This window comes from Stegodyphus dumicola, chromosome 9 (genome assembly GCF_044657685.1).
Source record: "Stegodyphus dumicola isolate Sdum_Otavi_A_Nest chromosome 9, ASM4465768v1".
Lineage (NCBI taxonomy): Eukaryota > Metazoa > Arthropoda > Arachnida > Araneae > Eresidae > Stegodyphus > Stegodyphus dumicola.
The window spans coordinates 133,104,502-133,226,397 of record NC_140776.1 but is presented as its reverse complement, the minus strand read 5'-3'; the positions used below and the strand labels follow the sequence as shown (position 1 = coordinate 133,226,397).

At 33.5% G+C, this 121,896-nt stretch overlaps 1 protein-coding gene across 1 annotated transcript; it reads left to right on the top strand.

Annotated features, from left to right (window-relative positions):
* The first annotated feature begins 6,841 nt into the window (after nucleotides 1–6,841).
* Nucleotides 6,842–81,730, top strand: LOC118191631 (uncharacterized). The gene is made up of 8 exons (XM_085824547.1): nucleotides 6,842–7,109; nucleotides 19,159–19,208; nucleotides 24,226–24,336; nucleotides 29,074–29,118; nucleotides 32,552–32,602; nucleotides 40,198–40,254; nucleotides 65,804–65,852; nucleotides 81,520–81,730. Coding segments are annotated over exons 1-8 (510 nt in total). The 5' UTR covers nucleotides 6,842–6,964; the 3' UTR covers nucleotides 81,522–81,730.
* The last annotated feature ends 40,166 nt before the right edge of the window (nucleotides 81,731–121,896 follow it).

Below are 121,896 nucleotides of genomic sequence, written 5' to 3'. Positions count from 1 at the left end.
AGTAATTGTCCATGGAGTTGATAATGTAAAAACGATTTTTTTTTAATTTCTAGTTTCTAGTGAGAAATGTTTGTAAAAGATTGGCCTCGCGTTAGATTCTAGAGCTAAAAGTTTTCAACAAGGTCGTTTTAGACCTCAGTTTCAAACTAATTAACTCTGGCGGGAAGTATGTAAGGATCCTAAGTTTTACTAACGTTTATTTTGTTTTAAATCTTTACTATCACTTCTTATTTTCTACTTCCGGCCAGAATTAAAAGCTTTAACTTATTTATGTAAATTTGTCTTGCGAACGCCAAGTACTAAGTTGTGGCTTTTTGCCAAGCAAGAGAGAGGAAGGAGCTATTAGAAGCAGGCCGCTTGCCATAGTAGTTTCACTCGGTTGCTGATTGCCTTCAAGGCCAGAGGTTTAATCCTCTTGATAATTTTAAACGTATCGTAGTGTTAGCAGCTCTCTATACTACATACGGCTTTTTGCTAATATACGTCCAATCTTGGAGTAGGCACTTGTTTGATTAATCCAAAGTTAAGTTTAGTTAGAGTTTAGTTAATATTTTTATATTCTTACTTTCAGGCCACAAGAGGTTGGTCTCTGTATTCCGAAGTCCGGAAATCATTGTAAAGAGAGAAAAATAAAGGGTTTCGTATACCCTTCCTGTGTGTATTGTCTACTTCCCAAATTTATTGAACATAGCTTTAGTAAGCTCCCTGTTCCGAGTCAGGACATTTAATGTTCCCAAAGCAAGTAAGGAGGAACACAGAACCTGATAACAGTTTCATTACAATATTATAAAAGGAAAACACAAATCTAACCTAGAGCTTCTGTATGCAGATACAGGTAGTTTTACAAATATCATTCAAACCGAGGATATTTCTATCGATATGAAAAATCAAATTAACCTATACGACAGACACTTCAAATTACCCTATTAAAAATGTACACTTCGGAAAAAAAAAAAAAAAAAAAAAAAAAAAAAAAGAGAGACAGATGTATACATCCCGTTCTAGTGGACCGATGAACGAAATTTAAAGTGCGTTTTTCATGTCCCGAAATCGCGACTTACGATATTAGATATATTAGATTTATATATAGCATTGTTTTAACCTAGGTATTTTGACACAGAATTGGGCTTTTTCTGAAATAACATACCATTTTTGTTTTTAATATTTCGATTCTACTACTCAAATTATGCCTATATATCACATTTTTAAAAATTTGGTGAGAAATTTACGGATAAATTCACAAATTTATCTTGGCATATTTTTTCCAGTTTGCGCCAAGAATAATTCACTTGACGAACTTCTTAATATATGGCAACCCATTTTCCTTTCCCTTCCATTGTGCAGGGCCGGAAAAAATTACTTCGTTCCTAGCTTTTTACATTGTGCATGAAAGGAAAAAAAAGTCACACCGTTCCTTCTTTCAAATAATTTTTAAAAAGTGCCGAAACTACACTTGCTGTTATTATCGCTTTCAACAACTATGCCAAATTTCAAAACATGCCAATATATAAATTCATGTATATCTTCGGAAATTTTGATTAAAAAATGTAATATTTTGCAGGTATCCTTAGAAATACCTCTACTTTAAGATGATGATAAAAATTTTACAGATTACAGTTCAAAATATTTTTCGAAAAATTTGTAAAAAATATTTAAAGATACAAATTTAAAAAATAAATCATAAAAAGAGCGAATTTTATTTGAAATGTACCTAAATTTCGATATGTGAAAGTAAGAATCAAATAAGTTTAATAAAAAAAAAGAGATATTAATAAATATATACTAAACTCAATTTACACTGAGGAGATAAAATTTTGAGAGCTAATTTTTCAAAAACTACTTGTGCGATTTTTACAAAACTTGGCAGTTTGGCGTAATTTGTGTGGTGGAATCAAAATATGGAAAAAACATGGCATGCGATTTCAGAAAAAGTCCGATTTTGTGTCAAAATGACTATATTAAAACAATGCTATATTATATTTGGCCTGTTCCATTTTTTGATCATAGGACCGGTTTGTGCCGGCTTAGAGGGTTGGAGCTGTGCCTTTATAATAATAATTATAACAATTTAATACATATCTTAAGTGGCGCTTTCGAGACATAAAAAACGCAAGTTGAATTTCGTCAACCGGCCCAGTAGAACGGGAGTTATAGAAATGTCCCATCTGTTTTTCGCACAGTGTACATAAAATGCAACGAGTGAATAAAAAGATGATACGTAAAATGAAAGACAAACAGTAAGGGCAGGATGTTATGACTGAATTTCTAGGATTGCGTCCGAAAATATAAGCTTTCAAAGTAAAGTAAAGATTGATATCTATTAAAAATGTAACAAATTATTTAAAGATAAAAATGTGCTTTGATGTGCCAAAGATAAAAACTTTAAAGATAAAAATCTGCTAAAGGTGGCTTTTCGAAAACAAAAAGCTGTTAACTTGAATGAAGTTAATACAATCGAAAACCATGAACATTTGTCTGTGGAAACCAATTCAATATCCCAAACGTTTGTGAATGCAAAATTTTGTAAAGCTGTTCTTCATTATTTAACACAATAATTTGCTTCTGTGTAGTGTTCCATGAGCCAGACTCGACACATCCACAAACTGTTTCTTGGAATAATAACGGTTCATTTTCTAATCGGAATTTTTAATTTTAATATGTCAGAGTAAAATTATATTTACATGTCTGTTTTGTTAGGAGTTCCAGACTGAAGTTTAGCTAATTGGTTTGGTTTATTTGGTTTATTAGATTACGGCAAAGCACTCGAGGGCTATCTGCCTTAAAGGAGGGATGCCTTCGTGGAGGACGTTTTAAGGGAAACTGGCTCGTATACACGATTTAGCTAATTGAATGTCAATGGAACTGTTTAATACATGGACTTCTAAACTCCTCGATGAGGTTACAGAGGTAATTTTCAAAATAATCACACAGTTACTTGATCTTACGTATCTTAATTAATTATTCGAAATCTGTATGTCTAAATTAATAATTAATATATATAACATTATCATTTAGTCAGGGTACGGACGCACCAATTTTTTTCCTTTATACTTAACAAACTGGCAACTATTTCTATCGTAAAACAGTGCGTACTCCCATTGCCGAGAAAGACGCGAACTGAAATTCGTTTCCTTCTGAATAACTGTTTAATACATGGACTTCTAAACTCCTCGATGAGGTTACAGAGGTAATTTTCAAAATAATCACACAGTTACTTGATCTTACGTATCTTAATTAATTATTCGAAATCTGTATGTCTAAATTAATAATTAATATATATAACATTATCATTTAGTCAGGGTACGGAGGCACCAATTCTTTTCCTTTATATTTAACAAACTGGCAACTATTTCTATCGTAAAACAGTGCGTACTCCCATTGCCGAGAAAGACGCGAACTGAAATTCGTTTCCTTCTGAATTACAAATACATACATAAACATCTATAAATAAAATAAATCTATTTAATTAGAAGAAGTTGCGTAAAAGTTGTTTTAGTTTCACTTAGACATGCCATATATTTTTGCTCCTTTACATTTAATTTGAAGACACAGCATTAAAGGTACTCCGAACTCGTAGAGAATTTAGAATCCTAATTGTCGCTGACAGTAAAATTTAATGATTAACATAATTCTTCTATAACATCATCTTTTCTCCATATTATCATTATGTTATCACTATATTTTCAGCTTCTAAATTACTCGCATGATCACAATACTTCTTTCAATTATTCACCGAAACATCTTTAATAGCCTCATTTGTGAAAGTAATAAATTCGACATGGTTATTTCTGCAGTCGTGTTCTGACTTCGAACATAAATTTTTACTTTAGCTCATGCATACTCTTTGGCGTTTATATCACAATTATATGGTGGGAGACGCAGAACTGTATGACCTTTTTCTTAGATTATACAATCAAATTTAAACGTTTTGACTTTAGGAGCATTTTGTTTCTCTAAATCCAGCAGCTCCACTTTCGACACAAATCAGCAACTCCAATTCCGACAAAAAGAAATGTTTTTTGTCAGCCACTACATTATATCTTTCGTTTTTGGGGAGGCACAGGGGGCTTTGTTGAACTGCACCGAATGATAAGGTCCATTATCAATAATCATAACGAAATATGGCGGTAGGTTTGAAATTAACTTTTCGTTTGCAAATATTGAAGAATTCATTTGTCCGTGATAATCGCCAGTTGTAGAGTTCGATTTATAAATTAAGCTAGTATTGGGAATGAGACCCATCTCACCACCAGCACATAAAATTATTATGTGGCGAGGGGCATTTCTTGTTTCTAAAATCTCACTGATTTCATTTGGTTGCCAGCATTTTCCAAACGCTAACTCGCTGTCCACCCATGTTTCATCTTGTAAATTAGGGAACTGGATTCTTCTCTGTAACGCTTAATACTCCTCAAATATATTGTTCTTGAAAAAACAATGTCAGATCTTTCTAGTAAAGCACTTCATTTAATCCGGGACTTTTCCTGGAGAATTTCCCGGAGATTATTTCTTAGCGTTCCTCTTTGCCAAGGAAAATCGATTATGTCTTTTAATACAGGAAGCAGTCTGGCTTTAGTTGGTACTTTATTTTCCTTGACATAAAAGTCTTGAACTGTACTTCTTAAAATATCAAAATAAAAATTATAAGTCTGTGCTTGCAAGAGTTTCTCTCTTTTTTTAGGAGAAGAGAATTTAGCATTCAGATTCTTTACGAATTCTGTTTATTCTGACAATAGAAACGCCAGTCATCTTATTCGCTGTACGTGTTGGCTGTGTAACTGGGATAGTCAGTCTTGCTAACTGTGCTCTTTCATCACAAGCTTGCACTAATTATCACATTATTTATTATATTAATTCATTATGCACTAATTTGTTGTTATATTAACTCATTATGCACTAATTGCTTAAAATTGCTGTTGAAAGGCTTATTTTCAGAGCTTCCTGGAACAGTAGAATTCATAGTAAAAATGAAGATTTGAAAGTAAAAAGAAGGTCAGTAACAGCCATGCTTAAAGATTGTAAGAAAAAACATTAAATGACCCCTGAACTCCGAGAAGAAAAAATACCCGCGCTTTTTACCCACACCTCTTCGACCTACGAAAGGGAAAAAATATTAGCGGTTTTTATCCACTCCCCTTCAATTAAACCATGGAGGTAAGAAAGTTCCAATTAAACCATGAAGGAGGCCTAGAGCTATGAATTGATCCATCTTGGCCTTCAGCTAAACTGCTCTCGCTAGTGTGGATAGACAGTACTATTGCAGTTGCTAATAACATATTTTGATTGATTTTTATGAAAACCATCTGCATTCTCATTTATAACCTAGTCATTCGATGCTTCTGTCTTTGTTTTATCCTGCTGTTGATTGATGGTGTCGCTGCTGAGTAGGTGATAAATTAACGAGTGATGTTTTTGTGGCATTCGGAAGCATCTGAATTTCGAATCACGTTTTGCGGTTAAATGTACCTTAATAAAACAATTTAACACAATTTTTTAATTATCTTTAATTTTGATTTAATTTTTTAAATGACTCATATTTATGTAACGAATGATTATTATTTTTACGTATCACACTAGTCGGAGCACTAATATTTTTTTATCTGGAGTTTTAAGCACCAGAGCCTTTGGTTTTGAACTTCTGACATGTTTTGTCTAAAAAGAAATTAATTCACACAACATAGGAACTTCTGAATCATTAATCTTTAGTTAAAATTAGTTACGCGTTTCACGATCTAGCTTCTGAAATATAATATTTAATAACAGAACGTCCAATAATTTTTATTATACTTTCAAATATTCAATGCCCTTCCGTTTTTCGTAAAATTACCTGTTGCATAGCTTATACCCTTAAACTATTCGAAAGTTAAATTACGTAAATATTACCGACTTTATCTGCGTCTCAATTAAACTTCTTTTCTTTTAATACCCATCCCGAAGAGCTCTAAACACAGAATTAAAAGTATCATCAGCAGTTTCAAGGTATTTTTTCTTCACCAATTAATGCAGCGTTTTAATAACAATTTATTAACTTCTGTTGCCTGATTATCATACACAGTATTTTCTAACTCCAACTGAAAGTTATTTCATTCGATACATTTTTTAGAAAATTAGAAACTGGTAATGGTTTAATCCTAGTATCCGGTGCACACGGGATTTGGCTACTTTTGGCGACTTTATGATGAGCAGTAAAAACGGGACATATACTCGTACGATGAGTAGTTAACGGGTCATTCAAAGAATATATATAGTAAAATATAGTATATATTATGAATATACACACATAGTATATAGTGTATAGTATATAGACATTCTTTGGATCATTTTTGGTGTTGGCGATAATTTTCAAAATCGCGCCAAGCCTGCACCGTGTACTAAGATTTTACACTGGTAATTCTGAATCGAATTTAATGCAGTTATTTTCATATTCAGAATTTACAATAGATGATAGAATGGCCATAATTCTTACCTCCAAAACTTCTGTTCTGTCTTCTGTTTCTTCATCGATTGTTTGAATCATCATCTATTTAGTCAAAACTTTCAAAATATCTGTTCTTTAAATTCCTGATGTCCATTTAAATACTTTGAAGCGATATGTATTTTATTTCAATTTCGTTTTTGTTTACACTATCATCAATTCGTTTTAACGCTGTTTTACTTCTCTCTAATGTTAACATTTAGTTCTCTACTTCGGCCAATGTACTATATTTCTATAATTCTAGAGAGTGGACTGTATAAAAACGAATGCTAAGTACTTTATTAATGGTAATTACAAATGAAGTACTACTACAAGCTCTTGCCTAGCAGAATCCAGTGACCAAGTGAATTTTTTTCCCTTTCTCCAATAGGCGGCGCTACATTTCACTCAACAAATATAAAAGGAGTTTCGGAATAAAAAACTTCGCTCTTCGCACAGTAAATTAGCAATATCTCAGTATTGATATTGGTAACTGAAACGGTTGGTATCATGGCTTGCCTTCAGAGCTGTATTTATTTGATTCTATTATTGTGCTTCATGGAAAACTTTCCCAAAGTTCGATCAGAATCTGAACCCGATGAATCTTACAAAAGACTTTATGACTGTGCTTTCAAACAAATATGCGAATGTGAAGGTATGTTTAAATTTAATTTTGTTGTATAATATAATGGAATTTATTTATGTATCAGGTATAATCCAGTTCCAGTTTTATATGTTACCTAATTTAATGACAATGCTTTAACAGTTGTTTTCGTTGATTTGGCTGAAAACGTAGGAAGCAAATGGAAAATTAAAATATATTAAAATAAGGTTTTAAAAAGGAGTGTTGGAAGCCAAAAATCCTCAAATAATGGTGATTTAAGATTTTTGCATTTTCAAATTCTTCTACACTTTTAGTTTCCGAAAAATACCGCACTTTAGTCTCCATGAAAAGTTTAGAACTGTAAGAAATATACTTTTAATTTATCATCGAATGCTTTGAAAATGCGTTTTTCTCCAAATGTGGTTTTTAATATACTCGATGTATGTTTTCTCAGGAAATACTGGCTCACATGTATGTAAATTGCTCATGGCTTATTTATTATGTTATTTACTAATTTCAATACTTACTAAAAGGAGCATTTTGTTATAAACAAAGCAGAAAAAAATTCACATTTTATTTATTTATTTATTTATTTTGTGAGAAAAGTGCTAAATTGTACTATTCCTAATACAATATGCTATTCAGTATAATCCGATAGGTGTACTTTAATTACACAAAAAATTTAAAACGTGTATCTACAGCAAATTGTGATGAAAAGTACATCAAAAATGGCCAGATCAACATTGTCGGTATAGTGGATTCCGACTCTTCGTAAGTAATTACTTTTTTCTGGTTTTAATGTATATGTCAGCGTAAAACGTAACATAGCAGTAGAAGCATTAAGTGCAAACAGGTATTTTGTTATTAATCATGTACACGATGTTTAAACCCGATACTTAACCAATCGATTTTAATTAATTCCTATTTAATGAGAATTTCATCAATCTTTAGTCTATCATTAAAGTAATTAAAACTCATTCTTATTTATGGGTCTTTTAAAGATCAGGATTGTGTTTTTGCCATAACTTGCATGGATAATATGTTTTTATTAACTAAATTAAAGGAAAAGTGATTTTCAAATGTCATCTGTACGTAAGGCGTGCTTCACACTTAAAGGGAGAAAGATTTCGGTTTTCCTGGAATATCTTATGCAGGGGCGGATAGGTGTGGTTGGACATACGCGGCCATTATGCATAAAAAAGGGCAGCAAGGCTGCCCCAGCATGTCACACAAAGGTGTCCGTCACTTTTATAACGTTTTTCGTTTATGCCATTAAACTATGCAGTCTTCATTAAAGACCTCTGAACCTTCATTAGGATACGGTGAATGCAACTTTCAACAAGATATAAAAACCAAGATATGAAGCTCTTTAATTTTAGTAGTCGAAGATACCTGCATCATTATGAACTATTAGGCTGATGGGATATGAAAATTTCCAGCTTTTACGACGTAAAAGAATATATCCAATATTTATGAATTTTCGACGAACCTATACGGGGCTAAAAGAATAAATAAATGCATTCAATATAAGTTTTCTACCTTTCGATTATTTACCAGATCTTCCTTCTAGTCATATTTTAAAGTTTTCGTTTGGCCTGTCATTGAATCTCTTTCTTTCATTTAGTTTTAGCCCAATGGAGCAATTTACCCAGAATTTAATTTCGTTTTAGCATTTTGCGTCGGTTCACTAAATGCCGGTTAATTTTTCAGATTGTTGCCATCAAATACGATAGACTTCCATTATATTTAAAAAAGCTAAGTAATGAAGAATCTGCATGAATGTATGCATGCTTCTAGCACTGTGAAAAAACAAAACCTCATCAAACTTTGAATAACGTAGTTCTCCATTCGAATATGAGTATCTGGAAGCCACTATTTGGAATTTGTTTTGTTACCTATTTCATATTTTGTCAAACATTAAAGAATTTTTGTTTATTAAACTCAATGATTTCAAAGCAGGCAATGGATGGCAACACTGTACGAAAAGAAAAAAAAATATCTCCAACACGCGAGAGTGCGTGTCGTTAATTCTAAAGGTATGCTCTTTTAAATATTTTGTGATATTTCTATTGAATTGAATTTTATTGTTTAAGTGCGAAGAACATCATGCTTAGTAAGACAAAATGTTAAAAAAACGCCCCCTTGGGCGTAATATAAAATCTGAAAGTTTCAGGTTTTTAAAATTTTAATTTTTAAATAGTATGCTTTCCAAATATAAGAGAAATTAAATATTAATTTTTAACAAATTTTAATTAAAAATATTTTGTTCGTGTTTTATTTATTTATTTTATTTAGTTATTTACCTTACTGATGTTTTCTAGGTATGAAATTATATTTATCGTTTCACCCATTTGTAAGCTATTGATATCAGATAATATGGCGGACCGATGGCCACCAGCGCTGCGGGAAATTTCTCGAATTCTGAATAATCCCATCCGCCTTTCATCTTAAGTACAGATATTGTTTCAAGAATCGCATTTCCATTGTTTACACATTTCCATTGTTTAGTCGAGAATAAAATTGTCGAAACTAAATAGTCGTCGTAATCTAAAAATAATTTTCTGATCCTTTTGAGTCACATACGTCCTTACGTTCATGGATCATCAAATATTTAGCAGTCTTTTAATAGGCAACTGTTAATTTAAAAAAAAAAAATTATTGATTTAGAAATGCGGATAAAAATATTCGTAGTTACAGTATTAAGGGTTGTTGGAAGCCAAAAACCTTCAAATAAAATGGTGATTTCGGTTTTTTGCATTTTCGAATTCTCTACATTTTTAGCTTTCTAAAAATACCATACTTTTATCTCAATGGAAATTAGAACTGTAAAAAATCTAGTTTTAATTTGTCATCGAATGCTTTGATAAATGGATATTTTACATAAAAATTCGTTTTTTCCACATGTGATTCTTTTTAAACTCGATGTACCTTTTCTCAGGAACTACTGCTCACAGTTATATAAACTTTTATGGCTTGTTTATTATGTTTCTTAATGGTTACTGAAATGAGTTTTTGTGTTAAACTAAAAATTTTCGCAATTTGTTTTGTAAGAAAAGTGCTAAATTTTACTGTGCCTAATACAATATTCTATATTCATTATTCTATATAGGTATAAAAAAATGGAACGACTATGGCACTTACATTTTTAACATCAAATTCAGTTACTAAAAAACATGTTTTCAAGCCAAAAATATTAATCTCTTTGCTTTTTGCAAAAATATTAATATGCCAGGCTTCGATTGGTAGAAATTTCGCAAAATCTCATGTATGTATACTCATAATCTTTTGAGATGTCGCGACGTTTCCTGCATATTAGACGATTTTTGTGTATTCTGTGACACAAACCATACTATATTTCAATGCAAATTTTCAAGGCACAAAAACTAACTAACGTGCGCCAAGCGACTGTGAACCAGGAGTGAGACTATGGAAATCGCTGGTGAGGTTGTTCGCCTTTATGTGCATAGAGGACTTTTTTTTGTATAAATATCGTGTCTTGTAAAGTGAATAAAGTATCTTTTGAAATGAATATATGTTGACAGTAGAACACATCTTTTGTGAACTTTCAGTAGAACACTTTCTCAAATCACGGAAAGTACAAAATAATTTCATTTAGATAAAAAAATGAGGTTAGTTTTCGTGTCTAAATATATGGCTAAGGAAATACAACAAAATAAAAAAGGGACGAAGTAATATCTGGGAAACAAAAATTTGAAAATTCAATAATATTAGAAACTGGTCATGAAGTTGCTATTTGTTAGCTAAAACTACAAGTATTCCTACATTGTTAGAAAGCTGTTGAACATTTTTAAGCCCTATAGACTAAATATGCATAATTAATAAGAGCCTTAATTATTTTCAGTACTTTAAACTATATATTTTAAATAACTAAGTTACGGTTAGACTAAAAGAGAAACACGCTAATGTGACAATCAAAATCGTAAAAACAACCTTGTATTTAGCGTAAGTATATTGAAACACTCAATCGATTTCGAGGACAGCTAGAGGTCCCTCCTCATCAGGAGAAAGAAATACGTAGAAAAAAGAAAAATAAAGGGGAAGGAATCTAAGAAACACGTGGTCCTTATCAGCACTGCACGTGGTTATAACCGGATTTTTAATCAGAGTTACACTGGCCGCCTACTTTTACTGAGCCAGGCTATCTGATCAAACATGTAACACAAAGGACAAGAACATTAGCGAAGTTAAAAATAGGGAACGAGGGGCAACTGCACCTTCACGCTCAAAATCTGAACTTCGAATAATGGAAAGCAACCACTGAACGGATTTTTATACCCTCTGGTAGTACCAAACGCGAGGAGGTAACGCCATCTATCTGCAAAAAGAGTAACTGAATTAAGATAGTAGAATTTTAAAGGCATTAGGAAGGACAGGATTGGACTTAAAATCATTAACTAAACATGCTAAATCTTTGTGAATATGAAAAGCCTCAAGAAAATCCAATTCACCTATGGAAGAAGCCTTTTGGATAATTTTTGCAGACCCAAAGTCAAAATTATGGTTAAATGTCCAACTATGATACGCTATTGAAGACTTGTTAATTTCGTCTTTTTTGGCATAAGATTCATGTTCCTGGATACGAAACTTCAACGCTCTTTTTTTTTTTGGCCAATATATCTTAAACCACACTGACACGATATACTATAAATTCCCCAAGAATTCAAGGCAGAAACGCAATCTTTTAGAATCGAAGGGTGAATTTTATTAATAGGGGAGAAACCGACTTGAAAATTGAATTTCTGGAGAATCCGTGCAATTTTATAGCTAACAGAAGGATAAAATGGAAGCACGACAAGGTCATTAATATTATTTCTAACAGTGGAATGTATTCTTTGATGGGAATCTGAAAATTTTTTAACGGCTTTATCAATAATCACGGGAGAAAATCCACGGTCAATCGCAACTGCTCTCAAATAATTAAGTTCATTGGCAAGCAAAGATTCAGAGGAACAAACTTTAAGCGCACGGAATACATAATAGTAAAAAGAAGCCATTTTTTGCTTAACAGGGTGGCATGACTTGGCATGGGGTGGTAAACAAACTGCAAAGGGTTTACGGTGCACAGTAGTGCTAAAATCAGTTTCATTGTGGATTATAAGAATACCAAGGAAAGGGAGGGAATTGTTGGATTCAATTTTAAGAGTGAATTGGATGGCTGGATCAATTGAATTCATAATAGATAGAATCTCGGATAAATCCTCTTTATAACCGTCAAAAAGCACGAAAGTGTCGTCTACATACCGAATCCAAAGACGAAAAGATAGTTTATCAAATAATTTCATCTCAAAATAGTGCATATAAATGTCAGCAAGTACCGGACTGAAAGGATTACCCATAGCCAATCCTTCAAATTGATGAAAATATGCATCTTGGAAAACAAAGTGGGTTTGACTCAGAGAGACTTTAGTAAGCGAAACCATCTCATTAATTTCAGTATGTGTGAAGTGAAATTCCCGAAGTCTAGTTTCAAGACAATTTAGTGCTCCTTCGACCGGAACATTAGTAAACAGTGATTTGACATCAAATGAAACCATAATGGAACGAAGTGGAGAAATATTTTTAAGTTTATCAATGACTTCAACAGAATTTTTTACAGTGTGAATATTGTTAGCAAGTAAAGGAGAAAATCTGGAAACTAAATATTTGGCCAAAGGATATGAAGCAGTATCTATGTTGGAAACAATAGGTCGAAAAGGACTACCGGTTTTGTGGACTTTTGGAAGAGCATAAAGCCTAGCGCATTAAGTAATAGGTGGAATAAGTGATTTCTTCAACTGCGTTGACAGAATCTGAGAAGATTTGATAGCACTTTTAACTTTCGTGAGGTCCGAAGTTGAAGGATCTTTAGGGATCGAGCAGTATGGGTCTTCATTTATCAGTTTAGATACTCTAGTCCATCAGTTTTGATTAATTTACGATTATTTAAGATTTCATCAGTTTTGTTCCGTTAATCCTTTAGTATGTAAATGAGAGTAATTATGAAAGTGGTTATTATGAATATATAACATTAATAGTAGGTTTTAAGTAAATAAAACTCAATTAGACAAGAATAAATGTAAAGATATATATATATGTGGGTAAAAAAGAGCGTTTTCTTAAGAAGAATTGATGATAATTTTAACATCTTTTAATAATGGAAGACTATAGGAGCAGATATATTTGACATACTAAAATCATATATACCCAAGTAGCACGCAACGTTGTAATGACGTTGCAATCTCGTCGTGGATCATATTGCAAAAACGCTGCAATATGGCGTCTTTAAGACGCTCAAATGTCAACGAAACTCTACTGTTTTGCAGCCGTTGCAAAGATGTCTTTATTACGTCTTTGCAGATGAGGGTTTTGTCGCATAGACCGTTCGTTTTATTGCGTCTTTCGCAGTTTATATTTTGGTTGTGAAAGCATCGTATCACGACGTCTTTACGATGCCTAAATGTTCGCAGAATTTGACCTTTTTGCAAGAGTTGTGAAAACGTCGTTATTATGTATTTCTGTTACATATTGATTTATGCCCAAAAAAAAGCTTAAAAATTAATATATTTTCTTCTTTTTTAAAATTTTCTATTCTTCGTATTATTTCAAAGTTTAAATAAGTTATCATGTCCTGAAAACCAGAAGATAATACATTTTTTTCTCTTTATACTAATGTGTAATATAATTAATAATAGCTTTAATTATTTTCAGTGCTTTAAACTGTATTTTTTAAATAACTAAGTTACCATTATTTAAGATTTCATCAAATTTTTTCCTTAATCCCTTAGTATTTAAATGAGAGTAATTACGAAAGTGGTTATTATGAATATGTAACATTAATAGTAGGTTTTAAATAAATAAAACTCAATCAGACAAGAATAAATGTAAAGCTATATATGTGGGTAAAAAAGAGCGTTTCTGATTACAACAGCATTATCACATTTATTTCTGTTAAATCTCAGAGACAATGAAAATTGTCTCTCTCATGATACATTAGGAAGCGGTTCTTAAGGTAACATAATCAATATTTTACCTGAACTCAAGTATAAATTTATTCGCGTTTCATAGTAAAAAATATAACCATTAACTTCTATATCGCCAAGATATGCAAAGGAAACACTGTATAAAGGTATAAAGTAGTTAATAAATCTGATCAAAAATATTTTATACAAAAATATACCTAAATCTAATAACCAAAAAAAAACTTCCCATATTCATATCTAAAATGAAATAATCAAACAACATACACGACAGCACTATTTCAGGAAAAACATGAACCAGCAGTGTTTGGAAGTATAAATAGCAGAAGGAAGCTAACAGAACTAAAATTTCCAATTAATAAAAAAATATTTGTGCTTTAAATAGTAAGCAATTAAAAGTGCAATAATTATGGAGTGTAATATTTACTAGTAATGCTGATGTTACTTAACACCATTTCTTTCGATCATATGTTAGTATATTTACTTATTTTTAGTTTAAACAATTTATAACAGTGGTAGATTACAATGATTATTTCATGCACTTTTTATAATCATTAACTTTCCTTTTGTTACAATACAGAAATAATTTAAATAACATGGTATGCGATAGTAAGCTAAGTGTTAAAGTAATCTCTTTGATAAATAGCACACGATGAAAATTTTATTGATATTTATTATGAATTTCTTTGTTATCACAAGACCATAAAAATTAAGCGAATAAAATAGAATATACTTAAATTTAATAAAAAATAAAACCTAATTTCCAACATTCATTTATTGAGATAGTCCAATAAACATACATAACGGCAATATTTAAAAACAGCACAATTTAGAATTTTAAACAAAAACTTTCAAAAATTCATTTTTAGGTATTGTAATATATTTTACTTTTTTACACCAATAAAAAGCATAAAAATTGTAAGAGAAAAATTGTTTGTTTGAAATTTTCTATTAGTTCAGTTTTAAAATATTATTTTCTAAATGAAGTAGTTACAAATTTCCTTACAGCATAGAAAAAGCTAAAAACAAATCCAGGCCTGAAAGCACGACACAGCTTTGTAATTATTTGGAACGTTAATTATGCTTGATAAAAAACTAAATTTTTAAGAAATCAATCTCAGTATCAAAAATAAAAATATCTAAAAATTCCAATTTCTGATATGAGGCTCCAAACACAACTTTTTCTTAACAGTTACACACATACACGCTGCAATAGCCAACCATTGTTAAGTTTCTGCAAGTCGTCCCTATTCCTTCGGATGTGGTCAAGGGGACAGCCGGGAATGCGTCAGAAGGGGTAGAAAACTCATTTGGGTTGGTATATTTCTTATAAGGTCCATCGCAAACTCGCTGTGATGTCACCACCACACAGACTCACCTGCCGTTTCAACACACCTCGCCACAGAAGCATTTCTACCGTGTTGTTTTAATTTTGTGTATTTTATTGGCACATGCAGTTATTTAGCTAATTTATTTGTCATATAACCATAAGTCCTAAAAGGATGAGTGTAAAGAGCAATGGCGAGAAAAAAGGGTAATATCTAGGGAATTAAAGCATGAGAAAATGGAAAAACGTGAGAACGGCGTGGCGTAAAAGACTTGGCAATGCGTACGATCGCACATCTTCTACGATATATAGTGTTCTGAAGCAGACGAACTGGATAACTGCAGCTAAGGACGTTAAAATTATTTCAAAACTGTTCAGCTCTGTAGATAAAAACATGAAGAATCTGCTATTTTTGTGTTTAACAGAGAAACAGCTCTTTGGCGACACTGTGACAGGGACTATAATTTGCGAGAAGTCACGAGGTATTCACACAGATTTGCTGCAGCAGAGCCTATACAGTTCGGTGTCCGCCGAAAACATCGCGGACGAAAACGTCGCGGAGAAAACAACGCAAGGCGGAAATGTCGCCGTACAAAACATTGTGGTAGAAAGAAGGTATAGAGAAAACATCGCAGTTCTAAAATATCGTGGTACAACATATCGTCGTAGAAAATAATGTGGTTCAGATACTTCGTGTTTAAAAACATCGTCGCCGAAATTGTCGTGGTAAGAAATAAAGTACCTACAAATCATCGCGTGACGATAACATCAAACACATGCATTTTCTGGATTTTAAAGTTGTAAATGCATGTTCGCATAATGATTTGGGAGCGCAAGAAGGAATACGGATTCTTTTAATTCTATATTTTATACTTTTGAATGAACTAATTACACTTTTGCTGAAAACATAAGAAGAAACCTTAAGCATTTAAAAATTGAAAATTATAGAAGTTAATAGAATTTTAAATTTACATAGTTAATTAAAAATGTCATTAATAAATTAACCTTTTTTTATAAAGTTTTACTGATATTTATTATGAAGAATACGGTCTAAAAATGCTTAGAAAAAGGAAGATAAATAACTGCATGAATTTACCTCTATAAAAATTGCTTGGTTAACTATTAAATTATTTTCTTTCACAATTGTTAATCTGAAATTGTTTTACTGAAAATTATACTTTGTTTTGTTTTCTTTTAATCTTCAAGTTTCGTTAACGTTTTCATGTATAGCTTGAAATCAATTTTTTGGATGTCGTTTTGTTAGTTACGACGAAAGTCAGTTACATAATATGTCAGTACGGGACTTGAAAAACGCATGTGTGCGATGTTATCGTCATGCGATGATTTGTAGGTACTTTATTTTTTACAACGATATTTTCGACGTTTACCTTTTTTTAAACTGCAAAGTTTTGAAGCACTTTATTTTTGAGTGCGATATTTTGTACGACGATGCTTTAGAACTGCGATGTTTTCGCTTTGCTTTGTTTTGTCCGCGACGTTTTCGTCCGCGATGTAGTATTTGCGGCGATGTTTTTGCCTGTAATCGGTAGTGGTAGTTCAACAGAGGAAGCCTTAAAGGAGCAGTTCAAAGCTAGTCGGGGATTGTGCGATAATTTCCAAAAAATGACTGGAATTTACTCACACAGTGTTACGCAATGCAGAAAAAGTCATCATTATTTTTATAATAGGGAAGGGGAATAAAGAGGCTATTGTTAGTTTGAAATATGTAAGTTAAAAACTATTTAAATCTCAAAATTATAATTTAAACTAAGAATATTCCCCAATTCATCTTCTCTATTCTAAAAAGAGTAATAAGTTTCCTGGTCTGCGTCATTTCTAGATCAATCTAATTTACATGACTTGCATAACTCTGATGATATATAAGATAAAAAATACGTAAATCAAAATTATAATTTAAACTATCAATAGCCTCTTAATTTCTCCTCTCTATTCTAAGAAAACTTACGCCTTTTTCTGCACTGCGTAAAGCTGATGACGTAGCTAATTCGGAACTTAAAATTTTGAGACCTGAAACTTTCTCTGATATGCAGCTTAAACAAAAACATCTCTAGGTGATCTTCTAAGTTAGGTAATTACGCACCTTTATTTCTACTTCTGTCATCGCTAGGATGCCGCCACGCTGCTTTCTTCTTATCGCAATACTTTCACAAATGTAAATATTCTGGTAATAGATACGATTAGAATGCCAAGTGAATTGTGACCACAAATGCCAATTGAAATAAAAATAATTATTTAATCCTCCTCAGCTGCCAAGTTTTCTATTCTTTATAAATCAAAATTCTTGCTGTTTATTACAAATTGATCAGTATACTTTCTAAATCATTAACATTGCTAGATATTTTTTCATTACAATATTTCATTACATGTACTATATGCATAAGTTAATGAGAAAGTTTTAAATCCGGAATTCTATAGAATGCCTAGGCATTATATATAATATCTAAAACTAGCCGGCATTGAATGAACCGATTCAAATTTCACACATTTCCTAGGCATTCTATAGAATGCCGAATGACTAACCGACAAAGTTGGAAATAATTTCCAATTCGTTTTCAAGAACTAAACTACTTACCAGAAGTTAATAAGTGATGTAAAAAGGCCAAAATGTCTACTAAGAAGGAACCATGGAACAAGTGTCTGCTGAATCGCTAGGATGGGATGTTCTTGTAAAAAAGATATACATTCATTTATCATGTTAAAGAATGCGTTAGTACTATACAGTACTTCGCTACGGACGCTGAGTTCCCGTACTTCATGAAAACACATTTTAGTACTGGGAACTGTCGACGTGACAGAGTGCTGAAAGAGTTTTCAACGAAAACGTTACATGTAATGCTGTTGAACTGACCACCTTTGTGCGCCCTGCCAGAAAGAAAACAAAATGGTATTAAAAAGGGCATTGTTGTAAAACTTAGATTGTTTCTGAATTTAATATCCGTTGTCAGATAGATCTTATGAATTCTCAGTCTCGGCCAGATTAAAAATAGAAATTTATTATGTTGCATCAAGACCATTTCACGATGTTTATTTTTTTCATATTTAGAATAACAGTTTTTAATGGCTCTTTTTCATTAATTTTTCAAAACAACACTTGTATTTTTGAGGAATGAACGTCTTTGAAATAATAACCTTTTAAGCTTTTTTTCCTACTTTGCCTAAAGAGCATTTGTCGTTCTATAGAATACCTAGGCATTATATACAATGCCTAGGGAACGTATGTAATAATTTTCATACTTTATACTTTACATAAAATCGTCCGTCATTGTATACAATGCCTAGGCATTCTATAATTCGTCTGCGTTTAATACTTTGCCGGTAATATATATTTATATATATATATGCATGTGGGTTTGTGTGAGTATCTATGTCTTTGTGCATAACATAAATCTATATTTCCCTTCGAATCATTATCCTTTTCTAGATTCTTAATTCTTTTAAATTCGTTTAAGAATTTCGTATGTAATTTGTAAACTTTTATAAGAATTTACATGCACTCTATTTTGTGTTTGAACCCAGCTATTCAAAAGAGGTTTTAAAAATAGCATCCACTTCTCGTAAAAGATAATCATGAAACTTCCTGATATTTATCTTATTCATTAGCTCTTATCTTGTGCAAAATGATCAAGATTGAAATCATTGTTTGTTGAGTTAATGAAATAACAGCGATTAAGCATAAAGTTTCATGTCTTGATTTAGGAACCTGATATTACATTACATAAAATGTTTTCTGAATAATTATTATTAATGAATTTTTGAATACAAAAGTACTTTTCAGATTCTTATCAGCAGACATATGCAGAGTGCTTTCTTGGCCTGAAGCCAAAGGTATGCATTTTATATGATATTTATTATGTCAAACTAATACTTACTAACTAGCTGTATCAATAATTTCTTTATAATAAATACCTAAACTTAGATTTCGAAAAGTCTGGTTACTGAGGATGAGGAAAAGAAACGGTGCCACTGAATTTTAGTTTGAAATGCATTTAATACATTCAAGATGAGCTTCTTTATATTTGTAAATAGGCTGCAAATGAGGAAAAATATTTTTAACAACGTTTAAATTTATGACATAATCGATGGGCAAGTTACATCTCAATCAAACTAAATAAAAATATTCACTAATCATAACGGATTGTACCTTTCCTTCTTCATAAACTATTGAGCTTTCGCTGCAATGAAAATGCTTACATCGGCCTGCATGTGATTAACTAATAAGCTTAGGAATATTTTTAACTTTTAAAAACTTTAAATCATTTATTAACAGCTGTACAATATACACTGAAGTGCCACTTATTTAGGGATAGTAAGGACTATGAAAATTGTGTAGCGCTGCGCATCATGTATGCGCAAGTGAGAGCGCTGTGTGCAAGTGAATATATAGCGCGTAATGTGGTTGTTCTGAATTAATTGTTGGAATTGCCAGTATGGGTAAACTGCCTGATTTAGACGCCTTCGCTCGCGGACAAATCGTGGGTGCGCGACGCATGGGTAATTCATTTTCCAAAATCGTCAGACAGCTAGGATTTTCAAGGTCGACAGTGTCAAGACTATAACAAGAATACATGGATGGTGGACAAAAACTAGCGATCGGGAAAACTGCAAAGGACAACTAGCCTTGGCAGTGCATGGTGAGAGACAGTTTAGGCGTATTCTACTTAGCCAGCGAAACCAAACATTAGCTCAAATTATCGCCCAGTTGAATGACGGTGCAAGTCGTACAGTCAGTAAACTGACTAGGAAACGCTCTCTCTCAACCGTATGGGTTTCGGGAGCCGTCGACCTACGAGAGTACCATTGCTCAATGCTCGCCATCGGGCTGCACGTCTTGCCTAAGCAAGAGGGCGCAGAGACTGGAGTGTAGAAGACTGGAAACGAGTAGCATGGAGTGATGAGTCTGGATTCCGACTACTTAACGCCGACGGGAGGCTGAGAATATGGCATCAGGCTCATGAAGCCATGGATCCTGCATGCCAAGTTGGAACTGCACAAGGGCATGGTGGTTCAATCACGGTTTGGGATATTTTTTTTTTCGTGACACTGTTTTGGATCTTTGGTGCGTGTACCAACCTCCCTCAATAAAATATCAATAAAAGAGGTTTTAAAAATAGCATCTACTTCTCGTAAAAGATAATCATGAAACTTCCTGATATTTATCTTATTCATTAGCTCTTAGACGAGTTGCTAGGTGATCACCTCTATCCGTTTTTGCTGTTCTGTTATCCGCACGGTAATGGAGTTTTCCAGCACGACAACTGTATTTCTCACAAATCCCGATTGGCTACTGGCTGGTTGGATGAGCATTCTTCTGACATTTCTGTTATAAATTGGCCACCTAGAAGCCCAGACTTAAATCCTATTGAGCATTTTGGAGATTTTTTGGAAAAAGGCGTGAAAGGCCATCACACAGCATCAACGAACCTTACTGAATTATGGACACTTATAGCCAGTATTTGGCACGTCATTCCCGTGGAACGTTTCCAGAAACTTGTTGAATCTATGCTTCGTCGTGTGGCAGCCGCTATCAAGGCCAGAAGAGGCCCAACTCGTTACTAGATAGGTATCCCTAATTTAGTGACTCTTCAGTGTAGAATAACAGCGGACTTATAACAAAGAAGCAGTGTGCTCTACCTTATATGTGGCTATTCACTCAAAATTTCTCAAGAATCTATTGTCTTAGCGAAAATGCTACATTCAGAATGAGTTCTTTGGTACTCTAATATGGCTTTAATGTCTCTAGTTTACTAAAAATACAGTCACTTAACGGAACTATAATTTTGGCCTAACTAAATATGCCAGATTGGCATCTTCATTCTTACTTGAGTAAAAGACGAAACACCTTCGCATTTATTAATTATTGTTCATTGAACGGGAGTTGGTTTTTTCCCTTGAAAACTAGTTTCCGATCAATGACGATAATTACTTGGTTCATTAATTTTCTTTTTCAAAGATTGAATTTTGGTTATTCATGATTTAAATTCAAACACCTTTCAAAGCATTTTTCAAGATTTAAATCCAAGTCCACATAAAAAGCTTTTTTTTTTCATGATTTATATTCAAGTTCCTTTTAAAAAAATTTTTTTCGAATTAAATTTCATACTTCTGGATTCCCGTACATTCTACTAACTCTATATTAAGAGATAATGTAATCAATATTTCTTTAGTAAATAAAGTATTTTTATCTTACTTTGCAGCTATTGCGCAAGCATTAGAAAAACTTGTTTTCGATTTCAATGAAGTTAAGTTCCATATATATATTTCTCCACAATTATATTTTATGTTGTATGTTTGCTTCATAGATATGTTGTATATTAGGTTTATGTATTTATTATAAGTTTATATTGTATGTATATATTATATGTTATGTATAGTTTTATTGTGCATAAATATATGTCGTATTTATAATTACATGAGCAAAACAGGCAAGCCAATCTGTACCAAATGTACCAACCATTTTAACCATTGTAATAACGTTTAAATATGTAAAATGTTTTACTCAAAATAATTTAACTCCCAAAGCATCACTTCTGTTGCACCTGGGAGGTGTTGATCTGAAGAGGAGGGCGTGAACATAACCTGTTTACATCTGTTAGACATGAAGTATCACTGCCTTTCCTCACCTGTTACCTTTATCTTCTAAATGTAGTTACCGTTTTTTCTTACGATTAAATATACCTGAAATTGAAGAGACAATTATGTTGTCAGGAATAGATCTCCTCTTTGATCCATTAGGTTTAATTAGACCTGCTACAACAAAGACTAAAACACATCTACAAAACTTTTGACTCTTAAAAATAAATTTGAATGAACCTCTTCTTAAAATGACTTTGAAGAACAGAAGGCTTTCCCGAATAGTCTTAGAAAAGTTAACGATTATATCATCTCTAATTTGTTCTAACCAACTGTGTACATAAAATAGACATAAGGTGATTGTGTGATACTATTTGGGAAGCTTATGATGCTGCAATTTATGTAAAACATATGTCATCTTCGAATGAATATTTATCAAGACTTCTCTGCGACAAGTCTCGTGATTCGCCTTCGAAGTCAATTACCTTCCTCGTCTGGAATAGTGTAGCGCAGTTCTGTTAGTAAAACTAACGAAAAGAATATTAGAGTTCATATAACTACTTATAGATTATACTGTATTAGTTCTATTAATACTGTACTATATTAGTTCTATTAATACTAAACTGCATTAGTTCATTGATTCGTCAATAATATTAGCACGGATTCAGGAGAAACCTTTTGCAGGTATGCTTAGAAATACACCTACTTTAAGATGATTGCAAAACTTTTATATGTTATAATTCAATTTGTTTTAAAAAAATTTGTAAAAACTATCTAAAAATACAAATTTTAAAAATAAATCATAACAAGTGGGTGAATTTTATTTGGAATGAGCTTAAATTTCGAAATGCGAAAGGAAGAATCAAAAACGTTTCATAAAAAAGAGATATTAATAAATATATACCAAATTAGATGAACATTGAGAAGCTAAAATTTTGAGAGTTAATTTTTTAAAAACTAGTCATGTGGTTTTTACAAAACTTGGTAGTCTGGAATAATTTGAGTCGTAGAATATGTAAGAAAAATTGGTATGTTATTTCAGAAAACGTCCGATTTTGTGTCAAAATACCTATGTTAGAATAGTGCTATATATAAATCTAATATATATCCTAAGTCGCGCTTTCAAGACATGAAAAACGTAATTTGAATTTCGTCAATCGGCCCAGTAGAACGGGAGCTACAGGAACTGTCCCCTTTTTTTTATTTTTCCCGCAGTGTACAGCTCAAGTTTTCCAAAGTGGATTCGAGAATCCTATTCAACTGTGGTGCAAATTATTTGCATGTGATGACAAATATGCTGAGTAATACTTTCATACAAAGAAAGAATCACTGCAATAGCTTATGTTTGGACCATCTGTGGTAATTAATGGAAAACGTATAGCCGACAAGCCTGATATTTTTGCATTTCTTTCAATTATGCGTCTCACACTGAAGGGACAATGTAATGATATCACATTGCTTGAACATTCTGTCTCTGGCTGCTCCAAAACAGATACACGTATTAGAGTCTTTAAAGTTTAAATTTACATAGAAGAGTTCTCTTAAGCTCAACCTTAATTTGTGCAAAATCACCGTTTAAGTTTTACTAAGAGTTAATTTGAAGTTAATTTCTTGTCTTATCAAGATATATGCTCAGATCATATGTTTGTGCAAACTAGATGGCAAAGGAATTTGCTTGAATTAAGATATTATCTTAATCTTTCTGGAATTTGTTCCTGAGTCTGCTGCCTTGCCAGTGAACGTCTTTTGCCAAAGCTATGAAAACGCAGACGAGAATATTAGCTGAAATTAGTGAGTGTTTAAGAAATTAGTCTTTTCCATGTGGATCCAAGGTATATTGTACATTTGTATTTGGATATTCTTGTAATCATATCGTCGGCATACCTAAGAATTTGTCATAAAATGAGAAAGTCTGTTATCGTAAACTTTGACGAGAATATCTCGGTTTTAATTTTTAAGATTTTACATAATTTTGCACATGTTCAAACAACGTTTTTAAAAAAGTATTTTTAAGCCTAAACTCTTAATTTTAACTCATGTTTTAAATATCAATTAGTACTACAGGCAATAACTAGCCAAATAGTGCACGTAACATTTATTGGTAGAGGTTAGATGTTTAGGACAAATTTTAAGTCATTTTACCCTACAGAAGAGAGATATAAAATTAAATAATTTAATCCCATCCTTAATTTCATTCTCTGTTTATTTATTAAAATGGAAAATTGATTAATATAGTTCATTACGCTCATCTGGCTTTTATCTCCTGTTTTAGCTTCAAGATATGATTATAGATGATGCGAATAAAGACTGTAACCTTGGTAGTGAAGTTACCCAGTTCAGTGACTTGACAACAGCTCTTTGTTCATTGCCTAAGAACGTTACGGTAAGCATTTCATCCATATTTAGGATATCAATTATTATCAGTAACATTTTGACTAGATTATCAAATAATTCAACATCAGAGTTAATTTTATAAAATGCATAAAAAAGAAGGAACTAGAATAAATGAAATGGATTCATGCATAATTTAAAGAAAAATTGCTAAATAGATAATGCGTCCGTACAACAGACAATAATTCCTACAGTTGCTGAGTATTTTTGATAGAGTAAAACATTTTTCAGAGAAATATGAAGTGTTATGTATAAAATATAGGCTAACATAATTTCTTATTTTGTTATTTCGTAACTCAATTTTCTAAATATAAACATGGTCTGCTTTAATTAAGACAACAATAACACGCTGAACAAATACTAATTCAGAAGTCAAACAACAAAAATCAGCGTTATATTTTCAAAATTTTCACAGGACTAGTTTTGATGGTTTTACCAAACCGCCATCCTCAGCTGCAAAACCGCAAATGAATAAGACAGGATATAATGATCAGATAAGATAAGAAAGCCTGGACAGAAAATAAGCTAGTGGCGCCATCTGTAGATGAAACCAGAACTAAAACATAATTCTATTAAAGCCCAAAGGCAAAGATGGATTGGAATTAGGATCGTTAACTAGAACAGAAAGATATTTTTTGAATGTGAAATGCCTCTAGAAAATCCAGTTCTCCAATGGAAGATGTTTTTTGAATAATTTTGGCAGTAAAAAGATTGAAAGGGTGATTTTCGGACCAACAATGTTGGACAAAAGAAGACTTCTGTGTTTCCTTTTTTCTAACATATGCCTCATGTTCCTTGACGCGAAATTTTAAGACTCTCTTAGTTTGGCCAATGTAAATTAAACCACACTGGCAAGAAATCCAATAAATACCCAGGAATTCATATCCGGAATGGGTCTTTGAGTATGGAACTCGGAATTTTATTGATGGGAGAATAAACGACCGGAAAGTTAAATTTCTGCAACTTTATAGCTAATTGATGGAAAGAAGGGAATGACAACATAATTTTTATAATCTCCTAAAATAAGAGTGTGCCTTTTAGTGTGTTGAGATGAGAATTTTTTAACTGCTTGATTAATAATGTTGGGTGAAAAGCCCCCTGTTAATAGCTATTGCTTTTAAATATCTTAGTTCTTCATCAAGGGTTGGAGTTGTACAGTAAAGCCGACACTTGGGCTTGAACTTAAGATTAAACTAAACTAATCTTAGCTAAAGAGATATAGCCGAAGCTATCAAAAGCTTAACAGAGTTGGCCCCTTAACGCTAATTGACTGCGAAGCTATCAAGGGCCTAAAGTGCGGCCGACCGTAATAACAGCTTACAAGAGGGTAGCCTAAAAAGTCGGACGCGTGCAGCCAGAATATCTGGTATCTCTCTCTCTAAGACTGTAGAACTTCGTACCATCAAAATTTCTGTTAATATTTATATGAATTATGTCAATGTATATCAAGTATATGTCAACATCAAAATCAAATTTTTATTGTAATATAAAATTTTAAATAAACGTGGTCCCACTGAGTGAGCAATAAAACTGAAAGTTTTCTTGGCGACACAGCTGCTCACCCAGTGGTCTCCGCTCTCATATAGAACTTCGTGGTTATATACCGCTCTTCCTCATTAGCATTCAGACTTTATTCTGAAACTACGTTCTGGAAACTACTTCCCTTCTTCCCATTTCCTTTCAATATACTGCGAAGTCATTCTTTGTATATATGGCAATATACTCATGCGCTCTTTTATAATATAGACTAACAAATAAAAACTACGTCTGGAAACTACGTTCTTCTTCTACGTGGTTATATACCGCTCTTCCTCATTAGCATTCAGACTTTATTCTGAAACTACGTTCTGTCCGGAAGTGATAAGTTGGAATTAAGATTTGATAGGAAAGGAAGTTTAAAATTTAACTGTTAATAAAATTAGCATAATCCTTACACTCTTTTCTTATAGCTATGTGTGTGGAACCTCAAGAACTGGAGGTTTCACACACATAGCTATAAGAAAAATAATAGCTTTAGCTTTAGCGAATAATAGCTTTAGCTCAGGAAACGCAAACTCAAGAAGGGTTTCTCAAAATTAGAATATACAGATGGCTCTTGTCTTAGATCGCACACAAAGCCTTAACCTGGGCTGTAACTCAAGTGTACTAAGAAATCAAATTTAACTAATTCTTGCATGAAAGGATTCAGCCGAAGCTATCAAAATTCTAAAGGAGTTGGCCCCCTAAATGTTAACTAAACGGCGAAGCTATCAAGTTTTAGAATCACGTCTGAATACATAATGAGGAAGAGCGGTATTTAACCGCGAAGTTCTTGGTCGTAGGGAGAGAAGAATCAGAGTTTCTGATTTACGCCCGTCTGACTTTTGGCCACACTCTCAAAGCTGTTATTACACTCAGGCCCTTGATAGCTTCGAAGTGATCTGATGTTTAAGAGGCCAACTGCATTAGAAACTTGATAGCTTCGGCTATATTTCTTTAGTTAATCTTAGTTTCAGTTTAATTCATAGTCTCTTAAGTTGAAGCCCAAGTGTCGGCTTTGATTCTACACTCCAAGACGGAGTTTTGTTAAATCTTATTGGAATAATAAATAGTTACCCTTCTATCTTGTTGTTCTTGTCATACGAACATAAGTGATTATTCGCTATCTAATTCTTAAGATTCGTCACTTTCTACAGTAACTGAGATTTACAAAGTGAAAGTCTTACAAGCTGAATATACAAAGCATTTTCGACCATGCATTGCTATGTGATTTCTCACCGTCTAGGTGTATTCTAGCTCTCCTGAAATTTTGTCACCGCTCTACTGATACAAATTGTATATTTCTAGAACTTACCTTTTTCATTTTTGTGACGCCATATGTAGAAATTGCAACACAGAAATTGTATATTTCTAGAACTTACCTTTTTCATGTTTTGTGACGCCATATGTAGAAATTGCAACACAGAAATTGTATATTTCTAGAACTTACCTTTTTCATGTTTTGCGACGCCATATGTAGAAATTGCAACACAGAAATTGTATATTTCTAGAACTTACCTTTTTCATGTTTTGTGACGCCATATGTAGAAATTGCAACACAGAAATTCCGCTGATCGTGTTTTTTGATCCAACGTTGACGATTAAATAAATAACATTGGAAATCGTATAAATCATTTAAAATTGAAACGTGATTTTATATTTCAGGAAAACAAAATTCAACATTTTAAAATTACCATAATACCTCCAAATTTACGAATTTCTTAGTGGGATGTCATGTAACTTCAAATGCTTGCCTGCTTAGAAAATTGTTTCCGGAATTTGGAAAACTCTCTGTGCATAAAATGAAGCTTCATAACTTCATGTACTGACATAGATCAACACTTCTCAGCAAATCTTATGAGATCTTATTAAACATCAGCTTTCTTCCACGTAAATTTCCCCTTCAACCTTCATTCGTTCTCATCATCTTTCTTCGTTTCCAGTACACATTCAGTTACTATTTCTTCGTCGTCTTGAAAGATTGTGACGGTAACAGATTATCAAACCTAAACCTTTTCTTCACTAGCATCAACCTTCTCCGAACATTTAATTACATAAAAAATGTCGGACAATACAGACGTTTTATTTTGAAATCCAGAGAATTTTCTTCATTTGTTTCATCATTTACGAACGTGAGGAATTTACGGACGCAGCGACGTCTCTAGCTTGTTAATATGTAATATACTTTACATATTAACAAGCTAGAGACAAAGTATTTCATATGACGGCTTTCAGTGTGAACTGTTGCTGAAAATCATGTCACTACCTTCAAAGCTACATTGAAGCATGAAAGACAATCAGTAGCTAATTTTTATACTCTAGATAATCCCTTGGTTCACTGGTTGAATAATGTCAATTACAGTGGCATGAAATATGTAACATATGTGTTCATCTTGGGCATGGCCGTGGCAATTTTTCTTTCTCCCTTAAAGATTCTTCCCATTTCCTTTCAATATACTTCCGTTCTTCCCATTTCCTTTCAATATACTTCCCTTCTTCCCATTTCCTTTCAATATACTGCGAAGTCTTTCTTTGTATATATGGCAATATACTCATGCGCTGGTAATCCATTATTTTTATCCATATTTCACTGAGCTATTAACTCATTCGCGGACACTTCACAGGAACTGTTTTGTTCACCCTACACATCTAATTGCAAATTCCATACCTTTCTTTAAACCAGTTAATGGAAAACCCAGTCCAACGAAAAACCAAAATTCATTTTGAATTGCATTCAAAACGAATTGCACGGTAAATTGCACGGCTGTTCATTCAATTCCTTCGCTTTTGCTTGTACCATCTGTCCAGAAATATAATCTCCCTTTAATCGTTTAAGGCTAACCAGTGGTATAACACACGATCTATTTCTTATTAGGATTGATTTCATACCGATTCATCCGTAAAAATTAATTACCAAACTGCATGCCTGGATGGATGACAAGAAATAACATAATGTAATACTGCATGAAAAATGGAAATATTAACCTACAAATGTTCATAATTTTGCAAGTCCTAACATTCTGTTTTATGTGGTAAAATTTGGTCAAAATATGCTATAAAAACCCGAATTTTGATTTTGTGTTCTTTCATATACCTTTATGAATTCAAATTTCAGAGATAAATATACTAGGAGTGCTATATCTGTTATTCACCATCAATTCCTCATTATTAGTTTTGCTGAAATAATTGCTTTGCCTTTTTATTTTCACAGCTACCATGTCTCTATAGTATCGGAACGTCGTTCAGGAACAGACAGGTAAGCATAGGCTATACTTTACTTCTGTAATGAAATTATTTCTCTTCTACCATGGTCCCTTTGAAATAAAGTAGGAATACACTGTACATACTTATCAGTCTTCTAGAAAAATACATGAAATCTATAGAGTCATAACCGAATATTTAAATTTTGACAAATATAATTCCAATTAGTGGTATTTTGGAAGATAGGCGTCAGCTCCTACGCAAAAGGCCGCTGGTTATTTTTGTACTACTTAACAAAGCCAGCTCCAGAATCTTAAGTACCTTTTCTTTCAGAAAGATGTTTAAAAACTACGGACAGTCATTAATGTTGCACATGAATCATATGGCGAAGCTCGGAAAGATTTATTGCAAGCATATTACTATTTTTCAAATGGGAAGGGAAAAAAACCAAATTAAATAGTGGCTTTGTCAGGACTTGTGTTTCTCTTGATTTGCTTTGCAAACATGAATGGTCCTGAATCGGAACAGGGAGCTTACTCAAGCTATGTTCAAGAAGGTGTGAAGTAGACAACACAAGCAGGAAGGGTATACGAAACCCTTTATTTTCAATCTTTTACAGGATCTTCCGAACTTCGGAATACAGAGACCAATCACTTGTGGTCTGAACGTAAGAATATAAAAAAAACTCTAACTAAAAGCTAACATTGAATTAGTATTCAAATGCCTAGCACTAAGACTGGCCTTTATTTAAAAAGGTACGTATGTAGTACGCCGAGCTGCTTAAACTACAATACGTTTGCAAATATTAAGAGGGATAAACCTCTGGCCTTAAAGGTAACCAGCAACCGAGTGAAAACTCGTAAAACTACAGTGGCAAGCGGGTTGCTTCCTAAAACTTCTTCTCTCTCTCGCTGGGCAAAAATCCACAACTCAAGTACTTGGGCGTTAGCAAGACAATTTGCATAAACAAGTTAAAGCATTTAATTCTAGCCGGTAGTAGAAAATAAGAAGTGATAGTACAGTTTTAAAGTAAAATAAACGTTAGTAAAACTTAGGATCTTTACGGCTTAAGGGGCTAAAATGTGTGGGTGTATATATTAATGCTTCACTTTTTATTTCTTATTTTATTCTGGAATGGTTTCAGTATTGTATCAATTTTTGTAATTTTTAGTTGTTACAAACGTTGTGTATGACGATCTCTGTGAAATAAAATGGTTAGGGCCTTCATAATTGCAAACTTTCATTTAAGATGCGATTTTTCCTATTCTTTTAATAATTTTATTGTATATATATGTATATAATTTATGACTATAAATATAATAATTTATGATAAGATTATTGAATATATTATCTCCGTTGAAAATAAAGTAGTTAAATTAGAAGTCTGTTGAAGTGAATTTACTCATTAGCATATTTAAAACTGAATTATAAAAATGGAATAATTAAAAACAAAAGTGCAACCAACATGCTAAGTAATTATCGCCCTGTATATACTTTATATATATATATATATATATATATATATATATATATATATATATATATATATATATAAGATATATATAAATAGCATAACATAAAACAATGTACTATGTAAATTATATACTAAAATAATTTCATATATAGCATTTTTATTAATTTTGTTATTTTCCAGAATGTAAACGCAAATTTTTTACAAATCAAATCAAACCAGAGAACTAATTTTCTGAGATTATATTAGGTGAAATTATATTTGACTCTATATAAATACTGGCCTAACCCTTCCCCGTGTACTGGAGAATAATCATTCCGTTTCGAATTTCAGTCTCAGAAGATAAGCAGTTACAGCAGTGCAAAAACAACTAACAATTTATTCGCATTTAGCTTAAAATTACATAAGTAAAAAATTTAACACGATTAACTTTTCTTCTTACAAGCTAGACAGACAATAATGAATCAAACTATTTACAAAACAAAATTTAAATTCAAGATTTAACAACCTAACAAGATTTAAAGCTAGCTCTCGGCGAGCTAGAAGTGAAGGTGAAGCTGCCAGATGCCTCCCTTAACCTGAAACTTTTGGTCGTTATTTAAACTCACCTCAGTTACACTTTTTGGCGGAGCAGATCAAAATAAGTGAAATGCGGAAGGAATTCAGCCGAAGAAACAACGTATTAAGTAAAATAAATGTTAAAAGTATATCTAGGTAGCTTAGCTCCTTATAAACGAAACGCTTAAGCTGTATACACGTTTACTATAAAACTAAACAACTATTTGTGTTAATTCATATAAAATGCCTAAACGTTTATATTTATTTCATCTATATCTGCGCCTAAAGAGTGATAGTCAATACAGTAGTAGCTTTCTGTAGCGGTCGTGGAAATTACTCCGTTATATTTCCTGCATCAAACTGGATGAGACAAAAAAAGGGAGGGGAGGGCGACTTTTCAGAATGTAAGATTTCTGTTTTTGTTTTCTCAGTTGCTAAATTATTTTCCTTTTATTATACTTTCTACTTTTGGCAAAGATCCAGCATATTAGAAATAAATAAAACGGATAAATGAGCTGCTAGTTGTTAAGTTCTCGGAAAGCGTTAGGCATACAAGCTAGCCTCACTTTAGATTTTCTGTTCTTGCAAATTGTATTGTCGGCCCAAGTTTCTGCTGCCGTAAGCCCTTAGTCAATTAATGAAGATCAAGCCTAATTTCGGTACTTTTATACTCTGCACTTGATTTAACTTACACGTGTATGTGTTTATCCGGAAGCCAAGAGAGTTGTGTTCCTATTAAAGTCTTTAATTGTGTGTAACCGTCAGGTCGACATGTAAATAAATACTTTTATGTAACCCTTTGACTTGAAATGTGATACTTCTAGCTAAGACGTTAGATAGGGCATGATATGTATCTCATGATAGTAGCATTGGAGCCATAAAAAGGTTTTCATGAGAAGATGACGCATACTTTAATTTTGCGTCACTTTTATAACACTACGTATATGCCACATAAACATGGAATTAAAATATATATTCAGCAGCTAGTCTTGAATACTGCAGTACGCTGTCTGTTTCGTTTTATCTTCTGATGACTGTAAAATTAAAGGAGGTTCTAAAAGCCTAAGTCGACATTTCCTACATAGATGCATAAGAACACAGAAGAAATTAAGCTAAAAATAGTTAAACTTTCCAACAACAAAAAATTAATTTTTTTCAGACATGGAGCCCCAACCATATAACCCTTGAGAGTGATAAAAATACTTTGACTGGAATCCTAACACCTGACATTTCAAAAACATGAGATTTATAATAAAGAAAGGAAAGAAGAATTGCCAACAACGGCTTAGCTAAGGAGTCTCTCATTGAATCTTGCCCGAATTTCCTTTAAGAATTACTTATTTGTAATAGGAAAAGTGTTTTACGATAATTCTGATATGTACAGTCGAAACATCTGTTGTGAAAAAAATTTTAATCTCTATATAATTAAGTAACATATCTTCATATTTAAATCTTTTAGAAATCACTCTTTGAGGAATCCAACGACGCAGGAGAATCTAATTCATCCGAAGTAAGTACTTTTATTTAGTCAATATGAATTTAGAGTTCTAAAGTTGTTGAGGCATTCACTTCTTACATGTTTTAAAGTTACGTCTCTACAAATGTGCCATATTTCAAGACAAATAGTTAATTTTTACTGTTCATTAAAATTTATTCAAATAATCACGATATGCCCAATTATACTCGTATGTAGTGCAATTAATTGAAAGAAGCCTTACATGTCAATTTAATGTTAACGCTAAATTACCACGAAATACACGAATAAATTATCCCTAGGAAGTAATTCTGTGAGATGAGCAGACTTCTGTAACATATCCGTTATTAAAACACAATCCATCTCTGATTTGTAGTGAACTACATGTATTGTTGATGCTTAATACCTCAGCAGAACTTGCAGAAATCACAAACGCATAATACTACATGATCCCGAAAAATCAAGTAGATCTGAAATTTTGCTGAAAATGTGCAGTAAATAATATACTGTTTCAAACATTTTCTAACGGCATCTCTTGTATTTGAAATCAATTAATGGATGTCGTATGACAGAGGTGAGTTGTTGCGTTTCTGAAGATACAATTCATGATCATGCCTACTAAACAAATGTGTTATTTTTAGACACAAATCATAGGATATATCGGATTATCTGGATTTGTAGCGTTTCTGAGTCTCACCTACACACTCCCTAGGGAAAGTAAGGTGTTTAAAGAAAAATGCTGACTTAATATCACCCAAACCCTTCCTGATTTCAAGCGAAATAATTCGTTTAAAAGCCTAGATCCTTGTACAATTTCAACATTCATAAAAGTAAAGAATTCTTAAGTAGACAAATAACTCTTTATAGGTCTGTTGATAACTGAATACAATTATTCTTTACTGTTTCGCAGATAGTTAATATTTTACATAACTTAAACCATGCTAAATACGTAGAAAGCACGTTAAACTCTTCAAAATTAGAAACATTTGGAATGAAACACTTCTTCATTTCCTTCGGCATAACTCCGTCTACCAATACTCCACTTAAATGATACTGTAATGAATTAAAGTAGGTTTAACCATTGAAATCTATAAATCGCATCGTACTGCCGTTACCTACTCTCTGGTTCTACAACATATAAAATTATCTTTTCGAGAGCCATAATTCCATTTCGTCCTTACCATAACTTCCTGAAACTTCGCAGCATGATTTGTAACAAAAACGAGGCTTAGAAAACATTTATGCGAATGTAATTCGCAAGGCTGTCCACGAATAAGTACTGTTGTTTTGCAGCTCCATTCATAACAAAACTATGTGTACGTAACGTAGCACATAGCTCCAGTCTTTGAAGAGACCGTCTTTACTGTCTGCTTTTTCTTATTACAAAGCTAGCACTAGATGAAAATCAGAGCTATTTGATCTAAGTGGATTACTGCATAATATAATTTTTCTAAAGCACCAGTTTCTATGTTTATTCGCTTCAGATATAACACATACTCGGAATCTCGGAGATTGACAAAAAGGGTAATTCTAAAAATAAACTTATTATTCTCTCCTTAAACACTTCATCCCATCAAGTTTTAATCTGCACAATTCCTGTAGTAATATTTTAGCACACATTATCGAAGTTACTCATTATCCCATAGGTTCGAAAGTTTAGCAATTTCTGATAACTTGGTTCTTTTAAGGAACTTTGTTTAGCATCTGTTCATTCTGGAAAGTGAAATACATTATTAGGGGCTCCCAAATAATGCCCAACATCTTCATATTCTTATGAATGATTATTTTGAGCAAACATACTCCGCAACAATGTCTAAAATAACTGAAATAGTCTATATCCACTTCCTTAAACAGAATACGCTGCTTTCCGTCCTTTACGACAACTGTTGAACTAATCGTTTACATTGCTCCTTCATTTCGTGTTCCTGAAATTAGATCATCTACATAAAAATCATGAAAAGGAAACTTTGATATCGAAGAGAATATGGTTTATTCATCTAACGCAAGTTGTTTCAAAACTCGAGCATACAAAAATTGCGCATCTTCATACGTTACTGTTATTTGTCTAAATGTTCTCAAGAGATCCTAAGAACTATTCATTTTTTTGCCACCTTGTATCTTCCAGGGGAACTCCAGTAAAGAACGTCTCCGTCGACACATACCACAACTTTATAAGTTCTGAGCAGTAGAAGTAGAGGAAATAATTCTTAATGAACTATCTGCCCAGTTACCCAGTTATCAAAAGGTTCTTCTAAGAAACGTTCTGATGTTGTTTAAACTGAAGTATCAAAAACAATGCGCAGCTTAGAAGTCGAATTAGATTCCCTCAAAACGACATGGTCCGAGTCTCATGAAATCCTTGCCTTATTTACATAACTGAAGCCTTTTTAAGCATATAGCTTCTTCAGTCGTCAGACAGACGTACCTTCAGTTTGGAAGTTGAAAAGGTATGCAATATTTCTAAATGAGATTTGACTAGGTATACAATATTTCTAATTTTCACCAGTGTAGAACTGGAGTAACTTTCGAGCTCCCTCTGATTTTTCTCTCTAATGGTTTCATGTCAAATGCAGGCACAGCACCTAAAAAAGAAAAAAATAATAAATAGAAAATTGTTCTTCTCCTCTGTATATTGTTTCATAAATCTTAGATTTTTATCTCTTATGAAGTATTTACACTATCCAAAATAATTCAACATCGTACAGATGAGAGGCTACCGGTTTGCTTTCTCCGATATCAATCGTTTTCCTTTTTAAAAGTGGTAGAAAAATGTCTATTATTTAAGGTACCTTTCTGTATATCAATAGACTCACTTCTGAAGAACGTCGATTTAATAACTCATTACATTCGTCAATGCATTTCTTATTTAATGTAAAATGGGACAATCCTCCCATAATCCTATTAATTATAAATACTGATGATGTGGACTCTTGCTAAAAAGTGTTGAAAGAAAGTGATTTGCGATATCTTCTTGTTCTTATATCCGAGGATCCCAGATAGGAAATAAATACCTTGACATTTCTTCTAGGTAAACCTAAACTTTTTATAAACTTGTATGTTTTTAAACTGACTTTACATAAAGGTTAAATTAGTGTTCTACACACTGATATTCTCGAAATAAATTTAATAATTTAATAACAGCTTCGCATGATAATAATACACTTTAAAAATTAAAATCCACAAAATAGGTTAATTGATTGTGCAGGAACATTTGATTTGGAATTGTCACATAACACAGCAGACTGAACATTAATTGTACTAGACGTTAATCCTGAAGAAAAGGGTTTAGCTATCGATACCTTGCTTGAAATACTTGTAACATTTTACGCATTTCTAGTTCATTATTAACTGTATCTAAACGCAACAATTATGGCTTTTGAAACAGTTTTTACACTAATGGATACTTCTGCAGTCTGAAGCTCTATCATTTGAAATTAAAACTATGTTTTTGATAAAATTAACACGATTATGAGCATTCAGATTCAGAAACATAATATATTCATTTTGTCTTTTAATATCCTGTTTACCAGCTTGAAGAGTTCTAATATGAGATTTAAGAAATTCCAGCAAATCAATACGCTTTGGACCTTCTCTCTTTAATGTTCTATCCCACTATCCTCTTGTAAAAAAATATATTCTAAATATTGTCCGCTAATTGTTCAATTCTAAAACCCAAAGTTTCAAAGGAACAAATACATTCTGTTTCAATATCTACCAAAACGAAATAGCTAAGCTCGATTTTGCGCTTGTAAATTTGATAAAAATAAGAAAGGTCACTGAATAATAACATTATTCAGTACTACCAATTAGATTTTCACTTAGCTAAAGTAAATCTAAGTACACATTTTCAGAAACATTACCATTAAATGTGGGCAAAGCAGAAGCTAAGGAAGTAGTCATTATAGTAGTTGATTTAATTTTTGATTTTCTCATAGATGAACTACAGTATTACTTATCTTTTTTATATTCACCTTACAACTTATCTTATTTATATTTATTTACCTTACAACATTCAATTTCAAACACATTAAGATACACAGCATTTTTCATAAATACTTAATGCTAAATTTTGTAACATGCATAAATTCATCTATCAAACATGCATAATTTTGACAATTATCACTGTAAGGATAACACATTTTTTGACAATTTCTTTATCAATAATAATATGCTTCAACATATTTCACCGCATGTAATAAATAATATAGAAGAAGAGAAAGAACGTGTACAGGGTTCACTTACGAGGCGAAGGCATCTCAAAAAGATAATGAGGCTGGAAAGAAGAATTATTAACAGCAGCAATATTCTACGATTCTGGAGAAATCTAGCGTTGTACCTTCAAGCCAAAACGTTCCATGGTGTTTTCAGGCAGCAATTAAGGAAGAAGCAAAAAAATGGCGTATCACATCGGCAGGAGAGGAACAACCAAAAGGCCGTCCTACACCTCTGAGCCCCAGCAGCAGAAGAGAGCGAGAAACCGGTTGTTGCATTCTTTTTGCCTTGTCATCCTGCGGTTGCGATTGCGATTAACACACCTGACGCTTGAATAATCTGGAAGCTTGCCTGCACAGAAGGGCAATATATTCCATTTCTGATTTATAAGCAATTATATGTAGACTTGGTAATGCCTAATAGCTTACTAGGACTTGTAGAAATCTCAAATCATAATATTTAACTTCGATTGCCTGCATGAATTCTAGAAATTTGTTTTCATCTGTACCGCTCTTCAGCTTGGTGACATTACATAAAATTTACATAGTATTCAAATATATTTTAAATTTTGAGGTTTCAAAAATGAATTAAATAAATGCATTTCGTTTACTTAAATAAGGCAATCACTAATTCAGAAGTCAAACAACAAAAATCAGCGTTATATTTACAAAATTTTCACAGGACTAGTTTCGATGGTTTTACCGAACCATCATCTTCAGCTGCAAAACCGCAAATGAACAAGATAGGAAATAATGATTAGATAAGATAAGAAAGCCTGGACAAGAATAAGCAAGTGGCGCCATCTGTTGGCGAAACCAGAACTAAAACATAATTTCTCTAAAAGCCGAAGGCAAATTTGGATTGGAATTAGGATCGTTAACTAGAACAGAAAGATTTTTATGAATGTGAAATGCCTCTAGAAAATCCAGTTCTCCAATGGAAGAGGTTTTTTGAATAATTTTGGCAGAAGAAAAATTGAAAGTGTGATTTTCGGACCAACAATGTTCAGCAACAGAAGACTTCTGTGTTTCCTTTTTTCTAACATATGCCTCATGTTCTTTCACGCGAAATTTTAAGGCTCTCTTAGTTTGGCCAATGTAAATTAAACCACACTGGGAAGGAATCCTATAAATACCCTAGGAATTCATATCCGGAATGGGGTCCTTGAGTATAGAAGTTGGAATTTTATTGATGGGAGAATAAACAACCCGAAAGTTAAATTTCTGCAAAATATCTGCAACTTTATAGCTAATTGATGGAAAGAAGGGAATGACAACAGAATTTTTATAATCTCCTAAAATAAGAGTGTGGCTTTTAGTGAGTTGAGATGAGAATTTTTTAAATGCTTGATTAATAATTTTGGGTGAAAAATAATTTAAATAAAGATGATTAACTAAATAAAGATGATTTAAATAAAGTTCTTTCAACAATGAATTCTATTGATCCTGCTATTCAGTTCACTTTTGAACTTGAGACTTGCAATTCTCTTCCGTTTCTCGACATTCTGGTCACACGTAACACATCCAACTTCAGTACTACAGTTTACCGTAAACCTTCATCGGTTTGCCTTCCACCACACTTTAAATCATGTCATCCGACTAAACAAAAGTTAGCTTCATTTTATTCCTATGTTTTCCGTGCTCTTCAAGTTTGCTCCTCCAAACGAGCCCTTGATAAAGAACTAAATTATTTAAAAGCAATAGCTATTGACAGGGGCTTTTCACCCAACATTATTAATCAAGCAGTTAAAAAATTCTCATCTCAACACACTAAAAGGCACACTCTTATTTTAGGAGATTATAAAAATTCTGTTGTCATTCCCTTCTTTCCATCAATTAGCTATAAAGTTGCACATATTTTGCAGAAATTTAACTTTCGGGTTGTTTATTCTCCCATCAATAAAATTCCAACTTCTATACTCAAGGACCCCCATTCCGGATATGAATTCCTGGGGTATTTATAGGATTCCTTGCCAGTGTGGTTTAATTTACATTGGCCAAACTAAGAGAGCCTTAAAATTTCGCGTCAAAGAACATGAGGCATATGTTAGAAAAAAGGAAACACAGAAGTCTTCTGTTGCTCAACATTGTTGGTCCGAAAATCACACTTTCAATTTTTCTGCTGCCAAAATTATTCAAAAAACCTCTTCCATTGGAGAACTGGATTTTCTAGAGGCATTTCACATTCATAAAAATCTTTCTGTTCTAGTTAACGATCCTAATTCCAATCCAAATTTGCCTTCGGCTTTTAGAGAAATTATGTTTTAGTTCTGGTTTCGCCAACAGATGGCGCCACTTGCTTATTCTTGTCCAGGCTTTCTTATCTTATCTAATCATTATTTCCTATCTTGTTCATTTGCGGTTTTGCAGCTGAAGATGATGGTTCGGTAAAACCATCGAAACTAGTCCTGTGAAAATTTTGTAAATATAACGCTGATTTTTGTTGTTTGACTTCTGAATTAGTATTTATTCGGCGTGTTATTGTGCCTTAAAGGCAATCACTATTAACTTCGGGAATGTTAAAAAGAGTTGTTGTGAAATGTTTATTAATATAAATCATACAAATTTATTATTTATGGCATGCAACATATTTTTCGAAGTTCTCGTATGAAATCAATTCAAGAAAGTCCTCATAATCAGGCCATGCCTGTTCCTATCGTATATGACAAGTCTCCTTGTTTCTGGTATATCGGGAACAATTTGTTTAAGCCAACGAGGTTCCTTCCTCGAATTCAGCCTTGACTAATACCTCCTCTCAATAAACTCGGTTCAGCCTGACACTAATACTTGCTCATCTTTCATAGAAATACCATATTACTTCGAAATAAAACCTCAAAATTTATTCAAATTATTTATGACGGAAAATTAGGATGCGTCTTAAATCTTTAAGTGTAAATTTTAATAACTTACTTCTGACTATTTCCCACTGACCAATGATTGGGTATCAAATAACCAAGCTCACCAGGGCTGAACACTCGTAGTTCGGCCTTTGGTTCAAATCCTGGCGAACGAACTGCCTGTATGACGTTTCGTGGTTTTCGGCCATGCGTGTCGTGTATATGAACCAGTTTCCTTAAACACCCTCCACGAATGCATCCTTCCTTTTAAGCAGTCAGTCCTTGAGTGCTTTGCCGTACTCATATAGACTAACCAAACATTGTAACATCAAAATGATTTTACGGTAAATATTTCTCTATACCTGATAGAAAATCATTTTCGTTTTTATTATTTTCCAATTTATAATCGCCCCGCCGCTGAAATTCGAAGTAATACAGTGTTATTGAGAGCAATGTAACAGCACAATTAATTTATGTTTCATGGAAAAGGTATTTTCAAAAATGTTTTAAATGTAAAATTGATGCAATTATTGTAGATTTAGATATAATTAAATAACATTTATATACATTTCAAATTTTTTAGACTACATCGAAAGCAAAAGAGAATAGGGAATTATCATTCAATACGGTATATTTCCAAGTAAGTATATTTATTTAATCACTCTGAATATATGATTATTAACGTAGTTCCGTCATTCATTTCTTATTTGCTTTAACGATATCTCTACACATGGGTCTCATTTCAAGTTCACTAGTTTATATTTACTGAACATTACAATATCCAATTTAGAAGTTATGTACCTTAATCTATTACGATTGCCAACAATATAGTAGTGCCGCATGGGGTCCCTAAAATACTGCCGTGCCAAAAATACCTTTGACTGGTTTCCTGTAGGGGAAGAGAGATGGGAGATCTGTCGCAAAAGACCAGATGCCATCTGCAAAATATCTAATAGAAAAAAAGGAAGAAAATTTAAATCATTAAATTACTCGATTAAAAGTGTTTTTACTCTCACTACTCATAAACACATTTTGCTAAGCTTTTAAAAGAAATCGTATTTGAATTTAACTCTAAAAAGTAAGAAACCTGACAAACTCATTTAGTTCCTTACTCAGGAAAGCAAAAGAACAAACCGTGCTCAATGAAAAACTCATTTCCTGTTGTGATTATATTAGTGATTAAATATAAGCAATTAGTGGAAGACTGCTTCGCTTGTTATATCATGCTACTGAAAGAAAATATTATTCTGAATAGATTGCCATTTTATTTAAAGGTAATATTGAAATATTCAACTAATAAAGTTTATAGACGAAAAGGAAACATGACAAGTTTGAGTTTTAAAACATGGCAAAATATTGAATATTCAACTAATAAAGTTTATAGACGAAAAGGAAACATGACAAGTTTGAGTTTTAAAACATGGCAAAATATAAATATACGTTGACAATGTTTTGCAGATAGTTATAATATCATTCGACACAATCTGGTGAAAGTCCTCTTATTCTGGCAGAATATTTTGTTCCTTGAACACAGAACATTCTCTTTCCCTGTATAAGCAAAACTCATTTCTTATTATCTTAAATAGCACAAACCGTTTTTATAAAACCAGTTTTAATTTAATGTAGTATACCTAATTTTAAAAAATATCTTTTATAGCCTTTGATGATACCGAAGAAAAATGTCAGATAGACTTGATAGCATTTCAATTAAATGCTAAAAATTATTTGCAAAACGGCGATTGAAATTATTTAACAGTTTTCGCTTAGTTGTTCTTCTCTGTGCGAATAAATGAATTTTGATTAACATATGATTCATAAAAAATTTTTGTTTAATTTATTTCATTATTATGAGGATTGAATCATATTATCAGGATTTCAATTCATATCTTGACACAGTTACACTTCTGCAAAAAGGCTGCAAAAAATAATTAAAAATAAACATTCTTATTATAATGCGCGTTAAAAAACTAAGTGATTCGCGTTTGAAATGCTGAATGTAATATTTTGTTTATTTTCAGCCCCATTCTCAGGATGTACAGTGTTTTCTAGTAGAGTATTTTATAATATTTATTATTTATTTCTTCGAATTTTAAAATGAAGTATAACTTTCTGCTGAAGCATTTCATGGCAAAATGCGTGGTAAACTTCCAGTACTTGATTTTTTTAATTGTCTCTGCATTGGGACATAATAGTAAGATGGCTCCTTCGGTCCATAAGTCCAACTCCAGGTAGACTTACTTATCCTAAGAACCCTGACGCTTTGTTTGAGCCCAAGCTGCCAAGATTCAGATCCGATCCAGTATATTAAACGACTTTTATCTTCTCTATTAGGCACATAGCGAGTCAAGAAAGTGGTCCGCCAGCCCTATTCGCTTACGGTATGAGGCAGTAAATTAAGGTGTCATACACCTTCTGCGAATCCTGGTGTTTTGTTTAGACTCTAGAAACGAGCCTATCTGAGTACATTACCTGGCGCAGCGCAGTTTGCGCTTAAGTGAAAATGGAGTTAAAGCAATTTTCAAACCTTCGGCGACAGTTTGCATTTTGAACAAAAAGGCTTGGATTTATTTGTTGTGAAACACGTCCTTGTCATGATATAAGCAGATTATTTGTCCCAATCAAGGTTTCACATGTAACCATATAACTCAACTGTTCTATCTTACCAACATGGTTCTGCACTGCCAATGTTTCCAAACAATCCGTGCCACCCAAAACAATAGGACGGTTATTCTGTGATAGATATCACAAAAGGCACACTTTCATGTGTGCCATGATGTTCAGTGTTTCACTGAATATGAAGAACGTAATTGAAGTGTATGTTTCGATAGATGTTACTTCCACGGTGACTAGGTAACACTTTGTAAAATTTCATATAGAATGCTATACAAATATTTCCCACAAACATTCTGAGCAAAGAAATATATTTAATTATTCGCATACAATTTCCAAGCATCAACTATTCACGATGTGAAAAATGTGCTGGGTCAAGTTTTTTCTAGTATGTCTTGAAACTATAGGAATAATAATCATCCTCCTAATAAATCAACTTTTCCTCTATTTCTCATGTCTAATATTTTTAAACTACATACAGTGTCTATATAACATTCCAGTGATACTTCCTGTTAAACAACTTTAATGATTTAGGATCAGAATGTTTATTTCCCCTCCAAATAGCCATGTAGATCATCGTCCGAATGACCACGATTAAGTGACGTACTGTTTATTTAATCTCACCAAAAGTACTTTCTTTTAATTCTTGTATAATCTTGCGCAAAATTTAAATTTCTTGGCATGAAACAGGCTATAACAACGGCACCTGGTTTTTTTACTTCCAGTATTTCTTTAATACGCAACAAGTGCAAATTAATGCATCCAAGATGTCTGGATTTATCAGAATGCGTAATTGCATTTCATTCAACGGTGCATAAAGACATTGACATTCCTGATCTTTTATTTTAGATAGACATTAATGTGATCACAGTGTATCGATTCTCTAATAATATTTATCGTCATTAAAAATTTGATGTTTCACAGATTTCCTCCTTTAGCAGCTCTTTAAAATTTCTAGCAAATAAATCTCCTTTAAAAAAACTACATTTAATTTATCTAAACTTTCGTTACTAATATTAATAATTAACAATTCTATTGTGTTGTGACTAATCTCACTTGTCTGCCTAATCAGAACAAGCTCATAAATTTTATTGTGGTAAAGAATACAAGATTGCGTCCATCGTTGGCAAAAGCTTTGAGTGTGATACAGGTAACAGTCGGTCTTTGCCCAGTTCCGCCCCAATTTTGAGAGAATGTGCTCAAGGGAACGGTTCCAAAGATCTCCCATCACTCTTTCCTTACCATCAACCTGTCGGGAAGACTTTCGGTTCCCCGTATATTGTGAATCTCTCCATATCGCAGACATATAATCCATTTGCAAAGATGCCTTCTTCCGGATTCAAGCCCGGGACCTTTCGATACTTTAATTACAGTCACTGACCCTTTCCCACTTAGGGCGGCACTAATATTTGTTTTTTATTAGTATAAATTAATTAAATATCATTATATTATTTATCGTCTTGATTGCAGACACCAATTCTGATGTTCGTAATTGGCTATGACAGTTTTTAATTGCACAGTTTTCAGGTTCGATATTAAGCTTTTCACCTGGTTCGAGACTCGCAACAAGTTTGTTTCATAATTCCATGTTGATATCCATTAATCTGAATTTCGTTAAATTATCCTTTTCCAATAATGTAGATTTAACGTTTTTTCTGAAAATTCTAAATCGGTCGAATGAATGACAAAAAAAAAAAAAAAAAAAATTCATAATCGCAACTACATCAAAAAGGATTTCACTGAAATCAGCATCATAAATACTTCTTTTCGTTTTGGGGATACGAAAATATTTTGTTATCTGTAAAACATTTACATCACTAGATGCTTTCACTCCAATTTTGTCTGCTACATAACTTTTATCGTTGAAACGTCTTAGCCAATATCCATTACTGCCTTAAATGATGCTTCACTTCAATATTAATTTTAGCTTCTTCAATCTTCATTAAAACCATTAAAAAGTTGAATTAGTTACATAATTACTGTAATTAATATAATGATAGTTAAAATAATATAATAGTTAGCATAATATAATGTTATAACAATTAATATAATATAATGATTATGTTATGTGGAAAAAAAAAACTACTTATCTACATTTAACTTTGAACTTCTCAAACTGACTAATCTGTTGCCGCGACAAAATGAAAAAAAAAAAAACAAACTACTAACTACTAAAAGCTACTAAACTTTTGTGCTAAACTCTGTACTCAGTAATCACAACTTTTATATCTAAAAGACATCAAAGAAAGATATCCTCCCTGGTGTTTTGGTAGAATCACGATTAATTATGCACATCCACAACAAAATCTTTAACAGGCTATCTCTCACTAAATTAAAACTAATTTATATCTCCAACCTGAAAACACATAAATTTCAATCTTAAATCTAGAGATAAGCTTAAACCTTGAACATTTCAAATATCACACAGAACTCTTCCAAACACCGGGGAAAGATAAATCTCCCAATTAAGAAGTCTACTCTTCAAATCAAAATAAATTCAGCAAACCGATCGTATAGTCACCAACTAAAATTAATTTTTTTCTACTACCGCAAATATAATTACCCAGGTTCGGTTGAAAAACCAAGTTTCCGTTAGGATCACATGGGTGACCTACAGTAGACCACAATTAATACACACAAAAAAAAAAAAAAACATACAATATTAAAGATAATAAACACATTTATTGAAAATTCCCACACATTATAACTTAAGATAGCTGGCCAGACTACCCCTACAAAATCTTTTAATGTCCTCATAGTTTTTTTCTTTTCATAACAATCTCAATTTAAACATTATTTCATTAACTCAAAAATCATAGGGAAACACGTCACAGTTCTTAATCATTTTAAGCAGGAACTCAAGAATATTAAACTCATTTAAAAAAACTAATTTAGAATAAAACATATTGAACATAGCACTTAAACATTAAAACAAAGATTCACTTCCTCCAATTAGTTCAATTGACTTCTGACTATTAAACATTAAATAAAAAATTACTTTCTCAGCTAGAAATTGTTAAAAATATTCAATTTTTATCTACTTAACATGTCAACTCTTGCTTTAGTATTAAACATTTCCAAATTTAAAAAGATTATGTATCAAAATAAAAAGTCACTCACGAAATCGGCGTACCACCTTTGAGAGAATCAGGGAGCTGCCCAAATCCATTGATCTAAATTACAAATCCCGAAACAATAACATCCAAATCTTCATCGTTGTTTTCCGGAACCGGAGCCTTTTCATAGTTCCAGTTTAAAGTTTTCAAATTCCTCCGTTAAGCAGCACTTTCACTCAATCATCTTCCCGTTTTCGAAGTTCCACTGAAGATAAGAGAAAGAGGTCGAAACTGGAGACAAAAGACCAAAGCAGACCTCAGGCGATGACGACTTTCCATATTTCCACCTTTTCTAAAGCAAAATAGATACTCCAGCACGAACGAGCAGTTCAGACTGTTCCACAAATGGGAAGAAGAGATCTCAGCGACGAAATTGAAAATAAAATGCCGCAAGAATTGCCGCCGTCACCCTCCGTACCCAGAAATCTCGGAGATAAAAACTTAACTGTATACCGCGGTCGACCGACCGCGGCAGGCCCCGTAGGGGCCGCCGTCAAAGTCGCAAACCCCTAAGGCTCAAAAAAACCTCTTCAAAGTCTTCTCTACAAATCGCTATTTTTTCAAGTCCAAAAAAAAGATTCCCTGCCTTCCGTGCAACGGCTTAAGAAACCTCGGTTTACCCACACCAAGAAACGCCTCAAAATTACTATTGGTTCAAACAACACTAAAATTAAAAAATTTAGCCAATCTTACGAAAACTAGGACTCCCTTTCGCCAATTAAAAGAAAGGTCATAAATCGCCACTGAAATTCTCAGAAATTCAGAACTTTCTACAAGAAGACAGACCCTTTCTTTCCCACGCAACAGAAGAATGTTTCCAACCTATAACTGTGTCAAAATATCGCTGCCCCTTAGAACTATTCTCCTCTGGACGAGAAAAACACGTGTTTTCAACCCCCGCGAAAAAAGGGGAAAAATGCAGCTGGACAGTGACCTCTAACCTCCAAAGACGCCTACGCGTGAGAAACGGAAATACAACCGCGCCCTTTTAACTGTAACACATATTCAGCCAAACTTAAGGGAGGTTTGCCGTAAAGTTTAACAGTATTAAATATTAAACATTAATTTAAAATAAGCTCAATACAAATTCATTAAACACAAAAAATAATATAATAACTAAGAATACATTATGCACAGTAAAATACTACGAACTAATTATATACAACAAAAATACATAAGAATTTTCCTTAACAATTCCCCCACGGTACGGAAAAAGAAAAATTTTGAGAAACAAAATTTTTCTACACACGACTTAATAATTACACAAAAATTATGCACAACTGCAGAATATTATTACACACTTGGAAGTAGTCACGGAGAACAGTGATAAGTACACACAACTATTAAAAATTTACCTTCACTTAAACCAACGAAAAAGGAAATTCAACTAAAACATTTAAATACAATTCAATTTGTAGCTACAAAGACAGCAAGAGTGAAGTGTCACTGATACCTTTAATTACTAACTTGGTATCACAATGCTCATAACCCGAAACAACCAAACAACTAGTGAGTAAATAAATACAAGCTTTTTGTATCCTAATCAACAACAGAAGCAAACAACAAGAACCAGAAAAGTTTATCAGAAATAACCTCTAAACTGAAAGGAAGTACAAACACGCAGAGAGAAGCTCCAGAAACGGAATTCAGTAACTTGACCAAAATCTAAACCAAAAAAACGTCTAGCGCGTAACTAGAAACATTAGGCAAAAAAAAAATTTGAAAACTTAACTTGAAACAGGAAATGAAAGTTCGGACCAGCCGAATAAATTCCTAAACGCAAACCACTATGGAGTCACGAACTGAAACCGAAACTAAGAAAACTCTTAACATGCGCGTACCACCAACAGAGTGAAAACCAATTAAATAAACCCGGAACTTAAAAAAAAAATTCTTCAAAGAGCCAAAGAAAATTCAAGACAAATGTAAGGAATCAAAACTCAATAATAAATCAATTATCGAGAAAAAATAATTCTAGACAAAAATTTGTCACCAGGACTACGTCAAGACCGAACCGAAGCAAGTTGAAGAACACATATAAAAATCTCAAAATAACAAAAAGGTGTTCAAAATACCCTTAAAATTCAAACTGTATGAAACATAAAATTTGCCTACAAAAGCTGTTTAGGGAATGTGCACTGATTTGAGAAAATGCAGTATTGAGCAACATCTATACAAAAACGCCCAAAGTAAACAAACAAAATGAAACATACAAAACCCCAATTTAGAAAACGAGACAGCAGTCTGTTCAGGACAAAAGTGCATGCTCTGCAATTGTGAGATGCAGACTTTAGCATAAACACAAAAAATCTACCAAATAGACTACCAAAAATTTATGCAAGGAATAAATGTGAAAATCTCAAACAAGGAGGAAGTGTTTTAAAACTCAAAATCTCCAAAATAAACTCAACTCAACTCAAAATCAATAACTCCACAAATCCGTACACTAAGCTCCAAGTCAAAATCCACACTGAAACCTGGCAGTGTCTCTACCCAAGTATAAAAGCAACAAGAAGTCTTGTGAGTTTAAAACAATGGCAATAAACTGAAAATGCATAGCATAATACTAATGAAAAAAAAAAAAACTCATAATATCAAATTCACACAAAAACTGCTCCAGCAACCTGAAGTCTCCCGTATAAGTATTCATTCTCATTTCACGCCAATGATCCAAACCAGCACACAACTCAAATACCGAATTAGAATTAAAACCATAAGTTTGCAACAAATTCCATCAAGAACCGAAATCCAGTGACAAAAAATTTAAAAACTAATAAAATCAAATAGATTACTCATTAACAATTTAACTCACAGTTAAAAACAAATGTTACACAACTCACTGTTAATTTCCTCACTAGACTAGCATTTAAAAACCTGAACACCTACATAATGAGTATAGAAGAGTAATTATCCTAATTTCATAAATTTCACAACACAACAATTGAACCTTTTCACACAAAATTCTCATAACTCGCAATTCTAAATTCTCTTAAAACACTACACTTCTACTGTTTAACCATTTCTCACCAACAGTAATCACTAATCATCAAACTACAAAACTCAGAAATTAGGTGGAATCTCAATTACAACTTGTACAACTCATTAAGCCAAACCACAACCACAGAATAATTGAACACACAAAAAGCTAAACAACTTCACTCAAGCTGATATTCTAAACATTTCCCTAAAATCTAAAAAAAATTCAGTCAAATTTCTAAACAGACTATCACTGGTCCCTCGGAACTTTACAAACTAACGCGCATTAAAGTTAAGAAAGCAACTCAATTACTCAAAATAAAATCCAAATCTGTTGTACTAATTCCCTAATCCAATAACACCATTTACGAACTTAAAAAAAACTTCACTGTTAAATTAAAACAAACAATTGTTCTGACATTAAAACATAATTCACAAAAAATGAACTAACCAAATCAAACAATTAAAAAATTGCAGTTAACACAAGGAATTCAGAAAAATTCCAATACCATACATTACTTTAAATTAAGTAAAAGGTGAGTCAGAGAGCTAGGTAAACGCAAACATAAAAATTCAGCTCTACTCAAAACACAGTACAAGCATACATAAAATAGAAATTCAATACATAATTCAAAAATACACATTTACATACAGTGGTCTACCAGTCGCGAGGTCACGGCACCATTTGTTACGTAGAAAAAAAAAATTAAATTTTTCATTTAACGTTTATCTCTTTCAAAACTGACTCCTTGGTGCCGCGACAAAAAAAAAAAAAAAAAAAAAAACTAAAACTAATTACTAAAAGCTACTAAACTTTTGTGCTAAACTCTGTACTCAGTAATCACAACTTTTATATCTAAAAGACATCAAAGAAAGATATCCTCCCTGGTGTTTTGGTAGAATCACGATTAATTATGCACATCCACAACAAAATCTTTAACAGGCTATCTCTCACTAAATTAAAACTAATTTATATCTCCAACCTGAAAACACATAAATTTCAATCTTAAATCTAGAGATAAGCTTAAACCTTGAACATTTCAAATATCACACAGAACTCTTCCAAACACCGGGGAAAGATAAATCTCCCAATTAAGAAGTCTACTCTTCAAATCAAAATAAATTCAGCAAACCGATCGTATAGTCACCAACTAAAATTAATTTTTTTCTACTACCGCAAATATAATTACCCAGGTTCGGTTGAAAAACCAAGTTTCCGTTAGGATCACATGGGTGACCTACAGTAGACCACAATTAATACACACAAAAAAAAAACATACAATATTAAAGATAATAAACACATTTATTGAAAATTCCCACACATTATAACTTAAGATAGCTGGCCAGACTACCCCTACAAAATCTTTTAATGTCCTCATAGTTTTTTTCTTTTCATAACAATCTCAATTTAAACATTATTTCATTAACTCAAAAATCATAGGGAAACACGTCACAGTTCTTAATCATTTTAAGCAGGAACTCAAGAATATTAAACTCATTTAAAAAAACTAATTTAGAATAAAACATATTGAACATAGCACTTAAACATTAAAACAAAGATTCACTTCCTCCAATTAGTTCAATTGACTTCTGACTATTAAACATTAAATAAAAAATTACTTTCTCAGCTAGAAATTGTTAAAAATATTCAATTTTTATCTACTTAACATGTCAACTCTTAATTAAGACAACAATAACACGCCGAATAAATACTAATCTTATCTAAACATTATTTCCTGTCTTGTTCATTTGCGGTTTTGCAGCTGAAGATGATGGTTCGGTAAAACCATCGAAACTAGTCCTGTGAAAGTTTTGTAAATTAACGCTGATTTTTGTTGTTTGACTTCTGAATTAGTATTTATTCGGCGTGTTATTGTTGTCTTAATTATAGAAGCCCCAAACAGGCTTACTTTTTGCTTTCTTTTTTGCACGGTGTGGCCGCCATTTTGTGATTGTAGGAGTTTCGGTGAGTACATTTTTGCAATTTTCAAGTTATGTTTATGTTTTGTACATTTGGATATTGTGCTTTGCTTGTCTGATTTCATGCATTTTGCTTACAAACATTTTGTTTTCTATTCATTTCAGTGAGGGATTTTTCTGCTATTTTGTGTGTACTTTATTATTGCTCAGTTAATTTAGTTTGATTTTCTGCATTGTTTATCATGCCTTCATCCGTTAATCGTTTCACTAAATTACGCCTGAAACGGCAAAAATTCCTGAATCATCTTGACTTTTTACTTAAATGTAAATGTAAAAAATTGATCCCCAATTTTATTCAAATCAAATCTAATCAAAAACCTTCGAGTCGCGTTTCAAGAATTCTGTTAAATTGCAAACTTGCCTTACTTCGGTCCGTGATAAGGGATACACGTCAACAATTGTCCAAAATTGAACATGAACTCTATAAGCTTCATCTGGAACTCGCTAAAACATATCCAAAATTCACTGCCCTTGAACAAAAGTCTTGGTCTAGAACGGAGAATGCAGTTAACCGTCATAAAAACACCCTTGTAGTTAAATTCGAAAAACTTCTTTTACAGTCTTCCAGTTCAAGTAGTTCAAAAAATCTTCCCATTGTAAACATCAAGCCAATAGTTAATATTTCTAATGTTAGTCTTTCAGAAGAACAAGAGAGAATTCTAAAATATAATTTTAACTTCTCACAAACCTGTAAACCCTCGATTCCAAAGATTTTGGCTCCTATCGAAAAAGCTTTCAAGTTCAGTAAAGTTTCAGATTCACAGAAAGAAATGATTAGGCATCTTATCGCTCATAATGTGAAATTCAATAATAAACCTTTGAAACCAAATCTGACTGCGAGAGAAAGAGCTACAATGCGCGAGATTCATTCTAACCCGGATATTGTCATTTCAAAGGCCGACAAAGGTGGCCAGATAGTCGTCATGGATAAGAACACTTACATCGATGGTGTCACTAAACTCTTAAACGAAGGACCATATAATCCGATCCCTAAAGATCCTTCACCTTCGGACTTATCCAAAATAAAAACTGCGATCAAATCTTCGCAAATCATTTCAAGCAACTTAAAACATTCGCTTATCCCATCTGTTGCGAATTGTGCCAGATTATATGCTCTTCCCAAAATTCATAAAAGTGGTATTCCTTTCCGCCCTATTGTATCAAATTTAGGTACTGCCTCGTATCCATTAGCTAAATATTTAGTTTCTAGATTTTCCACTCTATTAGACAATAACATTTACACCATAAAAAATTCAATAGAGTTTGTAAAAAAGGTTAAAAACATTTCTCCTCGTAATTTACTCATGGTTTCTTTTGATGTAAAATCATTGTTCACCAATGTCCCAGTGGAGGGTGCATTAAGATGTCTAGAAACCAGACTTCGCGAATTTCATTTCTCTTGCATCGAAATTGATGAGCTAATTTCTCTCACCCAACTCTGTTTGAAACAAACACATTTTGGTTTCCAAAACAAATATTACAAGCAAACTGAGGGATTAGCCATGGGAAGCCCCCTCAGTCCCATCCTGGCTGATATCTACATGCATTATTATGAATCAAAATTGTTTGAAACTTTAAACTTCCCGGCATGGTTCCGCTACGTAGACGATACTTTTACCCTGTTTGAAGGTAATAAAGATGATTTAAATAGAGTTCTTTCAACAATGAATTCTATTGATCCTGCTATTCAGTTCACTTTTGAACTTGAGACTTGCAATTCTCTTCCGTTTCTCGACATTCTGGTCACACGTAACACATCCAACTTCAGTACTACAGTTTACCGTAAACCTTCATCGGTTTGCCTTCCACCACACTTTAAATCATGTCATCCGACTAAACAAAAGTTAGCTTCATTTTATTCCTATGTTTTCCGTGCTCTTCAAGTTTGCTCCTCCAAACTAGCCCTTGATGAAGAACTAAATTATTTAAAAGCAATAGCTATTGACAGGGGCTTTTCACCCAACATTATTAATCAAGCAGTTAAAAAATTCTCATCTCAACACACTAAAAGCCACACTCTTATTTTAGGAGATTATAAAATTTCTGTTGTCATTCCCTTCTTTCCATCAATTAGCTATAAAGTTGCACATATTTTGCAGAAATTTAACTTTCGGGTTGTTTACTCTCCCATCAATAAAATTCCAACTTCTATACTCAAGGACCCCATTCCGGATATGAATTCCTGGGGTATTTATAGGATTCCTTGCCAGTGCGGTTTAATTTACATTGGCCAAACTAAGAGAGCCTTAAAATTTCGCGTCAAAGAACATGAGGCATATGTTAGAAAAAAGGAAACACAGAAGTCTTCTGTTGCTCAACATTGTTGGTCCGAAAATCACACTTTCAATTTTTCTGCTGCCAAAATTATTCAAAAAACATCTTCCATTGGAGAACTGGATTTTCTAGAGGCATTTCACATTCATAAAAATCTTTCTGTTCTAGTTAACGATCCTAATTCCAATCCAAATTTGCCTTCGGCTTTTAGAGAAATTATGTTTTAGTTCTGGTTTCGCCAACAGATGGCGCCACTTGCTTATTCTTGTCCAGGCTTTCTTATCTTATCTAAACATTATTTCCTGTCTTGTTCATTTGCGGTTTTGCAGCTGAAGATGATGGTTCGGTAAAACCATCGAAACTAGTCCTGTGAAAGTTTTGTAAATTAACGCTGATTTTTGTTGTTTGACTTCTGAATTAGTATTTATTCGGCGTGTTATTGTTGTCTTAATTATAGAAGCCCCAAACAGGCTTACATTTTGCTTTCTTTTTTGCACGGTGTGGCCGCCATTTTGTGATTGTAGGAGTTTCGGTGAGTACATTTTTGCAATTTTCAAGTTATGTTTATGTTTTGTACATTTGGATATTGTGCTTTGCTTGTCTGATTTCATGCATTTTGCTTACAAACATTTTGTTTTCTATTCATTTCAGTGAGGGATTTTTCTGCTATTTTGTGTGTACTTTATTATTGCTCAGTTAATTTAGTTTGATTTTCTGCATTGTTTATCATGCCTTCATCCGTTAATCGTTTCACTAAATTACGCCTGAAACGGCAAAAATTCCTGAATCATCTTGACTTTTTACTTAAATGTAAATGTAAAAAATTGATCCCCAATTTTATTCAAATCAAATCTAATCAAAAACCTTCGAGTCGCGTTTCAAGAATTCTGTTAAATTGCAAACTTGCCTTACTTCGGTCCGTGATAAGGGATACACGTCAACAATTGTCCAAAATTGAACATGAACTCTATAAGCTTCATCTGGAACTCGCTAAAACATATCCAAAATTCACTGCCCTTGAACAAAAGTCTTGGTCTAGAACGGAGAATGCAGTTAACCGTCATAAAAACACCCTTGTAGTTAAATTCGAAAAACTTCTTTTACAGTCTTCCAGTTCAAGTAGTTCAAAAAATCTTCCCATTGTAAACATCAAGCCAATAGTTAATATTTCTAATGTTAGTCTTTCAGAAGAACAAGAGAGAATTCTAAAATATAATTTTAACTTCTCACAAACCTGTAAACCCTCGATTCCAAAGATTTTGGCTCCTATCGAAAAAGCTTTCAAGTTCAGTAAAGTTTCAGATTCACAGAAAGAAATGATTAGGCATCTTATCGCTCATAATGTGAAATTCAATAATAAACCTTTGAAACCAAATCTGACTGCGAGAGAAAGAGCTACAATGCGCGAGATTCATTCTAACCCGGATATTGTCATTTCAAAGGCCGACAAAGGTGGCCAGATAGTCGTCATGGATAAGAACACTTACATCGATGGTGTCACTAAACTCTTAAACGAAGGACCATATAATCCGATCCCTAAAGATCCTTCACCTTCGGACTTATCCAAAATAAAAACTGCGATCAAATCTTCGCAAATCATTTCAAGCAACTTAAAACATTCGCTTATCCCATCTGTTGCGAATTGTGCCAGATTATATGCTCTTCCCAAAATTCATAAAAGTGGTATTCCTTTCCGCCCTATTCTATCAAATTTAGGTACTGCCTCGTATCCATTAGCTAAATATTTAGTTTCTAGATTTTCCACTCTATTAGACAATAACATTTACACCATAAAAAATTCAATAGAGTTTGTAAAAAAGGTTAAAAACATTTCTCCTCGTAATTTACTCATGGTTTCTTTTGATGTAAAATCATTGTTCACCAATGTCCCAGTGGAGGGTGCATTAAGATGTCTAGAAACCAGACTTCGCGAATTTCATTTCTCTTGCATCGAAATTGATGAGCTAATTTCTCTCACCCAACTCTGTTTGAAACAAACACATTTTGGTTTCCAAAACAAATATTACAAGCAAACTGAGGGATTAGCCATGGGAAGCCCCCTCAGTCCCATCCTGGCTGATATCTACATGCATTATTATGAATCAAAATTGTTTGAAACTTTAAACTTCCCGGCATGGTTCCGCTACGTAGACGATACTTTTACCCTGTTTGAAGGTAATAAAGATGATTTAAATAGAGTTCTTTCAACAATGAATTCTATTGATCCTGCTATTCAGTTCACTTTTGAACTTGAGACTTGCAATTCTCTTCCGTTTCTCGACATTCTGGTCACACGTAACACATCCAACTTCAGTACTACAGTTTACCGTAAACCTTCATCGGTTTGCCTTCCACCACACTTTAAATCATGTCATCCGACTAAACAAAAGTTAGCTTCATTTTATTCCTATGTTTTCCGTGCTCTTCAAGTTTGCTCCTCCAAACTAGCCCTTGATGAAGAACTAAATTATTTAAAAGCAATAGCTATTGACAGGGGCTTTTCACCCAACATTATTAATCAAGCAGTTAAAAAATTCTCATCTCAACACACTAAAAGCCACACTCTTATTTTAGGAGATTATAAAAATTCTGTTGTCATTCCCTTCTTTCCATCAATTAGCTATAAAGTTGCACATATTTTGCAGAAATTTAACTTTCGGGTTGTTTACTCTCCCATCAATAAAATTCCAACTTCTATACTCAAGGACCCCATTCCGGATATGAATTCCTGGGGTATTTATAGGATTCCTTGCCAGTGCGGTTTAATTTACATTGGCCAAACTAAGAGAGCCTTAAAATTTCGCGTCAAAGAACATGAGGCATATGTTAGAAAAAAGGAAACACAGAAGTCTTCTGTTGCTCAACATTGTTGGTCCGAAAATCACACTTTCAATTTTTCTGCTGCCAAAATTATTCAAAAAACATCTTCCATTGGAGAACTGGATTTTCTAGAGGCATTTCACATTCATAAAAATCTTTCTGTTCTAGTTAACGATCCTAATTCCAATCCAAATTTGCCTTCGGCTTTTAGAGAAATTATGTTTTAGTTCTGGTTTCGCCAACAGATGGCGCCACTTGCTTATTCTTGTCCAGGCTTTCTTATCTTATCTAAACATTATTTCCTGTCTTGTTCATTTGCGGTTTTGCAGCTGAAGATGATGGTTCGGTAAAACCATCGAAACTAGTCCTGTGAAAGTTTTGTAAATTAACGCTGATTTTTGTTGTTTGACTTCTGAATTAGTATTTATTCGGCGTGTTATTGTTGTCTTAATTATAGAAGCCCCAAACAGGCTTACATTTTGCTTTCTTTTTTGCACGGTGTGGCCGCCATTTTGTGATTGTAGGAGTTTCGGTGAGTACATTTTTGCAATTTTCAAGTTATGTTTATGTTTTGTACATTTGGATATTGTGCTTTGCTTGTCTGATTTCATGCATTTTGCTTACAAACATTTTGTTTTCTATTCATTTCAGTGAGGGATTTTTCTGCTATTTTGTGTGTACTTTATTATTGCTCAGTTAATTTAGTTTGATTTTCTGCATTGTTTATCATGCCTTCATCCGTTAATCGTTTCACTAAATTACGCCTGAAACGGCAAAAATTCCTGAATCATCTTGACTTTTTACTTAAATGTAAATGTAAAAAATTGATCCCCAATTTTATTCAAATCAAATCTAATCAAAAACCTTCGAGTCGCGTTTCAAGAATTCTGTTAAATTGCAAACTTGCCTTACTTCGGTCCGTGATAAGGGATACACGTCAACAATTGTCCAAAATTGAACATGAACTCTATAAGCTTCATCTGGAACTCGCTAAAACATATCCAAAATTCACTGCCCTTGAACAAAAGTCTTGGTCTAGAACGGAGAATGCAGTTAACCGTCATAAAAACACCCTTGTAGTTAAATTCGAAAAACTTCTTTTACAGTCTTCCAGTTCAAGTAGTTCAAAAAATCTTCCCATTGTAAACATCAAGCCAATAGTTAATATTTCTAATGTTAGTCTTTCAGAAGAACAAGAGAGAATTCTAAAATATAATTTTAACTTCTCACAAACCTGTAAACCCTCGATTCCAAAGATTTTGGCTCCTATCGAAAAAGCTTTCAAGTTCAGTAAAGTTTCAGATTCACAGAAAGAAATGATTAGGCATCTTATCGCTCATAATGTGAAATTCAATAATAAACCTTTGAAACCAAATCTGACTGCGAGAGAAAGAGCTACAATGCGCGAGATTCATTCTAACCCGGATATTGTCATTTCAAAGGCCGACAAAGGTGGCCAGATAGTCGTCATGGATAAGAACACTTACATCGATGGTGTCACTAAACTCTTAAACGAAGGACCATATAATCCGATCCCTAAAGATCCTTCACCTTCGGACTTATCCAAAATAAAAACTGCGATCAAATCTTCGCAAATCATTTCAAGCAACTTAAAACATTCGCTTATCCCATCTGTTGCGAATTGTGCCAGATTATATGCTCTTCCCAAAATTCATAAAAGTGGTATTCCTTTCCGCCCTATTCTATCAAATTTAGGTACTGCCTCGTATCCATTAGCTAAATATTTAGTTTCTAGATTTTCCACTCTATTAGACAATAACATTTACACCATAAAAAATTCAATAGAGTTTGTAAAAAAGGTTAAAAACATTTCTCCTCGTAATTTACTCATGGTTTCTTTTGATGTAAAATCATTGTTCACCAATGTCCCAGTGGAGGGTGCATTAAGATGTCTAGAAACCAGACTTCGCGAATTTCATTTCTCTTGCATCGAAATTGATGAGCTAATTTCTCTCACCCAACTCTGTTTGAAACAAACACATTTTGGTTTCCAAAACAAATATTACAAGCAAACTGAGGGATTAGCCATGGGAAGCCCCCTCAGTCCCATCCTGGCTGATATCTACATGCATTATTATGAATCAAAATTGTTTGAAACTTTAAACTTCCCGGCATGGTTCCGCTACGTAGACGATACTTTTACCCTGTTTGAAGGTAATAAAGATGATTTAAATAGAGTTCTTTCAACAATGAATTCTATTGATCCTGCTATTCAGTTCACTTTTGAACTTGAGACTTGCAATTCTCTTCCGTTTCTCGACATTCTGGTCACACGTAACACATCCAACTTCAGTACTACAGTTTACCGTAAACCTTCATCGGTTTGCCTTCCACCACACTTTAAATCATGTCATCCGACTAAACAAAAGTTAGCTTCATTTTATTCCTATGTTTTCCGTGCTCTTCAAGTTTGCTCCTCCAAACTAGCCCTTGATGAAGAACTAAATTATTTAAAAGCAATAGCTATTGACAGGGGCTTTTCACCCAACATTATTAATCAAGCAGTTAAAAAATTCTCATCTCAACACACTAAAAGCCACACTCTTATTTTAGGAGATTATAAAAATTCTGTTGTCATTCCCTTCTTTCCATCAATTAGCTATAAAGTTGCACATATTTTGCAGAAATTTAACTTTCGGGTTGTTTACTCTCCCATCAATAAAATTCCAACTTCTATACTCAAGGACCCCATTCCGGATATGAATTCCTGGGGTATTTATAGGATTCCTTGCCAGTGCGGTTTAATTTACATTGGCCAAACTAAGAGAGCCTTAAAATTTCGCGTCAAAGAACATGAGGCATATGTTAGAAAAAAGGAAACACAGAAGTCTTCTGTTGCTCAACATTGTTGGTCCGAAAATCACACTTTCAATTTTTCTGCTGCCAAAATTATTCAAAAAACATCTTCCATTGGAGAACTGGATTTTCTAGAGGCATTTCACATTCATAAAAATCTTTCTGTTCTAGTTAACGATCCTAATTCCAATCCAAATTTGCCTTCGGCTTTTAGAGAAATTATGTTTTAGTTCTGGTTTCGCCAACAGATGGCGCCACTTGCTTATTCTTGTCCAGGCTTTCTTATCTTATCTAAACATTATTTCCTGTCTTGTTCATTTGCGGTTTTGCAGCTGAAGATGATGGTTCGGTAAAACCATCGAAACTAGTCCTGTGAAAGTTTTGTAAATTAACGCTGATTTTTGTTGTTTGACTTCTGATTTAGTATGTCAACTCTTGCTTTAGTATTAAACATTTCCAAATTTAAAAAGATTATGTATCAAAATAAAAAGTCACTCACGAAATCGGCGTACCACCTTTGAGAGAATCAGGGAGCTGCCCAAATCCATTGATCTAAATTACAAATCCCGAAACAATAACATCCAAATCTTCATCGTTGTTTTCCGGAACCGGAGCCTTTTCATAGTTCCAGTTTAAAGTTTTCAAATTCCTCCGTTAAGCAGCACTTTCACTCAATCATCTTCCCGTTTTCGAAGTTCCACTGAAGATAAGAGAAAGAGGTCGAAACTGGAGACAAAAGACCAAAGCAGACCTCAGGCGATGACGACTTTCCATATTTCCACCTTTTCTAAAGCAAAATAGATACTCCAGCACGAACGAGCAGTTCAGACTGTTCCACAAATGGGAAGAAGAGATCTCAGCGACGAAATTGAAAATAAAATGCCGCAAGAATTGCCGCCGTCACCCTCCGTACCCAGAAATCTCGGAGATAAAAACTTAACTGTATACCGCGGTCGACCGACCGCGGCAGGCCCCGTAGGGGCCGCCGTCAAAGTCGCAATCCCCTAAGGCTCAAAAAAACCTCTTCAGTCTTCTCTACAAATCGCTATTTTTTCAAGTCCAAAAAAAAAGATTCCCTGCCTTCCGTGCAACGGCTTAAGAAACCTCGGTTTACCCACACCAAGAAACGCCTCAAAATTACTATTGGTTCAAACAACACTAAAATTAAAAAATTTAGCCAATCTTACGAAAACTAGGACTCCCTTTCGCCAATTAAAAGAAAGGTCATAAATCGCCACTGAAATTCTCAGAAATTCAGAACTTTCTACAAGAAGACAGACCCTTTCTTTCCCACGCAACAGAAGAATGTTTCCAACCTATAACTGTGTCAAAATATCGCTGCCCCTTAGAACTATTCTCCTCTGGACGAGAAAAACACGTGTTTTCAACCCCCGCGAAAAAAGGGGAAAAATGCAGCTGGACAGTGACCTCTAACCTCCAAAGACGCCTACGCGTGAGAAACGGAAATACAACCGCGCCCTTTTAACTGTAACACATATTCAGCCAAACTTAAGGGAGGTTTGCCGTAAAGTTTAACAGTATTAAATATTAAACATTAATTTAAAATAAGCTCAATACAAATTCATTAAACACAAAAAATAATATAATAACTAAGAATACATTATGCACAGTAAAATACTACGAACTAATTATATACAACAAAAATACATAAGAATTTTCCTTAACAATTCCCCCACGGTACGGAAAAAGAAAAATTTTGAGAAACAAAATTTTTCTACACACGACTTAATAATTACACAAAAATTATGCACAACTGCAGAATATTATTACACACTTGGAAGTAGTCACGGAGAACAGTGATAAGTACACACAACTATTAAAAATTTACCTTCACTTAAACCAACGAAAAAGGAAATTCAACTAAAACATTTAAATACAATTCAATTTGTAGCTACAAAGACAGCAAGAGTGAAGTGTCACTGATACCTTTAATTACTAACTTGGTATCACAATGCTCATAACCCGAAACAACCAAACAACTAGTGAGTAAATAAATACAAGCTTTTTGTATCCTAATCAACAACAGAAGCAAACAACAAGAACCAGAAAAGTTTATCAGAAATAACCTCTAAACTGAAAGGAAGTACAAACACGCAGAGAGAAGCTCCAGAAACGGAATTCAGTAACTTGACCAAAATCTAAACCAAAAAAACGTCTAGCGCGTAACTAGAAACATTAGGCAAAAAAAAAATTTGAAAACTTAACTTGAAACAGGAAATGAAAGTTCGGACCAGCCGAATAAATTCCTAAACGCAAACCACTATGGAGTCACGAACTGAAACCGAAACTAAGAAAACTCTTAACATGCGCGTACCACCAACAGAGTGAAAACCAATTAAATAAACCCGGAACTTAAAAAAAAAATTCTTCAAAGAGCCAAAGAAAATTCAAGACAAATGTAAGGAATCAAAACTCAATAATAAATCAATTATCGAGAAAAAATAATTCTAGACAAAAATTTGTCACCAGGACTACGTCAAGACCGAACCGAAGCAAGTTGAAGAACACATATAAAAATCTCAAAATAACAAAAAGGTGTTCAAAATACCCTTAAAATTCAAACTGTATGAAACATAAAATTTGCCTACAAAAGCTGTTTAGGGAATGTGCACTGATTTGAGAAAATGCAGTATTGAGCAACATCTATACAAAAACGCCCAAAGTAAACAAACAAAATGAAACATACAAAACCCCAATTTAGAAAACGAGACAGCAGTCTGTTCAGGACAAAAGTGCATGCTCTGCAATTGTGAGATGCAGACTTTAGCATAAACACAAAAAATCTACCAAATAGACTACCAAAAATTTATGCAAGGAATAAATGTGAAAATCTCAAACAAGGAGGAAGTGTTTTAAAACTCAAAATCTCCAAAATAAACTCAACTCAACTCAAAATCAATAACTCCACAAATCCGTACACTAAGCTCCAAGTCAAAATCCACACTGAAACCTGGCAGTGTCTCTACCCAAGTATAAAAGCAACAAGAAGTCTTGTGAGTTTAAAACAATGGCAATAAACTGAAAATGCATAGCATAATACTAATGAAAAAAAAAAAAACTCATAATATCAAATTCACACAAAAACTGCTCCAGCAACCTGAAGTCTCCCGTATAAGTATTCATTCTCATTTCACGCCAATGATCCAAACCAGCACACAACTCAAATACCGAATTAGAATTAAAACCATAAGTTTGCAACAAATTCCATCAAGAACCGAAATCCAGTGACAAAAAATTTAAAAACTAATAAAATCAAATAGATTACTCATTAACAATTTAACTCACAGTTAAAAACAAATGTTACACAACTCACTGTTAATTTCCTCACTAGACTAGCATTTAAAAACCTGAACACCTACATAATGAGTATAGAAGAGTAATTATCCTAATTTCATAAATTTCACAACACAACAATTGAACCTTTTCACACAAAATTCTCATAACTCGCAATTCTAAATTCTCTTAAAACACTACACTTCTACTGTTTAACCATTTCTCACCAACAGTAATCACTAATCATCAAACTACAAAACTCAGAAATTAGGTGGAATCTCAATTACAACTTGTACAACTCATTAAGCCAAACCACAACCACAGAATAATTGAACACACAAAAAGCTAAACAACTTCACTCAAGCTGATATTCTAAACATTTCCCTAAAATCTAAAAAAAATTCAGTCAAATTTCTAAACAGACTATCACTGGTCCCTCGCAACTTTACAAACTAACGCGCATTAAAGTTAAGAAAGCAACTCAATTACTCAAAATAAAATCCAAATCTGTTGTACTAATTCCCTAATCCAATAACACCATTTACGAACTTAAAAAAAACTTCACTGTTAAATTAAAACAAACAATTGTTCTGACATTAAAACATAATTCACAAAAAATGAACTAACCAAATCAAACAATTAAAAAATTGCAGTTAACACAAGGAATTCAGAAAAATTCCAATACCATACATTACTTTAAATTAAGTAAAAGGTGAGTCAGAGAGCTAGGTAAACGCAAACATAAAAATTCAGCTCTACTCAAAACACAGTATAAGCATACATAAAATAGAAATTCAATACATAATTCAAAAATACACATTTACATACAGTGGTCTACCAGTCGCGAGGTCACGGCACCATTTGTTACGTAGAAAAAAAAAATTAAATTTTTCATTTAACTTTTATCTCTTTCAAAACTGACTCCTTGGTGCCGCGACAAAAAAAAAAAAAAAAAAAAAAAAAAAAAAAACTAAAACTAATTTTTAAAAGCTACTAAACTTTTGTGCTAAACTCTGTACTCAGTAATCACAACTTTTATATCTAAAAGACATCAAAGAAAGATATCCTCCCTGGTGTTTTGGTAGAATCACGATTAATTATGCACATCCACAACAAAATCTTTAACAGGCTATCTCTCACTAAATTAAAACTAATTTATATCTCCAACCTGAAAACACATAAATTTCAATCTTAAATCTAGAGATAAGCTTAAACCTTGAACATTTCAAATATCACACAGAACTCTTCCAAACACCGGGGAAAGATAAATCTCCCAATTAAGAAGTCTACTCTTCAAATCAAAATAAATTCAGCAAACCGATCGTATAGTCACCAACTAAAATTAATTTTTTTCTACTACCGCAAATATAATTACCCAGGTTCGGTTGAAAAACCAAGTTTCCGTTAGGATCACATGGGTGACCTACAGTAGACCACAATTAATACACACAAAAAAAAACATACAATATTAAAGATAATAAACACATTTATTGAAAATTCCCACACATTATAACTTAAGATAGCTGGCCAGACTACCCCTACAAAATCTTTTAATGTCCTCATAGTTTTTTTCTTTTCATAACAATCTCAATTTAAACATTATTTCATTAACTCAAAAATCATAGGGAAACACGTCACAGTTCTTAATCATTTTAAGCAGGAAATCAAGAACATTAAACTCATTTAAAAAAACTAATTTAGAATAAAACATATTGAACATAGCACTTAAACATTAAAACAAAGATTCACTTCCTCCAATTAGTTCAATTGACTTCTGACTATTAAACATTAAATAAAAAATTACTTTCTCAGCTAGAAATTGTTAAAAATATTCAATTTTTATCTACTTAACATGTCAACTCTTGCTTTAGTATTAAACATTTCCAAATTTAAAAAGATTATGTATCAAAATAAAAAGTCACTCACGAAATCGGCGTACCACCTTTGAGAGAATCAGGGAGCTGCCCAAATCCATTGATCTAAATTACAAATCCCGAAACAATAACATCCAAATCTTCATCGTTGTTTTCCGGAACCGGAGCCTTTTCATAGTTCCAGTTTAAAGTTTTCAAATTCCTCCGTTAAGCAGCACTTTCACTCAATCATCTTCCCGTTTTCGAAGTTCCACTGAAGATAAGAGAAAGAGGTCGAAACTGGAGACAAAAGACCAAAGCAGACCTCAGGCGATGACGACTTTCCATATTTCCACCTTTTCTAAAGCAAAATAGATACTCCAGCACGAACGAGCAGTTCAGACTGTTCCACAAATGGGAAGAAGAGATCTCAGCGACGAAATTGAAAATAAAATGCTGCAAGAATTGCCGCCGTCACCCTCCGTACCCAGAAATCTCGGAGATAAAAACTTAACTGTATACCGCGGTCGACCGACCGCGGCAGGCCCCGTAGGGGCCGCCGTCAAAGTCGCAAACCCCTAAGGCTCAAAAAAACCTCTTCAAAATCTTCTCTACAAATCGCTATTTTTTCAAGTCCAAAAAAAAAGATTCCCTGCCTTCCGTGCAACGGCTTAAGAAACCTCGGTTTACCCACACCAAGAAACGCCTCAAAATTACTATTGGTTCAAACAACACTAAAATTAAAAAATTTAGCCAATCTTACGAAAACTAGGACTCCCTTTCGCCAATTAAAAGAAAGGTCATAAATCGCCACTGAAATTCTCAGAAATTCAGAACTTTCTACAAGAAGACAGACCCTTTCTTTCCCACGCAACAGAAGAATGTTTCCAACCTATAACTCTGTCAAAATATCGCTGCCCCTTAGAACTATTCTCCTCTGGACGAGAAAAACACGTGTTTTCAACCCCCGCGAAAAAAGGGGAAAAATGCAGCTGGACAGTGACCTCTAACCTCCAAAGACGCCTACGCGTGAGAAACGGAAATACAACCGCGCCCTTTTAACTGTAACACATATTCAGCCAAACTTAAGGGAGTTTTGCCGTAAAGTTTAACAGTATTAAATATTAAACATTAATTTAAAATAAGCTCAATACAAATTCATTAAACACAAAAAATAATATAATAACTAAGAATACATTATGCACAGTAAAATACTACGAACTAATTATATACAACAAAAATACATAAGAATTTTCCTTAACAATTAGTGAGGCTATTCATCTCTTCTCTAATTTTCTTTTATATACTTAGGCAAAATGTTAATCCTTTCTGTTTAAGATAAAGAGTACTATGTGTAATGCCCTTTCTTCAGGGCAAATAAAATAAACACGTTATTTATAAATATGCATTATGTTATTATGAGCATTATTATCCGCATTGAATATATTTACTTTCAGCTGAAACTATCCTCTCATTTCGCTCTTTAAGCCAAATGAGAGGATAGTTTCACTGAGTTCATTAACTGCTATTTAATGGAAATAAACCTTTCTCTTGCTCTGTAGTTAATTTTGATAACTATGACATATTTTCGCTGAAAGGGGTCGACTCATATATATGTTCATATTTATTAAGTTGTTTTCCATTGGCATAATCTTCTCCAGACAATTATGTATTAGTTCTTAACACTTTTATAATCGTCTAATTCTTAGGCAATTCAATCACATTCATAAATTTAGGCAAGTCAGTGAGAAAATTGTTTCTGTTTGAGAAGAAATTCTACTTCTCAATAGAATACCTGATAATTAATTTTTATAAATCTTCAAAATGTGTTATTTTCAGGCAGACGTCCTTGCTTTAAAGTCATTACTCAATCGCGTAGCTAATAGCATAGAAGAAATCGCCAATAGTGTATAGTTGAAACAAGTTCAACTCCGACAGCGAAGCACAACCTATGCTAAAGCGAAACGCTAATCATGTAAACTAAAATATTCCAAAACCTATTTCCCTTATAACTATCCTTATCCTAAGGGAAATTGAGCCGCGAAATATCTCAATTATCAGAAACTAAGGCACGTCTGCGCAGTTACGTTAGGACTAAGATACAATCTGCTCCCTCGACGATCGAACTCTCAGACCACTTACCATCTTCAGGAACCCGAGGAGCACACCCAGGCATAGCGTTCAAGAACGCCACCCGTTCAAATATATATTTTGTGAATCGTAGCTTGCTTATGGTGCTGTGTACGAATCCTTAATACAAGCATTACAAATCCTAAAATCTTAAAAAGTAATGTGTAATAAAACTATTTAAAAGAGCAATTGTATCAGCTAAGAACTGCGCAAGATAAAAAGCGAAAACTCTGAAATCTGTGTAAAAACATCTGTTCGAAATTATACTGCAATTCTATTAAAAGGTTTAACTGCAGCAACGCTTTTTTTTTCCTTTCAGAATTGTGTAATCCGTCTTGTTCGACGATGCAAAGATGATTTTGAGTGCTGTAAGTTTTTGTCTTTTTAATTTATTTACTTTTTTTGTCATAATTTTAAAGCACTTGATATAGTCTGATAAAGTAAATAAAAAAGCTTTACCAGATACTTTTCTTTAGTCCATTTCGCTTAACTTGAAAATGATTAAGTCTTCGTTATCTTTATAATTGGTTTAAGCTCTGGAATTTTCAAACTGTTCAAACCATTTACTGGCAGATGACCTCTTTTTTCACCCGTTTCACTTTTATATACGAAATCTCTCTTAAAGCAATTATTTTCTATTACTCATACTATTTTCTCTAACTCCACATCTCTGAAAAGAAGACAAAACCTTGAAAACTGAAAGTATCTCTGAATTTCGGTACAAGTTTAAAAATGCCAGTTAATTAATACAAAAAATTAAAGTTTACAAAATATAAAGATAGGGAGCTAAAAGTATAAAAGAGAATTTAAATGTTATTAAAAATAATGAAGAAATACCTGAGAAAGAAAAACTGGAACTATATTGTACAGAAATATGTACCAGTGTGAAACACAATTAAGAACACGAAGAGTATAAAAGTCATTTCAGTTTTATCAACAAATTTCCTGGTTAGGCAGACGAAAACCCTTGATTTTAACCTCATGAGAAATGTTTAATTCCGATGAAAAGAAAATTCCAGAAAATGAAGAACGCGATCATTGTTATGCACAAATACGTAATCATAGCGACAAACCTCTCTCTCTGTATATATATATATACGTAATAATAAGAGGACAAGGAAAAACCGGAGCAGTGTCGATGAGTGCTTAGATCCGTATTGAAGAAGAATTTTGATTGCGTAGGATACTAATAATGTATAATGTTAACTTGGTAATATCTAAAGAACTTGGCAGTCGAGGAGATTTTAATTCTATTTTTATTTCCAATTGATATTTGTGGCCACAATCACTTGACACTCTAGTCGTTCCTTTCCACAGAAGATTTACATTTTTGATATTGTTGAGATAGAAAGCAAGCCAGCGAAATTACATGTTAGCACAGTAGAGAGCAAAGCTGAAATGCGTGGTTATGCTTCTGAGTTTGAATATATTACAACCGAGCCGACAGGATACATGTCCTGTGCGTTGGAATTCCAGTGGAAATGTCATCGCAGTGTCTGCGATAACCAACCATATCTTCAAACTTCCATGTGTAGCGGAAATTCATAATGGATATCAAGTACCTGCAAGTCCAAAAGTGCTAACGTCCGTAAAAAGGAAGTGTACGGCCATCTGTTATATAATTAGAAATAAAAAGGCGATTTACTTCATAAAAGTGTGCCTGTTCCTCACAGAAGTGTTATCATTCAAATTGTGGCTACGATTGTCAAAGCGAATTAGTTAATTAATACCTTCAAGATATTTACGGCTTCGTCAATCTATGTGTGCATATGCGGTGATTTAATAAGTGTAATGCAATTCAACAGCAATATAAAAATGCGAAAGAAAAATTCGAATCATAGAATTTCTGAGAGTGCTTAAAAATGAAATCTAGTGTCAGCCTTTCAAAATTAATTTAGCGTTTGTTTATAGCAAAATGACGAATGGGTTCCGAGTGCTAATGCTTAAAATCATTCCAGTGTTTTCAAGGTCATCTAACTGCATATCTTGATCCGGCTCTTATGTGAATAAATTCTCAATAGGATTAAATTTACACTTGAAGTAGGTGCCAGAAAATCATATTCGCTTCTACGTTTGAGTAATTAAATCTCCATTGGGAACACATTTTTTCTTAATAAATTGGACCATAAAAATGTGACACTGTGATATGAAAAAATATGACACTGTGATATGAAAAAATATAATTTAATGATATTAGAAATTTGAATTCTAATAATTTAGAAAAGTAAATAAGTAATTATTAGATTTTTAGTTATTTTTAGGGAAGGCTATTAAGAAAAGTTTTTATATATTTGAAATTTTGTTGAAAATTCTGAATACGAATTTTATAATTATTTTAAAAATGAAGTAGATATAAAATAGAAGTGATTTAGTACAGATAAGTCACATGAAATTATGGCAAATGCATGTTAAAATTTATGGGTGATTGTATGTTAAGTTTACAGTATGATGAGGGTGTACTGGGTTCCTAAAACAGATGCCTGTAATTACCTCTGTGCAGTTGTTCCTTTTACCCTCTTCATGTAAGATAATGTTGGAGGCTGTCATTTTATGAGTGTGTGTAATTTTTTTATATCATTATACTTTTTTTATTGTGGAATGTATTAGTGCAGTTCTCAAAGGCCAGTTACCTTATGTAAGGAACGGAGGCCTTTTCATGTAACTGCCTAGGCACTCTGGGCCACCAGTGCATAGAACACACTGGTTAGCTCAAGTGAACAGCCCTATTGATGGATATGTTTGTTTAGAAGTATTGCGAGGCCTTCCAGTTTGGTAAAATCAGGAATTGTAAATGAAAGATAATAACGGTGAAACCATAATTTCTGAAAATGTTACTCCTATTATATTTATGGTGTTAAAATATAATTTATCAGTATGGAAATTAGTATCATAAATATTTATATGCGTTACATTTAATTATAAGTAATGATTATGCAAAAGTTTATTTTGTAATATTCTGTGATAAGAACCTTCGCTGAAGAATTATGACTATGTGAACTCTCAAACAAAAAGACTTTTGGACTGAACTGCTGAAAAATGCAGTAGGACTCTAAAAATTAAAATTTATTTTAGAAAATTGATATTTATAAATTACACCTTTACAGGATCAAAATTATATGATTTATGTTTTTTTTATTTGCTAGTGCTCTAACGCTTTTTCTTTAAAAAGGCTTCTCTGTCGCTACGCCTTTACTTCTTGAAGGGAGTGGGGAATATGTAAAAGATTAAATTAGCAACATAAATTTCCCTTCTCAATTCTAAAAATAGTTACCCCTGTCTGCACTGCGTCATTTCGAAAAAAATCTATGTCATATGACTCTTACGTAATTCTGGTGATGTAATTTGAATTAAAACTCAAGCAGCCAATAATAGTTTTACAGCAATATTAACTCTCCAATCAAAATGTTTTGAGAACCAAAACTAAGTCAGTTTGACTTGAGATTTCATCCTGAACATTACGCACTTGCTTTCATTGCTTTGGCTTAGCTGGACTGCTATCTGTCTGCTCTTTCTTTCTTATTGCAAATTTATCTAAAATGTAAAGGCTCTTGGAATAGGCACAATTAGTATGCCAACTTGATTGTCGCCGCAACATGGTTGATAAAAAATGAAGATTTAAATCTGCATTTGTATCCAATTTCCTAGTCATTATGGATCAATACCTCTACGCCATTAAAATTCCTGAGTTTGAATATATTACATATATGTGTAAAATACACTCTTAACACAGACACACACACACACACACACACACACAAAAAAAAAAAAAAAAAAAAAAAAAAAAAAAAAGACGCACCTAGAAGGAGTTATCCGAATGGGACGGAAATCGGTAGAAGTGATGTACATGTACAGAAAGAAACAAATTATTACAGTTTGAGAAAAATTGGATGATTTATTGAAGTGATAGAGCTTCACAAAGTGAAATAGTCAGTAACGCGTTTGTCCACCTCTGGACCTCATGCAAGCAGTTATTCGGCTTGGCATCGGTTGATAGAGGTCGCGAATGTCCTCCTGAGGGATATCGTGCCAAATTCTGTCCAGCTGGCGCGTTAGATCGCCAACATCTGGAGCTGGTTGAAGGGACCTGCCCATAATGCTCCAAACGTGCTCAATAGGAGAGAGATCCGGCGACCTTGCTGGCCAAGGTAATGTTCGGCAAGCACTAAGGCAAGTAGTAGAAACATCTGAAGTTTTGGGGCGGGCGTTATTTTGCTGAAAATGTAAGCCAAGGGTGGCGTGATATGAAGGGCAACACAACGGGCCTTAGGACTTCGTCGACGTACCGCTGTGCTATAAAGTTGCGACGGATGACAGCCAAAGGGGTTCTAATATGAAATGAAATGGCAACACAGACCATTACTCCTGGTCGGCCTGTCTGCCGGAAGACAGTCAGGTTGGTTTCACAACGCTGTCCGGTGCGCCTTCAGACTCGCCTTCGCTGGTCATCGGGGCTTAGTACAAAGCGGGACTCATCACTAAAGATTATTCTACTCCAGTCAGTGACATTCCAGTGCGAATGAGTCCGACACCACTGCAAACGGGCTTGATGTTGTACAGAGGTCAATGGTAGTCGGAGCAAGGAGCGCCATGACCTCATCCCCCTTTCTGTGAGCCGCCTATGAATGAGCCTTGCGGTCGCTGCAGCACTAGTTGCACGTAGAATCGATGATAATGATGCATCTGGAGCTGTGAGTGCCGCTCTGGCGATTGCTCGGTCTTCCCGTTCTGTCGTTTCTCTAGGCCTAACCCCTTCCTTCTTGACGCTGTGTGCGGCTATGGTTCATCCATTCCTGCCAACATCGTCTGATAGTGGCATCGCTCATGCTGAAATGTCGAGATTCGCCGATAACAAACTAACATTATAAGTGCCTCGTCAACTTAATGACATTACACGACTGGTACTACCCAAATCAATCCCCCGATATTAGTTACGGGTCGGGCTACCCAGCAAAAAAACTACCTTGGAGATGGTCGAACACTCCAACTGAGGTCCCGGTGCTCACATCACCAGGAACAACAGCTTCAATATGATTTCCACCTGCTAAGCAGGCCCACCGCTACACTGGTCAGCCAAGACCACCGTCCCAGAGATCAGAGAAAACGATGGGATGGGTTGAATGCCTAGAACGATGACGGGTCGTCAATAATGCTACCCACCAGTACTACACGGGCTACCATTCCCTCTAGGCCTTACACGGAATACTAAGGACAGAAGGACAGTGGTGACTGGACACTCAGTGGCCCAGGCGCTATTTGTTTACCGATGCCCTAATTACGGGGATTTACACCACCCGAACCGTGAAGAGTGGAGATAGGTCCCACCCCATGGATCATCGGGAACCGTCAGGATCAAAAATATTATACCCCCGTGGCCGAGTCTGCCTAGGTACAGATCCTAGCCAGTACTGCACAGAGCGCTCTGCGTCGACCGCCAGAAGGGTATTCGCCGATAAAACTAACCGACTTCTTTTACTCCACTACACGACCTCTCTCAAATTCTGACATCTGCGCACCTGTATGCGAGGCATAGTTACTGTCTACCAGAGTACACGGAATTAAATTCGTGAAGAATTTATGACCTGGAATCGTAATTTCTCCTCTTAAATATCCTGCCAGTTGCGCAGATCAGATGCGCTGTAGCGACAACCGTTCATTTATTGGGAACCAAAATATAAAATTTTGCATTTTCTGTCGAAACCTGTATGCATATCATTTTGGGTCCAATTTGCTTTATATCTTCTCGGTGCGTCGTGGTGTTTCGTTCTTTTGTCCAAGAGTGTATAAAGAAAAACGATGGCTTTGTTCTACGCGAGCAGGCAACCTCTAATTAACTTTCCGCAATTTCAGGATCTTCTCCCTAGACCAGTACTTCGAGAATATTCCGGTGTCTTATGTAACCGCTACTATAAATGCAGAGTTCGCGTCATTTTTAGTCAGGCTGGCTTTCTACATTTGCTGCCGCTCTTCCCGTCTGTCTTCTTTTGTTTGAAAAATATGTCGCAACAAATTTAAAGTTTATCCTATTTAGTTTAAATTACTATTGAATATGTAATCTTGCAGAATCTGAAAGAATAATAATTTGCCATTTGACTTGAATAAAAGTATGGAATCAAACAGTCATCATTTGGATACCGGCATACACTCCCAGCCACGATGACTGCAAGCTGATTACTCTTCTACGTTCACAGAAATACTACTAATTAATTAAAAGTCGCACAAGAAAGTAGTGCGTTGAAGCGTCTCCCCAATGGATGTGTACATGCTGTTTTTCAAGTGATTAGTGGTGTTGTGCGAATGTTTATGTTTTTGGATATCAACAAACTCCAAGTGACTGCGAATACAAGGAAACGATGTGCGTAGCTATAATGAATGAAAGAGTTTCTCCCCAGTAAAAGTATGTCAAGGACGTGCGTAGTGTTTAAAAAATGCTGTGCTTATCGATGGATGCGCTACATGATGTTTTTGCAATCAAAATTTTCAAATGATTAATTCTGCTAGACATCAAGAGATATTCCTTACTGGTATCTTCGCTTAAGTCTCATGTCCATTTCAACAGTCCTTACAGTGAAAAATGTGTTTCAGTTATTTAAAGTAAGTTCTTCAGAAAAAATATACAGCACTTTATTCATTTTTCAGAAATTTCAGTATTTGATTAATATGATTCAATAATTAAAATTAATGCTTTTCAAATATTGGTGAAATTCGATTCAGCTATCTAAAATGAATTCACCAGAAAAAATTATAATTTAATCTTATGAAAAATCGTTCAAGTACAAAAATGGAGAATCAACAAAAAAATGAAATTCCAACGGTAAATGTAGATAAAGTTCAGTGTGCTTATCTCTGATGGCTCTAATAGTGATATCCCAACTGACAACCATATATATTATTATTTGAAAAAAATGTGATGCCGAAAATATTGTAGATAAGGGCAAATCGTGGATATGCTCTGAGTGCCTGAGAGGAGAAACACTCGCTTATTTCATTAGGGACTTCCTAGATGATAACTGGCAAACAGTAAAGGACAAATTTACTACATAATTTTCAACAGCAGACTTAATGACTTTGTAGCTACAACGTATGAGAAATTTCATCATAATGATAAATATTTTCGGACAAAATTACGATATGGATACAGCTTAAAATTGAGTGATAAAACAATGGTTGAAGCACTTAACCAAGGCCTTCCGGAAGCCCAAAGGATGCTATTAACTGTGCAGAACATTAAGACCCCGACAGACTGGATAGAAATAGCACGAAAACTGTTCCCGGTACCAGTTGCACTGGAGGAAGTACCAATTGCAAGTGGTAATCAACGATTACTTACACCTAGGGAAATCCACCTAGGTACTATAGCAGACTGTTTCAGCCGCATCAGTAGCAAAATTGGTGTGCGGCCACAACCAATGCAGTGTCCGTAGACGCTGTTTTATTATCAACCAGTTCCTTCTTTAAAAAATGAGTCTATTTTAAATATAGTCTGAACAGAAAAAAATGAGTCTATTTTAAAGTTAATGTCCAAACTGGACAACAACATTTACCAAGTATCATAGATATCAGTTTCCAGGTAATATTTTGAAATGGTATTGCTATTCAAGACAAAAATAATTCAAGATAAACCTAGAAGCAAATTATTTCCTTTATCTAATCCAATTTCGGTAGTACAAGTTATTAAAATACCATGTAAGTAGTATTAAAACACCGTGCATGGTAAACTCACTAGTGATGTAATATTTTATGGGGTGAATTCTAATTTAAATTATTTACTACTGTTTTCATCTTGTGTTTCACTGTTCAAATTACAATTGGATTTTGATAATTATCAGTCTACCAGTTTAAACACCAGGTGAGTAAAAATGTTAAATTAGATAATTTTTTTCAAAATAATTTTGTAATTAAAATGGATATAAATACTAAAAAATCTGGTAAATATTTTTAAAATAGTGAAAATTCTGATGGTAAATTACAAAAATTGCTAAATATTTTCAATCATATATTTGTTAAAAGTAAATATGATGCTGGTTCTATTAATATTGAACGCCCTAGAGTTGTTTTAGCTTCTGAATTACTAATAGCCTGAAGACCATATCGAGAATCTCCTAAAGATAATAGTGAAATTAAGGAAACATATAAATTAGTTGTTAAATGCTGTTATAATTAAACCTTCTTATAGTCCTTATGCTGCTCCTGTAACTTTAGCTTTAAAGAAAGATGAACAGACAAAAATTACGTATTCGTTTTCGGAAACTTAATCAAATTACAAAAACGGGTTCTGAACCAATCACTAGAATTGATGCTGCATTAGACCAATTAACAAATTCAAAATTTTTCTCCACATTGAACTTAGCATCAGATTATTGGCATATCAATGTGAATGAAAAGGATACTGAAAAATTTGCCTTTACTACAAATTTTGGGACTTTATGAGTTTACTAGACTAATTTTTGGTTGGAAGAATTCTCCAGCTGCTTTTCAAAGAGCTCTTAGACAAATTTTAAGCAATAATCAGATTCAATTTGCTTTAAATTATTTTGACGATATTATAGTATTTTCTCCAAATTTTGATGAACATTTAAGCCATCTTAAAATAATATTTGAAATATGTGAGAAAGAAAATATAAAATTAAAACAATCTAAATATAATTTTTCAAAATAAAAAATAAATTTTCTAGGATATAAATTTCAAGCCGGTAAATACCAGCCCATTAATGCAAATGTAGAAGTTATTAAGAAATTACAACCCCCTAAAAATGTTAAAGAAATGCAAAGATTTTTAGAGAGTACTAATTTATATCACACATTTATTCAAAATTATGTTAAAATTAGAGCTCCTCTAACAAACTTAAAACGATGCCCCTATAAATAGACTGATGAATTCCAAATACCATTTCAAAAATTAAAAGGTGCATTAATTTTAGGCCTATCTTAACTTTATTTAATCCAAAATACCATATTTGTTGATGCATCTAAAGAAGCTATTGGTGCTGTTTTAAAATAAGAACATCTTAATGGTAATTCAGAAATCAAACAACAAAAATCAGCGTTAATTTACAAAATTTTCACAGGACTAGTTTCGATGGTTTTACCGAACCATCATCTTCAGCTGCAAAACCGCAAATGAACAAGATAGGAAATAATGTTTAGATAAGATAAGAAAGCCTGGACAAGAATAAGCAAGTGGCGCCATCTGTTGGCGAAACCAGAACTAAAACATAATTTCTCTAAAAGCCGAAGGCAGATTTGGATTGGAATTAGGATCGTTAACTAGAACAGAAAGATTTTTATGAATGTGAAATGCCTCTAGAAAATCCAGTTCTCCAATGGAAGATGTTTTTTGAATAATTTTGGCAGCACAAAAATTGAAAGTGTGATTTTCGGACCAACAATGTTGAGCAACAGAAGACTTCTGTGTTTCCTTTTTTCTAACATATGCCTCATGTTCTTTGACGCGAAATTTTAAGGCTCTCTTAGTTTGGCCAATGTAAATTAAACCGCACTGGCAAGGAATCCTATAAATACCCCAGGAATTCATATCCGGAATGGGGTTCTTGAGTATAGAAGTTGGAATTTTATTGATGGGAGAGTAAACAACCCGAAAGTTAAATTTCTGCAAAATATGTGCAACTTTATAGCTAATTGATGGAAAGAAGGGAATGACAACAGAATTTTTATAATCTCCTAAAATAAGAGTGTGGCTTTTAGTGTGTTGAGATGAGAATTTTTTAACTGCTTGATTAATAATGTTGGGTGAAAAGCCCCTGTCAATAGCTATTGCTTTTAAATAATTTAGTTCTTCATCAAGGGCTAGTTTGGAGGAGCAAACTTGGAAGAGCACGGAAAACATAGGAATAAAATGAAGCTAACTTTTGTTTAGTCGGATGACATGATTTAAAGTGTGGTGGAAGGCAAACCGATGAAGGTTTACGGTAAACTGTAGTACTGAAGTTGGATGTGTTACGTGTGACCAGAATGTCGAGAAACGGAAGAGAATTGCAAGTCTCAAGTTCAAAAGTGAACTGAATAGCAGAATCAATAGAATTCATTGTTGAAAGAACTCTATTTAAATCATCTTTATTACCTTCAAACAGGGTAAAAGTATCGTCTACGTAGCGGAACCATGCCGGGAAGTTTAAAGTTTCAAACAATTTTGATTCATAATAATGCATGTAGATATCAGCCAGGATGGGACTGAGGGGGCTTCCCATGGCTAATCCCTCAGTTTGCTTGTAATATTTATTTTGGAAAACAAAATGTGTTTGTTTCAAACAGAGTTGAGTGAGAGAAATTAGCTCATCAATTTCGATGCAAGAGAAATGAAATTCGCGAAGTCTGGTTTCTAGACATCTTAATGCACCCTCCACTGGGACATTGGTGAATAATGATTTTACATCAAAAGAAACCATGAGTAAATTACGAGGAGAAATTTTTTTGTACATTTGGATATTGTGCTTTGCTTGTCTGATTTCATGCATTTTGCTTACAAACATTTTGTTTTCTATTCATTTCAGTGAGGGATTTTTCTGCTATTTTGTGTGTACTTTATTATTGCTCAGTTAATTTAGTTTGATTTTCTGCATTGTTTATCATGCCTTCATCCGTTAATCGTTTCACTAAATTACGCCTGAAACGGCAAAAATTCCTGAATCATCTTGACTTTTTACTTAAATGTAAAAAATTGATCCCCAATTTTATTCAAATCAAATCGAATCAAAAACCTTCGAGTCGCGTTTCAAGAATTCTGTTAAATTGCAAACTTGCCTTACTTCGGTCCGTGATAAGGGATACACGTCAACAATTGTCCAAAATTGAACATGAACTCTATAAGCTTCATCTGGAACTCGCTAAAACATATCCAAAATTCACTGCCCTTGAACAAAAGTCTTGGTCTAGAACGGAGAATGCAGTTAACCGTCATAAAAACACCCTTGCAGTTAAATTCGAAAAACTTCTTTTACAGTCTTCCAGTTCAAGTAGTTCAAAAAATCTTCCCATTGTAAACATCAAACGAATAGTTAATATTTCTAATGTTAGTCTTTCAGAAGAACAAGAGAGAATTCTAAAATATAATTTTAACTTCTCACAAACCTGTAAACCCTCGATTCCAAAGATTTTGGCTCCTATCGAAAAAGCTTTCAAGTTCAGTAAAGTTTCAGATTCACAGAAAGAAATGATTAGGCATCTTATCGCTCATAATGTGAAACTCAATAATAAACCTTTGAAACCAAATCTAACTTCGAGAAAAAGAGCTACAATGCGCGAGATTCATTCTAACCCGGATATTGTCATTTCAAAGGCCGACAAAGGTGGCCAGATAGTCGTCATGGATAAGAACACTTACATCGATGGTGTCACTAAACTCTTAAACGAAGGACCATATAATCCGATCCCTAAAGATCCTTCACCTTCGGACTTATCCAAAATAAAAACTGCGATCAAATCTTCGCAAATCATTTCAAGCAACTTAAAACATTCGCTTATCCCATCTGTTGCGAATTGTGCCAGATTATATGCTCTTCCCAAAATTCATAAAAGTGGTATTCCTTTCCGCCCTATTGTATCAAATTTAGGTATAGCCTCGTATCCATTAGCTAAATATTTAGTTTCTAGATTTTCCACTCTATTAGACAATAACATTTACACCATAAAAAATTCAATAGAGTTTGTAAAAAAGGTTAAAAAAATTACTCCTCGTAATTTACTCATGGTATCTTTTGATGTAAAATCATTATTCACCAATGTCCCAGTGGAGGGTGCATTAAGATGTCTAGAAACCAGACTTCGCGAATTTCATTTCTCTTGCATCGAAATTGATGAGCTAATTTCTCTCACTCAACTCTGTTTGAAACAAACACATTTTGTTTTCCAAAATAAATATTACAAGCAAACTGAGGGATTAGCCATGGGAAGCCCCCTCAGTCCCATCCTGGCTGATATCTACATGCATTATTATGAATCAAAATTGTTTGAAACTTTAAACTTCCCGGCATGGTTCCGCTACGTAGACGATACTTTTACCCTGTTTGAAGGTAATAAAGATGATTTAAATAGAGTTCTTTCAACAATGAATTCTATTGATTCTGCTATTCAGTTCACTTTTGAACTTGAGACTTGCAATTCTCTTCCGTTTCTCGACATTCTGGTCACACGTAACACATCCAACTTCAGTACTACAGTTTACCGTAAACCTTCATCGGTTTGCCTTCCACCACACTTTAAATCATGTCATCCGACTAAACAAAAGTTAGCTTCATTTTATTCCTATGTTTTCCGTGCTCTTCCAAGTTTGCTCCTCCAAACTAGCCCTTGATGAAGAACTAAATTATTTAAAAGCAATAGCTATTGACAGGGGCTTTTCACCCAACATTATTAATCAAGCAGTTAAAAAATTCTCATCTCAACACACTAAAAGCCACACTCTTATTTTAGGAGATTATAAAAATTCTGTTGTCATTCCCTTCTTTCCATCAATTAGCTATAAAGTTGCACATATTTTGCAGAAATTTAACTTTCGGGTTGTTTACTCTCCCATCAATAAAATTCCAACTTCTATACTCAAGAACCCCATTCCGGATATGAATTCCTGGGGTATTTATAGGATTCCTTGCCAGTGCGGTTTAATTTACATTGGCCAAACTAAGAGAGCCTTAAAATTTCGCGTCAAAGAACATGAGGCATATGTTAGAAAAAAGGAAACACAGAAGTCTTCTGTTGCTCAACATTGTTGGTCCGAAAATCACACTTTCAATTTTTGTGCTGCCAAAATTATTCAAAAAACATCTTCCATTGGAGAACTGGATTTTCTAGAGGCATTTCACATTCATAAAAATCTTTCTGTTCTAGTTAACGATCCTAATTCCAATCCAAATCTGCCTTCGGCTTTTAGAGAAATTATGTTTTAGTTCTGGTTTCGCCAACAGATGGCGCCACTTGCTTATTCTTGTCCAGGCTTTCTTATCTTATCTAAACATTATTTCCTATCTTGTTCATTTGCGGTTTTGCAGCTGAAGATGATGGTTCAGTAAAACCATCGAAACAAGTCCTGTGAAAATTTTGTAAATTAACGCTGATTTTTGTTGTTTGACTTCTGAATTAGTATTTATTCGGCGTGTTATTGTGTCTTAATTATCTTAATGGTAATTTACATCCAATAGCTTTTCATTCTAGAAAATTAAGATCTCATGAACAAAATTATGCAATTACTGAGCTGAAATGTTTAGCTATTATTGATGCAATAGATAAATTTTATTATTATTTACATGGTAATAATTTTACTGTCTATACTGATCATGCTGCTTTAGTTTGGCTTAAAAATATGAAACTCCCTACTAGTGGTATATTTAGATGGTCTTTAAAATTATATATGTATGATTTTGATATAAAGTATAAAAAGGGATCCACTAATGTTGAAGCTGACATGCTATCTGGAAATCCTATTTTCAACATTTAAGTTTGCAAGTTAATTTGTTATCATTAGAAGAAATAAAGGAATATCAAAATTTAGATAATGTTTGCAATCCTAAATATTAGAAAGTGAATGATGTGTTAACTATTAAAAAACAAGGACTATATAAAATTGTAATTCCAATATCTTTTCGTACTAAATTACTTGAAAACTCACATCTACAATTTGGTCATAATTGACGTGTCCTCAATGCTAAATTTATTATCTCGTCAATATTATTGGCCAGGAATTGTTCAAGATGTTTGAAATTATTGCATGCATTGTAAAGTATGTCAGTTTAACAAGGAAAGTAAACAAATGAAATTAGGTTTAATGCAAAATTTACCATCGATCAGTGAACCTTTCGAAATTTTGTCTATTGATACTGTTGGTGGTTTAAATAATTATAATTCTACTAAAAATATATTCACATAATTAATTGATCATGCAACCAGGTATGTTTGAACTTTTGCTTCTGAAAGTGTAACAACTGATATAAATTGTTTAAGACAAATTTTTCAAATTCAGGTACCAAAGAAAATTTTAAGTGATAGAAATGCTGCTTTTAAACCTTCAAAATTTAAGCACTTTTTAAGGAATCAAAATGTAAAACAATTATTAACTACTGTAAATAGATCCCAAACTAACGGTAAAATTGAACGTGTTAATAAAACAATTATAACTATATTAAAATGTAAACTAAATTCTTATCAAGGTAATATTGCGGAGACAAAATTATTACCCCAAGTAACTGAAAAATATAATAACACACTTCATTCTGTAACAGAATTCCCACCATCATACCTAATGTATGGAAAATTACCTTATGATTCCTTACTTCAATATGAAGAATTATATCCACCAATAGAAGCTAGAAAAATTGCTCAAAAGAGATCTCATGATTAGCATATTGTAAATAAAGAAAGATACGATACTCATTATAAACCTAGTAACTTTAAAATAGGTGATTTAGTAATGTATGGAGACTTTCAATTTCTCCTCCTTTTTCTAGAGCTTACAGTTACTTATGAAATTGATAAACGTAATCCTCTAACAAAAAAAAAAGAAATCTTAAATTGTTCATTCAACCAAACATTCAACATTTTAATCCAGCAACTGAATTTAAATTAACTGTTAGAAATAGTAAAATTCCTATCTCTGCCCAAAATTAATTTACTTTTAATTCTTCAAAATTCTGCATTACAATTTTTCCTGATTATGACATTTAATACCTGATTTAGGCTTATACCCTAAAAACTATGACAAATTATTTTCCCGATCTTCACTTTTCTCCAGTCTGGCTCCTTTACTATCTTCCCAGATCTATCCCATATCTCTATTATCCTTACTTCCCAGAGTTTTCCCGTTCGAAATCTGTTGTATACTTCCCCCCCCCCGAGCTCAGGAGGGAGGAGAAAGAAAACTCATTTTGCATTGAATTGAAATTCTGGCTCTCATAAAAGATTTTCAATAAAGAAGAATGTTTTCTATATTTTTTTCGACTCTAGATTCTACACTATACGTATTACTTCTTGCGTCCTCTCTTTAGAGAGGAAGTAAGAAGTGATGGCACACGCCCGATACACCCCTAAGTAATACTCCCTAACACCTCTCGTAAAATTTTTTCTTCTTTATTTTATTGTTAGGAGAGTCTACTATGGTTGAGAAACTGTCTTGGGTTTTTGCCTATTTTCCATACCAACCACTATCCTCTGACTATAGTTTAGCACACAAGTGCTAACCTCCCCACACACACGCGCATATGCATACACATCCGCTCTTCCCATCTGTCTTCCTTTGTTTGAACAAATATGGCTAAGTAAATTTAAAGTTAATCCTATTTAGTTTAAATTACTATCGCATATGTTATGTTGGAGAATCTGAAACAATAATGATTTGCCATTTAAATTAAATAAAGATGTGGAATCGAAACAGCTAACTTCTTCTCTGTCGTCATTTGGATACCGCTTTACACTCCCATCCACGATGACTGCAAGCTGATTACTCTTAAGGTGTATTGTAAAACATATATGTATAAAATTTTAAAGTTGACAAAATGTCACCTTTAGCCGTTTGCAACATAGCAACAACTCTGTCTATTTATATATATATAAAGTTAAGTAAGAGTGTGTTCGGTAAAAGAAATCCTGAATATTCTATCTGAGGAAGAGGTGTAGGGTAAAACATATATGAGTAAAGTTTTAAAGTTTACAAAATGTCACCTTTAGCTGTTTGAACGAGAATTTAAAACAAGTAGAACATCTTTAAAATTAAAATTAAAATAAACCGTAAGATTAGTAGTAAAATACAGATTCAATAATATGAAATACTATGAAAAAATTTTCAGAATCTCTATCATTACAAAATCAAAATAATATGTTAAATACTGTAGCTGACAAATAAAAATTTTATTTAGAAATTTTGAAACGAAGTAATGAATTTAATATCGAGTTTCAAGTTTGTGTTGAAAAAAGTGATTTCAAGTTCGTTATTGACTCATTTTATAATAATCATAATAGTTCATTTTTTTCCTTGGTGTGCATTATGTATTTGCGTCATTTTAAATAAATTAACTTATTCTGATTTCCTTTTAGAATTCGTCTTCTTCAAAAATGAAGAATGAAGTTCAGCAACTGTATCTTTTTCTTTGTTTTCTTGATGTGAAGGTATTTCTCTGAACTGAAATTTCGAAAAATGTACCAGCAAACCTTTTCTTAAATGCACCTTTTATGTTTTTTATTATAAATAAACACTACGATTATTACTTTTTCAAGAATTCATTTTTATAATCAAGAGTTTTCCCTTATCCATAACAAATGTATCACAACGTGGCTCATAATAGACTGAATGCACACAGGTGTCCTATGATCGGATAATAAAATTTATTTAATTTAAAGAAACAGTTCAATGTTCTGGAATTTTCCACATAAATTCTCGTTCAGCTGTTCACAATATTACAGAGTACAATCAGTATTTGCACATCAAACTCCTAAAAACTATAAACACATTGCAGTGCAAAGCGCATCTAAAGACAAAGCTGACTTAAATATCTCACGGTTCACGCGGAACTACAAATCGTAACAACATTAACTAAGCAACGGAACGCGAATGCTGTCTATCTGGCCTTTTATAGTTTTCAACCGTCGGCCGAGGTATTTCAACTAGTTTCTGCTTTTTGAAATTACTGGAAAGGAATACGCTTGTGGGATTACGGTTACAGTTACCATAGTGGTCAATTACATTTATTCAATTTCAATACATATTACAATGATACAGCGATCGAAACAAAATGTCGCCGAAATGGTTTTCGATGTTTGGCGATTTCTAGCCAAATTACCGAGATATCCATTTACTCAAAGTTAAATTCACTTGCTCCCGTATTCTTACTTTTCCCGCATAGCTTTATCTTTAAATTTGTCTTCCGCTACCCTACACAGAAAAATGCAATTTTACTTATAATTCTACTAAAATTAAGTAAGTACAAAATTCATGACAATGCCTTTTTCCCAAGGACTGCACGTCAGGGGCAGTACAGCTTCTGGACGGGAAACCATACTTAGAACTGAGCCAAACCATGTAATAATAAAACACTCATTTCAATAACTAACAAATCAAATACCAAATAAAAGAATGAATCCCAAGGTGACTGTAGAGAGTCCTTTCCGTCAAATCAGATTTCACAACCGCACCTTCTTTGGTGAACAGATTTAATTCCTTATTCATTAATTCCGAATAGGGTTATGTCCTCAGGGGCAGAATGCGGTTCATTATTTTTAAAATGTAAGTCAAAATTATATTTTCATGCAAAATTTAATCTGTAAATGCAAGGCCTGTAATATATGCCGCATATGTCGTGTGATGGGAGGCGGCACTTCCAAACGTGATAATAACATTTCATTTTCTGTCGATGTTGATCTTTTTCCCGGATACAGTCTGGAGGGTAACGCAGGGTGGCGTTCAGAAAAGTTTACCTTCGAACTTTTGAGCCAGATCGTTTCGAATGGCAGTAATATTTGCTCCTGTATCTATGATCATATTGTAAGTAACGCTGTTGATATGTCCCATGATGAAGAGTTCATTATTGACTCAATGTAGAAATCCGATATTGTTTAAAAAGGGTCTTCTCATCATCTGGTAAGGTCTGCCCTTCGAAAGGGTCGGTAATTAGTTTCTCTGCTTCTTGCTCGGAGAGGTCTTAGCTTTTGTGCCCTGGTGTGTTTCTTCGTACATCGTCTTCAACACCACAGTTCCAATGCTTTAGGTTTGGATTCTTGTCACTAATATGACGTCTCAAGACATTGACTTGTCTGGTTAAAGGCGAGTAGCTATTTGATCCCTTGGCTTTTGGTCTTTTTATGCCCCTGATGTCCGCCCTTCGTAGGGCTTTCTGTATTTCAGGATCCCGCATGTCGTCGATGAAATATTGCAAGGGCAGGATTTCCCTTGTTTCTGTCGGGCACTGGAAAAGGCTAGATAAGTCAAACTTATCGTTAGCAAGTGTTGTGTGGAGTGTTTCCGTGGCCTTCTGTTGACGGGATTTTAACTGAAGCCTGCAGTAATTGTTTAAACACTTCTCCTCAAAGCGCAGCTCCAAAACGCTGGATAGAGCTTCGTAGTACAATTAGTTTCGTAGTCTTTGGCTTTCTTTAAGAGTCTGAAGGTATCCGCTGCTTCTGCTCTAAGAGGTTTGAACTCAGCAAAGGTTGCCACCAACTGCCTTAATTGTTCATCCACTTGTCATCGGCATTCAATCCGACTTCTGACACCAAAACCTGTTTCATGAGTACGAGTTCGTAATAAATTAAATGGGCACAGGTCCAATGATAAGCTAATAAAATTTATTTAATCAAATGAAACATTTCAAAGTTCTGGAATTTTCCACAGAAATTCTCGTACAGGTGTTAATAGTATCACATAGTACAATCAGCGGTTACACTTCAAACTGCTAAAAACGATAAACGCAGGGCAATGCAAAGCGCATCTAAAGAGAAATCTAACTCAAACTTATACGTCAGTTCACGCCAAACTACAACTTGCAACAACAATAACTAAGCATCTGATTGGGGGATTTCTAATGTTCGTTTATATCTTTCTTTATATAGTTTACTATTGCTATAGATCCCTTCAGACGGTTTAGTAATGCTATAGAACTCTTTATTATTGCTATAGACTTGCTATAAAAGAGGTTTCGTCATGGCATCTCTAGATACTTAAATTCTGTCCAGTTGGTCATGAAACCTGAAAGTAGTTTTACCTCCGCCTACAGATATTCTTAAATGAGACATGGTAACACAAAATCGATGAAATTACCTAGTTTTAAATTTTTAGCTGAAAACGTACCTTAATACCCCTACTACTATGAAAAGAAATTTCGAAATGATCTGACGAGAATAAATGGTATAAAAAGACTTAAAAATTTTGGCAGCCCTTTAAATGCCCCACCCCCTCAGTGTTTTCACGTCTTGAATATGACTGCAACTATCAGCAAACGCTGTTTATATGTATAAACTGCTTTATTTCAATTTTTTTTTTTTTTTCATTTTTGAACTAGTGTAATATATATATTCAACTCAGCAAATATTTCTATGCGTATCATCAATTTTGCTATGCTTCTTCAAAAATTGAAATTATTTGTAAGGCACAAGTATGAAGAGGCGGCGTAATGAAAGTAATTAGGTCACTGATAGTAGCATTACTGAAAATCGTGCTGGAACAAACATTGAACTCTTTAATTAATTAAAATACACTTAAATTAATTTAAAATTCACTTTATACACCATATCAAATGATTAAAAGAATAGAAGAATTCACGTATGCTGCTGAACGATTCTAATAATTTTTTTTTTCTATTAAAATTTCAAACTTTGCTTTTTATAAAAATCAATAAAACGACAAATTAATATTAACTATAAATGTTTTAGAAAATATATTATAATTAATTCCTGTATTAAAATTTTTTTTACCTTTTTTTTTTTTTTTTTTTTTTTTTTTTTTTTTTTTTTTTTTCAAAACAGAAACAGGTAAAGAAAATTTCCACTTCCATTCTATGATTTTTTTTTTTTTTTTTTTGCAATTTTTCTGGCCAGATAACGTTTTTAAATAAAAGCTTGTAATTTATAGTAACTAAATGAATAGCACTAGGTTTTATTATATATATATATACACTGAAGTGCTACTGAATTAGGGATAGCTAGTCAATAACGAGTTGGGCCTCCTCTGCCGTTGACAATAGGTGCCACACGACGAGGCATAGATTCAATAAGTTTGCGGAAGCATTCTGCGGGAATGTATTATCAAACTTCGGATAAAACTGTCCATAATTCAGGAATAGTCGATAGTATTATCTGATGTGGTTTCTCACCTTCCCCCAAAACATCCGAAAGGTGCTCAATAGGATTTAAGTCACGGCTTCTAGGTAGCTAAATCATGTCAAGGGAATGGTCATCGAGTCAGGCAGTAGCTGACCCGGACGTGTGGAAGATGCAGTTATCTTTATGGAATACACCATTTCCGGGTAAATGACAGCCTGACATACATGGATGGAGGTGTATCGCCAAGCAACTCAACGTACTGATTCATATTGAGAGACGTTAAATTACCAAAGCTTCCAAACACTGCTAAACCTTCCAAACACCCTATGATATGAATAAGCCTACATGGTCTTGTACAATTTCAACGTGGCGTGCGGGATCCATGGCTTTCTAAGCCTTACGCCCCATGCTTAGCCTCCCGTCGGTGTTAAGTAGTCGGAATCGAAACGTATCATTCCATGATATTCGTTTTCATTCCTCTAGAAAATATTCTTAGTGTTGTCTTTCCTTGGCAAGACTTCCAGCTCGATGGCATGCATTGAGCATTTGTCCTCTTGTGGGTGTACGGCTTCCGGTGGTTATTGGTGAAGCGAGTGTTGCAAGATCCAATCACTGACTATAAGACGGGTACCCTGATTTAGTTGGGTTATAATTTGAGCTAATATTTGGTTTCTCTAGCTATGTACAATACGTCTGAGTTGTCTCACACCAGCCTAGTTCAAGGCTAATAGTCACTTACAATTTGTTCAATCGCTAAAGTTTTTTCCATCATCCATGTATTCTCGTTATACTCTTGACTCTTTCGGTCTTAGAAATATTAGCCCTCCAACGATTTCGGATATTAAATGGCCCATGCCTCGGGCGCCTGCTGTCTGTCCGCGATCGAAGGTGTCTATATCAGAAGTTTCATCCATGCTGGCAACTGAAACGACTGATTAACGGCAGCCATAGTGAACTGTATAAGCACTTACCACTACACATTACTAGCCATAGTACTATATAAGCACTTACCACTACACCCTCACGTGAGCATAAATGCGGCGCAGCTTTACAAAATTTGCATAGCTGTGTCTATCCCTAATTCAGTGGCACTTCAGTGTATATATGTATGTGTATGTATTGAAATTCAGTAATAAAATTTTTAAGAAGTTTGAAATTATTTAATAACCATTTAGAGAGTTTACATTCTTTTAACTGCGTTTTCTCTGTTTGCATGTTTAAGATAAATCCTTTTACTTAAAGTCTAAAAGATATACAGTTATGGAGTAACTTATGTAATATTTTTATTGCTTATTTAAAGTTTTATGCTTTATAGAAAGAAGGATGGGTTTTGCAAAATACTGAAAAGAAAAATTATTTAAAGTGAAAAGGTGATCATGATCAATGTTTTTACATAAAAAAGTGTTTTTATTTTTATCAAAAACTAATTCATTAATTGCAAAATCGATCTTTATATTTATTAAGAACACTCTATTAAGTACTATAAGGTATTTCTTCCACTTTCCTACCGTCCTTCGTGGTGTAGTGGTTCTGCACACTGAGCCGGTATTTCAGAGGTCCGTGGTTCGATTCCCGGCGAAGGCGGTTGCTATTTTTCACCTTTTCTGGCTTTCAAAAAAATACCTAATGTCTCTACAGTGGCGCCCGAACTAAAAGGGTTGTGGATGATGATTCTCCACACCCAGGATTTGGCGACTAGGTCCCCTAAAATCCTAGTCGCCCTTTAAAAAGGGGAGTATATAAGGTATTTCTTCCACTTTCCTACCGTCCTTCGTGGTGTAGTGGTTCTGCACACTGAGCCGGTATTTCAGAGGTCCGTGGTTCGATTCCCGGCGAAGGCGGTTGCTATTTTTCACCTTTTCTGGCTTTCAAAAAAATACCTAATGTCTCTACAGTACAATAAAAAGCTTTGCAGGGAAAACATTGAAAATTGAAGGAGAAGAAAGATATTTGAATTGTTGAATTTTTTCAGAAAATTTAAATTTAAAAAATTGCTGGCAACTTTTTCTTTCAGCTTATAATCCTATTGTCTTTCAAAACCTTTTAATAATGTTCACAAAAAATAAATAAAAGCTCTTCAATTTAAAAAAAAAAAAAAAAAAAGATTCAAAAGGTATGCGCGTTGTCGTCGTCGCATTGAAGCCGGTATGCGCTTCTGAGCACCTTTAATTTTAATTTGAACGGTATTTTTGGAATACCTAGCATCGGACCCAAGCAGCACACGACGTTGCAAAGACGTTGCAGACTGGTCCAAGAGGTTGCAAAGTGATCGTGGTAACTTTTACTTTACAATGTTGCAAGGACGAAAAATATTTGCCGCCACATCTTGGCAATTTGTCGACTTCGCTGAAACGTGATTGATATAACCGCTTTCAGACGTGGTCGTTTCAGCATTTTTTTCATAGTTCATCAGCATTACTTTTAGAATGAAAAGAGACTAAATCTGCCATTTCAAGAATCTGAAGTCCACATAAGATTTATTTTGCAATGTGCAAGATTTAAGTGATTTTATTTTGCTTACAAAAATATTTCAATAGATGTTGACTTTTATATTATTATATATTCAAAGTACGGTAGGCACTCTTTAATGTGATAACATTCGCTCATGATTATTTTGGAAAATTAACCGATTAAGAACATTAAACTAGCATAAAAAAGTGCCTTCAAAACAGCATTGGAATTTAACTAATTTCATAAATATCGTCAGAAACATAGAATAAATAGATGCTGTATTTTAATCAGTAAATGTAAAACACACGTATGAGAATATCGCATTGCGTAGTTTCAAAGTTAATTTATGAAATTTATTTATAATTTTTGTTTACTTATTTATTTTTTGTTTACTTATCTTTTGTCAATTATATTTGTTTTTACTACTGCGCATAAAGTTTCTGGAAATTATTTGGCAGATGCTGTACTTCTGCTCTTAATACATGACGGGTACCTCTTATTAAAAGAGAACATGTCAATGTAAAGTTTAAAATTAGACATAAATCTAAATCTTAGTAGGTGATTTCATAATTTTTAGAGAGTAGAGAAGAGGGAGGAAATGTTTCTCAGAAATATTTTCGCTTTTGAAGAAACGAGACCTGGGTTTGATCACTCTCTAAATCTACAAAGTTATTCAAAATCTATGCCAAAATTAAACTACTTTTTTAATATTAAATGGCTGATTAAAATTTAAAACAAGGTCTTTGGTGACTTTATCGATTTAATCGTATACTCTGCAACATTTCACTATCATGTGGCAAATATTTATGATCTACTTAAATTTAAATTGTCGAATTACTTCAGTTTAAAATAAACACTCTAGAATATTTTAATCATATTAACTGAATTGTTGTAACTGACCCGAGGTATTTTCGATGTTCTGTTATACAAACTGGAGGGATTCCCACAAATCAATAAAAATTTCCGAATGATACTATTAACTGCGATCACATTAAGTGACGTCACAGTATTTAAAATAATTCATCTGTGTACATTCTGCCCCTGGGATGTCAAATACAGAACCTAACCAAATGCGGTATCGAACGTTTGAAGGGTATATTTTATGGTGCAATCCTGTTAAAGCGGCTACCACATAAAAGCATCGCTTCTCGGCCTTTTTGGCTGAGATCAAAGTGGAGTACCGCCTAAAGCACTGGTTATATTCGAAATCCGCATGCTACAGATTGGACAATTAAGCTTGCTAGTTGAAACTTAGTAGACCTTTTCAACAATGAAATACATCTACTGTTACACAGCGCTTTTTCACTTTAAAGTGTAATTTACGTAAAAGGTATCTGATGAAATATTGTATGTCCATTATTTTCATGTTTTTATTGAATATCAGCTGCCTTTTCAAAGCAGAGCCGAATACTTTTGGGAGGAGTTTATTATTTATTTTTCTTTTTTTCTTTTTACTTTTCTCATCGAAAATTATTAACATTTTCAAAAACAAGTAGGTTTTAAAAATATAAGTAATACTAAATATGAAAAAAAATTCCTCTAATGTTTAGTAATTGATCTTTTCAAATAAAACTGAAAACCAGAAATGTGAACCACTATAACAAACAGCGGAAAGCTAAATTTAGTGTATAAATAATAAGCACGCATTTGTGCTATATAGAGTATGCGTCTATAATGTATCACTACAAACTTCGTTATACCCGAAGAGAACTAGTTAACTAATTAAATCACTCGCCATCTTCACAACAGAGCATTTATATTTATCAAGAACAAGTTACAAGAAGCGAATACGAGCGAGACTACACACAAATAATGGCATACAGATATGGTTACAGTTCTATATATACAGTTTTAAGTATACAAAATAATCGAGTTAAATAAGCAGACAGAAGTAAATAACAGTTAAAAACTCCAATTACGGTTAAATTGAAAAATAGCATTAAGAGAATTTGTTCTATTTTACATATTACCTCCAGAGAGATTATACATTGGTAACTTAATGCTTTTAATTGAAAGACTTTCAAGAATATTTTTTAAATAAAATTATTTTGCTCTTGAAATTTCTTAATTAATTATAGAATTATGTTTTAATAAAACGTGGTCTTAGCATCTCAAAGAACATGTTATTGTTTTCACGACACGAATTTCGAGTGCTGGAAAATTAAAAATAGTTGCCCCTTCACTTAACAGAAATATTTTTTACAACCTCATTCGCCAGCTATCCAAAGAACGAAAACGCGCACTTACGTCTCGAATAAGTCTGTTTTAATGACTAAAGAAGCAGAATTATTAAAAGCATTGTAGTCCGACAAACTTCATATCACATATTAAAAAATTGTTTAATAGTAAAATTTTCAAAAAAAAATTTAAAAGCTTCAAGCTAAAGATCAGTGCAAGTGCTTTTCCAGTATTTAATAATTTTACTTGTTTGATAACAACAAACTGATTAAATAAAAGCGATTGATAAATGTCTTATCTTTTACTAAAGAGCAACACTTTTTGAACTGTCTATGTTAAAGGGTGCAGGGAAGAGAAAGTAATGGTTTTATGTTTCGGCTTAATGGCAATACTTTACAACAATGGTTTATAGGTTCTTTTCTATTCTTCACCTGATAATTTCCAAGATAAATTCATTTCTACGTATTTTATTTTACCGATGCAGGGGCCAACGTTACCATCAATCGAAAAGTTTTGGCACAGCAACTGGAATGTACACGTATCTGCACGCCGTTCTGAGGTCCCCTCCAGACTGTGTCTGGCGAGATCTACTTCGAAGGAAAATTAAATGCAAATGCCGCCTACCACTACACGGCATATGTGGCCGATATTACAGTTCCTTGCATACTCGGATTGGACTTTCTAAGGAAATACAATTTTACCCTGGACTTTAAAAATAACGAATTGCATTCTGCCACTGACGACATAACCCTATTCGCAATTAACGACGAAGGAAATAAATCTGTTCAACAAATGGATAGCAACAAATGATAGCAATGTCATAGTACTAGCATGTACAGAATTCCTACTTCCTGGATTCATAGCCGAGAACAGAGATTTCTGCTTTGGTTTATTGGAATATTCCGAGAACTTTAACACCTCGAAAGGAGTACTAGTAGCCTCAGCACTCGTCGACCTACCGAAAACCGTTATCCCGGTGAAGTTGCCAATGTAACTGAAAAGGTTATTAAGAAAGGTGAAGTGGTTGTAGCATGTACTCCAGTGATCAGTATTAAACGAAACAATAACATTCCAAAGTCCGTGTCATCAGAAAGCATTACATCCGAGTTATTGTAAAATGCACAATTAAACAATTAAGAGAGGAATGCTGCCGAATGTGTCATTCAAGATCTTCAAGATGTTTCCTCCCGCTGATCTGAGGTGGGTCGAACCAATTTGACACAGCATAGAATCGATACCGGGGTTCATCCACCAATTAAACAACATCCAAAATGTCTACCGATTGTTAAATAGAAAGGTGTAGGATAATGCCTAAAGGGTACGGAAGAAGGCGATGTCACCGAGCATTCAGCAAATCCATGGGCATCTCCCTTCGTCCTCGTCAGAACGAAAGACGGTTCAACAAGATTTTGTGTTGACTGTCGGCAGTTGAATGAGGTTACGAAGAAAAACAGCTACCGTCTGTGTAGAATTGACGACATTCTGGACACTCTTTTCTGGAAGTGGGTTTCTGCACTTGCTTTAAAGAGTGAAAAAATGTATACAATGAAGCAGTTATAAGAATAAAAGGTATTTGCTTATTATTGCAACCACCTTAGTAAAAATTACCAAATTTTCAAAATGTGCCAAACTCTAGCAATGATTATGTATCAAAATGTTTCAGTTAAACATGCGCATGACAATCTTTCATTCAAGCAATGTCATCATTTTCGTATGTGTTCTTTTGGTTGTATTTCAAGTTCCAATGGTTTTTATATAAGAATCATTTTTTTACATTAATTTCAGATTTAAAATTCTGCTCGTAGAGCTTACCATCAAAAGAAGAAACTGCGTTAAAAGTTCTGCAGGAATAGAGTATTTAAGTACAAAAATTTCTAATGGAAACAACGACACAGCATAGATGAATTTCGTAGATAGACGGCATGCAATGGCAAGTTTATGTAATTCTCTGATTTTTTTTCAAGCAAAAACAGATTACTTTGCACAACCAGAGAACAAAATTTAAAAAAAATTAGACAACAAATTTGTGGAAAATGTTTTATTTTTTTAAATTATCATATAATTTTCATTTAATAATTCAATAACTTAAAAATTTTTTAAATGTTTTTCCTTTGATATGTTGATAACGTTTTGCCGACTAGATAAATATTGATAGTTTGGTTATGCTAAAAGCAAGCCACAAAAATAAAGTACTTGTCCTGATAAGCAATTTTTCTCTTTTCATTTATAAAGACCACTAAATTGGGCCAAGGTGGTTGGGTTAATACGTAAGTACCAAAAAATATTGAAGAATGCCCTGGTAAAAGATATAATTAATATATGCAATGAAAGAAAGAAAAGACGACTTTCTTTATCAGTAGAGAAGCATAACAAAATTATAAAGTAAAGAAATTAAGAGTTTGTTCCTGCACCTGCAAGTTTTAATAGCCAAAAATTGTTTTTTTGAAATTTTATGAAATAAACAGATCTGAGCATAACTGTTGTCAAACGAGAATGGGTCCTAACTTCTACTTAAGAAGGGGAAAGTGTATTGTAAATGCACAATATAATGAGCAGAACACAAAGCATAATTTATAAATTAACCCTTGCTTTGGATATATATATTACATTAATATCACATTAGAATTAGCACTTACTACAATTCATGGTTTCATATAATTTTTATTTAATTGTATTACATTGAAATACTTATTTCATTTTTATATTTTCCCAATCATGAACAATATAAATCTTAAAATTGCTTTAACCGTTTCATCACTTAATGAATGTCTATCTAAGGGAAGGAATGCCTGCTTGGAAGACTCCCTAAGGAAAACTTAGTATTCATGTTCCACATTGGAAAAATGATGAAAACACTCATGCACCCAGCTTTTTCACCTGGATTTAAAGAGAGAGTGTGGTAGCGGTATTCAGCAGGCTTACCTACTTGGCCACAGATAGGCTTATTAATTATTATATCAGGGGTGGCCAAGGTCCTTGATAGTCCGAGCCATTTTTCAAAATTTGAAATTTTCGCGAGTCGCAATGAAATACGTATTGAAAAGATAAAAAGGTATTAAACAAAATTGTTTTACAGAAATTATATTTATTGAAAACATATAAATAAATGTACAAAATATGTGTATTGAATTTAAATATTAAAAATTAAACACATTTATTTTACTTCTCTTGATAATTCTTTAAAATTTGGTGAATAATTGGTGACAGTACTTCTCAGTAATTTTTTGAGATGCTGGTTAGTTAATAGTGATCGGTGTTTGGATTTCACGAATTTAAAGTGAAATAAAATGATTCACATAAGTACGTTGTTCCGAATAATGAAATAATTCGACAAGCAGCCTTTTTTAATTCAGGATACTTCGATTCTGGTACAAATTTCCAAAATTCAGTAATCGGCGTCTATTTATATTCTAATTGTAGAGCTTGATCTTCTTGTATCTCTATTAATTCTAATTCTCCAGATGCTTTTTGGGTCATAATTATATTGGAAATGGAAAACTCACCTTGAATTATGTTAATTTCAAATGGATTCAGAAAAAAAATCAAGAGACGATGGACGAAAATGAAATTTGTTACAACGTTGCACTTAGTCTTTCATATTTGTTGTCTGTAATTTAAAAAACATTTTGAAACACATACGGAACGATAATAATTTTTTAAAATATAATAACACAAAAATGAAAAGGGAACTGGGGTATATTTATCGAGAGCCACAAATAATCGTTGAAAGAGCAGCATGTGGCTCGCAAACCGCAGGTTGGCCACCCCTGTATTATATAATGCAAGAACTAGTTAATTTTAACATGCCTTCTGTCACTGAAGAATCATGCATCTGCATTGAGCAAGAAAAATATTTAAAAAAATTCATTTTAAATTAAACTTACCATTAGAAGAATTAAAACCTAATGCTGTAATTTGAAAATGGGAAAAAATTTTATATTTAAAAAGCAAGGTTTTTTGTCTGAAAAGTAAAATATATTTTACACACACCTGTTGCTCCAGATTACTTTGGAGGAAATTTTATACAGGATAAAGTAAATGAAGTTGTACACATTACATTACATCTAGGTATCTTTCTTTTGTTTTCAAGACTGGAACAGTTCGTTACACCACACTACAACACAGAAACACTTAACCATAATCTCAAAGGAATCATGGGAACCGATGATTTTTTTTACATCGAAACGCAGTCTCATTGGATATTGATGCAGCTTATTGGACAAGCTCTCCTGGTATCAAAGCAAACCAGCTCCCCATTGCAATTTTGACGTCATCAGTTGACAGAGCGGGGAAGCGCTGTACTTGAATTCGACTTTAACAGACGATAGTACGAACGCCTCTTGCCAGCCGAAATTTGCAATTTGCCAGAGCGTTCCACTTAATTTCGCTCCTTACTTCATCAATTCTAGCGTTCTTGGGTTATCCCGCAGTGGCTAATCGCACCGACGGTCTGAATCAAGTATATATCCAGTATATATCTCGTTGGTCTGAATAGCCTCTAAGAGGCTAATCGCACCACCTACGATAGCGCATGCTCACAATCAGCCTAGGTACAGTCATTTTACGCCGATTTTAGGTATGGCCGGCAGTAGCGGGAGCAAGTGTTGTTAACCCTAACTCAGCGATAGTGAGGGTTGTTAACAGTTTCTGCTTATCTTCCTTGTATGCGATTTCTTTGTTAATTAATTTTTAGTTATTGTTATTGAAATTTACGCGTTATTTGTTTGATATAACTTGAACACGACGGATGTGACAAAAACAAATTTCTTGCCTTTTAAGTGTGGAAACAAGTTTTCAATATATTGTGAATTTGAAAGGGCAGAAAAATTATATGAAAATCAAAATTTTTCTGTATTGATTTAAACGAGAACGGAAAAATTTCACGAGGGTCATAAAAATCGTGAAACGTTACTGTAAAAATATGTTACCTTTGAATGTAAAAAAGGACATATTCATAAAACAGTCATCATAAACAGTTATAAAGAGTTAATTTATATTATTTAACATAGGAATTTTTATGCAAACTTAAATCCTAATCTTTAGCATAGAACTGTCAGAATTTATTATTCAATAAGGAAGCTTATTGAAAATTTTTATATATGCATCACTTTTTCAGTGTCCACACATGTTTATAGGTACAAAAACCATATTTCAAAACCAAAATAAATAAAAATTAAAATAAAGTTATTTATCAAATAAAACCTTATAAAATCTGATAATTCATTTGCGTGTGCAAATTTTCCAATCAAAATCTCTTACATTAACTTGTTGTTGTCTTTTAAATTACATCTCATTATTTATTTCAATTTAATTAATTAATGTGTTTGTACTAAGGTTTCAAAGTTCTTTGGAATATTTTTTGTGTCTTGAAAATAAAGAGTATTTCCATAGAAAAATGAAACAGGCATACAAAATTGTTAATAACCAGTATTATATGATTAATTGTTAAGTTAATGTTTTATTTTATCGCTTTTAATTTATTTCATGTTTACGTTTTCTACGCAGACACACTCTAATTTTTATTATCTTTTCTCAGACAAAAAATTTCAAAGAGGAATGAATAAAAATCTTGATTGTGCAAAACACATATTTGAATCGAAATGTATTCTATAAAGTACACAAAAACATAAACGAGGTTTTAGTCCCTCGCCCGATGAGTCAATTCCAACCGTTCAGGAAAACGAGAGGTTGGAATAGTTTACGCGAACATAAAAATCTGCCTTTTTTATATATATGCATAAATAAAAGAAACGTGTTCCTTCTTTTAAACGTTGAACAAGTTGCCTTTTCTAACCTTCTGAAAGTTGTTAACGCTAAAAAATGATAAACTATGTCAACGCAGTAGCCCACCTTTAAAAAAAAAAAGAAGGAAAGAAAGAGACTCACTACAACAGACTTTGGCAGTTCGCGTACTTAGGATTCCTTCTTTTCTATTCCGTTCAAATGACGGATCCGACAACTCAACGCGCATGCGTGGTACGAATATTGGTGCGAATAGCTGAAGAGGCTAATCGCACTGGTAAGAATAGCATCGGCCGGAGTTTCCGACATCGATCTCGACCGGTGCCCAGACTAGACCCCTCATTCATTCTCCAGTATTCACAGCTCTCTGTCCGTAATTATTAACAAGTTACCCAGCATTACTTTACTACAAATATTGTTCACACCTTTCTCCTTGAACAATAGAAGTCCCTTCTCGTTGACGTCAAAGAAAGAGGAATATCTTCCATGGGTAACTTTTAATTTTTCGCAATAGCTGTAATTTTCAGAATTGAAAAAATCAATTAATTTAACGGATAATCTGCTATACACTCCATTGCAAAGTGCCGATGCTATCTGCACTAGTGGTGCGCTTAGCCTATTCCTGCTATTGGCACCAACATTAACCACGAATGCGCATTGAGTTGTCGAATCCGTCATTTGAACCGAATCAAAAAGAAAGAACCCTGAGTAGGCGAAATGCCAAATTCTCTTATAGTGATTTTTTTTTTTTTTTTTTTAAGGCGGGTGTTACTACGTTGGCTTAGTTTATAATTTTTTAAGCGTTGGTGACTTTCAAAAGATTAGGGAAATGTGTTCCTTTTCTTATATATATAAGAAAACGATATATATATATGTATATGTAAGATAAAAATATATGAATCAGAATTATAATATAATTATAAACATTAATTCTTCCTCTCTATTCTAAAATCGTAATAACTTCTCTGCATTGCGTCATTTCTAGATCATTCTATGGCCCGCGCAACTCTGATGACGTAATAATTAAGAACTGAAACTGCCACTGTAAACCAAAACTTTTCTCTTCGCGTGCTTCCATCTTTCATAACTACGCACTTTAGCTTTTGCTCTCTACTGTGCTAACATGTAATTTCGCTGGCTTGCTTTCTATTTCAACAATAACAAAAATGTAAATCTTCTGTGGAAAGGCACGAATATCAATTGGAAATAAAAATGGAATTAAAACTGCCTCGACTGCCAAGTTCTTTAAATACTACACAATCAAAATTCTTCTTCAATATGGATCTAAGCAAGCATCGACACTGCTCCGGCTTTTCCTTTGCTTTTATTATGACATATATATAAAGAAGGAACGCATTTCCTTTACTTAGGTATATATATAAAAAGGGCAGATTTTTATGTTCGCGATGTTTATCGTTTTCCTGAACGCTTGGAATAGTTTAAATGGTTGATTTGGGGTGGGCGAGATGCTGTAAATATAATAAACTATTTTCCTTGAAAAGCTGAAATGAAGCTTTAATCAACTAAAACAGCACATAAAACAGAATATCAAATGCTACATTGTAAGAACAATATTTAAACTAAGAATGACTGTTGCCATTTCATGTAATGTAATTTTAGTGCTGCCAATAATATTAAATATTATACCACATTCATCCCTCCGTAAGATTATTAATAAGATACTTTGTCTGCCAGATAAGAAGGCTGACGTCTCTGCTTTTTCGGAGGCAAGGATTCACTCTCATGCAAGTTATCATTCGAAGTCTTTTCAAAATCCTCATGTTTGCTAGAGCATAGTAAATCACTGCCCTGGGAATCCTCTTCTGTCGATTTTCTTACAATTTTCGATACTGGTTCAGGAGCTTCAGTGGCCAAATCTTCATTCTGTTGAGGAAATGAATCTAAAAGTTGTTCGTTTTTATCCAACCCGATATCATGGGCATGTATAGGAGTATCTCCTCTGGGTGCTAAATATCGTATTGAAATATTGGCTTCACGACCATCTGGAAGTTTAACCATCTGGGTTAGCCTCAATGAGCTCCACTTCCTGCACAATAAGTTAATATTTATTAGCTCGTGTATGGTTCTTCATTAATACTGTTTCAGGTTGTGTTAACCACGTAAAGAACATCCATTATACAATCTTCTAGCATAGATGAGCATACGTTCATGTGGTGTGGCATTTGTTGCTGTATATAAGAGTGACCGGATCGAATGCAAAACAGCGTGCAGAACACCCTCCCAAAGTTCGATAGCCATGTTCTTTGATTTTAGTGCCAGATGGATGGTTTTCCATATGATTCCATTATACCTCTCTACTTGGCCATTTCCTTGAGGATTATATGCAGTTGCGCGACTTGTTGCTATACCAAGTGAAGTTAAGAAGCATTTTAATTCACGAGACATAAACAAAGATCCTCTATCAGAATGTATGTTGGCTGGCATCCCAAAAATTAAGAAAATATTTTACAGGTGAGCAATAACAGTAGCAGATGACATATTAGGACAAGGTATTGCAAAAGTAAATCTTGAAAACACGTCCACAATACTAAGAAGGTAACGGTTCCTGGAAGCCGTAGGCAAAGACCGTTGAAGTCTTTCAAAAAGTGCAGTTGCTTTAATTAAGTGTCCTTCTGATCTATAGAAGGGTGGTTTAACTTCACTGTAGCATACACATAAATTAACAGTTCTTCTAAATTCTTCTAACGAAAAAGGCAAAGTTTTAGATCTTATCAGCGACCAGCTATAGGACGACCAGCTTGACTCAGGGTTACTCCTATTGCAAATTCAGAAGCGTCAGTTTCAACTCTGAATGGTGTAGAAGCTGCAGCTAAAGAAGCGTTGGCTATATCTCTCTTACGGGAACTGAAGGCTTTCTCGGCATCTTTACTAAAGAAAACGTCCTTTAGTCAAAAGAGGGCGAATCTTTTCAGAGAAATTGGAAATCCGACGTCAATAATGAGCAAACATTCCCAGTGCTCGCTGTAGAGATCCTACATCTTTAGGAATAGGTAAATCCATTAGCGGTTTCAATCTATCAGGATCAGGTTTTATTATATTATTAGATACAGAGTACCCCAACAATTTTGCAGATTTCGTGGAAAATGTTCATTTTTCCTCATTGAGGGTTAGGTTATACTTCTTAGCACCAGCCATAAATTTCTTCAAGTTATTATGTTCAGCTTCATTCTTGCCACATATAGTTACATCTTCAAGATAGGGAAAGGTTTCTGATAATTTTTCATTTGAATTGAATTCATCAATTGTTCTTTCTAAAGAAGCAACTCCATTTGTTACACCAAATGGAACACGTCGAAATTGATATAGTTTACCTTCAAACGCTGCAGTTTCTCTTATTCTTTGATCCGAACCTGATAATAAGCACTTCGGAGATCAATTGTATTAAATTTTATATTTTGATACTTGTGAAATCAAATCTTCAATTTTGGGAAGAGGGTAAGCATCAATCATAGTAAATTTGGGAACATCTTCAGTATAGCCCACCTTCAAAGTTTGGCGAATTGCTTGGGCGCCAGAACGCGTGAAATATGTTGTTTTGAAAAATGGTTACCATCAAGATTTTTGACGAAACACCGTATTTCAAAAATGGCGGCCATCTTGATTTCACCAGAAATCGTGGATAATAGAAATAAATTTAAGACGATTATACGTGATTATAAGAGAAAAGAATATTAAGGAATGATTAATGAAAATGATTAAGGTTAAAAAGATGTAATTTTAAAAACAATGCCGGAAAATCTCATCTTTGCTTGGCTTTCCCAAATATATACTTTGCATGGTATCTTACATTTTTCACACCAAACTTTATTCTTCATTAATCCACAATCCATCAAAAATCCTCTAATATCTTCCTACTATCTTGTTAATTCATACATAAAATATGTATTTGGAATGCCCGACTTTCCAAAACTTGTTACGCTTGCTTGAAAACTCCCACCTTAAAATTTCCTTTAAAATCTCCTAATACTTAAACACAACATCACTAACAGCAGGTTTAGAGCAATCCATAACTAAATACGAAAAATATTATTTCCAAAGCAGTATTCTCCACAATATCTAAGCGTTAAAGAATCGACGAAAAGTGTGATATGAATTTTGTGTTTAGATAATTAAATTTTAGTAGAATTCTAATTAAAAATGTATTTTTCCGTGCAATGCAGCGCGAGATAAATTTTAAGAGAAAGCTACGCCGGAAAAGTAAGAATACAGGGGCACGTGCATTTAACTGTGAGTAAATGCATATCTCGGTAATTTGTATTGATACTGAATAAATGTAATTGACCACTATGTTAACTGTAACCGCAATGCCATCCTCTTTAGAAATCAGAAACTTACGGTTGTAATAAATATAATTGAGCACTATGTTAACTGTAACCGCAATTCCATCCTCTTTAGAAATCAGAAACTTACGGTTGTTTACATTGCGTTTTCCGAAAAATATGGGTTACCACATGCTCGTAAACCAGTGTGGATTGCCATATCATATCATTTATCGCCATTCGTGGCGATATATTTTGGTTAAAATTCTGGGTGGGCTATACTAAAGCTGTTTCTAAATTTGTTTATAATCTGCGAATAATCTATACCATTCTGGGTTTATGAGGTTCTCCTTTCACAACAAAAGCTTGTGCACGTCAAGGAGAATTACTTGGTTCAATTACACCTTCTTTAAGTAATTTACATACTTCTGTAGCTATGAATGTTTTATCTTCTTCAGTTTGGCGTCTTGACTTTGTAATAATAGGTCAATCAGGCTTGCAATTAGGGAACAATGACACATGGGCTACAAGAGCAGTTGCTAATGAACAAATTCTAAGAGGTGATCTGTCACCTTTAAATTCTATCTCAACAGAAGAATTATCTTTAAATAAATCATGCACGATAAGAAAGTCTGCACAGAGGTTTTTCATAATTAATACCTCTGCATTACTGTATACATGGGTTTGCAATCTGATATTAACTAAAGAACAACCCGTAACATCTAAGCATAGAGAAGACACCGTTAGCGGTGTTACTTTAGTAGACGGTTAAACGATTTTGGCGGCTTTTTTTTTTTTTTTTTTTTTTTTTTTTTTTTTTTTTTTTTGTGAGCAGTACGACTTATGGAACCCATTGCTTGACAAGTTATTTATGGTAACCGATACTTTGTTGTCATTTTATTTTAAAAATAATGCGTTTTATTATGCATAAATCCGGTGTTTTAAATATTATTTATGGCTTCTAAATATTAAAAATCAATTTAATTTTACATTTTTATTTGAAATAAAAATTTTAATGTTTATGATATTTTGTATAATTTATGTTGTGGATGATGTAATCAATGACGTCACCTTGCTTTAAAAGTTATCAGTTTTAATATCTATAAATTTAATCTAATGTTTTAAACATTACTTATGGCTGTTAAATATTAAAATACAATTTAATTTTGCATTTTTTTAAATGATTTTATTATGTATCATTGTTTAAGTAATTTTAATTCTAGGCATGATGTAATCAGCTCCCTGATTGGTTACAGAATATCTGTGCATTAAAGAGCTGTAATCAATTCAATTTAATCAATTTAATTAATCAATTTAACCCTGATCGGTTACTGAATATTTATGCATTACCGCGCCATTTTAAAATTTTATTATTCATCTCTTTCAATTCCTTAGATTTCATAGGAAATGGATTTGTCCCTTTCAAAGATTAATGTTGTTATTGGTAAGTACCAAAATTATTCGTATCGGAATAAAAGAATTGTCCTTTGAAGACCTTATTTTGGCCAACCTGTCTTTCCTAATCAAAGATTTATTTATGAATTGCAACGAGGGTCAGAGGAAATTTATTTTAAATTTTTGGAGGAAACCTCGCTAATTGCTTCTTCAATGAAGTGCGAGAAATGTGGATTACAGATGAAGATCGTTAGAACAGCCAATTCTGAAGACGACCGTATATGGCATTGTGGTCATGGTAGAAGAAGTAACCGCTGTAAAGGTAAAAAATGTAACCGCTGTAACGGTAAAAAAAGTATTAGACATTCCTCCTCTTTTACCGTCATTCAACTAATTGCTGTCATTTTAGCTCTAGTGTACGAAGCGTTCTTTTTTACTTATTTTAAAGTATTGGAAATTAAGTAATATTTTAATTCTTTTAAACGTCGGTATGATGGTTTTTAATTCGATATTCAATTTACGTAATATTTTAATCTAATTGAACTTTGGCGCAATGTTTTTATAGTAGTGTTTTTATTCTATTTCTTTGCTATATGAAAATAATAATTTAACCTTACTTTAGTATTTTATACTCGTAGTAAATGTATTTATTCACATTTTCCTGCCATCTTAAAAAACAATGTTTTCAACAAAAAATTAATCCATTATTTTTAACAATATTTATTTTTTAAAGTTTCGAATACTTTACTATGCGCAAAATACGTAAAAACAGCGTTTTTTAAGATGGCTGACGATTGTAAAAACCGCGCCAACAATTGCGCCAAAGTAAATCGCCAAAAATCTGTGCAACCGTCTACCAAAGTAGCACCGAGCTGGCCATGGTTATTCTATCAAAAAAGGTTTTACTTGAATTCGACATCTTTGTATAAAACACTGATTTATAAAACTTAGTGAACTACCGGTATCAATTAGGGCATTCAGCTGAACTCCATTTACTAGGATTTTAGTTATTGACCTTTGAAGATAGTGAGGAAGCATTGAAGCTGATGCTAGTGCATAAATTGCTGCTGTGGAATTAGTAGTAAAGCGTACAAGTTTGGATTTGTATACCTTTTGGTAATGGCCCTTTTTACCACATCCTCGACATAATGCATCTCTAACTGGGCAAACACTTCGTAAATGAAGGTCTCGGGGAAAATGCAGAATCGCCCACTGCTTGGCGAGTTTTTAAGAATTGCTGAATATACTGAGTATCCATGTACATATCGACCTATTTTTACTTAATAAAACATCCCTGAATTTCACAAAAATTGCATTTTATGATGACTGTTTATGAATATGTCCTTTCTTACAGTTATAGGTAACATTTTTGCACAATAACGTTTCACGATATTTATGACTCTCGTGAAATTTTGCGATCTCGTTTTAATCAAACCAGCGAAATTTTGATTCTCATATAGTTCTTTTGCCCTTTCAAATTCAAAATATGTGGAAAACTTGTTGTTATAGACGTTTAGATATTTTAATTTCTACACTTCTGACAATTGAGAAAGATAAATATTTAAATCATACCTATAAATTATACACTAATGTATCTCCCAGAAATTCCATTTCTTGTTTAAGTAGGCATCAGAGAAGACTAAAAGTTAGGGACAGTGATGTAAATAAATGCTCTGATAATTCTTGGACTGTTTGTTCCCAGACAAAAAATAAAATATATACTGTGCAGCGTCTTTTTGAAATTTGTCCGTGTCAGGATTTTTGCTTTTATATATATGCCCTAAAGTATCATGTGTCTCATTGTGTAGTCACTTGTATCACTGCAATTGCTTAGATAAATTGCTGTGCAAATCATTACAATCCACAAAGTATTGAACAGAGTAAATGCATGTTAAAAGCTTGTAGAAGAATTACTGCAATTAATAAGACAACCCAAAGTCCAAAATGTCATGTTAAAGTGTGTTCATACAACATTATATTCATTAGTTTCAGAATGAAGAGGAATTTTAAACTCTAATGAAAATTCAAGAGCAGTTTCAAGTTCATCATGTCCAATTGCACCAAATCAAAAACTTAACCCACAATTGTTTAAAACTTCTAAAAAGAGAAAATTACAGAAACGTCAGCAGAACAAGAATCAAGATTTTAATGATAGTGTAGATGACCCAGAAATAAATGAATGTGTGGAAAAGAAAACTAAATTTAAAGCCATAGCATTTGATTTAAATGACAGTGATAACGATCTATGTGATTTAACCAGAGTTGATTAAAATAAATCATTTTCCCTACTATTAAAGTCTAGCGAAGATATTTCTGAAAGAATTTTACAAATTGGCTGCTATAGTATCAATCGTACTGCTTTAAAGTCTTATATTCTTATATCAGTACAAGTGAAGAATTTTTTATAAAATCGGTTTGTGCAGATTTTGTTAGGGGGTGGTTATTTGATGTAATCATAAATTCATTTTTATACAAAATTTTAGAAAGTGATGATAAATATACTTTTGCTGATTCCTCGATTACCCAGCTTATCTTATCTGATGCATTATCACTTGGAAATGCTTTTCCGGTTTCTTTGAAATCTTTCAGATATTTATTGATTCCTGCTTGCATTAATTCTCATTGGGTTCTGATCACAGCAGATTTAAAGAAAATACCTTTTATTTATATGACTCGTTAATAAATTCATGCAATCGAAAATACATAAACTTAACTAATAAATGGTCTAATATAATTAACAGTGAGTTACAAATTAACGGTTCATGGGATATTCAGTGTCCACCGCATGCTTTACAAAATGATGAAAGCAGTTTGGTGTCTTCATCTGTTATTATGCATTTCAACATGTAAATAAATTAGACTTAAATCTTCCTTTAGATACCCGTCAATTTAGAAAATTTATTTATAATATTTTAACTGAGAATGTTCCTCGTACACAGGAAAAGATAAATGTATCTTCAGCAGAGCAAAACTTTTCAGTAAATGTTAGAATGAATAAAGATTTGACCAAATTAAAATCATGTTTAAAAATACATGATATTGAAATTACACCATATATGTTAAAATCTATAGATCCTTTTATAAGTAATGAAGAAGAACACTTGTTTAAATCTATATCTTCATGTTTTCGAAAAGGATGGCTCTATAATACTATAATTGATGCTTTTTTATTTAAAATATTAAACAGTTATGAAGATTTTGCCTTTGTTAAGTCTAATTTACAAATTCCTAAACCAAAATTTTGTATTAAAGATCCATTACTAACAAGATTGAAATCAGCGAAATTATTTTTTATCCCTGCAAATTTAAATTGTCGTTGGATATTAATAATAGTAAATATTCCAGATATGGTTTTTGAATTTTATGAGCCGCAAAATAAATCATGTGGGCAAGAGCATCAAATTTTAATTCATACATGGTGTGAGGTTTTAGCTCAAATATTTGCTACAAGCACTAAATGGAAAATAATTTGTCCTTCACATATTTTGCAAACTGATAATATCAGTTGTGGTGTATTAGTATGCTACTATGCTTATCAGAGGATTAAATATCAAAGTTTAAATATGCCAGTTAATATAACTGAATTCCGGAAATCGATATACACGAGCATATAATTTTAAGTGATTGATATATTTAAAGAAATTTAAATTAAGAAATGTTTTCCAGGACAGCATTCCATTCCTTTGGTAATGCTTGAAAAATATAAAGTATAATGGACAAATATTTTGCAATTCATCTGTTGCCATACAGTTTCTATAAAGACAGTTTTTTTTTCTGAGTTATCTTTATTTTTTAATGATGTTATATGGCCAATAAACAAATAAAAATGCTTATGTTTGTATGTAACTTGGTAGTATAAGAGAAAATTGTTAAAGTAGGCAACAATGAGCCCTTTTGGCCAAGGTGATACCCCCAATTGTGGATAATAGAGAATAGTTCATTTTATAGAAACAATGCATTATCGGGGACCTACATGCCAAATTTTCTCTTATTTTTAAAGAGGAATCAGAAAATTTGTACTTAACACTTCATCCCATTGACTGTGAAGGATTTCCTCAGGAATGATTGGTGGTTCTGCACCAATTTTCATGGCTAATGGGATGTATGCAAGTACTGCAAATTTTTCTGTTCATAAATAATCTCATAACATATCTGATCATTTTTAAAATTTCAGGCTTATGTATGCAAAATGAATAGTGCATTGTTTTCAGTGATCTTGGCTGTTTCACAATTGAATTTAGTCTTCTTTATTTTTCAGTAAACGATTGGCAGGAATCTGGTACCTATTTAAAAATCGAGAGCAAGCTCTGCCAGCAGAATTTTCTGAAACTGAAACTCTTAAATTTTTAAGTAATATGGTTGAATAATAATAATATTTATACTCTATTCAAGGAATTTTATCTGATATGTCTTTATTTTCAGAAATAAAAGATGAATAAAAACTATGTAAAATAATTATGTATTCTGAATAAAGTCTGGGAAAAAATTATCTATTTTTGAATTATTTTTTACTGAAAATTACTCCACATATTAGGAATTAGTCATATCTATGAAGCATAATATAAGTAGTGTTTCTTACAAGACATTGACTAATACATTATCCCAATTCCTTCTTAAATAAAATATATTTTCATTCTTTATTTCATCATCCACGATATCAATTGATTTTCATTGATTAAGATTAAAAAACATTATAGTCACTTAAAAATGTGGACACTTTTTTGTTTTCCTGGTTAATAAGAGTACTTGCATATTTGTAAGTTTCAGTACGTAAAGCTGTATACAAATTAAACTTTCACACATTCCAATAGCAAAAGAGGTCCAGCTACCAATAATTAGATATTTTAATTTTTCAACATTCAGAAACAAAGAAATACGAGTGAACTTGCTGCTAATCAAAAAGATGAATATACTGGTCTTATAATAATTATGAAAAATGAGTGCTAAAGTTACAGCCCATTTTTTAATTTTTAACTATTTATTGCAAAATAAGGAGGCTTAAAAGTTTGTGTGTAAGGCAAAGGGCTTGTGGCCTTTCACACAGAAGAGTGTAGCCAGACTTATATTAAAGCATTCAGGGAATTAAATATCTTGTAATTTTAATTCTAGAATAAGTCTTATCATTACTTAATAGTTAGATAATGCCTATTATTATTTCCTGTCATTACAGAAGTACTTGCTGAAATTTCTTTGTTTCCCATTTGCATGGATGGTTTCAAAGAGTTGAATTTTCTGCAGAACTCCAATATCCATAAATTGTTTGACACATTAAAAATAAGTGAATATTTGCTCTAAGCATATACATGTATTTCATTTAAATTTAATAATAATAGCATATACATAAAATCTAGATTTTATTTAAACATTCATAACTAAAGAACAAACACTGCTTTTACAAAGACCATGTTTTCTCCCATTTTGCCTCAGTTGCAGTTTTTTTCATGCACATGAGTATATTTTGAAGTGTTAAATTAATTATCATTTCTATTCTTGGATGCTCTATGCCTGAGAAAATAAAACTTAATGCTAATCAGATATCTTGAAGGGTTTATATTTATTTTAACTAACATTTATTTTAAGTTTAAACTATCTTTCCTGTCAAGCCTTACTTTCCCCTGGAATTGCCAATGCCAGAGTATGTAAATTTTAGTAGAACGCGCAAAGTATTCAAATTGTCAGCGGAAGTAATTTGAGTTAAATAGAAGGGAAACGAGTTCGAAAGGGTGCTTTCTTGCTTCACGAGCGTGGAGGTGGCTAGATAGAAATTGAAGAACCGCGCGTTTCGGCCTGTATGCTAGCCTCGTCTGTGTTGAATCTTTCAACTTAATATTCAGAAAGTTTGCTGTAATATCAGCTGTATCTCAGAACGTGGTTAGGTTAGTTACGTTTAGAGAGCCTGGTAGGTAGTAACTTGTTATTATTCATTTTTAGTTTCTTATTTTTATTTTACCGCCGGTCGGCGTAGTTTGTGAGCGTCAAGAGCACGCACGCATCTGTAATTTCTAAAGTTGAATAAAAAGGGATTTAAACCCTTCTCAAGACTTTGTGTACTTTCCAGTTCATAGCAGTCACCACTATTGTTGCGTGCAGGTTGGGAGCGCGCAACATTACAATCTAATTATTAATCTACTAAACCAAAATAATGAGGTTTTATAGTGCATGAATTGGGCAAACGTGTGCAGTTAAATTCAAACTTGTAATATTCTGTAGCAACCATTTAAAGTCACGTTTCCTAATGTTTTCATTAAACAGAAAACTTTACAATTCTAACACATTCATAAATCTCTTAAATTTGTATCATAATATATTAGGAATGATTCTTGGAATTTAAGTGTTAATTATTTCATCAATGTTGAACTGTGCTGTTTTTCTCTCACAGCATGAATAAATGTGACTAATTATAACAGCAACTAATATTGTGATATGCAGAATAGGGGTGTAAAAAGCCTACAACAAGCAATTCGAAAAATTGGGTCTAGTTAAGCACTATTACAGATTAAAAACATCAAAGTGTCAGAAGTATATGGAATAAAACCTGCATTTTTAGAAAATGAGAACCTTCATAAATGAATACTGTAATGATATACGTAAGGAACCAAAAAATATTTTTTTAAATACGAGATACTGTTCTGTATTGGTGTGTATCATTTATACTGAGAAACATGACACAAAAATTTAGATCATTTCACCAGAATATTTTGTGTATGTGAAAGTGATCTGTTCAAGATATAACTTTGTATTTTCATGCCAAAGATTTCACCTACAAAACATGAAACATATCCTATGAACTTTGCAAGGTATGAGCGAAACAAAAATATGAATTGGTTTTATTGGTGCAAATTAAATGCATTATACAGTGTCAAATATATAACAAACATTTTCCAGATTTTCTAAACTGGTAAGTAAAGACAAGAATACCATCCAAGTACAGTTTTAATATACTACTACATATAAATAAAATTGTTGTGAACTGTTGAAAAAACTACAGAAAAATTTTAGATTTTACTATATTAAACCACGTTGGTGTGTTTATGGAAGTATAAAAATTAACCGTGGCATCATCACAAACTTAATATATCTATAAAAAAGATTTTGTACGTTTTAAAAAGTTACCATAGGTTCAATGCCATGTAAGCTATTTAAAGTAGTGTTGTATTATATATAACAGCCAAACAGATGTGATTAGGGAACCTAGAAACATTTTTATAGACTGGGATATAATTATTATATTCTTGTCTGTATTCATAAAAATGCTACAGTTAATAACATCACTTTATCTTTAATAAAATTCTGAAATAATTCAAAAGTTTCATATGGGCAGAGGGGCATTTCTAGATCCTCTATTCAGGCATAATAATAGTTGTGTTACCTTTTGAACGTGAGATCCGAAGGCAGGAGTGCAGAATGATAGTTACTAAGCACTGGACGATCAGATTTCTAAAAAATTTTTAAATCAAAGAGAACTTTTTGTACCTTAGGTGCAGTGACTGCTAGAAGCAAACCACGTAGTCTGTGAATAGATGTTCCAAATCTTCAGGTAATGTGAGGCTGTTTCCCTGAGAAAGGTAGCCCATACATAATTTATAACATTCGATCCAAAAAAAGGTTAAAGCTTGGTTGTCACTTGTTAACAAACAGATTCACTAGTACAGAGTAGTGCACTAAATTTAAATAGCATTTTTAATTAAAATTATATTGAAGAACGTAGATGCCTGCCAATGTTGTTCATCGCCAGAGATCTACAAGTTAAAGATCACTAATATGTGATATTGCAGTAAATTTAGATACTTTTTTTAATTAAATCCAAGAATACTTGTTCTGGCCTATGAATTGGCAGCCAGTGGAGATGAACGCTTACATAGTTTACCGATGTAAGACAGTGGAAAAAAGACTGAACAGATTTTGAAACTAAACTAAAGCACTGCAGTGCCCATCAAAACTATTGATGGTTATTGGCAGTCAGCCAAAAGGTCACTGGTTTCGGACACTGCAGATAATTTAATAAGCTACATAACAAAACACTCCAAAAATTTTGGAAAGAGTTAATGACTTAAAACAACAAAGTACCGGTTTTTATGAGAAACAGCCAGTCCTTCGAGAAATTTTTGTTTAAAAATTGGAAGGTCTCTGCAAACAGCAATGAACAGATTTTAGAGAACTCCAATTCATACACTGTTTTCTTTGTCACAAAAATATTGACATCAAGTGATTCCTCTTAAAAAAAGCAGAAAAAGCAGTAAATTTTCAGTATTGATCTCCTTTTCTAGAAAACTATTGTAATTAGGAAAGGTATTATAATTTTTTTCTAAATAATGATCAAGGCTGCAGTATTCCATCCTCCCCCAGAACTTTGCGTAGGTGATTCGTTAGTGCGAAATTCTGGCGATTTCGTTCATTTTGTTTGATTGCAGCTAAACACTCAAGGGCTATCTGACTAAAGGGAGCGATGCCTTCTTGGAGGACTTTCTAAGGGAAATTGGCTCGTATAAACGTTACACATGGGCAAAACCACGAATACGCCCATGCAGACAGCCCGTTTGCGGGATTCGAACATCGGACCGAACTATCAGTGTTCAGTGATTTTACCGCTCCGCTGCTGATGGGCAAATATAGTAAAAAGCATTTTTTAATATATAACGGATCATTATTGAAATTCTGGCTTTTCCAAGTTTTGTTTTTTGGATTTCTCTATGCCAAACATTAAATGCCCTGCTACAACCTCTATTACAAACAGTAAGAAGGGAAACTAATAAAAGACTCAGTCAACGAATGCTTCAGCATGGAATTGCTAATATTCTGAGACTAGGGTTTGTCTTATATGTCTTAACTAAAGTTCTCTTCATAGAGTTCTGTTATGATTTTAGATATGTATCTAGGAAGTCTGTCTGATGACGCAGGAATACAGATTTGTGGTTTCTGAACGCCTGGACCACAGATCAGTAACGGCCTTCACAGTATCATCTACTTTTACACACCTTACTTTTTCATTCGTAAGAAAAGCTAGAGATGGAAACAAGGTCAAGTCTCTCAATCTTAAAGAAACCTTGGAATTCTAAATATGTCCGACACTCATATTCCTTTAAAAGACTCAAATATTGGGAAATATTCTGCATTAAATGGATCACTCTAGATTCTAAATGTATAAAATGATAGATGTAATAGCGTACATACGAGTATAACCAAATCAGTGCTGTGAAGTAGCCTTTTAAGTTGGTAGATATGGGTTTGCTATCTATCGTTATGAAGGCATACGCAGTGACATATTTAGTAGCTCTTTTTACATATTTAAGTTCTTATCCTTACTTCAAATCAAATCAAAGAGGTTTGTCGTCATTAAAATCATCGGTTAGTACTAATGATGCAGATAAGTGCTATCTTAAACGTTTTCGGTTGATATTATCTATGAGTCCATTAGAAAGCAGGTAAAATCGATACCAGACATATAATATCAGTCTGTACAGGTTGAAGACAGTAGTAAGCCAAACACATAGATGTTCCAGAAGGAAAGCATATTTCGTCGGACATCGAAATGCACAATGTACTGTCCAGTTCTGCAAGAATTGATAGGTAGTGTATCTGTGGAGCCTGCCTTAGCAACCATACAGAATATAGTAAATTAAAAAATTCGGAAATTTACAATGAATAAAATCCATTTATTTTTCAAATAATTCTTATACGTGAGTAGTACCGTCTTCGCGAGATGTCAGAAGACAGAGAGGGACGGTGAGGATGTCAAAAGGATTTGGAGTAGACATCTCATCTCGGAAACTGCACCACTATGAAATGGAAAGCAAAGGTGATGAACATAGGTCAATGAGAAAAAGGAAGTAGGCAAAGAGGTAATTAGGATACGTGTAAGACTGATCCGTTCTACCTTTTGAAAAGCGACTTGCTGTGTCACACAATCACATGTGATGCTGACGCAGTTCAACTACCTGAGCAGTTTAGGATATATAAATACAGATTTCGGAAGCTTTTTGTAGGTCTTATAAGATAGTCCACGAGAATCACATGCAAAACCACATTAAAACCTCTATCTTGGATGATTGGCCAGAAATGACTTCTAGCTTCTAAAACTTAAATTATGGCTGATTCTAAATTGTTATGGACTAATTTCTCTCTTTATGAAAACAAGAGGCATAAATTAATAATATCAGACGAAACATGTTAGTAAGAATTTCACTAAAACTGAGGGCTGGAAATTCGGATGAGGCGACAAAGGTGCTCAGTTCTTTCCACCTACACTTTGTAGGTTTTATGAGATTTTCACAGACTGAATGATTAAGACTACTGAATACTAGTAGTAACACCCAAGTTGGAACCCATGCGAACGTTGGTTACATGATAGGTTTTCACAGTATTTACATCTGCAACATGAATTTGATCCAGTTTTCTTTAGAAAGTCCTCATTTTCCCTTAGCAGATAAGACTAGTATGCTTTCCCGTATTCAAATAAGCTATCCTATTCGTCAGGAGGTCTGTCATCTCTTTTACATTATATAGTGTGTTGGTGTGTTGGTGTATTTAATTATGGCAAAGCACACGAGGGCTATCTGCCTAAGAGGAGGGATGCCTTCGTGGAGGACTTTCTAAGGGAAACTGGCTCGTATACACGTTACACATGGGGAAAACCACGAAAACGCCCATGCAGCCAGCCCGTTCGCGGGATTCGAACCTCGGACCGAACTACCAGTGTTCAGCGACTTTACCGCTCGGCCGCTGGTGGGCTTTACATTATATAGATGGATCAGTGAATGCTCATGAATATTTCTGAATCCACACAAGTAATTTTCTGTAAGTACATGACTGGACAGACATGTTTATAAGATTACATTTCTGTGGTAGGTAAATAAATATTAATTGTTGCAAATTTCTATAAATATTTAAATTCATTTTATTCATATATAGATATATTTCTTACATGCACTTGTAGATATTTCAATTCTGAGTTCCAAAATACTTAAACTGTAAAAATAGCTTAAATAATACGTTAAGTATGAACAAGTACGCTTCTAACGCGTCTTGCTGCTGACTTGCTTTTGAAGCCCTAAGAACAATTTTGTTTCAGAACTCGTGCTGCACCATATACACTGGTCATCAAAATTAAAGGATAATGAGGAAAAAATATGCTCACTAAGTTAATGTTGCAACCAATGCCCGATGCTATAATTATTTACGTTAATTAACAGTGGCGTAGCTAGGATGGGGCAAGGGGGACATCCGTCCCCAGGCGCAGCATCCAGGGGGACGCAAATTGATGATATACATTTCAGAATGAAATGTTTTCCATTCTTGTAATACAGAAAGGGGCGCAAAATCTTTAGGTGTCCCCGGGTGCTGAAAACCTTAGCTACGCCTCTATTAATTAAATACAATTGAACACAAAATTGCACTTCCGCGCATACGTTAATGCCAGAAATATGTAAATTCGGTGACTGACAATGTGGTGCGCAATGGATGCATGTTGGAATTCCGGTCTGTTGTACTGTTTAAATTGAATATGGTTTCTGAGAGTGATCAGTATTCAATAGTTATGGCTCAAAGCATCATTTAAGTGAAGGTAAAAAGTGGCGAAAAATTGATATAATCGAGAGAAGTCAAATACAAATGGAAGTCGCAAAAGATTTGAATCTGGAGCTGCTTTTTTAAGCAATGAATCGGTTGGTCAACGGCGACCAAGAGCAACAAGTGCATCAGAAGAGCGTTTTATATCCTTGATGACGCGAAGAAACTGCAAAGGATTTGGTTTTAGAGCTTTATGCTGCCATAGGAACTCGGATTAGCCGTTCTGCTGCTGCACGAAGGCTTAACGAGGTTGGACTGTATGCAAGAAAACCGATGGTTTGTGTCCCATTCACTCCATCTTTCAGAGGGGCCCGTTTAAGCTGGTACCGTCGTCATGTTCAGTGGAGCCAAAACGACTGATCCCGAGTATTGTTTACTGAGAAGTCCACACATAGTCTAAACAGTAATTCTAGACGCGTGTTGATCTGGAAAGAGAAAGGAACACACAACTTCCCTTTTCTTGTCCGTGAAATATACCGTTTCCGCGGTTTAATGCTTTGGGTTTAATGCTTACGACCAATGGCCGCATCGGAATCTTTCAAGCATATCTTTCAAGGGGGTTCCGTAACCGCTCGGAGATATGTTGACGAGCTACTGGAACCCCAAGTTAGACTGTTTAGGAGTGCTATTGGCCCAGAAGTTTTGCTAATGGATGAAAATTTTTGACCTCGTCGAGTATATGTGGTGTAAGAATACTTGTAAACAGAAGATATCACTCAAATGTATTGACCACTTTACTCACCCGACTTAAGCATGTGTGGGATGCCTTAGCACGCCGAATTCGTCCGCGGACCTTCCAAGAGCTGACAAATCCACTTTTAGATCACTGGCGTGCAATTATACAAGACTTCATCAACGCTTTGGTAAAGTCTATGAAATCAAGATGTCAGACATGCAAACTTGCCCTAGGTGACCATACACCATATTAATGAAAAAATTTTTCTGCAAGAGGGGCTTAATTTTCCCATCAATTTGCTTTTAATTTAAATATTTTGCAAATAATCAACTGCCAAATATTGTAATTTATGTTAACTAATGCTTTTGTACAAATTTCTATTAATAATTTTTCATTAAGTATCAGCTACTTTTATTTCTGTCATTATCCTTAAATTTTGATGACAGTGTAAATACGGCTCTGAAAGATGGGACGAATTAGTTGTTAATCAGCTGTAAGACTTTGAGGTTTAAAATAATGTTAGCGTTTTATAGTTGATTCATGAGTGATTTGGGAATATGTAATATTCCTTATGCACTAAGGGGGATAGTTTAATGTCCACATTCTCCTTCAGCTATTTAATTCCTTGCTGCTCATCTGCAGTTACTGTTTAAAGAGACAACCATATGTATTCATATGTATATGACAAATGAGATTATCATGTGTATTATGGCATGTGAGACAGATGAGTATTGCCATATGTATATGACAAAGATCAGTTTCGTACAGTTGTTTATAGACTAGAAGACTGGCCTGACAAGTAGTTAAAGCCACAAACACTTGTAATTTTTCCTGAGGTTTATTCTGGTAGCTGGAAGAAACTGCTTGCATGCATTTGAAAAATCTTCACAAAGCCATTCTGCTTGATAAACAAATAACAGTATATTTTGACATACTAAAAAAAAAAAATTAGACTAATCAGTTCTTTCCTTTCAGACCCAGAAGTAAAAGCTAGGATCGTAGTGTTTCCTACATACAACATGAATATGAGACAGTTTCTTTTAGAAATTCCTCCACGAAGGCATCCCTTCATTTAAGCAGATAGCTGTAATGTAATTTGCTATATTCGAACAAATAAAACAAACAATTTAATGACTTGTGTTTCTACAGCATCTAGTTAGTTAGAATTTGCTGAATATTTTTTCATGATGCATTCAACAGTGTCTCTAGTTTCCTTACAAAGGTCATTTCAAAAATAGACATTGGCCATAGTACCTTTCAGCAATTCGCAGAAAACCATTTAGTTTTTTTTTTTTTTTTTTTTTGTATATATATTAATTATAAATATTGAGATTTTTAGCACATTTTATGCATTAGTCTGAATGAAGCAGGTGGAAGATAATTTATTGTGCCAAATTATATAAAAGATATGCCTTTATGAGAAATTTTTAAAGACAATTAGCTTAAATTTCTCTAGGAATAAATGCAGCTGTTTTGAAGTTAAGTAATTTGTATTTTTATGGGAAATCCATGAAAACCATGTGTTTCCAATCTTTTTATCTACTGGTTATTGAATCTGGAACAACCTAATAGCATTCCATGGCTTCAGACAACATTCGACCCATGATGAGCCTTTTTTTTCTAATACAGTAAAACATGGGTAATTTTTATTAATGGGTAATGATAAATGATGACATTTCAGTAAATTTATGAAAATTAATACATGTACGTGTACAGTTGGTTTAATACAAAATGAAGAGCAAAATATTAATGTAATTTATTGTATACCAGACATATACAAAATGTTATAGCTATTTCACAATAAAAAGAAGGGAAAAATTTATTTGAATAAACATTTTAATTTTAAAAATACATAAGCCAGGCTATTTTCCATATAAACGTTCATAGTATTGAGCAACTAATTGAACTGGGAGACAAGAGATCATATCTACTTTGTAACATACTTCTGTCACCAGTCTATTGATTAAACAATAAGCAAGTAACAATCAAAATCATCCATTATCAGTTTGTATTTATATGAAGTTTGTATTTATATGAAGTGACACCTGCTTGATTTTCACTCGCTAGAAATACTCTTTCATGTGAAATTAAATATCAAATTACGAAAGTTTATGAAGTTGACCTTGTAATGTTACGCGGCCCCAACCTGCACGCAACAATAGTGGTGACTGCTATGAACTGGAAAGTACACAAAGTCTTGAGAAGGGTTTAAATCCCTTTTTATTCAACTTTAGAAATTACAGATGCGTGCGTGCTCTTGACGCTCACAAACTACGCCGACCGGCGGTAAAATAAAAATAAGAAACTAAAAATGAATAATAACAAGTTACTACCTACCAGGCTCTCTAAACGTAACTAACCTAACCACGTTCTGAGATACAGCTGATATTACAGCAAACTTTCTGAATATTAAGTTGAAAGATTCAACACAGACGAGGCTAGCATACAGGCCGAAACGCGCGGTTCTTCAATTTCTATCTAGCCACCTCCACGCTCGTGAAGCAAGAAAGCACCCTTTCGAACTCGTTTCCCTTCTATTTAACTCAAATTACTTCCGCTGACAATTTGAATACTTTGCGCGTTCTACTAAAATTTACATACTCTGGCATTGGCAATTCCAGGGGAAAGTAAGGCTTGACAGGAAAGATAGTTTAAATTTAAAATAAATGTTAGTTAAAATAAATATAAACCCTACATTTGCCGCTGCCAGAATTTGGTAAACTTGGAAGCAGGTCCTAGAAACGACCTGTTGAAAAGTTTTTACAATTCTGAACTAAAATTTAAGAGCCTCGTTTACATTAAAAAAAAAAAAAAAAAAAAAACTGTTTTCTCACAAAAGTTAGAATAAATTTCTGTAGATAATTATTTTACCCTCTCTTCTTACTGCAACCTTTCCTGGACTTCAGCAATCAATCTGTTCTCTTCCTTCCAGCATCTGGAAGGAATAAGTATCAGTATCTTTCTAAATACATTATAATTTACACTTTCTTGACACTGAATAAGTTTTTGTTTTTGATCGATTTATTTTCCTTAGTTATTGCTTAATTCACATTCATTCAAGTATTCAAACATGAATTTAACTTTACCCTGGCTCTCCACCATGTGTGGTGTCAAACGGGAATATTCGTGTTTTAGTATTGCAACACTTTCCCTAACCACAATGATTTGTTAGAATTCAGCGACCAAATTGACACACCTTACTCGACATTCTAAAAGTCGATGAGCTATTTTAACATTCTTAAAATTCAAGTGTAGGTGGAGAACCCTACAAAACACATTCATTCTAAATTCCCCCTCATTCATCTTTAGACATGCAGGCTTTCGCTCTAAAGCATGATTTTATCTACAGTTTAATACTTAAACTTTAATTCATTTCTTTCGAGTATTTACTTTTAGCATCTAAAATTTTATGCTTCTGGACTAAATTCTACTTTTACATAACTTTCAAGTATTTACGTATATTTACAAAATTCTAATCCATATGATTTTTACAATTTACCATAAAATGAATAAGAGAAAAATAAATTTTTACTTCACGCATTCTTCGACAAGCTGGCGGCACTGAAACTAAAGTTCTCATTAATACAAGAATACGAAGTTATTTTACTTTCGGCCCAATTTTGGCTTTAACATAACAGAATTAGTCTTTCGACAAACAGGAACTGCTTGTTCTTAGATTTTATACTTAAAGAAAATAATACTTTTTGCCTTAGCTAAATAAAGTAAAACAAAACTAAGTCTCAACCGAGACAAACTGACTTCCGTCAAAACATAGAACTTCGTATTTACGCATAACATTTCGGAACAAAAGAAAAATTTATAGAAGATTTTAACTTATCTTTTCGATGATTGAAACTCCGACATCCTCTTCTGGCAGAACTGCTCCCACAATATGGAATTCATCGAAGTCAGTCGTCTCCTTTGTGTCCTTCGAGTTTCGTCCATGTTGATTTTTCTTTTCCCCCTCTGTATGCTGGCCTCTTGGAGTGGTAGTCGTCGGGTTGCTGTCTTTTCCGTTTTGCCCCTAGACGGCTGGTCTTGGCGTCCTCCGGTCTGGAATCGTGCTTGAATTTCTTCTGTTGGTAGTGGTCTTTTCGTTCCTCCTGCTGTCTTTTCGTTCTTGGGAACGGCGGCCTTGTTTGCTCCTGATTATCTGGCCCTAAAAGTGTTTTCCTCTATGCAGAATTTCTACTGCGATACGTTGTAACTGGTCTTTTCCTCTTTACCAAAGACTCTTTACACGGCGGCGTTGCTTTCTTGTATTTTTTAAATGCTGGATTCTGAACGTTTTCATTTTTTCTTTTCTGTACCGTCGCATGACTTGTAGAAGGGCTAGGTTTCTTTTCAGTTCTCTGCTTCTTGGGTGGTGGAGCGGGTGACGTTACTTCTTGACCTTCCACTTCTTTTACGCTTGAGTCCTGCAAGAAACTTTTAAGGATTTCAAAATCATTTTGATTATAATATTTTTTCACCTGATCGGGACTTGCTTTACAGATTTCCCCTTTCTCGTTCTTAAGGTACAATACGATTCCCTTGATTTCCTGAATTACATAGGGGCCTTCAAATTTTGGAGCTAACTTTGCAGTAAAATTGTCTGGGGCACTTGATAAAGAAAATTTTCGCTTCAACACTTTATCCCCAACTTTAAAATCTGCTTCACGGCGTTTTCTATCATAGTACAATTTTTGTCTATTTCTTGCCGTATCCGAGCTTTTAACCACCTGGTCAATAAGTTTTTGCACATCTTTTTGTTTAAATTCTTGCTCTCTTTGTAGCACAAAGAATAATTTATCTAATGGCGTAATTAACTTCCGTCCTAAAAATAATTCTGCTGAAGTTTTTCCCGTAGTATCGTGATTTGCCGTTCTTAAAGCATAAGCTAACTCATTTATGTAGCCATCCCAGCGCTTGTGATGTGTGCTAACATAACTTCGAATTATTTTTACAATATTTTTATTAACTCTTTCTGCGATGTTTGCCTGTGGTCCATACGGAACCATTTTGATATGGCGTATGCCAAGTCTAGTGCAAATGTTTTCAAATATTTGGCTAACGAATTGTTTACCGTTATCGCTAATGACTTTTATCGGTGAACCGTATTTTAAAATGTATCTGTGTAAGAATGCATCTGCGACTGTTTTGGCTGACGCGCGTTTAAGTGGAACAATTTCTGTCCATTTTGAAAAATGATCGACAATTACTAAAAGAAAACGATTTTTATTTAACTCACTCTGGGGAAAAGGACCAAGAAGATCTATGCCTAAAATTTCATTCGGAAATGTAGCGCGAACGCTATTCAAGTGCAGGGGCCGGGCTGTAATTAATATCATTTATTAACAGACATTGATTGCAGGACCTGACATACGCAGTTACTATTTTGTATAATTGCGGGAAATATACCGCCTCGCGTACCCTTTTTAAAGTCTTTCTGACCCCTAAATGACCCGCTGTTTTCGCGTCGTGTAATTCCTTCAAAATGCTTAATCGAAGCGAGCCTGGGATGACTGGTTTGTACTCGAGATTTTTGTTTGCTGTTTTCGTATAAAATAATAAATTATCTATTATTTCATAGTTTTCTGCTCTATTTCTTTTCGCATCGATATATGTGTGCTCAAAGCTTTCGGGGTCTTTCAAATATGCATAGATACTTCCAAATTCAGGATCAGCTTTCAATTCAGCAATAATTGTTTCTCTAGAATCTAAAACTTTTGAAGTCAACACAGCGCATTTGAGTTCATTGCCTTCATCGTCCAGTTTTATACGAGAAAGTACGTCAGCTACATTGTTTTCCTTACCCGGTTTATATTTAATTATGAGATTACATTCTTGAAGTTTTAAAGCCCATCTTATTAACCTGGGCGTTAGGTTTTTCCCCGAGTAAAGTCTACCAACAGCCGCATTATCCGAAAAGACTGTTACTGGCGCTTTGCCGAAATAAACTCGAAATTTGTGTACAGCCATTAATACGGCTAATTTTTCTCTCTCTGTAGCTGTATAATTCTTTGTGTAGGGTTCAACGTTTTACTAAAAAATGTCAAAGGATGGCCATTTTGCATCAGAACAGCACCTACAGCATAGTCCGACGCATCTGCTGCAATTTCCAGGTTTTCGTCCCCCTCCGTGAATTTCAAAACAGGGGCATTGATGAGCGCTTCTTTTGACCTTTCAAATGCGGTATTTGCTTCTGCTGTCCACGTGAATTTACTTTTCTTTCTTTTAATTACTAACAAGGGTTCAACAATATTCGCAAAATCTTTTATGAATGACCGATAATAAAAACATAACCCAAGGAAAGAAGAAAGTTTCTTGCCGGTGTTGGGAGGTGGAAAATTCTTGATGGCTTTTATTTTTGAATCATGAGTTTCTATACCCTTTTGCGAAATTTTATAACCCAGATATTTAAGTTCTTTAGTTGCGAACTTGCATTTTGAGGCGTTAATTGTAAGACCGGCCTCTTTTAATAATTTAAAAACTTCTTCTATGTCTTTAATATGTTGTTCCAACGTACTACTCGTTATAATTATGTCATCTAGATAGATTAAAGTCGATTTTCCTAGGACAGGCTATAGAATGTCCATAGCTCTCTGGAATGTTGACGGGGCCCCACACAACCCAAAGGACATGCGTAAAAATGCATAAGTGCCCGATTTTGTTATAAACGCGGTTTTATGTATGTCTTCGAGTCTCATAGCTATTTGATAGTAGCCAGACGTTAAGTCCAACGTAGTCATGTATCTCGTAGACTTAATCTTTCTAATAATTTCCTCTATAACCGGCAAAGGGTAAACTGGGAATTTAGTAACACTGTTCAGTAGTGATAAAGAGTTGCCGACAGGAGGCGCTGCTAGCGCGTTATACTCTCGACCTACGTAATTTGAATTGAGTATTCTTTTCTTTTGTGTACTTGCTGTAACAAATCTTACAGCTTTATGATTGAGAATTTAAAATGTTTTGGAGCCAGATCGTTCCTCTACAGCAACAAAATGATTAATAAATGTATAATAAAGTAAATATCTTTGTGATGATAATCTTTGTTATTAAATACAAAGTCAACCAGCTCCTGAGTACAGTTCAAACACTATTAAGTTTTCTGTAATCGATAGCAAACCTCCAAGCCCTTTTATCCGAAGGAGGAAACTCGTTCTTTTTCCTACATAATACGACTGGACTCGCGTACTCACTATTTATGGGCGTTATTATCTGGTTTTTAAACATTTCCTGAATGTGTTCTTCGATGATTTGTTCTTTCTGTTTATCATAGCGGTAAGGTTTAGTCCTACAGGGTTTGTCGGCAGTTAACTGTATCTCATGCGTAACAATTTGACAACTACCAGGCGGTTCTGAAAACACGTTTGAAAAAGTACTCACCACTTGCTGGATGGCTTGGCTTTCATGGTCATTCAAATGGCTAAGGTCGACTTGCGATTGTTCCACTGCCTCCACCACCCTCCGATCCATCTCCAACACAATAGAACTTTCCTGAAAATTCAGTTTGGCCTTCGCGGCTTTTAAAAACTCCATACCTAAAATAAGTGGACTTTGCAAATTTTTTACTACAAAAATTAATACTTTAAGGCTTCCGTTTTGAACCTGTATTTTTAAAGATAATTTTCAAATACATTGACAAGTTTGTCCTTGCGCTGCTATGATTTCTGTGTTTTTATTTTTAAATAATCGTAACCTATTAAAATTCTTCTTAAAAAAATATCACTCATAAAATTACCTTCTGCTCCTGTATCGATGAGGGCTTCTACTGGTACATCGCCAACCAAGACTTGTATAATCGGCAATTGTGAGTTTTTTATGACGACCGTATTTAAGTATCTTCTTGAGAGTTTTTTCGAAATTTCCGGGGTCTAGACCCTCGCTTTTACAGGACCCTCTACTCGTTTAAAGCTTTCCTTTCAACTTCTGCCTTCTGGGTACGCGAACGGTTTTTTTTCAAATTAATGTGATTCATGCATATTAATGATTCTAACTAAAACTCAAGAAAACCCTCCATTAAGAATAATAATGATGAACTTTATTATCTCTTACAAGAATCTCAAAGATAAATTTTACTATTTTATTACAAAAGTGTTACTTTAAAACAGCTGCACATTTAAATAACCCCCATGTTCTCAACAATTTTAGTACAGAAATTATCTTTAAAGTAAGAACCCCGAAATTAATCTCTAAGAATTGGTAATTCAATCCAGGTTAGACTATTGGCGCACAATTTGTCTTCATAATTTTTCCTATGTGCACAGTGAATATGAATGTTACATAATCTTTCACAAAGGAAAGATTCCTCTTAAGCAGATAGCCTTCGTGCGCTTTGCCATAAATTGACTAGCAAATACAGCTTCATAAAATAAGTAATTAGGGAAATAT

Coding starts and splice junctions, on each gene's coding strand:
- LOC118191631 (XM_085824547.1), top strand. CDS start 6,965: ATGGCTTGCCTTCAGAGCTGTATTTATTTGATTCTATTATTGTGCTTC. Junction 19,209..24,225: donor TTCTTGGCCTGAAGCCAAAG/GTATGCATTTTA, acceptor CTCCTGTTTTAG/CTTCAAGATATGATTATAGA. Junction 32,603..40,197: donor GAGAATCTAATTCATCCGAA/GTAAGTACTTTT, acceptor CAAATTTTTTAG/ACTACATCGAAAGCAAAAGA.